Source organism: Solanum verrucosum, unplaced genomic scaffold, assembly GCF_900185275.1.
Source record: "Solanum verrucosum unplaced genomic scaffold, falcon-dt-bn FXZP01000042.1, whole genome shotgun sequence".
Taxonomy (NCBI): domain Eukaryota; kingdom Viridiplantae; phylum Streptophyta; class Magnoliopsida; order Solanales; family Solanaceae; genus Solanum; species Solanum verrucosum.
The window spans coordinates 483,612-597,680 of NW_026020230.1; the positions used below are offsets into that span (position 1 = coordinate 483,612).

The 114,069-nt window shown below is 31.8% G+C and overlaps 8 protein-coding genes across 8 annotated transcripts; 5 read left to right on the plus strand and 3 right to left on the minus strand.

Moving 5' to 3' along the window:
- Positions 1-7,137: 7,137 nt before the first annotated feature.
- On the plus strand, positions 7,138-18,049 carry LOC125831934 (phototropin-1). Its single transcript, XM_049511052.1, has 24 exons — positions 7,138-7,745; positions 7,968-8,142; positions 8,228-8,410; positions 10,831-10,922; positions 11,021-11,330; positions 11,457-11,700; positions 11,819-11,889; positions 12,625-12,731; positions 13,328-13,377; positions 13,499-13,603; positions 13,841-13,900; positions 13,993-14,082; positions 14,274-14,350; positions 14,477-14,561; positions 14,892-14,972; positions 15,158-15,261; positions 15,446-15,495; positions 15,925-16,031; positions 16,150-16,272; positions 16,422-16,473; positions 16,603-16,715; positions 16,822-16,962; positions 17,592-17,699; positions 17,788-18,049. Exons 1-23 carry the CDS (start codon positions 7,205-7,207, stop codon positions 17,694-17,696), a joined length of 3,066 nt encoding a protein of 1,021 aa, XP_049367009.1. The 5' UTR covers positions 7,138-7,204; the 3' UTR covers positions 17,697-17,699; positions 17,788-18,049.
- Positions 18,050-20,305: 2,256 nt separating this feature from the next.
- On the plus strand, positions 20,306-22,855 carry LOC125831942 (BTB/POZ domain-containing protein At5g60050). The gene is made up of 2 exons (XM_049511064.1): positions 20,306-20,957; positions 21,801-22,855. Exons 1-2 carry the CDS (start codon positions 20,424-20,426, stop codon positions 22,755-22,757), a joined length of 1,491 nt encoding a protein of 496 aa, XP_049367021.1. The 5' UTR covers positions 20,306-20,423; the 3' UTR covers positions 22,758-22,855.
- Positions 22,856-26,672: 3,817 nt separating this feature from the next.
- LOC125831931 (DNA-directed RNA polymerase III subunit 1) lies at positions 26,673-58,734 on the minus strand. The gene is made up of 28 exons (XM_049511048.1): positions 58,682-58,734; positions 58,424-58,553; positions 56,580-56,729; positions 54,575-54,752; positions 53,218-53,387; positions 52,946-53,058; positions 52,000-52,096; positions 48,988-49,203; positions 48,760-48,908; positions 48,536-48,677; positions 48,279-48,419; positions 46,714-46,902; positions 45,200-45,395; positions 41,044-41,137; positions 40,048-40,282; positions 38,409-38,600; positions 34,932-35,030; positions 34,400-34,603; positions 34,046-34,324; positions 31,756-31,903; positions 31,500-31,651; positions 31,253-31,408; positions 31,059-31,172; positions 30,838-30,935; positions 29,156-29,360; positions 28,861-29,063; positions 27,262-27,395; positions 26,673-26,978 (listed from the first exon to the last, which is right to left on the minus strand). The coding sequence occupies exons 2-27, from the start codon at positions 58,424-58,426 to the stop codon at positions 27,332-27,334; spliced, it is 3,987 nt and encodes a 1,328-aa protein (XP_049367005.1). The 5' UTR covers positions 58,427-58,553; positions 58,682-58,734; the 3' UTR covers positions 26,673-26,978; positions 27,262-27,331.
- Positions 58,735-62,870: 4,136 nt separating this feature from the next.
- Positions 62,871-63,891, plus strand: LOC125831952 (uncharacterized). The gene has a single exon (XM_049511075.1). It carries the CDS (start codon positions 62,923-62,925, stop codon positions 63,622-63,624), a length of 702 nt encoding a protein of 233 aa, XP_049367032.1. The 5' UTR covers positions 62,871-62,922; the 3' UTR covers positions 63,625-63,891.
- Positions 63,892-66,312: 2,421 nt separating this feature from the next.
- LOC125831946 (chitinase 2-like) lies at positions 66,313-68,300 on the minus strand. The gene has a single exon (XM_049511068.1). The coding sequence runs from the start codon at positions 67,478-67,480 to the stop codon at positions 66,452-66,454; it is 1,029 nt and encodes a 342-aa protein (XP_049367025.1). The 5' UTR covers positions 67,481-68,300; the 3' UTR covers positions 66,313-66,451.
- Positions 68,301-68,389: 89 nt separating this feature from the next.
- On the minus strand, positions 68,390-69,523 carry LOC125831965 (chitinase 2-like). Its single transcript, XM_049511088.1, has one exon. It carries the CDS (start codon positions 69,479-69,481, stop codon positions 68,561-68,563), a length of 921 nt encoding a protein of 306 aa, XP_049367045.1. The 5' UTR covers positions 69,482-69,523; the 3' UTR covers positions 68,390-68,560.
- Positions 69,524-70,704: 1,181 nt separating this feature from the next.
- On the plus strand, positions 70,705-71,890 carry LOC125831992 (embryo-specific protein ATS3A-like). Its single transcript, XM_049511119.1, has 2 exons — positions 70,705-70,847; positions 71,426-71,890. Exons 1-2 carry the CDS (start codon positions 70,725-70,727, stop codon positions 71,888-71,890), a joined length of 588 nt encoding a protein of 195 aa, XP_049367076.1. The 5' UTR covers positions 70,705-70,724.
- A 9,452-nt stretch (positions 71,891-81,342) lies between these two features.
- Positions 81,343-83,393, plus strand: LOC125831956 (WUSCHEL-related homeobox 3-like). The gene is made up of 2 exons (XM_049511078.1): positions 81,343-81,723; positions 83,157-83,393. The coding sequence occupies exons 1-2, from the start codon at positions 81,352-81,354 to the stop codon at positions 83,388-83,390; spliced, it is 606 nt and encodes a 201-aa protein (XP_049367035.1). The 5' UTR covers positions 81,343-81,351; the 3' UTR covers positions 83,391-83,393.
- The last annotated feature ends 30,676 nt before the right edge of the window (positions 83,394-114,069 follow it).

The window sequence follows — 114,069 nt, forward strand, 5'->3', positions numbered from 1 at the left end:
TTTACTTTGCTAAAATGGTGTGAGTTTAATTGATATTATAAATGTTAGACGTGGTATATTTAGATGATGCCATGTGGAAATTTAAAGTTTTGGAATTTTTCGTGGCTGGTCATGGTAGATCTGAGTCGAAAAGAAAACGTTAAGGTCATTTTTTTAAATTTCAAGTAATAGAAAGCATTTTGAGTCGATCATTTTCAATACCTTAGGGGTAGATTTGAGTGGAAAAATAAAATGTTAAGATTATTGTTTGATCTCAAAGGTTAACAAAAGGTGTTATGAGCTATTTTCAATATCTTAAATGTAGATTAATTTAGCATAAAGTACTATTCAAAATAAACTGATATTAGAAGTCTAATCAAATAAGTTGTAATTAAGTTTGTATTGATTTCAGGAAATGGTAGGTTTTTTCATACGACCTCCTTTCATATAATTTTAGGTTTATCTCGTTCGTTTTTAATACTTTCACTCACCATAATTTAACACTTATGAATCATTGCATATGTAGGTCGATATAAGATATGACCATGTCATCTTAAACGACCTAATTCTCTTAATTTATCCTCAATACTATTTTTATTCCTATCTAATCTTGTATTACCACATATTTATCTAACTGCATCTCTAGCAACCCAATATTCAGTGCAATAATAATATTAGTATTGTAACTATTTTGCAGAATTTATCTTTCACTTTAATAGACATTCTAATTATTCTATCACATAACACCCTGTATTTAGCACTTCTTCATTTCAATCATCTAATCTTTAATTCAATGAATTTTATCTTGATCGTTTTATTATATCATTCTCTTAAAATAACAAATCTAGATATCATAAGGAAAAATTTGTTATGGTAATTCGTAACGAGATTGAGGACCGACAAGATAGATATATAATTTGTTACGTAAGAATGGGATAGAGATCTTATTAATTTTGTATTCTTGTATGATTATACTAAATTAAATTCAATTATCAGATCACTTTCCAAACTGATCGAAGTGAAGGGTCCACAGAGCACCGAAACGTTCTTTGGGGCTTATGTGAGTAAACTAGCACATGACCCATAATACCTGCACAGCTGGTAACATGAATTGGGTCCTCCAACTTTGTGGGCCATGCCCTTGGAATTAAATATTTCAAATTAACCCAATTTTTTTAAAATTAGAACATCCTGGTTGTCATCGCTCGATCACTTTCTTTTCTACTAAGTGACTGCTTAGGAATCTTAGCGTACGATTTAGGTTGTTTCTCTCTTGACTTTGGATCTTAGCATCCAAAAAGTCTGTCTGTACAAACGATCTAGACATGTCCTTGTCGTACGAATTCTACCCATTTAGGATCCTTATCAGGTTGATTTATATAGTGGTTATTCAATTAAGGGCGGGTCTAGAGAGTGAAGAGTGTTTTCTTGAAAGGTTATAAGTCAATAACAACTTAAAATAATTTACCATGAACTTACATTATTTCCAAAATTATTGGAAGGACAATAGAGTTGAATTTAGACAAAATTGATCCTATCTAGTGATCAATGGAAATATCTTCTTAATTAATTTTCTGCATACATACAATATCTTAGATATGATTTGGATTTTGGTGGACTATAGAAGTGTAAATTGACTACTCAAAAACCTAATAAACACCACAAACAAAAACTATAAGAAAAGATAAATTAATTCTTCTAGTGCCAACATTGAAACATGACTTATCTAATCACCACATGCCCCTAAGGTCCAACACTCCTTTAATTTCTCTGGCTAATATTGTCATTAGTTTGTCCCCACCATTTCATTGTTAGGTATATAAACAAAGGAACCAATTCAGTCAAAAATAGTAGTGAAAGAAACACAAGAAGGAAGTGGGGATAAGTAGGCAGGGGCGGATCTAGGGTCAAGAGGGTGTTCATTCAAACCCCCTCGTTAAAAAAATACATTGTATATATAGGATAATTTTTTTATTTGTTACGTATAGGTATATGATTTTGAATCACCCAAATACAAAAGTAAAGATTAACTCAATGATTTAAGAGTTCAAAATTTTCCTAAGGTAAGAGCATAGGCAGAGCCAGAGTTAGGAGTTTGGGGGTTCTAAATTTTAGGATAGAAGAGAAAAATATTGCAAAACATGCATTTTTTTTAAAGGTAAAGAGACATTTTTATTGATAGTGGGGTTCGAACCTACAACACTAGTGTGAAAATCATTTTCACCACCTTTTCTTACCACTTCTAGTTGTCAATCAATTTTTTTAGGAGGTTCACAAGTTAATATATATATATATTTATTTAATTTTTCAATACAAATACACGGTCTATGAAAAAGTTAGTGAGTTCGTCCGAACCAGGAACCCCACCTATCTCCGCTTCTGATTAAGAGTTGCCTGATTTATTTTTATAGTTACTAATTCATTTTCATCTTGACACGTGGATGTAGGTAGATATACTCCTATGGGTCCAACTTTGAAATTATGGATGATGTTCTGCTGTAGAAAAACTTATCTATTTGATTGTAATTCGATCGGATCTAACTTTACTATAAAAAAATGATATTATAATATGCACAAATTAAACTACAGGGGTTGTTTGGTTGGTGGGCTAAGTGATTATAACCTCGAGATAAATTCATGTGGCTTATTCTTTTTTCATATTTGATACAACTTTTTATTTTAGAATTAGTAATTTTGAGATAGTAAATTCTATAACAATCTCGATATAAAAAAAAAAAGAAATGACACATTTTCCCTTCTCTATAGCTTTTATCTCAACATTTTACAACCATAACAAGGTTATAAATTGAAAATAGAAGTTTGTTCCAGTTTATCCGGTTTATTAAATCAAACATTTTCTTTATATCATATCCGATATATTCCATTTTAAGTTCAAAATGAACTTAAAATATCTTCCAATAATTAAAAAACATGTCTCATTAATTGCATTATAACTTCGAAATTAAATAACTTGTTCTTCAACCAGACTACGTATAAAAGCAAAAGCACATGACAACAAAAAACGTCTAGTCTTTTATTTCTCTAAATTGTGAGACAAAAAAACATGAGAGTAATATGTAGTAAGATATGGTGAGTAGCCCTATAAGCTTTACTAGAGGGACCTCCCAAGTCCAAAAATAATAGACAACAAGAAAGGCCTCACATCCCCCCCCCCCCCCCCCCCAAGATGATATTCACAGATCACACAATATCTTGTTTGCCTTTTGAATTAATATTCTAAATTATCTTAGATATAATTAAATTGACGATAAATTCTTAATATTTGACAGGATGGAAAACGATCAAGTTTAAGTGAAGCAAATTCAAACAAAACAATAATTTACCATAAGGGCGGAGTAGGGATTGTTGGCGATGAAGGGGTGGAGGGTGGGAAGAACACAATGAGTTTGAAATGTCACTTATGAAATTTGTTTTTTTACTCCCACTAGAAGAATCATTTTAAAAAACATTTTAACTAATTAAACATGAAAAAATTAGAATTTTTTTCCCTTCACACCAGAGTTGGATATTTTGTAATATATAGATGTCTTAAATTGAACATACACATCTGTTCATGAAAGAACATGACTATTATGAAAATTAGTCATTTGTTTATGAAATAACATGACTATTATAAAAAATTATCTCTTAAGTTCTACAAATATAAAGACTCTAAGAGAAAATCTGCAGACATATACAAGACTTTGTTGTATCATAAAAATAATTGCTTGTATTTTCTCCAATATGTATACGTGTAATATCTCTTTAAGAAAAGTGATTCATCATGCATCAAAGTCATCTTCTCTTCAATTGTATTTCCTTATTATTTTTCTAACACATACACTTGAAATCTTTTTTCAAAAAAATATCTAAGCCCACAACTCATCAATGCAAGTGAGAGAGTGATACAATATATCAAATCAAGAAACAGCAATTTTAGATGCAAGAAAATTAATCTCCAACATTCTTCTTCTATATTATTTTTTTCATTTTTTTATTCCAAATGTTTTTGTATTATGTTGATCATTGAAATGAAGGCATAGGTATATGTGTTTATGCCATGTGAAAATCTAGCTGTATAGGCATGGGATAAGATAATTCTTCAATGACAATCATTCTTTCTTCTTACTTTTCTATTTAATTACCCTCTTCTTAACCTTTTGTGCCAGTAAGAAAGTTGTATACATGCATAACTTTTTGTCCAATCCCAATATTTAAATCATTAGAGACTTCTCTGTTTGTGGAGTATATAAATAGATCAACTTTGTGTAAAGTCTGCAGGATATCTACTTACTTCTCCGATCAAAGGCAAAAGCATCAATATCCTACTTCTTTTCAGGTATATTGTATATTAATTATGAGCCAACCTTATTGAATGAAAGTTTGATTAGCCGATAAGATTGCGTACGCATCACTCTTTTCAAAGCATATTTATGAAATTACAGTAAATATGTTGTTATATTTTGAAAAATTGCATTGCACACATTGTTTTGCTCCCCCCATCAAAGCTTAATATACTCGAGTTGTAGTGCTACGCCCCACACGTAGTTCTGTTCTTTGGTTTTGTTAAGAAGTTGCACATCAGTAGATGGATGAGAAATTGGTCTCTTTGTATGGACTTGGACAAATCTTCACTCATGAGCTAACTTTTGAAGTTAAGTTAGGCTCAGGTGTCATATCTTTATATCATATCAGAGTTAGACTCGTCTCAATTGTTGTTCACCGATGTTGGACCTCCATTTATAAGCGTTTACGCACCAGTTAAGGTCTGGGCATGTGAGAGAATGTTAAGAAGTTCAGCATCGGTAGAGGAATGAGAACTTGAGTTAAATTTATGTACCACATTTTTACAGGTTTAGAATGACCCTAAATACGAGTCAACTCAAAAATTTAATTATAGATATACTAAAAGAGATATATCGTCAAAAAAAAGACTTCTTAATTTTTATCTTTATCGACTCTTTTATAATAACCTTAAAAGTAAGTTACATCAATAAAAGATATTACGTTTTATCTTCTGGACGATAAGCATAAGATTTTTTATCAAGCAATTAACGCTTCACTAATTAGGAGATGTTTGACTGGGGAATAAGTTATTCTGCTATTAATTATTTCGGGTTTTGTTATTTAGGTGTTGTTGTTTCGTCTTCTATTTGAGATAAAAATAACATTACAATTTCAAAATAACTTATCACGAAATAAATATCCCACAATTTTATTCCAACAAAACATAAAATAAACTCATCAATAAACTAATTTTAAAATTAATTATTCTTTATCCCTCGTACCAACCGAGTCCTGAAGTATTTATTGAGGTTAATATTCGTCCTAGCGTCATTGTCAAGACTGCCAATGTAGGCTATAATGCTTTAAATAGTGAACTACATATAATATTTTCAAGCAACTTTTAGTAAATAACCCAATTTGCCCTTCTTTGACAAAATTACCCTTCTAAATTTGAGGTTTTCAAGTGTTCTTTCCACAAAAGGTTCATTGATGGACTCATACTATTTAAAAGTTAGCATTTTCATTCCTACTTTGCCCTTTAACTCTTGTCTCTAGTTCTTTCCACAAAAGGTTCATTGATGGACTCATACTATTTAAAAGTTAGCATTTTCATTCCTACTTTGCCCTTTAACTCTTGTCTCTATTCACTGAGTCTGCCGTGTTCGTATTGAGATTCAATTAAATTTAAATTTACATTAAAAAAAATTTCATATAAAGTGTAAAGCATTCTCTAATCAAGGTGATCATTTTCTATTCAGTGCTCGATCTAAAAATCTCTTATTAAATAGAAAAGAGTACTTTCCACTCACTCACGATGAATCGTCTTATATCACGTAAAGCTTATCCTTGTATAGTCCTTTCTCAAGTGTTGTTATTGTCATACAAACTAACAGTAACAAAATATCATTTTCAGTCATCTTCTGTCACAGGCTATTCAACTACTATTAATATCTAGCTAAGTTACAATGACTTGTAATCTGTCCATTTATAATTGTTTCTATTTATCTTCTATTTTAAAAATCAATGCTATTAATATATTAAATTTAATAATATAATATATTTAAGATAATAAATTTAAAATACATTTTTTATATGTTTAGCTTGTATGCCATAAGTATCTATATGAACCTTCTTATGCACCCAAACACTATGATGTTAAATAAAAGAGTGTACGTGCATTTATGAAAACATAACAATTATGACACTTTTGTACTACAAAATTTTAAGTTGTTTAACTTTTATATTTGATTAAAAATATACTTACATCCTTTGTTCAACTTTATATGGTTTTCTCATTCCTTTTTAATCTATCCATAAAACACTAAGATATTTTATATTTAAAATTTACTATTACGCTTAATAATATATTCTTAAAGCTAAAATAATGTCATGATGACATGGTTAAATTACATGTGCTAAGGGATCGTTTCTTACCCAAGATAAAGATAAAAGGTGAGATATTCCAAAATTAAATTTGAGATTTAATTTATATAACATTTTGTTTGGATGGTTGTTACGTATTGTTTCATAATATATCGTACTATATCGTTTTGTGTTCTATTGTATTGTATCGTACTGTATTGTTTTAATGCATATAATATTTGTACAGATTGTATCGTTCTCCGTCGTTATATAATGTCACATATCTATAATTTGAATTATAAACCTACAAGAAAAATAGGGTACACCGTATACTCTGAAAAAGTAGGGTAAATGATGAAATATAATTATTAAATAATAAATAAAGACAAAATGAGAAGAAAATATTAAGGTAACGATACGATCACACCAAATCGGTCGTTAAATAAAATGAATCTTTTCGTCGTTACGTAACAAAATTTAAGAACAATCAAAACAAACATTGTATTTATACCAACAATACAATACAATACAACGAGTAACAACCATCCAAACAAGGTATAAGAGAGTTTTAATAGGCCAGTGGATAACTATCTGAATTTTTATTCTGTTAGAGAGGATTTCGATTTCCCACCTTGTAATCCTATTCCCGGTCCCTATTTGCATATCCATCTAGTATAAATTTCCGCAATCTTTATATATTATTTTTTTTACTGAACGTTCCGTCCAATCAAATATCGTCATGTAAAGTAAAAATGAAATGGTTTTGTGTAACTGGAGATAAAACTGAGAGTGAGCAGAGACATATATATATAGTGCTTTGATACAGACATGAGAACTGTTTGTGTACGCAGAAATAATGGAAGAAGAAAACAAGCAATCTTCTCTTATACCGCCATTGCCAAGAGATCCAAGAGGTTCACTAGAAGTTTTCAATCCTTCAACTTACTCTTCCCGATCAACAAATCCAGTTTTCCGATCACAATCTTCATGGAAAAATTGGACCGCCGGCGAGTCCATTACCAGTAGTACTATCCCTGAAACAGAGGAAAAACCAGAGCAAATCGCAATTCCCAAATCGAGTAACGAAAATGAAGAAATCGCCACTTCATGGATGGCAATTGCTCCGGCTTCAGCGAAATTGACTTCTCCGATTACTCAGAAATCAATTACCGGTGGTGAGAAGGTTAATTCGAAGGCGGCAGTGGATGAAGTTGGTGCTGCTGCACAGAGAGCAGCGGAGTGGGGACTTGTGTTGAAAACTGACGATGAGACTGGGAAATTGCAAGGAGTAAAAGTTAGAACTTCTGGAGATGATGTGAATGGTAAAACAGAAACTTCTCGAAGAGATTCCGGCAACTCTGGTCGGAGTTCTGGCGAATTTTCTGATGATGGTGCTGGTAAGCATTTATATACAAATTTTAACACACACTTCAAATTCAAATATACATGCTATCAATTCAAATTTTTCCAGAACTTTTTCATACTCGATATTTACACTAAATCACACAATGCAATAAGTTGTGAATTGGGATACGTATCAATAATCTAATACCGTTATACATTTATTGATTCGGAATAAACACGGTGAGTAAGTTATTTTGTCTAACTGAAAAATACAGGCAAAGAGAGGGGATTTCCAAGAGTTTCAGAGGATTTAAGAGATGCGTTATCAACATTTCAACAAACATTTGTGGTATCGGATGCAACCAAACCCGATTACCCGATTCTGTATGCAAGTGCTGGATTTTTCAAGATGACGGGTTATACATCAAAGGAGGTTATAGGCAGAAACTGGTAATAACAATAAACTATTTCCGCGATTTATTTGTTTGTCTTATTTTTCTTTTGATATTTCGTTTAATTATTGGATCGGGTTTAGTCGGTTCATGCAGGGTTCGGGTACGGATCCTGAGGATGTGGCTAAGATCCGAGAAGCATTGCAAACGGGTTCAACTTACTGTGGAAGATTACTAAATTACAAGAAGGATGGGACCCCTTTTTGGAATCTCCTCACCATTGCACCTATCAAAGATGATGATGGCAAAGTTCTCAAATTCATTGGGTAAGTAAAAATGAACTTATTTCGAAAAATCGATTACACGTTTAAATTATTGTGACAATCTATTACACATTTATTTTTATGTATTTACAAATATATGATACGAATAAGATTATTTATAATGATGCAATATTTATGACATTCACGTGGCAATTATATTTTTTTAAAATACACTATTAACTATTAAGTAGTGCATGAGATAATATATAGGTACTATCCAAAGTTTGAGATTGTTATAGCAATTTCGGTCAAAGTTCGAATATATTTTGAACTTTTTTCCATTATTTAACTACCTACTATTCTGTTAAATTAAAGGTATATAAACTAAACGAGTACATAAGTACCCTGTATTTACTAATTTAGACAGTACTAAGATGAAAAACACATAATAATTAGGGAAAATGACATATACTTGAATAATGGTCCAAGATTTTTTTTTCTTAATAAATTATAATGGTCCAAAGTTTATATATTGAAAGGTATTACTTCTTTTATGTCAATTTATTTGTCTGAATTTTTATTTAACACGGAGTTTAATAAAATAAAAAAGATTTTTCTATTTTGTGATGTTAAATTTTAGATATGTAAAATATATAAAAATGTCTTTTAATCTTATATTTTTAAACATATCAGTGAAAAGTTAAAGTAATTAAAGAATTGTCAAAAAAAGAAAAAGAAAAAAAAAGATATATTTTTAAACCAATTGAAATAAAAAAGTAAAACAAACAAATTAAGACGAAATAACGCGGATCGGATGGGGGGTTTGTTGTGGGTTGAATGGGGGTTTGTTCCCTTATCTTTTCAATAATTCTTGCTTTTCTTTTGTAAATAACCAGCTGGATTTTGTCCTCATCTTATCTATGGAAAGATTCAATACATGATTAAGATAGGAAGATAGTGGGCCTTAATATAGGAATGCCTTGTTTTGGACCATTTTCTCTCATAGATATCATAATAGGGAGCCCATCAACATTTTGCATGAACTCTTACTATTTCATCCTTTTTACTTGTCAACTTTTGGAGTCTTTCTCATGCACCATACAACTTGTTGGATTGTACCCTCACCCCTCGCCCCCCCCCCCCTCTCCCCAACAACAAAAAAAAGAACTTGATGGATTCAATTCTCCCTCAACTTGTTCATGATGGTAGGTATAGTTTAATTATATAGTTGGATAATTACGGAAATTTCATTAGTTTTAGAGCTAATTACTTAAATACACACTAGTTTATAATATTACGAATATTACCAAATTTTGGTATGTCCAAATATATATATTATATATATATAGGATCAAAATTAGGTGTAATTTGTTCTAGATACACTGTATCAAAGTGGATTTACATGTATCTAGGATACACAAACAAATCTCGCTTGCCTCCTTCCCATCTTGCTCACTACTCTCATATCTCGCTCATCACTCTGGTATTCTAGATACATGCGAGTCACATCAACTATCTGTATCTAGTGTGATTAACATGTATCTGAGATATATAGACAAATAATCTCGCTTGTCTCCTCTTGTTCTCACATGCCTCTCTCCCTATGCCAATGTATTTGGTAGCAAAAACATGTATCTGGCTTGAAATCTAATATGAAATCATTAAATGGTGAGATAAAATATAATTATTTCAAACTATAGTGAGAATTAATAAATATGGTAGAAATATTTGTGTAATTATGTAGTTTCTCCATAAATAGTTGATTGTATATAGAGTTTAAAAATATATATTAAAATTTGTGATTTAAAACAAAATATTCATATTTATGTGATTACAATTATCTTATTAAGACTAAGAAAAAGTTAAAAGTTAGATTATTTTTTAGTAATAAAAAACATCATTTTTTTCGAAAAGAAAAATACATTACATAAATTAGTTAAATTCATGCCAAAAAAAGAGAGTAGTTAAATTTAACTTTCCACGTGTGAAATGTGAAAGAAGAGAGAGAGATTGATCATAACTACTAAGAGAAAAAAAGCATGTAAACGATATGTTAGATACTTTGTCAAATACCAATCGAGTAGTTTTTATTATTGTAAAAGAAGTAACAATTATGCAATCAAGAATCAACAAAAAAAAAAAAAAACACATAAACATGCATGGTAGAGTTTTTCAAATATCATCAAATTATTTGTGTCGAATTTTTTAATTTATAAACCAAATTAAATTAATATTAAAGTCGAGTTTTTTTTTTTTGAATTTCTTGGGTACTTTTGAGGTTTAAATTATTCATTAAATACATTTTACTTGTTAAATTGCTCACCAGATAATTCGTTGAGATTATAGGCTTTACAAAATATTCAAATGTTTATGAATAAACATATCCAACAAGTAATGCATTCCTTAAATCTGTTGGTATATGATAATTAATTAAATACATACGAATTAATAATGTAATGAAATTAAAAATAAAATTTCTGCAGAATGCAAGTTGAGGTAAGCAAGCACACAGAAGGCTCCAAGGAAAAAACTGTCCGACCCAACGGCCTTCCTGAATCATTGATACGCTATGATGGTACTATTCTTTCATCATAAAAATTATATAGTTTTCAAATATGTTAATTTTATTTTTTGTTATGAAATCCCTTAATAAAACTTTTGACTCCGCTACAGTGCGTCAGAAGGAGATGGCTAATAATTCAGTGAATGAGTTATTGAAAGAAATAAAACATCCAAGAAGGGCAAGAGCACTTAGTGAATCAACAAATAATAGACCAACTTTCATGAGAAAGTCAGAAGGAGATCAAGTTGAACAAGACAAGCAGGATGTTGGCATTACTACTCATAAGCTAAATTTAGTGAATAAAGCACCAGCAAGAAGACATTCACATGCTGGTACTAGAACCAACACCATGAAGATGGAGAAAATCAACGAAGACCCTGAAAAGAAACCTAAAAAATCTGCTCGTCTATCTTTCATGGGGTAATTATTACTTATAACTTCTCTTTTCTTAATACAATATGTTGTTCAGACTCTCCAAATATGTTGTTGCGATCCTATTCATATATATGTAACATTACCTTATATGGTGTAATTACGTATGTACAGGATTATGAAGAAAAAACGTTCTAGTACTACCATGACTACTGATGATGATGATTTTGAGGCAAGGATGACAATGGATAATGACGATGACGATGATGATGAGAGTGACAACGATGGACGACCAGTTAGTGTTGATGACAAAGTGAGGAAGAAGGAAATGAGAAAAGGTATTGATTTAGCAACGACTCTTGAACGTATCGAGAAGAACTTTGTCATTACTGATCCAAGGCTGCCTGATAATCCTATTGTAAGACATACTTTTATCACCTTTTTATTCAAAAATTAAAATCAAGTACATCCATATTGATCGCGATTAATTAAGTTATTTTTGTGTAACGTTATGTTTTTTGTGTTTGATAAATCAGATTTTTGCATCGGATAGTTTCTTGGAGCTGACAGAGTACAGCCGTGAAGAAATCTTGGGAAGAAACTGCAGGTATATATATATATATATACACACTATATTCTTGAAACTTTGCCATATGTTATTAAATAAAAAAATTGAAGTCGAGTTAATGAATACTGAATGATGTGTTGAGATCCCAAATGTGTATTAATTTCGTTATAATCAAAATATTTTTAAAATTTTCTGAAAAAATTATTATACTTCATAAAATTAAAATACTAGTTCACATATTTTTACTAGTGGAGTGTTAATAAGTGTCTGGAAAATATAGTGTCATATTCTTTTTTTAAAATGATGGATGTGTGAGACAACACGCAATATCAAGAAAGAAGTTTGTTGATAATCATAAGAAAGATTAATCAAAATTTGCTCTTCAACTTTGACTTCTGGTCGGTGATGCAGTGCAATTGAAGCTTGAATCAATTACTCCTTTTGTACTAATTTAGGTCGCACATTTTTCTTTTTAGTCTATCTTTGAAAAAAATATGTCACATTTTTTACTTAATTTTAATATTTCTCTTTTATCCTTAGCGAAGTAATTTATAGTCATGCAAATGTCTAAGGTTTGTTTAGACTATAAATTTCAAAAATCTTCCTTTACTTATAAAAATTACGGCAAATCAAATAACACTACATAAATTGGGACGGAAAGAGTATTGATAATGGACCATGGCACTAGCTAGTGGTGCATACTTAAACCAAAGGAAGAGAACCAAAATGACTAACTCGTTATATTGTTGCTATTTGGTTTTGCTATTGTTATAGGTTTCTTCAAGGTCCTGAAACTGATCCAGCTACTGTGAAGAAAATCAGACAGGCAATTGATAATCAAACTGATGTCACTGTCCAGCTTATTAACTACACTAAGACTGGTATATATGCTTTCAAATTATTTTTTTTCCATTCTTCTCATATTTGTCTATGTGATTAATTTCTATACACTGATGGTAAGATTAAATAATCTAAAGATAACTACAAGTAATTGTCCATCATAAGTACAATTAACAACCTGAAAAATAAGGCAGGTAACATGCTACAACAAGTTAAATTATAGGTAGTGCAAAAAAAAATTAAAAATTGTCCGTGTATATAACTTAAATCCTATATGTATATAGAGTTCGAGATCCGAAGCAGGAAATTTGCAAACATGCATACATCTGCCTCTAGATGGATCAACCAGTAATTAATTTTATGTTGGATCAGCAAACTTAAGCATGTGCACTCATGATTCAGCTCATGTTAATCAAAGAAAGGAAAAGTTTGTTTACTCAAATTTAGTAATTTCTTTTGTTTTCCATTTCCCTTTCAAACTTTAAGACTGTGATTTGGTTCTACTTGAAAAGATGTAACAAACTTATTGTGTTTACTCATCAATTATCCCCAAAAATATTGAGAATTTTGGATCTTTTGGTTAAAAATACAAAGTATTTTATTGTTGAAGCAACTGATGTATCCTATAAAAATTCAGGCAAAAAGTTCTGGAACTTGTTCCACCTTCAGCCTATGCGTGATCAGAAGGTATGTATATTAGTACTAATTTTGTTCTTGATGTTAAGATAAAAGTGCCGCGACTCTGAAGTTTTGTTCTATAAAAACTTTCTTAAAATCCTTATTCAATGGCTCTTTTGTTTATAATCAGGGAGAGGTACAGTACTTCATTGGAGTGCAACTAGATGGAAGTCAGCATGTAGAGCCACTTCACAACAGTATCCCTGAAGACAAGGCAACAGAGAGTGCAAAGCTGGTCTAATCCTACTCTAATCATCTTGAGTTGCCTTTAGTTCACATAAGCTTTTGATATTCTTTACACTTATGTCTCGTAGTGATATGACAGATACATAAATACTCAAGAATGGTGACTTAGTTTGAGCATTTGTATATATACCGAATGGAATTAATTCATGTTTTATGTGTCATATATGTTCTTCACTTTGAATGGTGAGGCCTATCTTGACGATGGTTTTCATTTGTCTCCTATCAGATAAAAGAAACTGCTGGAAATGTTGATGAAGCAGTTCGAGAGCTTCCAGATGCCAATTCGGTAAGTCCAAAATGTTGAACATGACTGTTTAGGACTATCTGTAGATGTTGAATTGTACGAGCTTGATCACAAACTACTGAACTGATGTGCAGAAACCAGAGGACTTGTGGAGAAATCATTCAAAAGTTGTTCAGCCAAAGCCTCACAGGAAGGACAGCCCATCTTGGAAAGCAATACAAAAGGTAGATAAAATTTTTGTTTATATTTATAATTGTGTATAATTAATGTATGATCTATGTATACGGGTAAGGAAAAGTGAACATTGAATCCGGCTGGCTATTTGTGTAAAAATCCCTTTTTATACTCCCCTGATAATAATTTTAGTTTGACGTTTCACTGCCCATTCCATCACTGAGAGGTTTGTCACTTGCAGATTATGGAGAGTGGAGAACCGATAAGCTTGAAGCATTTTAAGCCAATTAAACCACTGGGATCGGGCGATACTGGCAGGTACATTTTATTAAGAACATGGCTGTCCGACTGTAGAGTGGACCAAGTATTATGAGATGCTACAGTCATCCAAAATGAACGTTTATGTTATCTTGGTTAACTTGGGAATAACTTGTGAACATGCAGTGTGCATTTAGTGGAGCTTTGCGGAACAGACCAGCACTTTGCAATGAAAGCGATGGATAAGAGTATAATGCTTAACCGAAACAAGGTAAAGAGTTAAATTGCAAGATCACAAATGTTGCTGCATCCTTTTTAGAGATTAGAGATTATGCTGTTGTCCCCACCTTTTTTATGGGACTTACAAAGTTATGTAGTCGTGTAAATACTCGTCTTATGTTACACCCCTACGCATCCTTGTGAAGAGAGCGTTTTAACTTCTGACTTCATAGTTTTCTAAACCTATTCAATATTTTAATGTGATGGAAACTAATCAAATCTTGACTGTGGTGTATATGAAGCTCCGTTCCCATTCTAACATGTAAACTTATACTCTCTCATTATTCTATCTTCAATAAGGATCCACTTATCTTTCCTGCAGGTGCATAGAGCTTGTGCAGAACGAGAAATCCTAGATATGTTGGACCACCCTTTTCTTCCCGCACTTTATGCATCTTTTCAGGTTAGATACATAGAACTTGATGAGAGGGATTATAATTATGTTGAGAAAATTGCTATGAGAAGGAAATGCATCACAACATTTGATACTTGATGACTTCAGTGAACTGATAATATGCATATATGAATATACTTAATTATAATGGTATTGTGTACAAATTTGAATCGTTGAGTTTTGCTGTGTTTCAGACCAAAACCCATATCTGTCTAATAACTGATTACTACCCTGGTGGAGAGCTGTTCATGCTTCTAGATAGACAACAAACAAAGGTGTTGAAGGAAGATGCTGCAAGGTACGTAAAAAACATATCTATCACCAAATTCGGAAAACAAAATAGTCTACAATTATACCTATCGAAGAAGCATTCTACATAGTTAGCTGAGACTACGATATCATATTCTCGCAGTCTCTTAAACATTTATTGAGATATTTTCCATTTTGCTTCTGCTGACATACAGTTTTTTTGTTTTGTGCAGGTTCTATGCCGCTGAAGTAGTGGTAGCGTTGGAGTACCTTCACTGTCAAGGTAGCCTTTATATCCACATGTAATATATACATAATTAGATCTGAATAATCAGAACGTCTTTATTCATTCTTTTCTAACTAGTCCAATTCTACCAACTTTTAGAATTGCATGATCAAACAATTTCCTATATCTTATTCGCGATTGAGGAGAACGTGTGTTCATGAATCAATGTTGATGTATCTATTTTCTTACTTTCCATTCTTTCTTTCAAACTATGTACACCATTCTCTTTGACTTTAGGTGTATGGAGTGATTAATGCTTAATAAGAATACTTATGCCTTATGGTGAGTGATCTTTGAGTAAATGTGGCAATGCTGCAGATGACATATCAATCAAAGCAAATGCTTAGTATATGTACTATTTGACGCTTGTATCTAAAGAGTTGAAAAATCTATCTCCATGTATCCTGAGTTATCTTTTTCCAACAGGTATAATTTATAGGGATCTGAAGCCTGAAAATGTCTTGCTTCAGAGTGGTGGGCATGTATCTTTAACGGATTTTGATCTTTCCTGTTTGACATCTTGCAAACCACAGGTACTTTACTCATAATTTTTGTCAGGTTTGCAAAATATTGCTTATCCTCATGAGGTGACTTCGCAAACATAATTAGTTACTAATGGATGCCAATACACTGTTTTGGTTATTTGGACAGCTTTTAGTTCCAGAAATCAACGAAAAGAAGAAACATCAAAAAGGCCAACAGAATCCAATCTTCATGGCTGAACCTATGCGTGCATCAAATTCTTTTGTTGGAACTGAAGAATACATAGCTCCGGTTAGACCTTTTTTTTCCTTTTCTTTTTGAAAAGGAGCTACTTATAGATGCTTACAATCAATATTTGTAAAAGTTGTATAATAGGTCAAGTTGTTATTCATGTATATCCTGTTCTTTAAACAATCTCTTTTCGCTTGTCTATTTAACAGGAGATCATAACTGGAGCAGGGCACACTAGTGCAGTGGATTGGTGGGCTCTTGGTAATTAGAATTCATTTGCTCTTCGAGTGTTGATATTGGCTGATCCTTCAATCTTCACCAAGGCCTTTTTACACCATACTTGCCTCAATTGTTTATGCTATTTTTCACGAATAAATTGTCGTTTGGCAGGCATTCTTTTGTTTGAAATGTTGTATGGTTATACACCATTCAGGGGAAAGACAAGGCAAAAGACATTCTCAAATATACTACATAAGGATTTAAAATTCCCAGGAAGCATACAGGTATGATATTTGAATCTAACGAATTTAAGTGCCTCGATTCAAAATGTGAGAGTGCATTTTCCCCCTCCAATTTCTAAAACTGTCTGTTTGTACTCTCCTTTTCCAGTCTAGTCTCCACGCGAAGCAGTTAATGTACAGATTGTTGCACAGAGATCCCAAAAACAGGTTAGGATCTCGTGAAGGAGCAAACGAAATCAAGCAGCATCCGTTCTTCCGGGGTGTGAATTGGGCATTAATTCGTTGCATGGTATTGTTATGAGCTCTTTCTTTAGCTTGTTTATCTGTCTTTCTCTCATCATTTCAAGTTCTTTGTTGTGTGACAAATATTCTTAAGATGAGAGTGACAATTCACCCCTTACCAGAACTCACCCGCGGCTGATTCTTGTAAGTCGGATGAATATGGGGTACATTGACATACAATTTACTGAAATAAACCTGTGAAGGATCAAAATCCACAGTGACATAGGTGAAACCAGAATCTAGAGTCATAGGTTCGAGATGAGTGTAGTCTTATTATATGTATACAATTCAAATGTTTTAATTGCATGTGTATGCATATTCAAGCTGAAAGCATTGGTTCAGTTGAACCAACAAAACACGCCCTAGATCCACCTCTAAACTGTGATCATAGTATCGGGGAGAGGTGATCACACATGACATGGCATTACATGACATATCAGCAATTTACCGAGTATACGACCCTAGATAGGAAGATTTGGAGATCAAGGATTAGGATAGAAAGTTGCCCATTGTTCTCTTCTCGTTGCTTTCAGTATGGCTTATTCACTACTGTATTTACTTTACACACTTGATTTTTGATATGTTTTACTTGAGTCGAGTATCTATCGAAAAATAACATGTGAAACAACTCTTCAGAACCCTCCCAAACTAGATTCTGCTCCTTTTTTGGGAGCTGAAGCTGAGAAAGAAGGAAAAGACATCAATCCTGAGATGGAGGATTTACAAACAAATGTTTTCTAAAAGGTACCAGCATTTCTCTTTCTCAATACTTAATTTATTCTACATTATCTATAGTTGGAGAATATAATTAATGTATTGTTATTTGTTGCAGAAATGAAAATATTTATATCCCAATCAAATCAAGTGCATGAGTGGAGAAAAGTGGTCTTCAGACCCTCCTTGCAACAGTTAATTACTTGTTGATTTGTATAAAATAAAATGATGGTTTTTCATTTGTTTTTTTTTTTCTTCCTTTGATGGTTTGTGTTTTTCTTTTTATATGCATAGTTTGGTTGTTTTGTAATTCTTAATTCATGAATTCCTCAGTAGATGTTGAGTTAATTAATTTGTTAAGCCTAATCTTCTTTATTTAACTCATTATTTATTGCATCCTAATTCCTTTACATGAGTTCAATATTGGATGTTGAAACAAGTGAAAAACTCTTCTAATTTAATCAATTACGTAAATCGTAGTACACTAGCATATACTCTTGTTCTATGAGTGAGACTCCATCCAAATATGTCACTCCTTGGACAAGACCTTCTGTTTTATAAGCACCGCAACTGAATTATTCACTTTCAAATATATCTATCTTATAATAAATAGATTTAAATATGTTCACCAATATAGTAGTAGCTGATAATTAGATGTCACAATATCTTGTATCTTACGGCAAATACAGTACTCCTATGCTACAATCCCCAAACAAGGGGAACATATTAATATAGTAATATATATTTAATTTAAGACCATATAATAATAACATATCAGCTATCTAATATAATCCCACAAAACGACATCTGATCGAGGAGAGTAGGGGTGAGAGTTTAATTATTAAGAAAATGCTCAAATATGTCATCGAACTTTGAGAAAAGGCTTATTCATGTCATTCGTTAAAAGTTTGACTCATCTATGTCATTTCCGTTTGAGAAAAGGCTCATTCGTACAATTATTTGTTAACTGAAAATAGTTTTGATTTTTCAAGATTTTTTTTTACACGTGGTCAATTATTATTCCGCTACATCATTTATTAAATCATTATTTTAAAAGGGAAAAAGTTCAAATATGCCATCAAATTTTAATAGAAGGCTCATCTAAGTCATTTCAGTTAACAAGTAATGGCATGGATGAGCCTATAAACCAATCTTTTAACTGATGACATGAATAAGCCTTTTTTCAAAGTTCGATGACATATTTGAGCCTTTTCCCTTAATTATTAGTAGGTGGTATTTTTTTTTTCTTAAAAAAATAAATTATAGTTTTAATAGAAAAAATAATTTCCATTAGTCAATTATAATATAAATTTTGGGCCATTTGTTAAATAACAGAGTCAGGAATAAAATATTTTCAATGCAAAGAATAAAATTAACTCTATTAAATATATTAGGGACATACTTGACCATTTTCTCTTCTAGGAAATAAATATGAGGAGGAAGCATTATTGCAACTTACACATATGTCAATTCAATTCTAATAAAGTTTATATTCTCTTACTTTTTCTTTCTATCACTGTTCACACATTCATTCTAAAAATTAAAAGAAAAAAAAAAACTTTTTTTGAACAAAGAAAAGGAATCACAAGTTTTGAGTTGTAAAAAGTGCTTTACTACGAAGTACTATAAATCAACATAAAAGTTTTGAGTTGTGTAAAAGATAAGTGATAAACTAAGATTGGTGTATACAATTATGTTCACACCTTGAATTAATATTTTAACTTATTGTATATAATTAAGTGATAAATTTGTATAAAAATACATAGTAAATGATAGCAACATATTGAAAAGATATATATCATATGCTTATTAACTTTGTATTGGTATATTATACTCCCGTCAACTCTATTTACTTGTTAAATATTTTCTAATTTAATTTCTCTTTTTACTTGTCATTTTTGACAAATCAAAATATTTTTAACAAAATGGGAGAGGAAGACTTCCCTCACTTTTAACGAAAGTCATTTTTTCTTTATAATTATTGGCATTATTATTTGTGATACTTCTCTTTAGATTGATGTGTTTGATACATGTATTGAAATTTGATATCATAACCTGCCTTAAATAGGACTTAATTTGGAGGGTAGCACTTCCTAACAATAAGTTTTTCATATTTAGAACTCAAATTCAAACTCGAGCTTTCTAATTAAAGGATATAAAATTGCGTCACATGTCCCTATTTAGTCTTCCATTAGAGTAAGAGCATACATGCTATAGTTTTTGGATGACAGAGGCATCAATATCCCGAAAGTATGACGAGGTATCTGCATATCATTTACGATAGTTCGAGGGTATATTTGTTCTTTTCCCCTAATTAAAAACATAATTACATCTCAAAATCTTTTTCACATTCTTTCCATCATATTCATGGATAGTATATTTATAGACACTCGTGAGAAATAATCTTATCATGAGTAATATAACCATAACTATTAACAATATTATAATATATCATATTTAACACTATTCTTATATGCTCTAACAAACCACGCTTACCCAAAATTAATATTTGTTCAAACATGATTAAAGACAATATACCCACTTTTAGAGTAGTAGTTATTATAGTTTTTTAATTGAATCCCATAAATTAATTAACTACTTTTACACCTGACTTCCCAATAAACTCTGTCACTACCAAAACTTCAGATCCAACACAACTCTCCCTCTCTGTTTCCTCCATAGCTTTGAGCTTAGAGCTTAGAGCTCTCCACATTCTTCAACCTCTTTGCTCAAGCTCAAATTTTGACTCCATCAATGGCTTCCCCTAACAACAACAAATCGAAGAATCAATTAGTTTCCACTATGATCAAACAAGGTTTCATTTCCAACCCATATCTATCTCCTTCTCCTTCCCCACCTCGTACCTCCAACCCACCTTCCCCTATCCAAATTCCGACCCGACCCAGTAATCCTAGCCCGACCCTTTTCGAGATGATGTCAGAGGAGCAGACCCGCGAGTCCAAACACTCACTCGAATCGCGATACCGAACGCAAGAGAGAGTTTCGAGGGTTTTGGCTGATGCTCCGTTTCCGGCGGTGGGTGATGTCAGGCTGACGATAGCGGCGCGTGATGGGTTTAAAGTTTCTATGGATGTTCACCGGAGAGTGCTAGTCGGACGGAGTAGGTTTTTCGCTGATAAGCTTCAGAGAAATGGGTCGCATTCGGTTGAGATTCTTGATTGTGATGACGTGGAGGTTTATGTGGAAACATTGGTGCTTATGTATTGTGATGATTTGAAGAAGAGATTGATGGGTGAAAATGTTAACAAGGTCCTGGGATTGCTTAAGGTATACTTATTTTTTCTGTTAACATCATCAATTTTTACTCAATTTTCGTTTTCCTGTATAATAAAGTTATATTAGGCAATCCTCTCCTCGTTAGCTAGTTTGCTAGGATTGAGTTCGGCTAAAAAGTACATATCTTTACATAGTATCGGAGCCAGACCCATCTATTCATGTTGTTGTGTTTTCAATATTGAGTCCCTGAGTTATATTGTCCATGCTTTAGTTGTCCAGCATAGGGCTTGTGAGGGTGTATCAAGTCTCACTTCGGTTGAGGAAAGGAGTTGTGATTTCCTAAGGAAAATCCTTCCTATGTGCGCTAATTTTAACAAGATCCATCTTTTACTTGGTAAGGAGCCAAAACTCATTGATCACGGTTGTTGTGTATCATAATGTTGGACCCCCGTGTTATATTATCCATGCTTCAGTAGTTGTCCTGTCCTGGCCGTGCCAAGGGAGTGTCGAGTCCCACATTGGTTGAGAGAATGGGTTGTGGTCTCTGTATATGGCCTTCGGCTTTTCCTCATAAGCTAGCTTTAGTGTTAGGTTAGGCCTGAGATCCATCTCTTCAGATGATAAAAACGATAATTTAATTCTGATGGAGAGGACATCTTACGGAAATCATCCTCTTACCTCTGCTTGGGTGCTCCTTCAGTAAATGAGAAGTCAATCGAGAGCTAGATATTGTAAAAGAAACCATAAGTCTATAGATTTATTGGCAACTAGCAGAATGGGTAGTGTACCAAGCTTGAATTTTCCGGTATGGCAAAGTTTTAACTACACTGATGACTTGGGACTTTGAGTTTCCGTTTATGATTTTATGTTCTGTATTAATATTTCTTATCACAGATATCTTCAGCAATTATGTTTGATGATGGAGTGTTGGCTTGTTTGGAGTATCTGGAGGCTGTTCCTTGGTCCCAACAAGAAGAGGAACAAGTAGTATCTCATCTCAGTCAACTTCAGCTTCCCGATTCAGCAGCTGATATACTTCAGAGACTGGTTGCTGAACCATCAACATCTTCAAGATCCGATGACATTCTTCAGAGGCTACTTACTGGTGTTTTACATGCCAAGGATGATAAAGCCCGCAAAGAGATGAAAAAAGTGATATCTCGTTTGCTAAGAGAAAACACTAGCAATAGTAGCAGTCATGAAAGTAATCTTGATATCTCAAGGGATACTCTGTATCATTTTTGTCATAGATGCCTCACTTCTCTAATACTTAGCTTGTCCGAAGCTACATCCGTGGATGATAACAGGCAGCAGGACCGAGGGGTTCTAATGGGTGAGATTGCTCGTGAAGCAGACAATCTGCAGTGGCTAGTTGATATCCTAATCGACAGGAAAATGGGGGATGAGTTTGTGAAACTATGGGCAGAACAAAAAGAACTCTCCATTCTACACTCCAAGATTCCCACCATGTATCGACATGAAATCAGCAAGATCACTGCACAACTTTGCATTGCAATTGGTAGGGGAAATTTGTTAGTGCCAAAAGATGTTAGATATTGTTTGTTATCGACATGGCTGGAAAGTCTATATGACGATTTTGGGTGGATGAAGAGGGCTGGTAGATCAATTGACAAGAAGCTGGTTGAAGAGGGACTTGGTCAGACTATTCTAACACTACCCTTGGCTCAACAACAAACCATTCTGCTTAACTGGTTCGATCGATTCCTTAACAAAGGAGATGACTGTCCCAATATTCAGAGAGCTTTCGAAGTTTGGTGGAGAAGGTCATTCGTTAAACAATACACAGTCGATTCTCAGTTACAATTAGCTATCTTCGATTATACAGAGTGAGAAGGAGAGATTGTACAATGTCAATGTTGGTTTGTTACATGCTCCTATACACACCAATGTATATATGAAATGCATGCACCAACCATTTTTTCAAACAATCATGTAGTTCAGTTTCTGTTGTAAATTTGGATCTTCAGATTGTCTGATGATTTATCTACAAGGAGAGGGATGAGCAGCACAAATATAATGTACTTCAAATCAAGACCATCTAGTTGTATAAAGATGGCAGTAATTTCGATTTACAACCAAACCAACCCCAGAAAAATAAATAAAAACAATACTATCAAAGATAATCTTGTTTGAATTTCGTAATTTAAAATGTAAAGAAAAATCGAAATTTCTGTAAATTGGCATCTAAATGTCCAATAAGGACTCAAAAATTACGCGGTTTTCTTTGTTTTAGGTTTGTATTAGTCCATAGATTTTGGCGCCTTGTGGCGCCCAGAAGGTTTTTCTAAAAAAATTATGAGAACCTTAATAATGACTTGGGGGAGCATTACATATAGTTTCACAATTTTTAAGACATATTTTTGCATCTAAGGGCTAAATTTTAGGAATTACACGACTTTTTAGGTTTTCCGTGTGTATTAGTCCATGAATTTTGACATCTTGTGGTGCTCGAAAGGTTTTTTTAAAAAAAACTTTATGAGTACCTCCGTGATGAATTGGGGGAACATTACATATAATCCCACTATTTTAAGGCATATTTTTGCATTTAGGAGCCAACTTTTTGAAATTAAGCGACTTTCTTAATTTTTCGTGTGTATTTGGCGCCCGAAAGGTTATCTGAAAAAACTTTATGAGAGTTTTTGTAATGAGTTTGAAAGCATTACAAATAGTCCCACCAATTTTTAAGGCATATTTTTGCAATTAGGGGCCAACTTTTAGGAATCACATGACTTCGTTAGTTTTTCGTGTGTTTTAACCCATGAATTTTGACGCTGATACATGCTTTATACAGATGACGATAAGACTTTCCAATCAGTAGCTGGGCTTGGGCTTATTCTGATTCACTTGCTATGGCATTCGTAGCATCAATTCCTTGCATCTATCCTATTAATAAGGTAATTTCTTATGATTTGATTAAATTTTGATGGCACCTGATATTTATATATTGGTGAAACTTATTAGTACCACAAATATTTTTAAAAATGGTAAAAGAGAATTGGAAGGTTTTCTGAAAAAAATTTTATGAGAACCTTCGTAATGAGTTAGGAGCATTACGTATACTCTCATCATTTTTAAAACATATTTTTACATTTAACGACTTAGTTTTAGTAATTACCCGACTTTTTTTTTGTGTATTAGTCCATAAATTTGTGAATCGTGATCCTGTCATGTTTTTTGCCCAAATTTTTCATGGACGTCCGTTTCGACACTTTATTGGCGTGAGTTGGTCCCGTAAGCCAAACAAACAAATTTTCAAGTTCTAATGAGCTCCAATGCGAAAAAAAACAAAATTTATCAATTTTCGCATGTTATATTCCATTAATTTTTTGTGATACGTGGTCCCGACTTGTTTTTGGCCGAAATGTTTCATGTACGTCAGTTACGACTTTATAAATGGCGGGAGTTTGTCCCGAGGGGTAAACAGACGCATTTTCAAGTTCAAATGAGCTATAATGTGGTGAAAAAAAATAAATTTCCTGATTCTCGTGTGTTATAATCTATGAATTTTTTATGATACATGATCCCAACTTTAAACGCCGCTAAAAGGTATACTTGTTGCCACTAAAACCATGTACAAGTCGCCTCTAAAAACCAGCATTAGTGACAACATTTGTCGCCGCTAAAACCTATATAAGTCACCACTTATAATATATATTAGTGACAACTGTTGTCGTCGCAAAAACATATATAAGTCACCACTAAAAACCTCTATTAGTGACAATTATTGTCGCCGCTAAAATATATATATAAGTCACCACTAAAAATCTCTATTAGTGACAACTTTTGTTGCCGCTAAAAGATATAAAAGTCGCCACTACAAATAATTATTAGTGACAACATCTGTCGCCGCTAAACATATATAAGTCGCCACTAAATACCTCTATTAGTGACGACTTTTGTCGCCGCTAAAACATATAGAAGTCGCCACTAAATACCTCTATTAGTGACAACATAAGTCGCCGCTAAAAGATATATAAGTCGCCACTAAAAACCATTATTTGTGACAACATAAGTCGCCGCTAAACATATAGAAGTCGCCACTAAACACCTCTATTAGTGATAACATAAGTTGCCGCAAAAAGATATATAAGTCGCCACTAAAAACCATTATTTGTGACAACATAGTCGCCGCTAAAACAAATATAAGTCGCCACTAAAAACCTGTATTAGTGACAACTGTTGTCGCCGCTAAAACGTATAGAAGTCGCCACTAAAAACAAGTATTAGTGACAACCATTATCGCCGCGAAAAGGTATATTTGTCGCCACTAAAACCCTTTATTACTGACAACTTAAGTCGCCGCTAAATGAAATATAAGTCGCCACTAAAAACAATTATTAGCGACAACATTTGTCGCTGCTAAAACATATATAAGTCGCCACTAAAATATTTATTGGTGACAACATTTGTCGCCGCTAAAACATATATGAGTCGCCACTAAAACCCTTTATTAGTGACAACATAAGTCGCCGCTAAAAGATAAACAAGTCGCCACTAAAAACTATTATTAGTGACAACAGTTGTTACCGCTAAAACATATATAAGTTGCCACTAAAAACCTGTATTAGTGACAACTGTTCTTGCTGCTAAAACATATAGAAGTCGCCACTAAAAACAAGTATTAGTGACAACTATTATCGCCGTATATTTATTGCCACTAAAGACTAGTGACAACAATATTCGCCGCTAAAACATATATTAGTCGCCATTAAAAACCTGTATTAGTAACAATAATTGTTGCCGCTAAAAGGTATATTTGTTGCCGCAAAAAAATATATTTGTTGCAACTTTAATCTCCGCGAAAAGGTATATTTGTTACCACTAAAAACCTGCATTAATGAGAACAATTATCGCCGCTAAAACATATATCAGTTGCCACTAAAAGTTGTATTAGTGGCAACTTTAATCGCAACGAAAAATATATAAGTCCCGACTAAAACCAGCATTAGTCTAAAGAATTAAAATATATTTTAGTCGCTACTGATTTTATTAGTAGCAACTCTAATTGCCGCTATAAAGTATGTTGTTGCCTTTAAAAGTAAGAATTATTACCAACTTTAGTCGCAACTAAAAGATATACCGTCGCCTTAAAGTATGCATTTGTAGTAAATTGTTGCCACTTAAAGAAATGTTAATCGCCACTAAATGTTGTATTATTATCAAATGATTTGGACATTTAGGGGTCAATCTATAGAATTAGAAATTTAGGTTTTGTGTATTCATTCATGAATTTTTCGGAATTATGCATCCATTAGTGACGACCTATTAAATGACACTTTCATTATTTTCGAAAGGCGTACATTACTTTTTTGGAGTTTATATGTTACAAAAATTTTCAAGTGTTTGTGTCACGAAATAGCAATTCACAATTGTCTCAATTTTTTGAATTATGTGTGACACACTCGGTATGAGCATAAATTTTATGGTTCATCGGTAACAACTTATCAAATGATTCTTTTCGTTTCGAAAGGAGGACATTGCTTCTTTTGGAGTTGGCATCACATATCAAAATTTCAAACTTATCTCAATTTTTCAATGTTAGTCTATAAATTTCCAAAATATGTTTAGACCTAGACCTCAAATTTTGTGTCCATTCCAAATGACCTAACATATGATACTCATTGTTTTTTGATGGACTGTATGATACACAATTGTGGGACTATTAGTAACAACCTATTAAACGATACTCTTTATTTTTTTTGGATTTCGATCACGGAACAGAAATTTAACATTAACAGTCTATACATTATACTCTGCATTTGCAACTATGGAGCTAAAATAATGACACGGTACCATACGTTGGAGGCAGGGAGTCTAACGACACTTTTCACCTTTCAGTAACTATGAAAACAAATAATGTACACGTAAACATGTCAACCAACAAGGGGCAAAGTAACTATCAACATTATAAGGTTTGCTGAAACCAATCTTTCAAGTGTTGGTAAGACTTTTGTCTCCTTCAAAGACTTCTTTTAAATTCACCTGATGTTGAATGGTCAATGATAGGATCTGCAAATCACGCCGCACAAAGAAATATTGCAAGTTGCTTACCTGTAAAATCGATCCCAAAGGCAAAAAAGGTAAGATGGTAAAATCAAGAAAGGTTGACCTTAATTACTGTTCCAATCAAATCTGATAATGCTTCGACTTCGACAATTTATTCCTCCTCCAAGTCCAAGAGGGTGAAACTAAAATATTGATGAACAGTAACCAGAATGGTAACTAAAAGAAGAAATTTTGATGCACAATATGCAAAGGGAATATAAACAAGCAGCTGCATCAAAGTATCATATCACAGAAAGAGTGTTTATTCTTCTTGTATTAAATTCTTTACCTCGGCTATTATCCTTCCATCAGAATCCAGCAGTGCCTCAAGTATAAATTTGCAGAACCAGAAAATTCATTCAATCCAGCAGTGCCTCAAGTATAATAGGGTCTGGTTGATAATTCAGCTCAACCTGCTCAACACTGGCATAAAGGAAGCAGAAGATAAAACACCAGGAAATAAGGAATTAGTTATCTTGGAAGGTACAAAGCACATAAAACTTTAAAAAACATTCACAAGAATGACAAGAAAAAAGAGCAGCAAATGAATGGATATAATATGATTATTTGAGGGATCAAAGTAACCAAACTATTCGGTGTATTATCCTCCCTGTGCTGAAGTTTGGGTTTCATTGGATTTTAGAGTCTCACCACACCTACAAAGTTCACTTTAATATGCAGCAAGGATTTGGCTCCATAACCGTAGGTAATTGGAATAGAAGTAGACAACTTCTTAGATTACGAATCTGTCCTTTTTGTTAGTTATTGTACTAGATAACCACTTTAACTTAAAGTTGACAAGTTTACGAGGATCCCTCCAATATACACAACATGTGCTCGCGATAAAAGAATCTTCGATAAAATATGAGATGCAGACTTCACATAAATAAAACCTATGATTTAGCTTAACATTTAACAATAATTTCCATTTAACTGGTGATCCATTTTATGCTCACATACAATGATAATCACATACATATCTCTTTCTAAGCATCTGAAACCTCTCACTCTACATGACCTGTTTTTCTCTAACATCTTGTATTGCTGTCAGTGGCTTGGTTTATGGATTTAAAATTGTCAAATCACCGATGTATTTTACTCCATTATTCTCAATCCTATTTAAGTAAATATTTTTAAAATATTGATCACAATGTATACAGTATATTCCAAATAGTACAACATCCATGCGAAATATGATCCACTGCAAAGAGCAACCAATTATCTATCGACATCTATTAGGTGCTCCGAAAGGTTAAAAGAATATAGATGATCCGTGAACTGCTTTGACTCCTTTAAACAACAGGATTTCTCTCTCCATGTGGTCATAACGAGTGCCAAATGAACCAGCTCTTACACTATTTCTCCATCTGTTAGTTAGAGATATTATCTTTTAGCTTGAGATAAGATTTTATCTATTAGTTTGAGGTATTTAATATTTTCCAAAGGGATGGAGTTCTAATAGTCTTAAGAGTTTTTACTAGTTTAGAAATCCCTACCCGAATAAGGCTTTATTTATTTATCTTGTTTCATTAACTCAAAAAAAGGACTTAACGAATAGTTTTTGGGGATATCTATGTGTTCCTATCTTATTCTTCTCTCATTCTCATACTTCTCTAATTTTCTCCCAATCCCACCTCCCTTCCCGTCCTGCATCAGCCGGATGCAAAGATATGCCAATATTTGATTGTTCTAACTTCTAACAAAAAGAAACCATTCTGAGAATACTGTTTTTCCTGATTTAGCAATAAGACCTTAAAACTTACATAGACTAATCAGTTTTCTCCTTTGTAGCTTCCAATGTGTTAGCTTATTCAAAAAATTACGGCACACATAGAGGATATTATTAAGGTTCAAGAATAAAATGTCATGTTAAAAGTCAAAAAAATACCGTTGCCGAAGTTTAAACATCCCGGTGCCTATCGTCATTGGTATGCCCATGATGATACATTCGGTTACTCCTTCTATCTTATCATCCCTTCCATTTACAGATGCATTAAACAGGTGGTCGGTTGTCTTCTCAAATGAAGCTAACATCAGTACACTATCTTTCATTTTCTGAACACCATGTCTAGTTATTCCGAGGACTTCACCCTATGATAGTAACAAAGAATGTCATTAAGCTTGATACTTGGATATTAAAGACGACATGTTTTTGGATGAGGAAACTATTCCAGGAGAAGTACCTTATATGTCATCAGATCTGCAAGAAGCATCATGTGCCGCAAGTCTATTGTCATTCCATGACTTGACATGGTATAATTAATCTCATCAATTATAGATACCCTTGCTGCTTCAATGCCTAGAGTATTCTGCACCTCCATTATATGATTGCTCTTTGTATAACGTCCATCAACTCCTTCAATGCCCATTACAGCAAGGAGACCGGTACTGCAGAAAGGAAAGAGCAGGTATCATGTAGAATTTCTATTTTATACCAACAGCTCATTGGAGCATGAAATCCCAGAGAAGAAAACCAAAAACCCAAGTTGCTGAAAACTGAGCCAACACAGTAGAGTAGGATTGTAATTCTCTTTTACATTTCTTCACAGGATCCTTGAAACTATATCAGACAACATTATTTTGACGAAATCATTTTTGTTATATGAGTCAGTAGTCCTCCAATTAACCTCTCAATGTGACAATAAAATACAGATTTTCAGCACATTTTTAAAATCCTTTTATTTTTTCAAACGATCTTAACCGCAACAAACTGGTATTAAAAGCTCCAATTATGTTCTTGTGTGAAAAATTGCCATTTAATTGTTGCATTTCTCAAAAAAAATTGTTCCCTTGATACCTTATTTCCCGATTAAAAAAATAAATTCGAAGTTGTTCTTTATTTGATTGTCGTAAAGTTACAGACCTAAATTGATAAATAAATATTTTACACTTTTCCCCCTTTCTAACAACTTAAACTTTTAAATAGGGTTATAGGTGACACCCTTCAATATGGTATTAGAGCCTCAAGAAACTTGGTAGAGACCAATTAATTTTCATGTACCAGCCGACAGCCTTATGCTGCAAGCATAGGCATAAAATATAGCCTGTATTCTCCTCTTTTCATATATATTTTACATCATAGTTACATTTTAATATTTCAATTAGTTTGACGTATTATTATGATATTGAGCTTATGTCTTAAATCATTAAAAAGTACACATAGATGCACTTGTAGCTCGCAAAGATTAAAAAATAACAAACAAAACAGCTTTACTGGATTTAATGTGTTTGTAATCATTGACTAGTTAAATAGATTATTTTTGCAAATGAATACCAATTTATTTTGATACATACAAGATTAGACAAATATCTAATGTTACAGTTATAAATAATTATTCTGTTGAGAAATACAGATATAAATAATTGAAGATAATCAAATTGGGGTGGGGAAGTGGGGGTTATTTTCAATTTGAGTCTATCCTCGCCCAAGTAGGATATGTTTAAACTTGAACTCATGCTCATAGACAGACTTTGACCGTATATGATCTTGGGTCACCAATGAGAATATGAATGCCATCGTGCCCGGAAACGATTTGTCCGAAAAGGAGGTCACAAGGACTAAGATTTGCCCAAGTTCAATTCTACTTCACTCTTAAGCAACTGTTTGAAAAGGGGGTGTTGAATTCTCTGGATTAGTGTAATGGTTTCAATAACTTAATTAGCCCTCTTAGGTTATTTTTTAACGTAAGAAATACAGAATAAGGCATGTGAAGTGAGATAACTTTTGAATCTCTACCATAAAAGAGAAATAAATTATGAGATATTGAATGCATCTAGGAATACTGTAGAAATTACAGGCTTGCTAAACCAAACTGAGCACAACCTAATGATGTAGGACGTGGAAGAAGCTATACATAAAACTTACCCTTCAACAAGCAACTCATATGTTTCCCCTTTGACATCATTTTTACGATCTTTTTGTTGTTCTTTGTTCACCACAGCCCTTTGAACTGTAGTAATACCCTGACATCCCAAGAAGATTTACAAATGTAAGTCAACAGAGTAGTTCAGAATAAACTGAGTAATCCGTTCTCAACTGAAAACCCCACATATAAAATTAAATTAAAATCTTGATGATTGTCATACCTTCACAACAACAGCAGGCAGCTTATTTTTCAGCCGGTGCAGTTCAAAATGCAGTTTATCTTTATTAGCCTGAGGGAAAACTTCCAGCTTCCTGGGATTCAGAACTTTTATTTGCTGCAGAAAATAGGAAATTCACTCAACAAGATGTCATTGATTGATAAGCAGAAGCAGAAATAGAAACACAACTATCTTACATGTTCTTTCAATTTTATTTTTGAAGTCTGTAAAATTGATTGCTTGACAGTATAAGCATCAATACACAGTTGTGACACCTGAATTGTCTCCATATCAAGTGAAATAGCAATTGATGCTAATCGAGATGCCAACACAATCTTTACACTCTTAGCCACCTGCATACGAAATAAATTTGTATTCACAATGAACTTAGTTCAATGCCATTATGAGAGCTTTGCAAAATTTTCATGAATACAAGAAACTTACCTGCCCCAAAAGAGTTTTTTCAATACGGGCTTTAATCATCCTTGCTGCAGTTAAATTAGCAGCAGACAGAAGTTTTGTAGTAATAATAGGAGTAGTGATCTTTTTTGCTGCATTTATGATTTCTTTTATTCGAGGAACTCCAAGTGTAACATCTACCAAAGAGTTAAAGAAACAGGATGATATGATAAAAGGTCAGTTAGACTAGCCAAAAACCATTTTGATGATGTAAACTTAAGCTCCAAATAAACAAGGATACTCATGCTTGCAACTCCAGCAAAGTGAAAGGTTTTCAGTGTCATCTGTGTCCCAGGTTCCCCAATACTCTGAGCTCCAATTGCACCAATCGCAGTTCCAGCTTCTAGTCTTTTCAGGTGATACCGAGAGATGCACGTGTTGAGGAACACCTACAAACAAGCAAGGAAAATTTAAAATCCACACATATGCACAATGCTATTAGTAACTTTATGATTCTGGAGAAAATTAAGCATTATCTTTTTTCTTTTAATACAAGTAGAAAATGTTATCCCTTAGTTCCTTTTTCCCCTTTTTTCCTAATTTCCCATTGAAATTATTTCCTCAATGAAGTACTGTTAGTAATTCTTGTACCAGATAGATTTCATGTCTATTTTACATACTATAGCTTTGTTTAGTCATACTATTGGGGATTACAAAGAATCCCTCTGTGTTTCCAATTCAAATGACTTTGATTAGCACAACAGTTAATATAAGCAAACATTTTCATGTAATTACATGGAGGGAGCCCAAGTTACCTTTCTCAAAAAAACAAAAAAACATGGAGGGAGCTAGGCTATTAAAATACTGATGGAACAGGTGGAATGTAAGATAAGTTTGAAGAAAATGTGGCACATGTCACACATCAAAGTCAAGGAAGTAATCCTATTGCTCAAATTTACACGTCTCTCTTTTCTATTCTTGGACTTCCCTAAATATTTGACAAACTTCAACTAAACAGGTTCTTGTATATAACTTTCAAATTTGGAGAATTCATATTCCACAGGGTACTTGTTACCTCCCGCCAACACAAGTACTAGGTAACTTTGTTCACTAAGGCTTGAACAAATGGGAGTAAATCACCTAGTATTTTTGCCTCCGCTAGGATTTGAACCTGAAACCTCATGATTCTCAATCCCATGTCATTGGCCACTTGGTCACAGCCTTAGATGCAATTAATATACATTTTCCTATTAAATTTGAGCTTTGATTTTTTTTCCATTGCAGAACTTACTTCTTTTCAAAATTGAAACCAAAACACAAATTCATTCAAAAGAGGAGCATTTTCTGAAATAAAAACAAACAAGATCTAATTGGTTATCATCAAATAATTACTCTCATGATTCAGCTAATCTTGAATTTCAGCATTCAAGATTAAGCAAGATAGCCTGTTACGTACTTCTGACCAATTAATTTGCTAACTTTCGATTGAAAATAAATTACTTTATTGTCTCATTTGATGCTATGTAGTTCTTCTCGGTTATCAAAATTGTATCTCCTTTACAAAAACTATATTTTGAATGTGTAGAACTTTCATATTCCATTGTACATACTACATTTTTCATCATTCATGAGCACATAAAACTTCTTAAACAAAAGTTCTTGAATCTATATGATCTACTCCCTCCATTTCAATTTGTTTGTCTAGTTCCGACTTGGCATGAAGTTCAAGAAAATAAAAAAGACTTCTGAATCTTGTGGTCTTAAACTAAAGATACATAGAATATACCAAAATCTCATTCAATCTTGTGGTCTTAAACATGTCATGTGGAAAGTTGAAACTAAAAAGTTGCCAAAAAAAGGAAAGAGAAATTCTCTTTGAAATGGACTAAAAAGAAAAGTAAGACAAACAAATTGAAATAGAGGGAGATTTTTATCATAAGACTGGAATGTAAATAAAAATTCACTGCCACATATAATGTTTGGATCGAACTATATGAAGTTTCCACTAAGGAGCAACAAAGATTTAAGTCTTGCTTGTCCTTGTGTATTTTTATTTTGTCAACCGGAAAACATCTATCAAGTAATATATACCAATAAGAATTACAGTCAAGCAGCAATAGAAAACACGTCATATTGAACTCCTATCAAAATAATAAGTAGCTTCTGAATAACTAGTTTGCATCATCCTCAATAACGACATAATTATAACAGAACTTCATATCTTAAAGGATAACCAACAAAAATGAAGGACAGGTAAATCAAGTAGCAACTTTATTGTGGAAAACATCTATCAAGTAATATAGTACCAATAAGAATTTACAGTCAAGCAGTAATAGAAAACATGTATATTGTACTCCTATTAAAATAACAAGTCATTTCTGAATAACTAGTTTGCATCATCCTCAATGACGGCACATTATAACAGAATTTCATATCTTAAAGGATAACCATTAAAAAATGAAGCAAAAGTAAATCAAGTAGCAACTTAATTGTTGTATGCAGTTTTGTCAGCAAACCACTTAATAGTTGGAGCAAGCAATTAACCGAAAAATCTTCTGCACAAGAAAAAAGGAACTTCCAAAGCTATTTACCTGTAGTTGCTTCTTAGTAATACCAGATATGTTTAACGCAATTTTTTCAAGATATCCACGGTCATCCCCTTCATACTGCTCTTCACCCAATAATAGGGATTCCCGTAAATTTTTCAAGGTTTCAGCTAAATTTTTAATCAAAAAATCAGACAGTGAAGCACGGAATGCCTCTGAGCACCCCCCTTCGGGAGTCATATCATGATATGAGAGCCTTTCATTGACTATTTCGCAGATCTCTGAGTAAGACAAACTCTTCTCACCTCCAGGAGGACACGTTGCCTGTAAATAGAAATTATTATCAAAATTTCTAACAACTGATGTTTTATTAGGTTCTATTAAAATTGAAGTTCATACCTTAACTTTCATAAATAATCTGCTAAAGTTTAAAGGACGTCCTTTTTTCTCTTCCATCTGTGAAGGATCCATGCCATCATCACCATACATGAACTGAACTATACATGCGCTAGCATTTCGTACAGTGCTGTCATAATAAACAGCAAGGTCTTCCAAAGCTTTCATAAGTCGACGAGACATGTATCCGGTGTCAGCAGTTTTAACCTGTAGCAATCAAAATGGATGAACATTCAACACTGACAAAACTTTAGCCTTATACTTCAAAGAAAGATATCAGCAAGAATCTATAGAATCCTGTTACATGCACTCTCATATTTGATACGGGTGTGTTAAGTATACGATACGGGTATAAGCAGTCATTTTGTCAATTTTTTGGTGCAACTCAAAGAACCTACACAGAGTATCCCATACTCATATCCTACCAGTTGATAGAAGTCGAGCAGACAAATGAAGAATTCAGATAAACAAATATTATATCCGAATAAGAAATAATAATACCACCAACAAATAAGTCGAAAGAGGAGATCCATACCGCCGTATCAACAAGGCCTTCTCTTCCTCCCATTGTGTGAAAAAAAAACTCAGTTGCTGACAAACCGTCAAAAAAGGAATGAGCCACAAACCCTTTAGCCTGGATCACAAACAGAACTGTACTCAGCATTCCATAAGGGTACATACATGCATTTTCTATAATTGAGTGCATAAGTCGCTGCAATAATTACTGTAAGCATCTCTTCCTTAAGAGAGGAAATAACTGCAATTGATGAATCTGAATATTTCATTTTAGAAGGATAAAACCAACACACTAAACAGAGTCAAACTAACTAGGATTTTAGTTTGGTTGGGCTGTAAGAGGTTGGAAGAGTGGACATAATGTTATTTTAATCCCACAAAATTTGACGGAAATAAAGAAATGGAACTTTTAAGTCTTTTGAAGTTAATTTATTACTCCCTCTATTTCAAAAAGAATGACCCAATTTCCTTTTTAGTCTGTTTCAAAAAGAATGACCCATTTCCTTTTTTTGGCAACACTTTAACTTCAACTTTCCACATGGCATGTTTTAAGGCCACAAGATTAAAGGGCATTTTGGTACATTTGACATAACTTTAATTTAGAACCACAAGATTAAAAAGTCTTCTTTCTTTTCTTAAACTCCGTTCCAAGTCAAACTAGGTCATTCTTTATGAAACGGAGAAAGTAAATATTTTAAGTGTTAAGGGATAGAAATTAAAGTTTTAGAATATTTTAAGTGCTCCAAAAGTATGTACATCACTCTACATCATTAGCCAGATTCCCAAAAATTGAAGATCTATCCCCTATCCCATCATTGTAGGGCATCTATAAGACATTATTACTGATTCAAAATCAGTTAAATATCCTTGTTCACAACAAAATGAAAATCTTAACTTATGGCACTTGGCTTATTTTTGTTATATATTGGCTTAAAAACAAGTGTTTTAAGGGCTACTTACGAAACTGTAGAGGTGACAGTTTTTTCAACAAAAATGAGCGCATGTATGCAATGTATATGTAATGTATTGATATTGTATAAATAGTTATGTAATATATATGTAATGTATAGATATTGCATAAATAGTATATAACCGTGTATATCTATGATGTATAACTATGTATCAGACATGTATATACCCATATACGCTGCTTATACAATATTTACACACACATATTGAGATTAAGTTTTAATACTTACTCAAGGAAAAACAAGAATCTAAGTGTGGGGAGGTGATGTTCGGGAAAAAATACATATATTTAGTCATTATTTACTCACATTTTAGTACTTTTAATCGTCTTATGAGTATTTTTTTTTATTTTTTTTGATAACCGAGAAATCCGTCTGTGACCCGCCCTTTGGACCAATCACAGCCTTCTAAACTCGGTGGATAATAGGCCCGCCCCTCTACCCTTCTCCACTTAAATACTAGGCTTCGCATGGTGTGGGGCTTAAACCTGCGACCTAAGCCACAAATCCTCCACCTTTTGCCACTTGAGCTAGGCCTTGGGGGCTCTTATGAGTATTGATTATATTTTTTATTTTTTTTATAACCGAGAAATCCGTCTGTGACCCGCCCTTTGGACCAATCACAGCCTTCTAAACTCGGTGGATAATGGGCCCGCCCCTCTACCCTTCTCCACTTAAATAATGGGCTTCGCTTTGCATGGTGTGGGGCTTGTATTATATTACTTTGTGCTTAATATTATATTTTAATGTGTAGGAATAAAGCAATATGAAGATGAAGAGATTTGGAACAAAATTGAATAAAAAGTGAAAAGAAAAAAGAAAGAACATCATGCGCAGATCTTTCTTTCTCTTGCAAGAACACCAAAGCCTTAGCTTGTCATAAAAAAAAACTTCCTTTACTAAGGCTCACACGTCAACTCCATTTTGTGCTTAAAGCCCCAATAGAAGTCTAACTAATGGAAAGTGCCTATGAATTAGTTCCAAGAAAGCAGACGTGAAACCTCGAGCGCTTGTTAGAGCTTTTTGCTTTTGACAAACATTGGTTACATTTTATGACTCATAAGTTCAATACCATGACAGTTCGCACAACTTTTAGGGTCTCCTTTGGTTTTATAATTGTAACAATGGGAACTCTTACTCCACTCACCAATCATCCAATCACTTCTCAATATAGCATTATATTAGCTTGGTAAGTCATCCCATTCCAACCTCACCAAGACGCTTCCAACCCTCTATACCATCTGGACCACAAGCTTTTCTTATCCTCATATTTTTCATGGCATCCCTTACCTCTCGCATCTCTTGTAATTATTACCTGGACCACCTAAGGCTTTGTGATGTGGTTGATACAACTCTAAAGAACCTTCCTACTCACTGCCTTGCATAATAAAGTATTTTTCCTTCTCTCAAGTCTCAACCCACTCATACCAAGCTTCTGTGTCATTAATGTTTTATGTAATGTCATATAACCTATTCCAACCAATGAAGTAGATTCTCTCCATCATTATATCTCACTTTTTAACCGGTCACTTAATTAAATGGTTGCATAAAAATAAAGAAAGATCAAATCTGAAAATCAATGTCTTACCGGAATACTACAAAGAAGTTGGAAGTCTTGGTTCGACAACAATAAATATGTGTCTTATATAAATTAATCCAAACCATCAAAGTATCTGCTGCTTCTCTCTATTTTTAGTATCATCCATACTAAACCTAAGTAAGCCCAACCATTTCTCAATTTGTCCCCCTCCTTCCCCAAAATCCTGGAACAAAAACATCGAGCACCACAATACCACTTAAACCTACATGCAGTGGCTTATCAAAGGACATAATCTGGGATCTCATTGTAGAAACAGCAGTAACAATCACACTGCAGAACACGATAAATGTGCCTAGTCCCTAGGATGTCTCCCCCTCCCAGGAAATGATGTTCTCCCCCACAACAGATGTCAACCATCACAGAACATGTTCCTTTGTCAAATTGCAGAATCAACATTATGTGTTTAAAAGCATCACATCTATCCACTTTTATAGGTTACCAGTTCATTACTTTTTCTTCAGCCAATTCAAAATAACTACAATATACAAGAAGTGTGCAGGAATGAATGAATAGATAGACCAATAGTCAACGAGTGGGCAGATGTGAAGTTGCATAGGTGGAATAGACGAACAATTCAGGCAATCATTTAATAGTATAAGTACAACAATCGATGTGAATGAGAAACACCTGTAGCATGTTGTCCGTTGCATTACTGAAGATTTACACAAGGAACCATCATAATTGTATGGCAGCAATACATTGATGCAGCTAAATTAATTGAATTGAGATGATTAATACAAAGAAGAAAGTAGTAAAGAAGGTTTACACAGTTAGGACAGGAATAGGAGGATGCTCTCAGCAACCCCACCTACTACTAGTACAAGTAGGGTAGGTGTATAAGGAAAGACCTTAGAGTTCTTGTCAAAGAGCAAATGACTAATGATCCAGTGCATAACAAAAAAACTAAAATGTAGCATGAAGTACTCACAGCTGGAAATTTTGATTTGAAGGGAAAATGCGGAAGACTTCGATCTATGAATCCATCAGGAGCACGACGGCCACCAACAGACTGCTGACCAACACATGCAATCATCTGGCTTATGTTAATCGGGGATCCTTTTGAACCACACTGTGACATGATTAGAGGACTATTCCTCCAGTCTAGTGCTTTCATACAAATCTGTCAAAAAAATTGATATTCAGGCAAATTTGTTCCACCTTCCCATATCAGAATGTGATCAAAATTATTCTTAAACATCACAAAAACCTTACTTCTGGGAGAGAAAGGTTCAAGAGGAAAGAAAGAGAGTTAAAAGAAGCATGTCTACTAACTCCCAAAATTAGATGCCAAATGACCACTCAATTTATTTTTGCAAAGATTGGTGGGACCATAAAACGGCAACTTGCAGAGAAGAAGATTCTCATTACAAGTTGGCACTGTCACTGGCTGGGCTCTCTTTGCTCCAGGTGAAGGAGAAGAACATAATGTAAGATCTTAGACTGGTTTATGCAATTTGGCAAGGGTTTGTTCCAATGGCCCCCAACCCCAAATTCAAATAAACACATATATTTTCTAAAATGAGCTTGAATGCACCAAACTCTCCATCATATTCAATAAATAGGGGTTTACATGGCTTCAATATTGCTCATATTGAACAGAAGAAACTTGAATAAAAAGAATGACAACATGGATAGGGTATTTTCTTTTACTTATCGAATGAGGACTTGGCAATGTCAGGGAGATCAGGGTTTAACTAGAAGATTTAGACTGGTTGTGAGAACAATTAAAGAGAATTCAGGCAATCCACAATGAAGACGGAAAATGAAAAGAAAGGGCTACTAAGGCTATAATCAACAGTTGAAAACAATCTGTAATTGAACTTTAGAAGCTGGAAAAGAGCTATCCTGCCATAATTGGCCATCAAATATTATAGAGGGAAGCATCCTACGAGTGCAAATATACAAAGTGGAGGGAAAATGGGTAACTGAACCTGAATAGCATAAGATGTTAGGGAAAGATGGAAGCCCCTTAGTAGCCAGATGAGGTTAAGAATCTAATGCAGCAAATAGACAACAATATGAAAGAAGACTGACAAAGAGGTGCAAATAAACAAGGGAAACATAAGCTCTTAGGACAGTAGATTTAGAAGAGGCAGATCTTGAGGATTATATTTAAATTATGCCCCTGGGTTTTGACGGCTTTGGTGCATATAGGTTGCCTTACACTTTGCAACTCCTAGGTAACAGATGAATTGAACTGTAACATCATCAGATATCGTTTATGCAAATTGGCTTATGATGTTCCATTCGAGTTGCTATTACATGATCAGCAATTCATCAGCAGCCAAGAGTGACTCTTTTCCTTCTATGATTACTGTTCTAAGTACACAAGTTTAGCACCTAGCCTTGAAGTGTTAAATGTTTGAAGATTGTGGCTAAGCTCACGTTATCCATGTTTTACCTCCTTATATCTGTCAGGGGAACTAGGAAGAGATCGGGAGTTAGGAAGGTTCTACTAGCACAAAAGAGTTTACAAGCAATATACCTGTCTTGGATAGATACAATCCCTACAGGAGAAGATGTTTAGAGGAAACTAGCAGCAAAATGAAAATATACAATGTTCTTACTTTTCCTATGTCGTCACGAACTTTATTCAACGACATAGTTACTTCAGCCTCCAGAGTCTGTGCAGCATCACAACCAGGTTGCACAGCAAGCTTTCCTTCATTAAATTGTGTAATACAATCCTCGCATTTCTTGTAATTTCGATGAATTTCCCCTTGTTTTTGCTTAACTAAGTTTTCCCCAGGTGTGACATCATCAATCCCTATGGAAAATCCATGGTTTCCAATCCACCGAGCACTAGCAAGACATGAACAGTGAAAAAGTCAGTGCTTTTTAAAAAATGAAAAGCGCAGCAAAACGACAAGGTCCATGGTGCTTGAAGTGAAAAGAGAGAACTGAAAGTGTGCTTCTTTGAAGTAAGCATACAATCTGAAAATTCAAAAATACCAACTGCCTATGAACTTAGGGGTCATTTGGTTGGGAACAAGTTATCCCAGGATTAGTAATCTTGGGGTTAGATATCCTGGGATAACTTATCCCACCATGTATATGGGATAACTTATCCCATCACTATGATATAAATGGTGGGATAAGTTATCCCAAACATGGCAACCAAACAAGATACAAAAATTTTATCCCATCACTATTTATTTTTATCCCTCACACCAAACGACCCCTTAGTGCTAGAATAGTCAATTTGCAATCAGAATAACTACAGCATCCAATATCAGAGGAAAAGACTTTAGAAAGCTTAAATAGTAAAAAATCACTAAAAGGGAGAAAAATTTCCTTCACCTACTATAACCAAATGGGAACAAGAAAAAAAAACCCAACTCCATGCAGAACCAACTCCAAGTAATAAGAACATGAAATGTGTAGAATTTGAACCGAGTCGATGAAAAATTGAAAGCCTCTAATCATTTATTTCATCCAAAAGTCTGAGGACCAGCTACAAAGATGAAGTATGAAGTATACTCCTTTAATGACAGCTTAAAAAAGAAACTTCAGTTGACAACAAATGCAGAAGGAAATGGCTGATCTGAATCTAATTAACGCACCTCAACTTTGCAAGCCGATTCATGCATGTTGCAGCAGCATGGGACTTGTAGTCTCTCAACAGAACAGAGTATAGACCATCCTTATTTCCATTTCCTGTCGTCATCTCACACAAATAACAACTACCGTTATCTCATTGTTTCTTACGGTCTTAAAATACAAAAAGAACAGACCATAAGTCAAAAGGACAATACACATAAAACTTCCAATATAATCAATCAAAGAAGAAAAGACTTAAGGCTGTGCTGTACTACCTGTAACATCAGTACATAAGCAGGTGTTCTTTTACATTCTACTCGTATCAAAACAAAATAAAGAAGTCAATTCAGCATAATTAGACATGAGATCTTGAAACAACATAAGAAAGACATTTCTCGCGCTTACAAGTAAATATATGAATGATCTCCTTTTTTATTAGGTAAATTATTTTATTAATGTTGGGGGAACCCTCATATACAAGAAGTTTAACATAAAATAGAGAAACCTACACCAAGATATGATTCTCCACAAAAATCGCCCACTCATATATACAAACACGAACCTCATGGGTGCACCAAAAAGAAACTTTAGACAAGAGCCTATTCCTCGCATGTAAAAACTCACTCTTCACCCCTTCAAATGTTCTCCTATACCTCTCCCTCCACACAACCCAAATAAAACTTAATGGGGCTACATCTCATGACTTGGGTCTTCTCTTTCTCCCTTTGAATGACCTCCACCTCCTGGGATGCAAAAGAGTTTAAGTGATGAACAACAAGATGCATGAAAAAGGATTGTAGGTTTGGCCAAGATTGAAGACTCGATGAATGCAGGAGTACACAGATTGCTAATTCACCATTATGAACGGTTGTGGCTGTGATCAAACGAAAGTTGTTAAATCCAAAATGCCCAATTCACTTTCTTTAAAAAAAAAAGCCCCTTACCTCCAAGTACTATAATCTTACATGAGAATTACTAAAGAAGATTGAGCAAGAATGTTCAAGGCAAATAATATGGTGAAAGCAGTAAGGAGTTTAGAACAAAGCGACAGTCCCCGTATATAAAGATCTTATCCAGTCTAGCCATACACAAGGAGTTTGAATATTTTTTCAAGTACTTCTGCAATCCAATGGAAGTTCTATAAATTAATCAAACTAAAATCATATCTTCAAATTAAATGGGATTAGATCCCATATGGTTAATACCTAATAAACCATAACCACCATGAAATGTTAAAAGGGAAAAAGGCAACTAATTTACCATTTATTGCCCCTATCACTGATATGGTTTCTCATTATTCACCATCTCTATCCATTCCCCCCAACCCTCTAACACCATGTCCAATCACCTTTGCATCAGCATCTTTTTGGTTATCTCCCTTCCACCCCACTTCCATGATGAGAAGACTTGTCCCTCATGTGCCTTGCTCCCTCATGACAGAGGAAACCCCCCTACTCCGGATTATTTTCATTTTTACTGTCCTGTGACTATTTCTTTAATCTTACTAGTGCTATTTATCCTCCCATCGCAGTAGCAGTTACTTTTTTCTACTTGCCTGATCTTTTGTTACCCTTCATAGATTTTATTCGAAACCGGTTCTTCCTTTCCTTATTTATTTTTTGATAAGTGAATAATATTTCATTAATATAATATCAAAATGGTGTAAAAGTATGTACGAAGTGCATAAGTAGCTCAACAATCATATAGAACTATCTGAAATCATCTATACATAAGTAACAGAAGACATATTATACTTCTTACATCCTCATGCTATTTCAAACAATCTTATTTTATTGTTCCGGAATATACACAGTGGTATGGTATTTTAAGCCATCATTCTTTGTAGCCAATTTTCTACAATCTCCAATTTGTGAATGCCCTCCCATACAGTCTTCAGCAACATCCATTAAATATTAAGCATTGAAAATTTCTTAGCTGAGCAGTGAACCTGCAACTCATTAGAAGATGAACAATTTCTTGATTTTCTTTATACTCCTTAGGTAAACAACTTTCTTATTTTCAAGTTAATCCTTGTGAGAACAAAAAAAAATTGGTGCCTGAGCATTTCACGCTTTCTTCCAATCTCCTAGTAGAATTTTTTTAGTTTAGAAGTCTTCATCCCTTTCCCCGTCACCCTCGTGTCTACCCTTCAATCCCTACCCCTACTGGTTATTCATAAAGCTTATTTAGGAATTCCTTCACTTCCTCCTATTTATAATACCAGGGAGTCCTCTAGCAGTAAACTCCCAAAACAATTCCCCTAGCCCTCCATAAAAAATCACCAATATAATTCCATGCTAAACACCTACATGAGAGCATCTTTCAGGGCTTGTTTTTTTTTTTTGCACTGCAAGTCCTGTCAAAAATTACTCTTTCACCATTATTTGCAGTATGTCGTATTTGCTCCCAGCGAAACCATTTCTTCCTTACACAATCCCTTTTGACACACCCACTCCATACAATTGCCTTGCTTCTCATTAAACCATCTACACTTGGCTCCTCTATAGTAAATTATCACCCTTTTTCATTCTTCTCTTCCCAGGTATCTCTACAATTACTTCCCTAACAATGTCACATTGAATATAGATATTCTTCATATCTCTAAAACCCCTTTCTTGTAGAAAAAATTACTATTTTACAAGATACTAGAGGAAAAACATTTCCCTCATTTTCTTTTTAAAAAGGAACTTCCATTATCTTGTACAACCTTGTTTTTTCTCTATAAGGTAAAATTTTATTTAAAAAGTACCAAGAAGGTACAGAAAGGTACATCAAAGACCAACCAGACAACAGCATCTTTAGGAACATCCTGTTACATATTTCCTGGAGTTCCCAGAAATTTCAACCTTGGTTTGTTATGAAGAAATAAACTTTTTTGAAACCTCGAGGCCATTCATTACATGTATGATGATGATAACTTACAATGTAGGAAAACGGAAAGACAACAGGAGTTTTTGAGGGTAATCCTGATGGTTTCCTGTAAATTTAGGGTAGAGCATATTTTTTCCCCGTAAATGACGAGCTTAATGATGATCCACCCATATGATATATGTGATGGAAAATCAATGGTGAAGAAAACTTACCTAAAATTTGTTTTAAAATGTAAGTAGGAGCTAATGTTTATCCCAAGACATTAGCAATTGGTTATGTTGTAAAACAATTCAAATGTCCCCAAAAGAAGATTGATAAAAATAGAATTATCTATTATCCAATCATGCATATAATTTTAAATCTTGGGACAATGTCTAAGGTACTACCAAGCGACCTATGAGCATTTGATTGGATTAAGAAGATGAAATGCTTTGCAGGTGAAGACACCAAAAGATTCAATTTCACGAGCAAATATATTGAAATATCATAAATTAGAGATGAGTATAGAGTGGGTTAGGGGAGCTTCCCCACCATGGTCAAGCCCACTCCATTGTGGTAATCCTATACTAAAATTTCCAACCCGACTTGTTTGACCATGTCCCCACTTTTCTCCCCAAAAGAAGATTTTTTTACTATCTTTTGCCATATTAATAATTTTTTCATTTCTTTCGTCACTGCATCACAAAGTTTCTCCAACATACTTCACCCCAGATGCAATGGAACAAAAAAGAATTTAAAATTGTGTTGTGTATTTCCCATAAAAGCATTTGTTTGTTCATTTCAATTGTTGGTATCAACTGGATTCTCCCCCAGTGTCAAAGAAGTAGTGGGAAGTTGGAGTCTTGGAGAAGTTGATAGCCCCATCAAGAAGACCTGGCAGATGATTCTATGATGTATATTTTGGTGTAATTGAAATGAAAGGATCTTAGATGTTTTGATGGTATCTCAACTCCAATTAGAAGTTTGAAATCCTTTTGCCTTATTAACCTCTTCTATTGGAGCAATTCATCCCTTGTTAATGATATATTACCCCTCTTAGATTTCATTAGCTCCCTCAATATGGCTAAGCGATCATTCTTTTGCTTGTGGCTAACTCCCTGATTAAACAGGTGTTTTTGTTCTCAGGAGTTAACCATATTTTTGTGTATGTAACTTGCATCTCCTTTATGCCTTTCAAATACAACATCTTACTTCATCAAAAAAAGAAATCCCAAATGTACCTCAGGAAGATCAACAGAACCAAATTATTTAGTAAATAAGAAGAAAATCATGTCAGTTTCAACAAGGGGGCACAAAAGGTAAACTCACCTAGTGTAGCCTTCCCGAGCTGCCCGCTGATCAGTTCGCTATTACGGAAATAAACAAATCCATCACTTGGGCACATTGTTTCCCCTTTCCCACTGTAACTCTTTTCTGTGACTGTTAGATTTACATAGACTCTCATCTTTGAATACGGACGCAGTAGCATATGGAAAAGTTGTTTCCCAGTCCAAAGCTCAACCGGCTGTAAAAGGCCACCTCAGTCAATTGAAGATCCAAAGACAAGACAGGCAGTAAATTCTACTGGCTTTAGCATTTCAAAAAAAGATGGAAACAGAACCCAATGAATACCAACAACAACACCTTGTGTAATCCCATAAGTGGGGTCTGGGGAGGGTGGGTGTACGCAGACCTTACCCCTACCTTGGGTGAGGTTACAGAGGTTATTGCTGATAACACCCTCAGCTCAAGAAAAGTATTTACAAACAGGCTTGAACAATACAACAGTAAAAAATTAAGATGAAAAAGAACTCGATAAATACCACCAACTAATTAAAAAAGGGAATGTGCAGTGATTTTGGTTAGTGTTAATATCCATATTCCAGTTCAAATCAAATATCTAGGAAGAAAGATGACAGGCCAAAAGGCTTCAAAGATCAAAAATTCAATCAAATGATATTTTTTCAATTTTAGCACAATTAACACAAAAAAGGGTCAAATGTCACTAAATAGTTTCCTTTATTAGGGCAACAGCCCTATTCACTTACTCTATGTTGCCTAAAGAATTAAATAAGAAGGGAAATAAAGAAAATAAGGAAAGAAATTGTTGAAGCAACTTAACTGCCCTCATCCTATACATAGGCACCTCCCTCCAGAACAACATCCCGATAACCTCTGTTCCCTTTTCTTTCTCTCAATTACACACTTATCTACTACTTGACCTAACAAAATCTATGTGTGAGAGAGAGAATTAGGGGGAAAGAAAGTATGGTCATATGTGGACTATTTCACCCACAAATTCTGCCACCAACATGCCCTCATGAGACACAGAACTAAAAATAACTAAATCCAGAGTATTCTTTTTTTTACAAAGGCCTCATCTTCACTAACAGACGGAAAGAGGTGCCAACACATACTTGAAAAAGAAAAAAAGTGGATATCAGCTTATGGTGTGGGTATGAAAGCTCCATAACCAGCAAAAATACCTAAAAGGTTGTTGCCATAATGTAAAAATGCAGGTTCCCATATGCTTAACATTTGTGAAATGCACTTTCCCAGAGAGTATTTCTTTATTAATTTATTCTTCACAACCGCTGTAGTTCAAATGTTGAATCTGTGCAATTGCTACTTATGGATTTTTCCAAAATCTGCCTGAACACTTTCCCGGCTTGTAAAGCCTTATATCTGTCTGACCAATCATCAAGCAAGCTAGAGACATGAAAGGAGCACATAGAGGAATAGAAAGAGGATCACAGAAAAGAGAGTTGTTTGAAAACAAGAACTTCATCAATCAGGCAACAAACGGAAGTAAAAGTTCACGCTCTTTCGAGGTTTAACCAAACCTTAATAAATGCTGGAGATGGTAAATCTGTAGGATCCATTGCGTCACCCATATATGAACAAATAAGTGAAAAGGAAGCACGGTTATAGAATGTGTCCTTCCTTGTAATGAGAAAGGAAGACGTCAGAAAATCCTGGGTGGAAGCAACCAAAATTTCTCCACTCTTCGGAGTGCATAAATTGTTTTGAACCTGCATTTTCATCACAAACACATAAAGGAGAAAACTAACATGTAAACAAGTAAAGACAAGTTCGGTATTTCTTCATTGCCTGCTTTGGTCACAGTAGAGGACAGACTGACACAATTTCTGCCACATTTTTGCAACTAGATATCATTAAAAAGATGAGAGTTTGAAGGATTTGCTTTTCAGGTTTCCTGTAATAACTTTCAGAAACTTCCAAACCGAAATGTAATACATATTAGTAAAGCATAGATGACGAAACCTTGACCTCGCTTGGAAAGCCTTAAGCAAAAATCTCAATAAAGGAACAGAAGAGAAGATGCTTCACTGGAATAATAAAGAAGCAACCAAAATCCCTCCCCCCAATCTTGTAACATATGCCTATAGATCCTATTAAATAACTTCAGCTAATAAGCAGGTAGGGATTTCGTCATGATTTTAAGAAGATGCCATTCTGATATGCCAACTGACCTTTCAAACAGACAAACACTATTGACAATGGAAGCAACAAATCTATATTTTATCCCCAACAGGAAAAGAGAGTATTAATCACAAAGAGATAGAGTAGAAAGGGGAAAAGGAAAAGTTTCCTTGCTTTGGAAAAGGGAAAAGGCAAAGCAAACTACATCAAGGATATGGACCCCTTGATACATCACGGTCATCTATCAAATAGATGGCCTTATATGGAGCCGTTGAGACATCACGGTCATCTTTCAATTAGATGACCTTAAGCAGTAGGCTCTAAGATGCATAAATGCAACAGAAAACACCCAAACTGACATACCACTCGAATATATTAAGTCGTCCAATATTGAATCTGTTGGTTCTTCCCAGAGTTTATACTTTTTTCCAATTTATGCGGCTACCTTACCATTTAGGGAATCAAAGAGGTTGCTAATTAAGCATGCTTCTCTTAAATATTTTGAATTGTTTACTATCATGACTTTTAGTATTTTTAATGAAGTTTTCAAATATGTAAATTTAATTCCAAAAATTAATGAATCTATGTTCGAATTAACGCCAAAAATCAAGTACTTTGACAATAGTACCTCTAACTTTTCCACATAAAGTTAAATGGTGGGAGTACTTTATAATGTACATAAAATAAAATTGAAAACTATAGTATACCAAGCAAATTATTTCTTTTAAATTTGAATACAAGTGAATCGATTGGATAGTATTGACCATATTTCTGTATTAGTCCACTTCTCCTCAACACATCAAATGTTTACCCTCACAATGAACTAGGATGTGGACTTTCTCAGCTGGACTTCTCTTTCACACACAACTATAATTTCAAACCTTTGTCTAGCTAACTCAAAACACTACCATTTTACTTCTTATCCACATATGTCAAGTAAAGATGGACGAAGCAGTAAACTTACCCCCATTAACATAAGAGCCTCTGTCCTCGCCTCTTCTGTTTGTGGCACATGCATATTCATCTCATCACCATCAAAATCGGCATTATAAGGGTTGCATACAGATTCATTAAATCTCAATGTGCGCCATGGCATTATCCTTGCCTGCCAGAAAAAATAAAAATTTATAATTTGAAGACAGAATTATCCAAAGGCTCTCCACTGCCTGGACATGAGTCAGCAAAATATTCATTCATGCATTTCGATCAAATAATAGTTACCCGATGAGACATGATTGACATTCTATGCAGACTTGGCTGTCTGTTAAACAGGACTATATCTCCATCTTCTAGATGTCGATCAACAATATAACCAAATTTCAATTCATCAGCATGACGCTTTCTAGAAGTGAACATCAACGATCTGCATTATAGAATTAAGATAAGACTTTAGAAGATTTATGCATGCGATTTACATGAAGGGTTGAAAAAAGTACAGTTCTTACATCTCAGATCCATCAGGATGCCTGATAAACTTCGCACCAGGATACTTATTTGGTCCATTACGAACACATTGCCTCAACTTCTCTATATTGTGCTGGGAAACTCGCTCAGGATATGTTAAAATTTGAGCCATCAGTATTGGAATGGCAACCTGCATATGCATTTGTGATTCTCCCTTCACAGTCAAATTAAATGATTAATATCGATCAAACACTAGTTCCGTGTCAGACCTCTGTAATTTTCAAATTTGGATCAGGAGATATAACAGTTCGGCCCGTATATTCCACGCGCTTTCCTGAGAGATTTCCACGGAATCGTCCCTGCTTTCCTTTAAGACGTTGAGTGAAACCACTCAGTGGTCTCTGAGCTTGCATATGTAGTGGCACTCCACGAACATCACTGTTTATATATTGTGCAACTTCCATTTGCAGATCAATCCAAAGATTCTATATCAATGTTGTAACATCGAGTAAGCTAAAATAGAAGTCTGAGTAGCATTAATAGACAGAAAATATCTGGTCAACATCCATCAGCAAATTGACAATAATTGATGCACAAAGCATAAAATTCAAATAGCCCTGATGTTTGGATAAACCCTGCCTGTTACACACCTTGAGTGTGGCCTAAATGAACTTTTACTGACATATATCTCTCACAAGAAAGCTCACACCAAAACATTCAGTAACTATATAAAACCAATGTCAAAAAGTTCAAAGATCATTTTCTAGTGTTTCACCAGGGAACACACAGTTTAGTGAGATTGATATCTAGACTCAAGTGATTGATATCATGAAGGGAACAAGCACATATTTCAAAAGGATATAAATGGGTGACGTAGTGCTGAGATTTAGCAGAACAAACAGGACTGCTAGACAAATCAAGTCAAATCGCTATTACAGAAGTTAGATTTTCAAAACCCTACACTATCCTAGCCATTTAATCTTGAAGAGACAGTAATTTGCAATGGTGTATGCAAATACCAAGAATTAACAGTAGCTTTCAACAGTAAAAAAAACTATTTGATAAATAATTTTTTTTGAAACTGCTATTTGATAAATAATTTACCTAACATGGGTTAAAAATCTACTGTAGTAGCTCTCTCCACAGGTATAATATGGATCAATTCTCCGATTCATATAAAGGAGGTAAGAAGGTCAATTTGGATGGGAGAATGTAATCCATTTTTTTATATATAGAAATCGGAGAATGTAATCCATTTTTTATATATAAAAATGGGAGAATGTATTTCTAGTATTAATGCAAAAGGGCTAGAATTTTATCTGCTAAGCCAGAGAGTACAAAAGGACCAACCCAAAGGTGCAGAAGTGCACAATGTATGAAAGAATTCCCATCAGTTGTAATGTACATGCTATTGCATCCTAAATCTAAAAGAATGCGTCTAAATTGAAAATAAAGTTATCAGTTGGTTCTTTTCTACCATGGCAAAAAGCTGATGATAGAAAATAACACACAGCAATTACAACCTGATAATGAGTTGACAGAAATGGCAAGGTGAAAATGAGGTGACCACAAGAAAAAACAGAAATTTGCAACCCGCAACTAACAACTGCCACTGCCACTTGGATGTCCAAGAATAAACTTCCCAATTTTTACGCTCTTGGTTTCTTAACAAGATTGCATCTTTTTCACTACCTTCCTCTACAACCCCATACCTTGAGATGATCTCCCACATATTCCACTACGAGTTACTAAGCAGAGGTCTTCTACTATTCTGATTGAGGTACAACCCCTGGGGCAGCTTTACGCAGTTCAAACATAAACAATAATGCATATTCCACCAACTTTTTAGAAGATCGTGAATTGCTTCATCTAGTTTGCTAAAGAAGGAATACTTAAATTATTTAGGTAGCCCTGTAACACACCCCAAAACATGTGGGTCTAATTCTTTTGCTTGGACCTTGGCATGATGTGCTGCTAGTATATGACCCCAAGTATTGAGGGTGAAAGAACTGGTAAATCCAACCTAAAACCTAAAATCAAGTGAAGTGACCCTAAGACCTTTAAATCCCCATTGGATGCCCTTATTTATCAGATGTGAGGCTCTATATACCTCACACACAACTCAGTTTTTGAGGTTCACAAGTGGACTTGAATGTGGACCTACAAATGAGGAAACATGAAATGTTAAGGCTTCAAGACAAGGTGAGAAAATGTGTCATTGTCTTTATATAATTTTGGACAATTCTCACATTAGTAGTTAAATTTTGGGTTGAATTACGCCCCAAGCTCCATTGTCTTCCCTTGGTGTAAAGATCAGCCCCATTCCTGTTGATGGGTTTCCAGTGTTGGGCCCACATTATTTTATAAACAGTTCAAATGTCCAATCCTGGGCATGCCCGGGGAAGGGGGTGTTAAGAGTGCTACACATTTGTGAGGGAATTTGTTGTTTGTCTTCATATATGTGGCATGTACAATCTTCGTTGGATGAATTAATTTTGGGGATTAAATTAGATCCAAGGTCAATTTTCTACACCACCAACAAAGACGGGCTCAGATACCACATCAAAAACCTAAGCATTTAACTGAAACCTTCATGCAGAGGGTTAAGTGGCCCATAATATTAACAAACTTTCTCCGGATGCTCTAATATCTACCACGGGATTTTATACAACTCTAAAACATCAATATGAACTGTGACTAATTGAGATTCCTGTTAACACTCTAAACAATACTTGTTGCAAACTCAGCGGAGACAAAAAACACTAAACACTAGGTGATTCTTTTCATCTGTCATAGCCTTGGTGAACAGAGTTACCTAGAACTTGTTGTTGGTGGGAGGTGGTAGGTATCTTGTTGAATTAGTCGAGGTGCGCGAAAGCTAGCCCAGACACCACGGTCATCCAAATAAAAAAACAATACTTGTTGCAAGAAAAACCAAACACGCATAGACACCCACAATTATGGAAAGGGAGTTGCAATAATATTAGGCTCCTCAACATCACTTTTAAGAAAAATTGACTCCTAAAATGTCTCCTATGTGACATAAAATATTTTGGCAAAGAGTAAAATACAGTAGATATCAAAATATGCTTAATACTTCTCATCAAGTACACAATTCAACTATAACATAAAAGAAATGTAACACATTAAATATGAAGTCCAGAAGAAACATGGTAAATATTCCATCTAATTGACAATCAAAAAAAAGTTACAAAAAGATGATAACTGAGAACACTGAATCATTAACTTTCAAAAAGAGCAGGAAGTCGACCAAAACTTACCAGACTCTTAACAGGACTGGAATCAGACATCTCTTGATGAAGACTGGCATTTGCTTGAATAATGCGCTTAAGCCTCTCCGTGATGTCATTCTCATTGCTGCAACAAGCAACTAAACAACTTCAGGGAGTTGTCAAAAGTATTTGAATATTAATGTGAAAGATAATAGCACAGCAAATACAAAGCCAGGCTTCAAGTGGTAATTGAGCATCTATCAGAATACCAATGTGTCAATCATGTAAAGCTACAAAAGAAGAAGAGTATTGATGACAATCTCAGGGATTGAAGTTTCATAGAACAAAAACTATTGAGCTAATACAGGCAGAGTAAAAAATGTTCCCAGGCACATCCCCGAGGTAAACTTTTTCTAACCTTTTCAACCAACAGAAAGTCAACTTAGAGTGTATAATCTGGCAACCCCCTTGGCCGGAAATCTTAACCAAGCCAAGATGGAAGACAATTTGACCTATTTTTCCATTGGTTTCAAATCATATGACATCACCAGGGAAGAATCTCGTGGAGAGACTTGGTACAACTGGACAGAACGAGATTGAAACATGATAAGAAGAACCTGTTCTAGCCAGAAGCCAGTGGAATGGCTATGCTTTGCACTGAAGGAAGCCTCCAAAGTGAAGAAAATTTGTAAGAAGATGGAAGCAACAAGACTACTCCTGTGAGTTCTTTTGCTTGAGAAATTTCAACAGATATGGATGTTATATAAGTATTGTAAGCATGCTACCTATGAACCCAAAATTGACATCCCAAAACAGATATGGACCTCAAAAAGTTCACATCCCAAAACAAGTAGTACAGCTACCTATGAACCCAAAATGACAGAAAAGGGTACTTTGAAGTGTGAAAAAACATTTTTGCACTAAAATATCTTCTATTGTCAACATACACTCTAGATCAAAGTAAAAGTTAAAAGTCAAAAAAGTTGCATATGACCTCTGTGTTCCACCATCCACAAATACTGAAGGGCGAATAGCTATTGGTGGCACCGGAATACTTGTAACAAGGAGTTTTTCTGGTCTATCACTAAGGTAGAGTAACTCACAATCCTGCACAGAATCATGAGAGAACAATGGTAGAAAGTATAATCTTTGTTGAAACTGAACAATGATAGAAAGTATAATAAAAAAGTAGGACTAGACAACCAAGTGAATTACTTTAGAAGAAGGACGAAAGGGCATACGAATTAACAAAATATTAAACAATACCTCATCGGACATATTCTTGAAAAGGGAGTAAACTACTTTTGGGTCAAGTTCTGGAGGCACACTAACAGATGCCCTGAGCTCTCTCTTGTCAGAGATAGCAACATTGATCTCATCCAAGATACGATTTCCTTGTTCATGTGTGATTTTTAACTGAAGCTTTTTCACCATACCTACAATTAACAAATATAAAAGAATAAAATAAACAACGAGATTGAGAGGGTACTGTGACCGTGCAAGACCATAGAGTAATGCAGCCTCCCCTAATATCTCATCAAACTCTCAAATTAATCATTTGAAACTGTTGAAGACATAATAATCAAGCAAAAGGAGAGACATGTATACCCATTAAATATAGATATATCTTTTTGGTAGCTTTTTGGTGCAAACTAATTATTGTACATAATATAGATGCAATGCTAGAAACAATAGAAGATTTGCACAATTTGTAACTACGGTTGTTGCACTAGCCACTAGCTTAGTACAAGTATTTATAAATTCTCTTATTGATTATTTATAAAATTAAAAAAAAAATTGTGCTTTTTCTAACAAATGAAGGGTTTCGATGAGATGGTGGCACACTTCAACATGGTACTAGAGAAGATAGAGGTCCTGGGTTCGATTCTTACTGCCTCCCAATATTAAAATGAATTTTAACGTGTTTGGCTCATGAAAAAAGAATCATGCACTCACGTGATGGGGTATGTTAAAGACATAACTGAGTAAATAAAAGTGTGATCTCACTAACAACTTATGCTTTTAGTGAGATGGTCAAATGGTTCAACAAAAAATTTATAAAGCTTGATATATTTTTAAGGTAAATACTTTTACTAATGTGGAAAAATCACTCATACACATCGTCTTTACATCTAGTATCATTTATATTGTGTTTATACAGATATTGTAAGATAGAATTTAGCTTATCATAGCTCCTCAAAAAAAAAAGAATTTAGCTTATCATATGCACCACGTTTGTGTCATTTGACTAATCTTTAAAAAGGTGTGATAAAGTATATCACAAAAATGGGCGAGGAGGCAATACTTATTGTCAGGTTGACCCCTGGCCCACAAGTTGTCCCCCTTAAAAACCTACAACTTAATAAAGATTTGTTACACACATTAATATTTGACTAAATGATGTTTGTTCACATTTACAAGTTCAAAGAATATCCGAATCATTTTGATTCCGAATTAGGTTATTGATACAACATTTTCATAAGATATTTTCAAATATGCTCTTTATAATCACGCGAAATACATGTGGAACACAAATGTATAATGACTAGTCAATAGAAGTGTAGATGGAATCTAGACCGAACAAATTCACCCAAAACAATGGAGATGGAGAAGAATATCAAACCATTCATGTATCCGCATTTGGAACATGTCGCAGTCTTCTGGCCACCTGCCATGGCATTACACCTTTTCACAACCCTTTTATGTAGTTCACTCTTCTTCAAAAACTCAGTTCTTGGATTTCTCATCTTCTTCAAAATGTCTCGACGCTCCTTGTCATCCAGAAGTATCGAGGAACAGCACTGATCAAGAAAGCAGTTGCACAAGGAAAATTATTAAAGCACTACAAGGAAAATAGATACCAAGCTCTTGAGCAAGGCTAGTGTAAGGGGAAAAAACGAAAATTAAACTCTAATAAGGCATCATAAACTTCACGAATATTAGTTTACTATCTCCAAACCATCATGACACGGGAACAACAATAAACCCCGTGTACTCCCACAAGTGAGGAATGGGGTAACAAGGTGAAATTATCAAAATCAAATAAATTATTGTCCTGACGTGAAATCTTACTAATTGGCTTTTGAAGATTGTTCAATTTCTACTTAATCACTATTCAGATTTATTTTTATTACTGACCTATGTTATATCGCAATCTGACTAACTTTTGCTATGACAATTCTCCACCAGATGATACTAACTTTACCTTCAGCAGATGAATCCATTGCAAAAAAAAAATTATTCATAATACAGGCAATTTCGTGTTTGCACATATAGAATACGTTTTAAACCTTCACCGTAATTAATCTACCTTACCCAGCACCAGGCATCCTTTACCTTCCCCCAAAATAATTCACCTTAAAATTCTTCGTATACACCAACCCCATCAGAATCCTCTTTTTCTTTGTTCTAAATTTGATTTAGAGATATTGTTTGCCTCTGAAACTAGCTTTTACATGTTAATTTAAGATAACAGCGTGATAGCAGTCTTATTCCCCAAACATCTCATTTACTTCTACTATCATGTTAATACAAAATTACTAGTTTTATACATATTAATTTAAAATTACTGCATGCGCCTTACTCCCCAAACATCCCATTTACTTCTTCTATTGTGTTAATATAAAGTTACTAATTTTTACATGTTAATTTCAAATTACTGCCTTTTTTCCCTAACTTCAAAATCATTCTCATCTACTTCTTCTTTCTTTCATTCTTTTTCTGGGTGAAACAATTTCATCAATCAAACATGACGTCAATGCCATGATATGTACAAACCTCTGCTTCTTTATTCTGAATTTGTTTCAAAAATGTTTTGTGCCCCCGAACCAGGTTCTACCAAAATGACTTTCACATTTTGATCTCTATGAGCATTTCTACTTCTTTCTTTTCATCCAGAAACAAAAGTATTCATAAGGACCAGACATGCTTCTTTTTGTGTGTGTGTGTGTGCGCGCGTGGGGGGGGGATGTTTCTAAGAAGCTCATACCCATGTTTTCTTATCTTTTTCTGTATTGAGAGTGTTTGCGACAACTGCAATTATCAAAAATATTTATGTCATATCAATCAGAAGGGCAACCTATTTCTAATAAATGACCTATTTCTCTTGTCTGTTCTAAACTGAAAATTTTTTGCTGTAATTTGGCAGTTTATACAAGTATTGCATCAAAAAAAAAAAATTAAGAATTCTCACAGTAGAAGTATTACATCAATAATCTAGACTGTTGATCCACATACTGTTTTATTTGCCTTGAGGATAATAGGAAAGTAGGTGTTTTTTTCTCATTATGCTGGTTAACGTCTCTGAATACTTTTCACACTTCTAAAACTTTGATTTAGCATAAAAACTATCACAAAATTTAATCATTTAACAACTTAAAATTAAAGTTACCAATGACTCTTTTTTCAACCAAAGTAATTTCTAACAATTTGGGTATTACTTTTCCTCACTACTACCATGATGTGGAAGAAAAATTAAATTTTCAGCCACTGTACCAGTAAAACTGCCGGAGTTGTAAAAAGTTGACGTACCAGAAAAGATTAACTACGGATAGCTTTTTCAATCATTAAAACACAAATCACCTAATGATGTATAATATTAAAGAAGTTAAGTTCAAACAAGATATCACCTTGCATATGCACTTCAAGATATCCACCACAGTGCCTAAATATCCAACATTATAAACTGGTAGAGCAAGAACCAAGTACCCATAATGACCTGGACACTCTCTAAAATTACCATGACATGTTTCACAACATCCACTCTTGTTTGGAGGTCCCTGAAATCCAAAACTTCCTATAATCAAGATATGGAAATCAGCATCAAAGACACAAAAAAGTAATTGGTAGACAAAAAATATATAAAGGGAATCTCAGAGAGAAACACGAAGCTCAGGGTTGTTGTTCCATCGTCTACTCCTAAATCAATATAACTTCATTTAGCTTCTGCTCATTCAAACTACTATGAGTGGCTCATCAATTGTTGGCAATTATAAAACTGTAGAACAGCTCGTAATTTTAAACTAAGATTTATTTCCCATTCTTTTACCAAAAAATCCTTTTATAGACTTTCTGCTGTCCTAAATTCGAATGAGGAAAGAAGCAAAGAAGCACCAACAACATAAACTTTTTGCCTATAGAGAACTTTATGGTGTGAAAAGAGCAAAATTACAAAACTGCTTTTGAAGAAATAGAAATTCCAGTTTGGAAATTAAAATTGGTGCTCTTGTTTAATTTTTCTTTTGGTGCTCTCATCCAACTTCTTCGTCTCTTGGATAGTATTCGGCACATGTTCTGTCAGAGTTGGGACTCATGAAACACAGATCTTAATTCTAGCTAAACCGAAATTGTATACATGTATTTACTATGAATTTTCCAACTAAGCTTGAAGGAATAAGCAAGCAATTCTCTCAACTTTCTTCTTACTGAGAGTGTTTGGCTGTACTTTATCAGAGTCCTAGAAAAGACAAACTTCATGCCAAACCAATTAAGTCTAAGTCTTCATTCCTGAAATACTCATCTCCGAAAAGGTTGCATATGCTATGCTCCAAAAACAAATAGACATGTTGTCTTAGCATAATTATCTTATTTTGAGATACCCCCCCCCCCTTTTCACACTGCACTACCAAAAAAAAGGGCAAATTACAGAAATTACATACTTTTAAGGCAAAATTACAATTTATTCCTTAAAAGTTTAATTACAGAAATCCCTCAAATGGATACAATAATATAAGCGATACAATAATATAAGCGTTGATACACTAATTTGATGTGCGAAAATGAGGGATTTTGGAGATTTGTAAAACTTATAGGGGATAATGGTAATAAGTAAACTAAAAGGTGGGATTTCTGTAATTTTTCCAAAAAAAAAAACTAATTCCTCATTTCATCTATTTTGCTCTATTAGGCCCATTTCATTCCAATACTACAAAATTCATCTTCTAAGACAAATCGAGAGTTCTCATTCACCCCACCACCACAACACCCCCTCCCCAACAAAAAAAGAAGAAGTTCCCTGAAACTAGAAATACTCCAAATCTCACAGTTATCTCTACACAGAGATACAAGTCTCTAACCATAAAGACTCCTAATGCACACACGAACCTAATTACTGTTCTACACGTTCCAACTTCTTAAAACAAATGGAAAGCTATTTTCCTTGCATCAAAATCTTCAAAATTCAAAAGGATACAAGCTAGAAACTAAAGATAACATTCATCTATATAAAAACAGAATTTCACATTCCTTTTCTACAGTCAGATAGCACGGCATACCATCATTCTGGGAAGTCAGATTTCTCTTAATTTGGTGTAAAAATTGTATATTTATGACAAGAAACAAAACTAAACTGCATTTTGCTCCCTGCAACCCCAAAAAGAATCCAGGGCAACAACTATCCCTCCATAAATTGAACCACAAATTATATACTAGTATAGCCTTCTATCACGATGAACAATGTAGATAAGAGAGTTACCATGCGGGGGTCTAACAAGCCATTTTGAATAGGCTTTTTAGTAGATTCATAGTAAAGCCCAAGGTAGACTTCAACTTCAGCTGATTTCAAAATTTCAGACTCTGAGAAGAGAGAAAATTTAATGCTTTTTCTGTCCAACAACAATAAAAACAAAATAGATACAATCAAAATCCAATCATGAAAACATTAACCCCAAACAACATTCAAAAAAAACAGAAAACATAATCAAAAAAAAAAAATGATCACACAACTACTAACATCTTTCTAGGGCCAACATCTTCAATGTAGGGCTGTTTGGTGACTTGCAACGAATTTTGTATTCCCTTCATCTTCCTGGGCACCACCCAGAAAACTCAAAAAGGACAGTTTTTTTCTGGGGTTTAAGCAGATGCTTACTGGGGTTTATGGGGCGCCAGTGACAACGATGGACTGTTTATATATGAAGTATAGAGAAACCCTAAGTGGCCTTAATTAAAAACGAAGGCGGCGAGAGCAAAGTTCGTTCTAGGTTAGTTGGTAAATATTGTTTAGTTTTTTCGCCACCTTTCAAAGGGTTGTGGGTTCGATTCTCACCACTCTCAAATTTTTAGTTGTTTTTCCTTTTAAAAAAAAAAAAAAAACTCACAGATAAATTAATAAAACAATTCTTCTTATTTATAATTTTTTAATAGGTGTGTAAGCACAAATGAACAACTAATACTATAAAATTAAGGAAATACTATGTTTGTGAGCATTGTGTTATTCCGTCACTATATGTAACTGATTTTTTTTTGGCAATAAGATATGAATATTATCATACAACTTAATCAACTCAGCAGTCTAGTGATCTTTACAATCTAAGAGCATCTGGTGATCTAAATCCCCTTCTAGAAAGATTATTCAGCTTTGAACTAGACCTCCAACGCACTTGCTAAGAAAAAAGAAAAAGAAAGCAAACAAAACCTATATTAATTACAAATTATCTATATCAAAACTTGGCATCTTCTTTCTTTTCGAGATCCTGTGAACATGCTCGCCCTTTCTCTGCTGATTTTATTTTTTGTATTGTGTCGTTATAAACCTTGTGTCTATATTCAAACCCTTGTACACTCTCTAGTTCCTTGTTATCATGCATAATAGATCAAGGCACATAATCACCCTTTGTCTAGGTAGCATAGTAGAAATCCAAATTAGATCTGCTTCCCTCAGTCTAGTCAGTGGTCCCAACATATCAATACTTTATACTAGTTTATATTTGATGATAAAGTGAAAGAATTGAATGGATTTATAGGCTTTCAATTCCTTTGATATAGATAATTTTTAGAAGAACTTTCACAACTATAATAAACTTAATTATGTTTCATAGCTATAGTTTGCATATGGGTTGTAGCTATAGTTTAAGGAGCCTCGTTTATATAATTCGCGAATTTGTATAATTCGTAGGTTCGTATAATTCGCAGGTACATTTGTATAATTCAGTTATTTTTGTATAAACTAAAAATAACAAATTTATACAATTACAAACATCAAAAGTGTAAACAAGTATACAAATTATATTATACAAATTCCAAATTATACAAAAGTTATACAAATTATATTATACAAATTCCAAATTATACAAACATGCGAATTATACAAAACTAGAAAGTTGAGCCGCGTAATTATAGCTAAAAGTAGATCGTAAATTATAATTAAGGCAAACTATAGTTATGTTAAGTAATTAACTAGTATATGTTTGCTTGCGTAATCTTTCCAATTTTTTATTCCAGTGTTTAGAATATTTGAATGAAGCATATTAATATTTAATTATCTAAAATGTATATCTTGAACCTCTTTATTTGTGAATGACCACAAATTTTCTAAAGTAACATTCCACCGTTTAATTATATATAATTTGTGTCAAGTTTTTTTTATTTTTTGCTTAAAATCTGAGGATAGTATACTTTTGTTTGATAAAAGAAATGAAACAATTATGCTTTGATAGTGATTGTAGAAATAGTTAATAGTGATGGTGGTAAAATATTAGTTGTTATTAGTGGTTAGTTATGATATAGTGGTGCTAGTTGTAACGGTGAAGGTGATTGGTTGGGGTTGTGATGATTGTCATAATAGAAGTGAATGATTGTGGTGTTGGTGGTTGTACCAGTGAAGTTAATTGATGTTAGTATGTAATTGGTGGTGACTGAAGAATGTGTGGTGGTTGATGATGTGTTTGTAATAGTTGGTGACGGTGTTAGTTTTGATGATAGAGGCGGTTGATAGTAAAGATTGATCGCATTGATGGTAGTGGCTAATAGTAATGATGTAGGTGGCAACAATGATGTTTGTAATCGAAGAATGTATGATAGTAATTGGTGGCGGTGCTAGTTGTAACGATAGAGTTTGTTGGTAATAAAAAAAAAAGTCTATAGTGATGATAATGGTTGTAGAGGTGGTTGTGGCTACAAAGACTATAAGAATGGTGCTAATGAATATAATTATAATGATTGAGGAAGTAAGTGTAGTAACACTTGAAAGTAATGGTTAACAATTATGATATCAGATATAGTTGATGATAAACGAGGATAATGGTGGTTGACAATAATAATGGTCATGATGGCAGATGTGGTTAGTGGTGGTGTCGGATGATTATGAATAGAGTGATAATAAATTATCCATACATAATACTATTTAATAATATTAATTAAAATTATGTTATAGATTTCTACTATATAGAAGCATGATAAATTAAGACGACCAAGGCTATATTTGTAATTTTACACAATATCCAATTTCTATTAGAGATTTCCCAACACAGAGACAACAACATATGTCTAGAAACATCCATACGTCTCCTTCACTATTTTTTAGGCTTTCAAGAATGGTCTGTTTCTTCATCATCTCAAGAACTTTTTGTAAGCTGAAGCAATAGAGATTTGAAAGGCATTGAATCGGTCTTTATGAATTAATTGATCAATGATTAGTATTTTATCAAATGCAAATTTTATGGTGCAAATATTGCAAAAAGAAGATAACAATATTGTGGAAAATAGATATCACTTGTGAAAATATATGAAGATCGATGAACTTTTTCAAAGATATAAGCATTTTATATATTCCTTGAACACGAAATGTTTTAACTCATAATCTAACACAATTCTTTATTTCCTTGTTGCATAGTATTTTTTGGAATTCAACTTTCTCAATTTGAGTTGCAAACGACACATTTATGTCGTATGAACATTTGAAACAAATTATTAAGTAATGTCTTGAAATTGTTTATTGGAAAAAATAGTTTAAAGTACAAAAATTCCATACATTGCCGGCTAATTACATCCTATCCCGGAAGTTTCCTCAATTACAAAATTCTCAAATTTTTCATTGCTTTCGAATACATTTCTTGGTTGTCTGATACATTGCAAATGATACATTATTTCTTGCGGAAATGAATTCGAGAGGGGATAAGTATTTCTCCGATAAGGGATGGCTGTAGGAATGAGAAAATGATCAAAATGGTCCCTAATATATGAGGGTTACTTTATTTTGATCTTTAATATATTTCACATATGGTCCTGAATGTATATTATAAAAGGTACTTAATTTGATCCTTTGCCCTAAAAGTAACAAATCCATAAGTTAAATTTAACGTTAGGGACCATGAAAAAATAAAAATACCAAAAGCTCCCTTTCTCCTTCATTATCTATGTCTTCCCATCAGAAGATCTGTTTCAGAGAGTTTGTGTGTTGTTTTTTTTTTTACCTTAGCCATCAAAAGGAACATAAGATTTGTTAAAAAAAATTGTGACGTATTGGCTCTCAATAGAGACATTAACAATTCTAAATATAGGATCAAATCTTATAATATCAATAACAACGTAAAAAAATAAACTAATTTTCTAATTTAATACTAAAAAATATAATTTTTTTAGAAATCCTAATTTTGGATTAGAGCTAATAAACAATGGGAACAGAGGATGGGTGGAGGAGGGACTGAAGTGGAGAGTAACGACTGGCTGGTGGACGAGCGGCGGTGTGTCAATGACCTAGAACATTATAATCGCTGGAGAAGAGAGAAGGGAGAAGAATTAGGCCAAGCTTTTCAGCTATGCCTGATGAAGGAGATGGGAGCTTTTGGTATTTTATTTTTTAGTGGGCTTGCCGTTAAATTTAACTTATGGATTTGTTACTTTTAGGACAAAAGACCAAATTGAGTACCTTTTATAATACATTAAGGACAATATGAATCATGTGGAATATATTAAGGATCAATGTAAAGCAACCCTCATACATTTTGATTGTTTTCTCCGGCAGGAATAGAAATGTATTCGAAAGGAGATTTTTGTAATTTTCTTAAATGTTAACTTTTTTTTAGAGATTATGATATACTTATTAAATTATATTGGGCCCATACGACGGGCCTTAAATTATTTATTAGTATTAATGAAACCCTGATTTTGAAATAGGTAGAAAGTCAAGTGGAACTCAAAAGTTAAAATCATAAAACCCTAACAAAAATCCTAGCTCAACAGAAGCATAGCAAAATGAAGAGGGTATCAGCTAAAGTTGAATCTACAATCCCAATCTCTCTCTCCGCCGCAGCAAAATCCCTCTCCAAATTTGCTGCATCAGACCACGAAGCATCACATGCTGTTTCCTTATATCTCCAAGGTGCTGCTGATTCATTCAACAAGCTTGTTAAGATTCAGCAGAAACTCAGTGTGAAAAAGGAGCCTCATGTCAAAGTTGAAGAAATTTCAGAAAAGAATAATCGGGATGTGGGTTTAAAGGTTGAAAGTACAGTGAAGAATGAAGATATCCCAAATGGGTTCCGACAAAACAAGAAAAGCAAGAATCTTGTCAAGGAAGAAAACCCGGAAGCTGAGGCTAAGACCAAAAATTCATCAAAAATTGATAAAGTGAAGGGTCATAAGTTGATCAAGACTGAACAAAAACTCGATATAGGGGAAGAAGAGATGGAAACATCCAACCAAAATGAGCTGGAGTTTGTTAAAATAGATAGGGAGCTGAAGTTGAAGGAAGTTAAGGAAGATGGTATGACGAGTAGAGATAATAAGAAGAAGAAGAAGAAGAAAAAGAAGGATAGTGGCGCTGGTGACAGTGAACACGAGGTGGGGAAGGTGCAAGAAGATGGGAAGAGTATGGATCCTGATGCTGGTTCTGCTTCAGCAGAGCAGAGTAGCAAGAAAAAGAGTAAAAAGAGAAGAATTGAAGGTGATGAGTAATTGAATTTAGTTGAGTCTAGTTGCTGTTGTTGCTACTATTGTTGAGGATCAGAGTTAGTGTAACACCTGCGGAAATCCTCTCCCTTGCGTTTGTCATTGCTAGAGCTGTATTGATATATCGTTTCAAGTAATTTTGTCGAGATATGATTCAAATTTGATATGGTCTACATATCAGAATGAATTTAGGATTCAAACTATTTTTTTTTTAGTATAGGTAGCATTTTTCGGATTCAATCTATATTACTAGCAGAAGCATATGGTTGTATACATTGAGCAAATCAAAGCTAACATGTTTTTGTTCATTTCTGTTTCTTCACATTATTTAAATTTGTGTAACTTCTTTGCTAATTATTGGAGATTGTTGTTGGTTGGTTAAGTGGTGGTTATTCACTTGTATGACTCAATAGCACACTTTTGGATATGTTTTTCTCACTTCTTCCTAGTTCTCACATGCTGAACCCTTGAAAGTTGTAGCTAGGTTGTCCATTAGCTTCAGTCGAAGAGGAAACGGAAAAGAATGCAAGTTTTAAAGGAGTTGTTCAGTTAACTTCAGAACCAGAGCATGTTTTATCGAATCTGTTTTTCTATGTTAGCATAGTCTGACTGCCTTCTTTGAGCTAAAGGATTTGAATTGAGCAATTCAACAAGGAGCAAGAGTTCACTTGGGATGAATTATGATGGTTGAACTGCAAGCTAGTCAATGTTTCACATTCATGTAAACCCATTAACATGTTTTAACTAGAAGCTATCATAATGTACATTATTAGCTAGAGTGGGTAAGACAGTTGAGATTTCTCCATTCTTAATTAGAGGTCTTTCGTTCGATATTGCTCCATCTCCACAGGACAAAGCACCAGACTCGTAAATATGTTTTGTAAGCACTTTCCTGAAATCAAAGTTACGACTTAGACATAGTAAAGAATCAAACACGTGAGATAGAGACCTCTGTATCAACCAAAAGGTGGCACATCCAGATAATTAGTTGAGTTTGACAATAAGCAGTAATGGCAAAAATTCACTGGTTAGTGTAAGCATAGCTTGGCAATATCAAATGTACAAGCAACATAAATCATGGTAGGGTGAGGGGAGAAGGGGAGGAGGAGAGTAACCTCAACTAAAGAAGAGAGAACTTTGAACTCCAAGAAATGGCAGAAAACATATATAAATTTGTATGTTTTAGTATTCTCAATGTATGATTGTTGGCTTCTAATCTCTAGATCCGCCCATGGCCTTTTAATCTCTGAAAAGGCAAGCTTATTAGCATCTATAACTATCATTTTATTCTTGATTTTATTGCTTCTCTAATATGAGTTTCCTTTACTCCATTTGATAAATTTTAGTACTAATTTTTGTTGTTGGGAGTTTTTATAGCTTTCCTGTTTCAACTCCAACAGTTCTTTATAACTACTAAGTAGTTAGGAGGATGCAACTTCTAAATTTATACTTCTTGGGTCAAATAAAAAAAGATTAACTCAATAGTGAAGGTAACTAACTATATGAATTGAAATGGTTGCTGCTTGCGGGGAGCTTGTACGTGACACTGGGAGAGGAGTACATGGTGAGTTTATCTCCTTTACGGACATTGTGAGTTTTCTTCACTTGAAACCATGGTATCTCTTTGCTAGCCACTCTATCATAACTCCATTTATATCCATCCCAATGTCCAAACACTGTTTCTGTTCGAAAAAAAGTATGTGCAAGTATGTTGAAAATTTAAGTAAAAAAAGTGTAATTTACGTACTTGGCTCGTAAAAAAGAATCAGTATGACACGTGAAGGGTACTTACCCTATTTCTTATAGAAAAGAGAAATTTGCCATTGGAATTCATGAGATGAACTTGGTTGCTACATTTAATGTTGTAGTTGTCGATTCTATAAACAATTTGTCCTTTTTATAATGCATGAAAGCATCTTCTCCATTTGAACTCTAATATATATGTTGGAAACTTGATTTGTTTTTTCAAGTTAGCTACTGTCAGTTGTTGATTGATTTGTTGTGTGGGTATATTTGCATTGACTTAATACTTTTACAGATGTGTAGATTCCTTTTAAGATCACATCTCCTCCATTTGGACTCTAAATATGTATTCATCTAGTTATAGCATGTTAAACTTATATTTGATAGTAATATATTTTGCTTACTTGACGTTTGCAAGGTGTATGGCTTGTGTTTTAGTTTTTTTGTCTAAACATATATCTGATAGTAATCTATTTTGTCTAAACATATATCTACTATAGACCTTGGATAGTGGATAGGCATATTGTTTAGACAAAAATAGATTTGGGGAAGGTATTTACATGTAGGCCTTTCTACATTTTGTTAGATTCCCTGGCAAGTTGGGAAGTGTGCTGCTATAAGCTTTGCATCTGTGTCCTATTGTTTTAATAACCGTGGTGTTCGAGCCAGCGTGTGCACCTCAACTATTTCCATGGGTTGAGGAGGAAAAGCTGCTGGAAGAAAAGAAACGAAGAAGAAATAAAAAGAAAATGGAAAGGAATAAGAAAATAATAAAATTAATTTTTTAAAAATGAAATACACACGTGAAGCGCCTATGTTTCATCACTTTTACACAAATCTAATGGAATTGTTTGGGTTGTGCACCTCACTAATTCCATGAGTACACTTCATGTCCTATGATTATCATATTTCCTTGCATTTGTCCTATATCTGGTCTGTCATGGAATGCATTAAACAGACTATACTACTCAATACTTATGCAAAGATTAAGTTTTTAGCACCTTTAGAAATTGTAAATCTGGATTTTTGATGTTAAGACCACAGTAAGCGAACTACTTCAAACACGGAACATGGCCTACAAAGGATTATCTTAAACGGTTGCACTTGCTAAGAGGTTCTGTGACAGCTTTTCATATAGAAAATGATCTTTTATAGAGTCATCTGCAGACCAAATAAAGATACCATGAAGTGTTCCCTGACTCTTTAGTATGCTGCATGCATCAAAGAATCCATGTCTAGGAGACAAGCCACCACTGTTGTCAGTTCCAAAGCTAACTAGAATCTTGCCTCCTTTATAGTTATACATCTGAGTTTCAAAGTAGTGTAGGAACTGAGGAATGGTTGTGCCCTTTTCATAGGCATAAAATTGGAAGTTGACATAGTCTATTAGATGACCGTACTTTCTCCAGAGTGCTAAATAGTGCACCTGCACTGAATCATCTGCATATGGGGCTATTGATGTGTAAGTGACGACATTGTTCTGTTTAAGATAGTACAACAGTCTCCCAATGCACTCGGCGAATGTATCTGGATCTGCATTGAAGTGTTCATAATCTATATCTATTGCGTCCAGGTTATACTCTTTCACTATCTTGGTGATTGAATATATTGCATTTCTCACCCAAGAAGTAATTGAAGTAGGAGTGAAGGTGGCATTTTTACCATTCACTGTATCACCACCGAGACTCATTCCTACCTTAACGTTCTTATGCTTAGCCTTGATGGAAGAAATATGAGAAGGGGTGAGGTTATCAGTGTCCCAATAAACCAGGAAGTCACCATTAGTGGGTTCTGGTGATTTTGTGTTCGTGTAGTCTATAGCGAAGGATAGGAGGAAGTGAAACTCAATATTTGGATTAATTGGGACATCAGAGAATGTGACATTCTTGCCCTCAGCTCCAATGTATTCTCTGAAAACCCCAGGGCAGAATGCTGGAACTGCCTCGATCGTAGGGAAAATGTTGAAGAGAGCTTGAAGGACAAGAAGAGAGATGCAGAATTTTAAGGACTTCATGATTTGTTGTAGTTGGAAGGATCCCTTGTACTTCTTATTGGTATTTAACCAAAGTAGATGCCTATTAAAATATTTCTCCTTCAACAAGGCATTTGTTGTATGCATTGCCGACTACCCTATAAGGTTTAGATTCTATTTGTTCTTTTGTGAGTTTTGTCTCTTTTCAGGACCTGGTTTTGTAAGCATCCATACTATTAATAGATTATGTGTCAGCTGGAAGCCAATCATTGACTTTCTTGGCATTTCTAAGGACGGCTCAATTGTTTCTTCTTAGGTAAGTGATCGAATTTGGACAGTTTATATGACAACTTGTGGGGTATGAATGCTTTGAACGGCTGGTACTGCATTGTCTTTTTCTTGTTTGTAAGAATAAGCTGGAATAAGTTATTCCGCAGGATGTTTGAAAGGCTTGTACATAGACACTAAATGGTGGTTCTTCACTTGAATAACATAGTAGTAGCACAATTTTGGAGAGCTTTTCTCACTTCTATCTAATTCTCACATGATATTGAAAGTTAAACCAGGTAAATCCATCTGCCTAGAAATATTTCGCGCCAAATGCATTGAGAGTGATGATGCAGATGAAGCAAAGTGCAAGGGTTTGGGAAAATACAGGACATATGCTGGTGGGACTGCAAGCTGGTCAAGGAACTTGTACGTTTTACTTTCTTTACTCAAGATACTGAACGGATTGCTTGCTTTTGAAACCAGAAAATTCTTAATTGTGTATTTTCTAGGCGACTAATTCAAGGCATAATAATGGAAACCAAGTGCCTGCTAGTCTTAACCTTTATATTCACGCATGCTGCTGCATTTTATAACATATCTGTACTCAGGTATAGGTGTTGTAACACGTCTACATGCTTAGACTTGAATAGAGCTGCTGGTCAGTCTAATTGACATGTTTTGCGTTTTGGTGAAATGCTTCGTGTCAGTCCTTTTAGTGTTCTAAACTATATTTAAAAACATAATTATTTTTCTGTGAGTCGTAAGCTTTAGCACATAATCGTAAATCTGAACTTGTTTGCATCAATATTTTGATTCTAAGACCACAATACAAGTACAACCTCATACATGTCTTATTTCCTAGAGAAGTCTCCGAAATAAGAAATAACATTCTAGCATTCCAATTTTTTATCTTTTGTCATGGCCTACAAAATATTGCCTTAAATCGATGCAAGATATCTAAGCTGCACTTGCTAAGAGGTTCTGTGACAGCTTTTCATATCGGAAGTGATCCTTCATAGAGTCATCTGCAGACCAAATAAAGATACCGTGAAGTTTCCCCTGGCTCCTTAGTATGGTGCATGCATCAAAGAATCCATGTTCAGGAGACAAGCCGCCAATATTATTAGTTCCAAAACTCACAAGAATCTTGCCTCCTTTATAGTTACATCTCTGTGTTTCAAAGTACTGCAGGAATTGAGGAATGGTTGTGCCCTTCGCGTAGGCATAAAATTGGAAGTTGACATAGTCTATTAGATGACCATACTTTCTCCAGAGTGCTAAATAATGCACCTGCACTGAATCATCTGCATATGGTGCTATTGATGTGTAAGAGATGACATTGTTTTGTTTAAGGAAGTACAACAGTCTCCCGATGCACTCTGCAAATGTATCTGGATCTACATTGAAGTGTTCATAATCTATATCTATTGCATCCAGGTTATACTCTTTCGCTATCTTGGTGATTGAATATATTGCATTTCTCACCCAAGATGTAATTGATGTAGGAGCAAAGGTGGCATTTTTACCGTTCACTGTATCACCACCGAGAGTCATACCTACCTTAACGTTTTTATGCTTAGCCTTGACGGAAGAAATATGAGAAGGGGTGAGGTTATCAGTGTCCCAATAGATCAGGAAGTCACCATTAGTTGGTTGTGGTGAAATTGTGTTTGTGTAGTCTATAGCAAAGGAGAGGAGGAAGTGAAACTCAACGTTCGGATTAATTGGAACATCAGAAAATGTTACATTCTTGCCTAGAGCTCCAATATATTCTCTGAAAACCACAGGACAGCTTGGTGAAACTGTCGCGGTTATACGTGAAATGGTCAAGAGAGTTTGAAGGACAAGAAAGGAGATGCAGAATTTGAAACACTCCATGATTTTTTGCAGTTTGAAGGATTCCTTGTACTTCTTGTTAGTATTTAACTAAAACTGATACCAATATTTAAAGTAGACATTTGTTACATGCTGCTCCAAACCATCATTTAAGGCTTAATTTCTGGTTGTTCTTTTGTGAGTTAACATTTTTTTTTTGCAGACCTGGTTTGGTATTTGGTAAAGCATCAATATAGTTTTAAAAAAAATGATGTGTTAGCTGGAAATTTGACATTGTATTGCTTGGCATCTTCTACAGACGGCTTAAAGTTTAATAATCTAAAATGTAAATTATACATGGACCTTGAAGTAGTCTTAAGTTACTTGTAACAATCTATTTGGACTTCAGTTTTGTGTTTGAAGTAGTCTTGCTGCATTTGCTTTTGCATTTGACAGCAAAATAAAATTCGCAAGACATAAGTGCAGTGACACAAGTTATGTCTGAAGGCATACAAAAGAAATTAAGCTTAAGGAATAAGTTTAGTGACGCAAGTTATGTTCAAATGACACAAATCAAGCACAATATAAATGTATATTAACTTTAGTTTAGTTTGATTTTAATAATTGAAAAAATCAACTAAAATTGATTCAATTTTGATTTTAACAAAAAATTGACCCAATTAGCAACGCATAATCACCTGTACCTCTAATATTAATTCTTACATAATTAATTTCTGCATTATTCATTTCTTTGAACCAAATGATCTCTGATTTTTTCTCTACAAAAGCAATCCGTTCCTTTGAGGCAAAGAAAGGTTATCTTCAAGTGACAAATATACGAAAAATAAATATAAATATGAAGAAATTTCTAAAATATCTTTCAATACTTCTTATCAATCATTATTTTTAAGTGTTTTCTAATGTAGTATTAGTACAATTAATGACATAATTGTCTCTCAAAATCTTCTTCGTATCCTTTCTATCATATTGGTGAAAGGAATTTAAAAAAAATAATTAAAATTTACGCAATACATGTTAATTTCAATACAACAAACAAAACATTAGTGCGTTAATTAATTATCTCTAAAAGCAAATGAAACAAGAAGATTAATATCATTAAAAGGTGGTTATTATCTTCAAGTAATCTAAACATCCAAGAATATTTCCTTTTTGTCCATATGAAGCAAAGAATGAGTATCAAATATATACTAAACTTCTTTTATATATAAAAACAAATGCATGTTTGTTTCATTAATGTTCTTCTTAATTTCTTTATATCAAATTAATCTCAATAGATTAATTAAAGATGATATTAATAAGCAAATTTAGAATAACATTAATTATTTTTATCATAAGTTTTATCTTTCTTGCTTCAGGTTCGGAGGTTTCCATCAAGCCCACAAGTGATAGCCTTTCAACAAAAAAGAAGGTATGATAATATATTTAAGAGAATATTTCAGAAATAGCAAAAATACTAGACATAATAAGGCTCTATAGCTATAGTTTCTGTAATTGTGCTTCATAACTATAGTTATGTTTGCTATGAAGGTTACGATTTGTATATTTCGCTTGCCCGTTTGTATATTTCGATTGCGAATATACAAACAAGATAAGTATATACAAATTCTATATTTATACATTTAGGATTTTTTCAAAACTCCGTTTGTATGTTTCACTTGTGAATATACAAATAGGGTAAGTATATACAAATTCTGTATTTATACAGGATTTTTTCAGAACTCTGTTTGTGTATTTCGCTTGCCAATATACAAACATGGTAATTTATTATGAATTTTTCATAAATCGTATACAAATAGTTAGGTAAGGATATACCAATTCTGGATTTATACAATCAAGAACCAAATTATATAAATTCTAGATTTATACAATCAGGAACTGAATTATACAAATTCTGAATTTATACAATTAGAAAATTAGAAAATTGAATAGCATAATTATATTCAAATGAGTGACAATACCTTATGTCTTGACAATTATTTTTTTCAGGAAAAGTGCACTTATTTTGTGACAATACAAACAACATGTACAAAAGGTGCAGACACCACAAATCATGTAAGTCTAAGGTTTGGTGATGAAAATTCCAATGACATTTTAGTGAACCATTTGAATTCTAAACATGTTAGAAGAGTTGATCCATTGGAACCACAAGTTCTTGATGACATCCCAAGAAAACCATTTCAATCTTGCATGATTGATCAATTTCAAGTCACTGGTCAATGTGTTAAATCACCAATTTGTTATCTATATCTTAAATTGGCTGGAAGTGATGATTGGCGTCCTGGTTTTGCTCAAGTTCAAGTCTTACAAGGACCTCATTTTAGCTCAAATATGTTTTATTTTCGACGATATTTGCCTCGTCGTGTATGGCATGGATTGGACCTTTGTGAGACACAAGTGACACCTTTTGGGTTAAAACGTAAGAGAAATGTTTTTGGAGATGAAGGTCCGTAGATTTTTCTGTGTCCTGTGAAAAGATGAAGGTCCGTAGATTTTTCTGTGTCCTGTGAAAATTATGAAAATAAAATATGATAATTTTAAACTTGTAATGTACTTTGAGTAATTGAATTTGAATGTATAGAGATAGAATTTCCGTTTTAAAATCACATTTCGTGTAAAAGGAAGTAATTTGAATCACTGTTATTTGATTCAATTCTGTTCTAAAAAGTTGAGGTACTTCGAATTGTTTGTTGACATGGACAAAGCTAGGGAAAACCTCTGGAATTGTTTCAGTATTGAATATATAAGAGTTTTGAATCGAATCTCTTTAGAAAGAAAATCGTTTGTCTCATGGTAGTCTGTTTCAGTTCCCTTAATATATTGGGTTAGTCATACACTTCATACATTCTTTTAGTGATTCACATGACATCATCAAATGATACAAATCTTAGATAAAGAATTTACAACGCACTAAAATACCTTCATTGGTGATCCTTTACTATATCAACATCTAGGGATCCTTGAAACATGTGATATTTTACATTGGTAAAATATACATAAATTCTGATAAAGCATGTAAAGAAACCACAACAATTTGGAACCAAAAAAACAAGGTTTAAAATGAGAATTTAATGATTTGAAAAATGTAGAGAAACCAACAATAATTTGTGAGGAAAACCCAACTTTTTGCTCTTTTTTTTTTTTTTTAAAAATAAAATAAAAAGGAACTTCCAATTAGTAGATTACCTATTAATCCTCCGTTCTAATTCTCAACCTTCATATTCTGATATCTACGGATATGTCTTCGGTGAAGTTGTGTTATATCCTACCTAAATACTTCACCACAATATTTCTTAGGCCTACCTCTACTCATTATCCAACTCACTACAACCAACCTCTCATACCTCTTTATCAAAACATCTACACATCTCTGAATCATTTCACCTCACTTCCCACATCCTGTCCTTCACAATCCACCTTATACCAAATATCATCCGTCTTAATCTTACCTTTCTTGATATATCCACACATCCAGCTCATCATTCTTATCTCTATCACTCTTATTTTCTCAACATAAAAGTTTTAATAATTAACCAACACTTTATATTTCATATAATCAATCTAACCATCATCCTGTAAAACTTATAAATCAAAATATAGAATTAAATATTATCAAAATATTAATAAATATTACCCTCCTTAAATTTACAATCATTATTTTGACCTGGTCTAAAGGGTGCAGTTTTAATTTCCATAGCCCCATCACCACCACTCTTATCCTCGCCTTTATCTCTCATAATATTTATCTATATAAATATATTTTAAAATAATATTTTTTTATTTATGTATCGACTATAGAAAAGTAAATAAAAAAATCACTTTATCATTTACTTTTCTTGCTGACGTAAATAGAATTTTTGTACTTAGAAGTATTAATAACTATAGATCCCTAATTTGACCCACTCAAACAGAGACACATTAAATTGATGAACAATAACAGAAGTAGAAATGATGACATTACTGAAATATTTGTAGATCAACCACTCAATTTGGCTATCACGACGTCACGTTTTTTATTTTTTTTGGGACATGTCATAAATACTCTTCATTTATTATTTGTACTTCTTGTGTTTATTTGGTATAACACCATTTATTATATTTTAATTTTATTTTCTTAATTTTTAAAAACTAAATTATTTTTTTCGTAATTCAATTTTAATTATTCATTTTGAATTATTATAAGTATTTTATCATAGTATTGATATTAATTAATTTATAGTTTTAAACCTTGAGAAATAATTTGGAGAAAAAATAATGAATGCTGAGGATAAACCATTAAAAAAAACTGTATTTTCTTGATTTAGAATACTGAACAAGTAAAAATAATTAGAGGGAGTAATTTATCACTTAATTGCTAATTACTCTTATTATTAATAGTGGTCATTTTAAAAATATTTAATTTATTATATCTAAAAAGTGATTATTCTTTAAGAAATGTGTCAAGTCAATGCTAAACGTCAAACAAATAAAAATATTGGGAGAAAGTATTATTTAATCTTACTACGTCGCCAATAAGGGAGTTCCTTTAATAAAGTCACAAAACCTTTGTATCATTTTTATATATTTGGAGGAAAATATATCAAATGTACCTTGATATATTTAAATCAAATACATAATCCAATTAATTGGATGAGCTATTACCTCGCCCTCCTAATTATCATCATAACTATCAGGTGCCCACATATATATGAATTCAAAAGATATATTGAGTCCGAAGGGTAAGGGGTTTTCATCGGGGCTCGAGAGAAGAAATAAATAAGGCCCCACAAGTTTGAAATTCATTGATAGGAATTTACACGAAAAGGGACGAGAAATTCTCAATGAAAAAAGTACTCTCTGAAATTGAACATGAAAATAATTTTTCATCAGATATTTTCTTTCTGTTATTACTTGTTCTGATTCTACATATTGATCATTTTGAACTAAAAGTAAAATTTTGGATGGAATATTCACATTATATATAATACCTTTACTCTCAATAGTTATATACAAGTCTATAAAACAAAAAAAAGGTAGGATGTTTATGACATGTATGTGTCGGATGAATCAAATCCTCATTGAATTTTATTTTTTCGTTAGATGAGGCTCACACATGTTCTCCAGTATGCCCCGTAAATACTCCACTGATATGAGAAGTTTTTAGTGTTAAATGAGTACTTGATTCTCCAATCGATTGACGTGTAATAGAACCTACAACTTTCCACAATTCAATCAGGTCGCATGAGTGTAGAATTACGACCATATAACATAATCGACAAATTTAAAATATACTCTTACAAGTAATTGAAATGAGTCTGACTCTAATACCAGAAATGAACCTTAGTCCTTGTGCAACTCCAATAACTAGCTCTTAATTAGGATGAGAATTGTCTAAGATCACCAATTATCCATTCCATATCCAAATGGGACTCTTAACCTAAACCTAACTTAAAAAATTAATTACCAAATAATAATTGATGATATTACTACAAAGTGATTTGACTTTTCATATATTTTGTAAAAGTACAACTCTCTAGGTCAGATATTTATATCTCTTTCTTTACTTTTCTGTAGGCCCTAATTTTCAAAAAAGCTGTGTAGAAGTTATCAAGTTGTGAGAAAATTATAGTAATCAGCACCACTCTCTGGTCAAATTCATCATTATGCATTCTGGCTTAATTAATGAATGAATGAAGTTGTTATATCTCCAATTTTTCATCAGATGATGGAGATATTTACAAAAAAAGAGTTTTAAGTTTTAATTTATTTACTAATAAAAAAAGAGATTGATCACACAATTAATATATTTATAAAGTACTTCTTCTGTTCATTTTTTATTTATCAAGTATCAACTTGACACACTTCTTGAAAAATAATAGATAGAAGGATAATTTTATTATGTTATACTTTGAATATAATAAATTCATAATATGAGAAATGTATTTAAACTATGAGTTTGTTCGGTATTACTGTAGGGAGGCCAAACACACTTATTTTGAGGAAAAAATTACTTTTAAAAAAAGGCGTTTGACAAATCAATAAAAGTGTTTTTAAATGGAAGCAGAAACAATTTTTTTATTGTTGGGAAAAAGCTAAACATTTGTGTTTTTAAAAAAAAACAGAAGCAGAAGCACAAAATTAATTTTTTAAAGACCAAAATAACTCTACCATATATACATATTTATCAATATATCCCTTTTATTTATTTATTTATTTATTTATTTATTTTTGTGGTGGATTTAATTTGTGAAATAATTTTAAATTTATTTTGCTTGATATTTTTAATTATATTTAAATCACCATATTAATATTATACCAATATTTAATTTTTTAATTAGACTATGTGAAATATTAATTGAAAATTTGAATATGTATGTTTTAATTTAATAAAAATAAATATTTAATTAAAATATTTATGATAGATATTTTAAGTAGTTTATTGCTATAAATAATCTTATTATTTAAAGTGCATTGATACTTGTCCTTTTCCGTCATTTGACTCTCAAAAGTACTTTTAATTTTTTTTTATCCAAACACAGTTTGTTTATCAAAAATACTATTCAAATGAATTAATCAAACACAAATTGCTTTTTCAAAGCATTTTTCTAAAAAGTTAATTTTAAAAAGTGCTTCTAAAAATAAGCGATTTTTAGCAGAAATGTCAAACATGCTCGAACTATAGTTAATAATGAGGATGATTAGAAACTAACTGATTTTTATCTCTCAATTTTCTAAAACAAGTAAATAAAATGGACATCTACTTTTAATATAGGAAACAAATAAAAATAGACATCTCTTCATTTTCACTTAATTTGATTTGAAAAATCAAGAGATAATTTATCATTTTATATTTGTTTTACCCTTATTATCTAGTACTATATCATTTTCAATTAATATTTCAACATATTATAATTTAGGGGTGATATAGTAAAATTATCATTTTATTTGTTACTTCTTAAGGGATATTCCAAGTCAAATATGGACAAGTAAATATAAACGAAAGAAGTACGTTTTTATTAATTTACTCCACTCGTCTCAAAATACTTGTTATATTTTTAATTTACACATTCCTTAAATTATTAATTAGGAGGAATATTTGACTATTTTTATTCATATTTATGCCTGATATAATCACTCTTCAACTTCATTAAATATTTAACATTATTTTGTATCATAATTGAGGTGTTTGTAGTATTCAAAAATAATTACTTCTAAGGGTAAAATGAGAAATAAATATTTTTTTCTTATACTTTTAAAATAATAAATATTTTTAATAAGGACCGCAAGTATTTTAAAATGGAGAAAGTGTAAGTCAAGATGACATTAAATAATTTTATCCCATTTTGCCCTTAATATTAAATGTTGTTGAAAGTAATCGATATTAATACACAACCAAATACTTTAGTATAAAATTGAAGAATTCAAACAAATGCTCATTATTGGTTGATATTATGATTTTCAAATACTTGATCATCTACTTTTATTTGTCTGTCATAACTCATATTAATAATAGATATCCATAAGTATTTATCTAATTTGAAAAATTTAAAAATAATTTATTATTTACTTTTTAATTTAATTTACCAATATTATTAATTATATACAATTTTCAATAAATTTTTTAAAATATTAAATTTATTATATTTAAAGAGTGATATAGTAAACTGATCATTTAATTTATTACTCTATTTAAAAAAATATATCAAATCAATATTAATTAAGTAAAAATGAAAAAAAAAAGTACCAACAAAAGAAAAATTCAAACAAGTAATTGTTGATTAATATTATAATTTTCAATATCACTAAAAGTAACTTAATATTATCCTTAAATATAGTGCATATTTACTGAAGGGGATAAAGATAAATTAATTAATAAATATTTTTTATTTATAATTACTTAACGAGCGTGCAACAGAGATCATGATATTTCTTATATTTCAATTTATATAATTTACTTTATTTTAATTAGTGTGAAAAAACATCTTTCTATATTTAATACTAATAATTTCCATATCCTTAGTGAGATACTCTATTAGACTAATTTATTACCACACAAGTATTTATGACTTATTATAGACCATAAATTTTAAAAGAATTTCTATCTCTCTTGAGTTTCGTGCCAAATCAAATTACTCTCTCTATTTAACAATAGTTGTCAATCATTGATTTGACATATTCCTTAAATAATAAATAATAGGATAATATTACTATATTATCCTTTGACTTTATAAATTAATGTTTTGAGAAATATGTTAGATGATAAAGGTAATGCTAAATGACCAGAAAATTTGGCCAGAAATTTAAAAAGTGTATAATATTTTTTATTTTAAAATAAACTAATTTTTCTTCTATATTTTAATTAAAATGTATTAAAGTTAAAAAGGTAAAAAAAATTAAAAAAGTAAAACAACATAGGTAAAATATCATTCTGGTCAAATTCTAAATATACAAATTATATTATTACCATATAAAGATAACAGACTGTTTCTGAATATGCAGATTATACTATTATTTGTTAAGATAAAGAGACTGTTTCTGATTATGCAGATTATACTTTTATCTTATAAAGATAGAGAGACTATTTTCGAAATATGTTCGGAGGGAGTATAACTTACTCATTATTTATGCATATTGGTGGTGAATTAAAAATGTTACTTACACATGTTGTGCTAATGAATGCAAAGGGAGTATAGAAATTAATGAAAAGATATGTCGGAGAGAGAAGAGTTACGCGCTGAGATTAGCAAATAACAACACACATTATTTAGCCGCCTTGAATTTAATTGGCTGCAAAAAAAAAGGAGGCTGTATAATTGATTTTTTTGTGCAAAAGATCATGATAATACAATCTCATTTAATGATCTCATTTAATGCAATTAAACCTACTTATTAAGTCGAGGAACTAATTTTAGCCGACCATAGCAAAGGAAGATTTATATAAAATAATTTTTTTTAAAAGTAAATAAAAGTCTTTTTTTTAACGGTTTAAGTTTTAGATCATAAGATAATCACATATTTTAATATGATATCAGAACATATTGGACAGTTTGATTGAATTTCACTCACTCATTATATATAAAAAGACAAAGAAAGAGTCAGGTATGCATAAGAGGAGACGTGTTAAGAATATAACTAATTGTAAATAAAATATGTCTAAGGAATCGTTGTATGAGGTATAATAATTCGAGGAAAAAATGTAGGATTATTTTATTACGACTGGTATAAGTTATTAAGTAGTCCTTGGATTATTTATCCTACTATTTTTGTCATAGTGATGAAATATATTATCTCGTACATAATGAAATAACTTATCTTGAAATAATTTATCTCGAAATAATTAATCTTGAAATATCTTGTTTCCAACCAAGCGACTCCTAACAATTTAAACGTTTAAATGGGTCTGTCACTCATTTCAGCAAGGATTTTATTAGGGATTAATTAAAAAAATGTTTGACATTTGTTGCATGTATGTATTCTAATGTAAATTCCTCATTTGAATAATTAATATGAAATTTAAAACATTTAAAAAGAATTTTAAATTTCGTAGTTTTATATTATTTGTTAGATTCTCGTTCTTATTTGCGTAAAATGTTTAATCGAATATATAATACACATGAAGAATTAAGTATGTATCGATTATAATTTCTTTTTACAAAAGATCTTCATTTTCTATGGATAAGAAATCATCATTTTTCATATAAAAAATCTAGAATTTCTTTTTTCTATTTAATGCAAAATAATTCTCATTTCCTCTAATTATACAGGCTTTGTCCTATCATAGAAAGGACAATAAATAATTAATTAAATGTGATTATTCGTAGGTACTGTGGGTAGGTGTAAGTATTACTTTCTGATTACAAAAACTCAAAGCCTTATGTGATCAGCTCAAAGTAAGGACTTGTGGTCCAATTGAAATTATGATTTATTTCAATTTTAATACTTAAATAACTATAGAGTATTTCATATTAATTAGTTTCAAGTTCATGTTATGGATCAAATAGAAGAATTAAACCAAAATATTAGTTTGTTTGGTGATTAGAGAGTTCATTTAGCTACTCATTAATATTTCCTTTTCATCATTTATCTAATGAAAATAATTGACACGTACACTTAATATAGACTGACAAATCATATATTTTAAAGAGACTTACTTATATATATATTCTTTGACCGACCTAGAGTAAAATATATTTTTATATTAATGATACATAATGTAAAACTTTAATTTTTTAATAAAGTTTACTGCAGTCTCCATGACAAGTTGAGTTTTGACAGTATATATGAGTTGGAACTTGGATGATCTACTGTGAGTAAATATTAAGGGAGGAATGCAATGTAACTTTCTACTATAGGAAACTTTTGCCTTTGTCTCATATTACTCAATCTCCATGTACAGTTGCAATGAATTTTTTCTACAAACTAAATAGAATAGTAATAGTCAAATTTTATGTTTCAAAAATATTAATAAATAAAGTTAGTTTAGTAAAGTGAGTATATCTCTAATTCAGACTTTATCAACTATGTATCAAATCAATATCGATAAAATAATATGATACCGAAAAAGTACTAAAAAATGAGTTGACTCATGTCTGGCCTTCAAACCCTATTTAACCCTCAAACATATGTACCAAACAACCAATAATTTCTAAACCTAATCTAAAAGAACCTAATTTATGGTAATTAACTTTTTAGGAGAAATTATAGTGCTATTATGAAAACCTAGCTAAACCGTGTGGCTTGCCTTCACATTGACCAAAAGATTACGCAGTCCAAATGCCTTGATTTTAGAGTTCAACTTTTTCTCAATTATTTGACTTATGTTAACGGAACATATTCATTATAAAAGTTCTTTTTAGAGGTGCATTTTATTAGACTAACTTTATTAATAATGTTTTGAAATTCTAAATTTAATTATCGAGAGTGAAGCCTAAAATAATTTATCAAAAGTTAAAGAATCTCAGTCATTTCACGACAATCCCGAGATAATTTTGCATTGACACAAAAATAGGAAGGAGAGTAGTAGGCTCCACATTAAACACATACGTACAATCGATCTTATATATTTATTTTTTTTAAAAAAGGAAGATCTTTTTCCTTACTACCATAATTCCCCATGCTGTATTTTTTCCATAATTCACTGTCAGATGAGTAAATATAGGGACGATGATGACGAAATCAGCAACTAACCTAGTAAATGAGTCTTCCTCCTTTCATACTTCCTCCGTCTCCGACACAATTTTCTTTTTAGTCTGTCTCAAAAGATATTCACTTTACATTTAATAAAAAGAAAAAATGACAAATATACTCTCGAATAATCATAAATGGTATGCGGATATCCTCCGTCATACTTTTGGGACATTAGTGTCATGTCGTCCAAAAATTAAAGCATATATACCATTTATACTAACAGACATACACGTATCATAATCTTATCCATCGACCCGACATTTATTAAATATCGAATCGACGGATAAGATTGTGTCACGTGTCCCTTTTTAGTCTTCCGTTAGAGTTAAGGGCATATATGCTCTAGTTTTTGGACGGCAAGGGCACCAATGTCCCAAAAGTATGACGGAGAGTATCTGCATATTATTTATGATAGTTCGGAGATATATTTGTCCTTTTTCCCCTAATAAAATAATTCATAGTCACATAATATTTATGACATATATTTTAGACTATAAATTTTATTTTTAATTTCGTGTCAAGTCAAACAACATCACATAATTGAAACGGAGGGAGCAAGAATCATTGAATACATCAAAGTACTTTATATAGCTACATCAGCATGACAACCCCATTATTAGGACCACCATTAAATCTCTTGTCTTCTCTATTTATACATTACCCTTTATAGAAACAAAAAAAACATACATTACCTCAAAAACACACAAAACCAAAAAAAAAAAAAAACTTTTTTATTTTGAATCTTGAATATGCCTAGACCAAGATGGAGTCCAACACCACAACAACTTATGATTCTACAAGATTTGTATAGAAAAGGTTTGAGAAATCCAACATCTAGTCAAGTACAAAAGATAACAACTCATCTTTCTCTTTATGGAAAGATTCAATGCAAGAATGTATTTTACTGGTTTCAAAATCACAAAGCTAGGGACAGACAAAAACTCAGAAAAGAACTGATGATACTTCACAAAATCCACAAAACTACTAGTGATGATGATGTTCCTCATCAATTTCACACAACTCCCAACACCAACAATACCAATATTAATCTTGACTACAATTTCCCTCCTAGTACTTTTCATACACTTTACCCTCACTCACCATCCATATTGGTTCATCAGGTACATATTACTTCTATCTTTGTGAGTCGTTTGATATGTCAGACAAGTATAGATAATGCTGTAATAAAAGTTAAGTATTTTTTCTGTTTCATTTTACTTGTTCGTTTGAGCAAATAAAAAGAGTTTTATTACTTCATCCGTTTTACTTTATCTGATTCCTACACCAAAAATAGATGTTTTATTTTACTCGACCATTTTAGCAAATCAAGCTGTTTTTTTTTTCTCCCTCATACTACCTTTGTTTTTTTCTCCCTCGTACTACCTTTAGTGTTAAATAACTACATAAAATAACTGTAAGCAACATTATTAATAAAGTTAATTTGGTATAATCCATCTCTAATTAAGGTTAATCTTAAGGGGTGTGTCAGATCAACGGGGGTCAAGTAATATAAAACAGAGAGAATATTTTTTTCCACCTTATCTTTAGTACTCCATTTGTTTCAAAAAGAATGACCTACTTTCCTTTTTAGTCTGTTTAAAAAAAATGACCTCTTCCCTTTTTTGGTAACATTTCAATTTCAGTTTCCCATGTGACATGTTTAAGACCACAAGATTAAAGGATAATTGTATACATTTGACATAACTTTTAATTTAAGACCACAAGATTCAAAAATGTTCTTTATTTTTCTTTAACTCCGTGTCAAGTCAAACTAGATCACTTTTTTTTGAAACAGATGGAGTATTAAATAACTATATAAAAACCAACAAGGATTGTGTTGGAGTGGTAAGTACTCCTTTATCCTTAACCAGAGGTCTCGAGTTCGAGTCCTCCTGGATATGGAGTCATCTTTGGTAGGGAGCACTTTACCCCCTCCCCTCCAATGTGGGACTTCCCAGACGGACTAACTCAAGTAATATGAAACCGAGGGACTTCACTTTTATCAATTATCCCTGGATAAAATAATAAAAATGACAAAAATATCCCTAAGGTCCCTTTAATTGACTCTTTTTTTTATTCTTTTTAATTAGTTCAAAAAGATTATATCTTTTTATATTTAGTAATAATTTAATTCTTAAAATACCAATGTTATCCTTGATATATCTATGATACATATGTTAGACCACAATTTTTTTTTTTTCTTAAACTCCATATCTGGTCAAACACTGTCACATAAATTTAAATTGCTGGAGTGTAAAATATATTTCTCTATCTCAACTTATATGACACACTTTCTTTTTTAGTCCATCAATAAAGAATGTCGCTTTTTTTTTCATAATTGAAAATAATTAAACTTTAAAATTTCTTTTTTATCATTAATAAAATGATTTATAGCTTCACAGATGCTCAAAGAGTATTGAAGAACCATTACTGTTTTTATTTTTAAGTTTATCATAGAGCTCATATTTGAGCTAATGTATTATTGGTGCACCCAAAGTCTTCAAATTTTGAGTTCACTTCTCGGCTGATAACTTTCTATTATCTCCTTTTGTAGGGTGAAGGAAAAGACACATCATCTTCATCAACTCAAATGATGAACAACATGGGGAATGTTGATTTTCCAAAGCATTGTGTCATAGAAAATGGCATGATAAGAACAAATGTTCAAGGTTGGATCTTGATGATGACAGATCATATGTGCCCTAATTCTATTCCATCTTGCAGCAATAACAAGCCTCTTGAAACCCTAGAACTTTTCCCTATCAAAGCCACTGGCAGTAAGGAGTAGGGCTAGCTACCCCCAACAATATAATAATCTTGCTGAAATATTGCATGTGTAATACTAGCTAGCTAGTAATAAGTTTTTAGCATTAATTAATTAGAATAACTGCTGATATGTGTGTTACGTTGGCTAAAATGTTTAGTATTTTATAGTGTTGCTCGGATTCTAATTAATAATGTTATCGAATGTGTGTTGGATTCTCCAAAAGTAGCTCAGTTTTGGATGATCCAACACAAATATATCAATATCTTTAGAGAATTCGAGCAACGTAGGACGTAGGTTATTTATATATGATATCCATGTTATATATGCATGATGTCCATGCATTGATTTGTAAAATATTTGACTATTCTAGAAATCCAAGTCTACAATTCCTCGAGGACAGTGTGCTTTTAACGTTTACCTTTGGAGTTATTTTGTTATAGAGAAATAACATTAAATTACTCTTTAACTTGACAAGTTAAATTTACTTTAGTACTTTAGCTACATAGATGTTTATTTACCCTCCTAATCTCATTTGAAGTGAATTAAATATCAGTCTCACAATAAAGAGTGCATTACACACATGTCAAGTCATTGCTACGTCAACACCACATTAGCGCCAAATCTCATTTTTCTCTATTGGGAGTAATTTTCTTTAAAAAAATGAATTTTGAAAGTATAAAATAATTTTTTTTCTGTGGTGCTAAAGTTTTTTGTGACTTTTACGCGTGGGTTTAATAAAAATTTGATGAATAATGTACTTATGTGTGGAGATTGAGAAGAAAAAGAAGATGTGTATATGAGGAAGAAGAAAGGAATGAATATGTTGGCTGAAAAAAAAAATTAAAGAAAAGGGATGGGTGGGTGAGTTTGAGGAAGAACAATGGAACATATATTTAATGAAAAGAAAAGAAAAGGACCCCATTTGTTTTATTTATTACTAACATTTTTACGCGTCTAAGAAAAAATACTTGCCACGTCAGCTATATGGTGATTGGTGGGTTGTATTTAATTCACTTCAAATAAGGGGGTAAATCAGCGGCCGTATTGTTAACGTGCTAAAATAAATTTGACTGCTAAATTTAAGGGTGATTTGATATATTTTCTCTTTGTTATAACATGTAATACAAAGATATAATGTATGCGAAGATATTACCTTTAAATCTAACTCAACTTTAAAATTAAAGTTGACTCACGGAGGAGGAGACTTATGATTATATATACACTACACCAAAAATAATCTTTAGCGACAATTAATTAACGGCAACAACTTAACTACCGCTAAATTTATTTTTCAAAAGCAATTTTTCATAAGCAATTAACACTTTTTTGTAAATATCCTTAACGCATATTACGACATCGAATCTAGTGATCCAACTAACTAATGCTCTTTAGCATCCTTTACTAATATACATATTTATTGTCATTAAAAGCTATTTTTGTTACTGTGATATATAGAGACTACAATGTACATGATTTCAAACATTGATTTTAAATCTATCATGTGTCCAAACGCCTTAATAATGTGCTAAAATTGTTGCAATTAAGGCAAAACACTGCACGCATGTGTGCTTGTCAGATAGTAATTAATAGTGATTTGTGAAGTCATTGTTGAACAACCCAACTGTCTCTTTCAACGTCCCATGATTGGAGGGATCTTCCAATTTTTTTTAAGTAATTAGGTTATAAAACAATTAATTTAAATAATATAAGTGGAGTGTAAAGAAAAAGGAGTTGAAGTTTTGAAAATGAAAATGAAAAATTTAATCTGATATTTCATCTATATATATCGCTAATTTATTCGTTGTTGAAGTGCGTGCATCGTCTCACCTAAGGGTGGCAACGGAACCGGTAACGGAACTACCGGACCGGGACGTTCCGGAACCGGAACGGAACCGGGCACCACGGGCCGGAACCGAACCGGAACCGGGACGGACCGGAACCGGTAATTCCGGAAAAAAATACCCGAACCCGTCCCGGACCGGTAACGGACCGGTAACGGACCGGACCGGACCGGACCGGAAACCGGGTCCAACCGTTATAAATTATATTTTTTTATTAAAATTAAAAAATTAGGAATATTACACTTAAAAATTTATACTTTTAAAGTTTTAAATACAAACTTTCAAACTTTTAAAAGTATAAAAGTTTAAATTTCACAATTTAAAACTTTGAAAATTTAAATTCAAACTTTAAAACTATAAAAGTTTAAATTTCACCCTTTAAAAGTTTGAAAATTTAAATTCAAATTTCAAACTTTAAAACTATAAAAAGTTTAAATTTCACAATTCACACTTTAAAAGTTAGAAATTTTAAATTTGAATTATAAACTTTAAAACTATAAAATTATAAAAATTTAAATTTCACACTTTAAAGTTTAAATTTTAAAAGTTTGAAAATTTAAATTCAAACTTTAAAACTATAAAAGTTTAAATTTCACACTTTAAAAATTTGAAAATTTAAAACTTTAAAACTATAAAAGTTTAAATTTCACACATTAAAAGTTAAATTTAAACTTTTGAAGACAATAATAAAAAAAAATTAAGGCGAATAGCCTACTTTTATTAATATTAATTAAATAGTACAAGTTGAGTTACAAAATATTAGTAGAGTATTAAAAAATCTAATCTACACAGCCACCTTCTAGGAAGGGTTCTGTTTGAATTAGACCTCGAATTATTATACTCATACTAATAGACATTTAAATTTAATAGTTCATGCTACCAAGGAAATCTTTTTTTAAATCATTTAACATTTCTCTAGTAACATGCTCTGGAATTGGTTGATTAGCTAGTTCTTCCATTGCATCAATGCCGTCATCACTAAAATCTAGCATTATTTCATCAACGTCATTTTCAAATTTGGTCGGTAGAGGTGGACGACCATAACTCCTTCTCTCGCCATTAATCCAATCTCTAAATAGTACGGATATCTCCAAGCTATCTGCTGCTAATGAATATCTATGCTCTCCAATTTGAAATCTTGCTGCACTAAAAGCGCCTTCCGAAGCTACTGAAGATGCTTGAATAGCTAACACATCTCGAGCAACCGGTTGTAGTTTTGGAAATCCTTTGCCGCGATTGCTCCACCATTCTAGAAGATCAATAGTAGTAGGTTCTGTATTTTGATTAATATATGCATCAAAATCATTTCTATCATTATGAGAAAGTTCAATAATACAATCTATCATATCATCAATTTCATCTTCATTATTATATCTACTCCTAGAACTTTGAGGCTCTTCGTTATGTACTACATTCCTTATATTAGAATTATTATACAAGTCGTACAATTTTCTAGCTTCAATTTTTATACTATCTTTAACATCTTGACAACTAGGTGTTTCATCATCTTCACTATCAATACCCAAATTAAAATATATTTTATCAACCATTCGTGCTGCACCTTCATCTTTGTAATGTGGGTTTAACAAACAAGCAGTTAAATAAATTTGAGGAATAGGAATAAAATATTTTTTAAATTTTTCAATCATTTTCTTAACAGATTGTTCAAATCTTGGTTTATTTTTAAATTTATAAAATTTATTAGAAATAGCACAAATATTAGGTAAAACAGAGCAAATAGTTGGATAATAAAGTGCAGATATTTTTTTGTAGTTAAATAAAAAACTTTTAAGAATTCTATAAGTTCTTTTATGTCATTCCAATCATTATCATCAAGTCTATATGTCATATTTGAATTATGAGCATTCCAAACCATTTGTAAAGGTTTCCTATATTCATAAGCAACTTCAAGCATTTCAAATAAAGAATTCCATCTTGTACACACTGATTTTGGAATTTTTCTAGGTGGAAGATTAAATTCACGACAACGATTTTCAAAATCTCTACGTCTAGACTTAACTTGACATTTAAAAATAAAATGACATGCAGTTTCAACTTTTGTGCAACCATCGTCATATATTGCTATAACATCTCTAACAATCAAATTATATATGTGTGCAGCACACCTAATATGAAAACCATCAATATAAATAGGGCAAAGAGACGGTTTTAGTATTTCAACAGCATTACTATTATTAGAAGCATTATCTAATGTGACACTACTTATTTTATCACAAATTCCATAGTTTTGCAAAACATCTATAATTGTTTGAGCTATATAACTACCGGTTTTATGCATTTCACAACATTTATAACCTAAAATTCTTTTTTGCAAAGTCCAATTTTCATCAATCCAATGCGCAGTAATTGTGAAATAATCATTACCATTTACACTATGGCCCATATCAGAAGTAATAGCTATTTTACAATTGTTATAATAAAATAAACAACGAAGATATTGAAAATGTTGAGCTTGATAATCAAAGATAGCCTTTTTAATTGTATTTCTAGTAAAACCTTTAAAATGTGGATTATACACAATTTGAATATAATGAATAAAACCGGGATTTTCAGCAAAACTAAATGGCAAACCCATAACAACAATCATTTTAGCTAATTCTTCAAGATCTTTTTCTCTACTATATGACCGTTGTATACTAGAACCAGAAACATTAGAAGGATTTAATTGTGTTTGGACCATATTAGAGCCATCTACTCCTACATTTTCAGGAAGGGTGGTACCATTTTTTTTAGCTTCGGCTACAGCTTTAGCATGCAAAAATTCATTTTTACAACATGACATTAAATGATTACTCAAATGTCCCGTCCCACCCTGTTTTCCTACAGTTTTATGATTCATTCTATGTTTACATTTATTACAAATAGCTTGTGTTTTATCTTCATTCTGAGTCATAAATTGCCACACAACTGATTTTTTAGCGCGTTCTACCTTAGTCCTAGGATGCACGGGGGGAATGGGAGCAGGACAACGAAAGGGAGCGGGAGCAGGACAACGAAAGGGAGCGGGAGCCGGGGAAGAGGGATTGGGAGGGGGACTAGTAGCCGACGGTGGCTCAGTTTCATCATCATCATATTCATCAACATTATTATCAAAACTATCAACATAATCATTAACATCATGTTCATCATCTTCAGGTAATTCCTCTTCAAAATTACCAAATCTTCTTTGTAAATGTTCATGATAAGGATCTAATACACTATTACTATCAATATTAAAAACAGTTTCATCAACATGCGTATAATCATCCGTATTTATTCTTAATTGAGAAGTTTTTTTAGTTTTAGATTGAGAAGTACTACCGGTTTTTTTATTTTTCTTGGATTTTGAGCTAGATAAATTAGTGAACGAATTAACTATGGTTGTTTTACCCTTTTCAATAATGTTTTTTCCAAAATCCATATTCAAAATATAAAAAGTGAGCAAATTATATATAATACGAAAATGATTAGCAAAGTTTTAAACAAATAAACAACTAAATAAGTAGAGACTAGAGATTAATTACTCACAAAATAAATAATTAAATGTAAACAAATAAATAACTAAATGAAAAGTGAGTTGGAAGTTGGAACGAATGTACCAAACGTCTACTTAAAAAAGTAGACGTGTATGACCGGAAGGCGAAAATTGAAAGTTGAATTTTGAAGCTCCAATTTCCAAAGTTCAAATTCGTAATTTTAACGAGAAGTCGAGAATAAGAGAATTTAGAGAGTAGAGACTAGAGAGTAGAGAGATTATAAGATATTTTTGTGAGTGAAAAGAATGAAAGATTAGGGGAATTTATAGTTAAAAAAAAGGTTGAAAATGTAGTTTTAAGAAGTTTGTGGTATTAAAAAAAGTTTGGGGGGTAGGGAGGTGTAAATGGGGGGTTATGGGGTGAAAGAGCCGTTGGTGGGGCCCAAAACCTGTTGCCCAACGGCTCTCAACGGCTATTTTTTAAATTTTCAGATTTAAAAAAAAAAAAAAAAAAAAGTTCCGAACCGGACCGGAACCGGACCGGACCGGGACGGAACCGGGACTAATCGGACCGGGACGGACCGGTAAAATCCCGGTTTCCGTCCCGTTACCCCTCCCGGACCGGAACAAGTCCGGAATTAACCGGCACTATCCGGAACCGAGACGGAACCGGTAACGGACCGGAACGGACCGGAACCGGAACCGGAACCTCCCGGTTCCGTTGCCACCCTTAGACTCTCACCTAAAAGGTTAAGTTGTTAGAGAAAACACAATTTTGTTAGTTAATTATATCCTCAATACGCTCCTCATGTATGGCCCGCTCTGATATCATTGTTAATACTATTGTAGTTCTATTACATTTTAAAAGGTGGTTAGATATGAGTTGTTATAATTAGTACTTATACAAATATCAACCATGCAAATTTGTTGCTCCCTTTGATGTGTCATTTCAATTTTCAAATCTTGAAGACATGACAAGCAGACAAGGACCACTTTTCGTTGTTTAACGTTATGTTGATTTGCAATAGTATTGTTCGGTAATTAATACCAACATTCTGCCTATGGCAAAGTTCACGAGAAGTTGAATGGTCGGGGTTGGACTCATGATAAAACGTGATGTTTGCTCCGTGAACTTAGTTAAGAAATAAAGTTGCGTCTTTGCTATCAGCTATAGTTTTTCGCATGATGGTAAACGTTTGATATATCATAACAAGTATGAGTAAGAAAACATTATCTAGTGTTTTTGCTTCGGTTAAGATTTGAATTTTAAATATTACTTATGATTGTCAATTTATTTCATAATTCATTACATTATAATTCTACATTTGTCACAATCCAAGTCCATAGCATGCCTATTATATTCTCTTTAGACCTAGACATGCACAAATTTGTCTTTGTGTACGTCCATGTGAGCTTGAACTATTATAAAGCTCTTCACTTTTAATTCTCATTTTGGTGTAAGATTATCCTAATAAATCATGTGTTACTTTATTTTCAAAAGCTTGTCAATCTAGAAGTCTATCAGTCTTGTGTGATCCGCCCTCATCAACTCACCATTCATTAGAGACGTCAACGTCCTCGTTGAGATTTGCCCACCATTCTACTAGCTCAAGTGTGTTAGCAAATTGTGTGAGAGATCAACAAGTAAAGCAAAATTTGGGCCGATATAAAATGTCCAAAAATTCATCAGGCTTAAAATAAATATGGCCCAAAAGCTATTTCTGATTTACCCGTTTGACCAAATAAATATTCTTTTTGAAAAAAAATATCACTTTATAACTAAATAAGATCCTATATTACTAAATCTATAGATATTTTACCAAGCATAGCAAGTTTTTTTTACCATAAGTAGCAAATATGAGGAAAACCGCATGTGCGCAACCCGTATCAATTCAATGTATATATATATATATATATATATTATACATACTTTATCAGAAGTTATATATATTTATCAAGTTTTATATAATTTATATGTAATTTACAAGAATCTCAAGATATATACAATTATATACACAAAAATTATATTTATTTTCTTTTTAAAAAATCTAACATAAACTTCATATAAAAGATACAATATATATATATATTATATACAATATTTATAAACGAAATTGTGAACAAGAATTGAAGTCGTAAGTGAGATTCGAAGCATGATTTTATATATGTTTTTTTTAAAAAATTTGCTAACTTTGATAAATGAAAAACCCTTGCTATATCTAATAATACTATATATTATTTTCTATATATATACGGATTTTTTTTCCTCCTCCCATTACAACTTGAAATGTTACTTATGAAACTTTCAAATATTATCTTTCAATTCCAACTTCAGATATTTTGTATTCCAACTTAACCAAATATATAAATATAGCATGTTGCAAGATATTAAATAGGAAATAAGATGCTTGGACCCCTATATGATCTGCAAAAAGAATTTAAAAGAAAAGTACTGATATTGGAGATTTCTATACAATATTTATTTAGTTTATCAGAAACAGTAAATTCTTCATTATACCAATAGTTATTGAATTGTCAATTTGACAAAATAAAGTATGGCAGCCTTATAGTTATGTATTTAATTTATGTAATAAATCTTCTTATATAGAATTAATGTTTTGGTCCATATTACATAAAATAAAATGGTCAATACTACATAAACATTCATCAGTTGTAACTTGTAAGGGTATATAGGTCATAAAATCATATTTGGACAGAAGATAACATCCCAATGGTCCTCATCTATATGAAAGTAGGACGAAGAAATTAAAATAAAGAGAGTTAATAGAACATATAATATAGCTAATTAATTACTTAAAATATGAGTTCATATATGTCGTATATTATTTGGCTAACGATTATATATCACCCGTTCAGCCAATGATTTGATAATATCTTAAAAGAATGATATTGCATGGCATCATCATTGATACTAACATATAATATAGCTAATTAGTTGCTTAAAATATGAACTTCTTGAGACATTATATTTGAAATTAGAACTTTTATCATTTATTGAAAAGATAGTAACTTGTGACACATTAATTATTAAAAGTTCTATATATATAACCACATATATGATCAAATTATAATAAATTTTATATGGTCTACTTAGAGCTTGCCCTATTTTCAGGTACTCCTAGCAAGATATGGGGGTACACACTGGGGTTTCTGCCACTTATATTTTTAGGGTTTCCTTTTTTCATTTCTTTTTAATTTCCCTCGGATTCAAAATTATTGACTAAAATTGAAAATTTCAACTAAAGAACACCATTGAATTTGTGATAACAATTTACTTTCTATGACCTTAAAATTCATTACAAAACGCCATTTTCAACCCGTTAATATTTAACCTAACACACCCATTTGCTAGCACCAAATATTATCCAATTGTTTTATTAAATTAAATTACAATTGATTGTAGCCCCACTATAATGAATGAATAATTCTAATCGAGGCACCACCAATTTATAATTATATTTACTAAATCTAATCATACATTATTAGTTTAAAAAAAACTTCTATCCTCAACTAACTTTTATCTAATTTTATAATTTAACCAATCTATAAATAAGAATCATTTATAGAATTATTGAATTGTTACTTCCGTTTTCTCCTCCTTCTTTTTTATTACTAATTTTTTTTCTCTTTTTATTTGTCTCCTTCATTTTTCTTTCCATATATGGATCATGTATTTAATCATTAAAAAATATATATATAAGAAAGGTGATATGACAATATGATCATTATTTTAATGAATCGTAAATATATTTCTTAAAAGAGAGAACAATTTTTTTTATCGAGTTATTGCTTTCATTGATTATCTAACTTATAAAAAATATTTAATATACTAACATCACCAATGAATCAATTACGTCACATGCAACGTATTGAATTAAATACTAGTGATTGTGAGAAGGAAAATCATTGGATCCATCAATTAAATTCCTCAGCCCCACCCTCATCCAAAAAAATATTATTATTTTGGCTTTAAGTCATATATAGCCCCTTAAAATTGTCCGCATAATTCATTTAGACACCTCAACTGAGACTCTTACCTATTAGACACTAGGGGTGCGCATCGGTCGGTTCGGTTCGGTTTTAGGTGTTATTGGTTCGGTTTATCGGTTTTCGGTTTGTAAATACTTCAAACCGATAACCAAACCAATAACATATTTCTTATCGGTTTTTGGTTAATCGGTTTATGGTACTTAACGGTTCGGTTTCCGGTTTAACCAATAAGAAAATACTCATATATATTATATACACGATAAGAAAATTTTCAAATAGACCATATGATTTTTCCAGCATTTGGCATGAAAGTTATAATCATAAAAGTAACAATCATTTTTCTTGCAAGTTTAGACACTAGACACATTCAAAGGAAAAAGTGTGAAAGTAACAATCGTTTAACCATTAACAAAAAGTGTGAAAGTAACAATCGTTTAACCATTAACAATAAGACTAGTAAATTTAGTATAGTCTTATTGGGTTATCGGTTTAACCATTAACAAAAATTATAAAACCGGAAACCGAACCAATAACCCAATAAAAAATTTTGCAAAACCATTTAAAAACCGTTAGCCCAATAACCCAATATCAATAAACCAATAGTGTTTTTTTCGGTTCGGTTTATTGGTTAAATCGGTTTTTGCACACCCCTATTAGACACTTTAATATTAACGAATATTTATCTATTGAACATAAAATGACAACTAACTTTAAAAATATTGTGCGTGTAATTCACACACTTGACAAAATCACAAATAAAATTACGAAACGTGGAACAAAAATAAAAAATATTTTTCAGCCTTTAATAATATAGAAAAAATTAAATTGATAAAAGAAAAAGCTCTCCCCCCACCCCCACCTAACCCCCACACCATCTAACCTATTGCCCATTCTTCTTCATCTTCTTCTCTGTCATTCCGCCATCGCCATTCACCATTGATTCCTCAGGCGATAACAAAAAAGAAAATGTATATATAGCCCCACCTCATCCCGAATTCACCCACCAAATCCTTTCCTCTTTCTTTTTCTTCGTTATATTCTATTCCTCCGGCGGCTATTACGATTTTTGTAAAAATAATCGACCTCGATAAATTATTTCGAAATCGACATATCAAAAAAATTTATAACATTTTTAATAAGTTTAATGAATGGTGATGGTTGCTCGATCGGAGTTATTGAAATAAAAATGCACAAATATTGGTCAACTTTTTAACTCCAATAGTCAATTTTTTTTCTTCTTCTTGCAAATTCAACAGGCAATTTGCTTACAGAAAATGAAAAAAAAAATGAATCAAAACAAAAGGCAGAGAAATTTGAAGTTTTTAAAAGGGTGGGTTGAAGAAGAAGATGGCTTGTACATTGGGTGTGGGGGTGGGTTTTTCTTTAATGATTTAAAAGATTAATGCTTAATTAAATTGATTTTTTATTTATTTAGTCAATGCATACCAAGTGTCAAGAAAGTAGGTACAAATTTATTTTAAAAAAATAAAAAAGGGAAAAAGGACAAATATACCCCTGAATTATTGTAAATGGTATGCATATACCTTCTGTTATACTTGTAGGACATTGGTGCCCCTGCCGTCCAAAAACTATAGCACATATGCCCTTTACTCTAACAGAAGACTACATAGGGACACGTGGCACAATCTTATCCGTCGATCTGATAATTAATAAATGTCGGATCGGTGGATAAGATTATGACACATGTATGTTTGTTAGTATAAAGGGTATATATGCTCTAGTTTTTTTACGGCAAGGGCACCAATGTCCCAAAAGTATGACGGAGGGTATATGCATACCATTTATGATAGTTCGGGGGTATATTTATCCTTTTTCCCAATAAAAAAAATGCATTCACATTTCTTGAACACATATTTTGCCATATCAGCGTTTTGTGTTTAATAGGTACATGTCTTGAACAATTTAGGTGTTCAATAGGTATTAGCCCTAGTTGAGGTGTTTAAATGAATTATATGGACAACTTTAAGGGGCCACCAATGACTTTATCAATTTTGATATATCCAAGATCTATGTGATCTTAATTCTCAAATACTCTCTCTGTCCCTAATTACTTATCCACTTTTGAATTGACAGACATATTAAGAAAACAATTAATGACATAGTGAGTTTACCATTTTACCCTATTAATTATGAAGTGGATGAAAAATTCTACATTTTTCAAAGTAATTAGTCATTTAATTGAGGGTATAATAGGTAAAAAAAAATTGACTTTTCTTGATTTGTCAAAATAGACAAGTAACTAGGGACAATTATAAAAAAAAAAGTGGACAAGTAATTAGGGGCGATTATATGAAATTATATAAAACAAGGTAGTAGGTGTTAAAATTGAAGAGTTGGAACTACTAATTAATAGGACAAATAATGACGTGACAACTATCTATTTTTTTCTTTAGGCGAACATATAATTAATCAGGGGGTAGAAAAATCATTTTGCATTAAGTTATTTACCAAAAATATCAGAGTTATGAATGTTGCTTGTGTCACAAAACCCAAATTTTAGATATGATGACCTCACTATAGAGAGTATTGGCATAGTCAAAAAATTCATGGATAGTTAATTTTAAAAAAAGAAGCAATTATAGAGATTCTATGTTGCATACTTAGCATAGTTCTACACACCGATTGTCATCGAGCTACTACTTGTTTCAGGTCAAAGTAATGTATTTTTTTTTTTAATATAATACAAATTTTAAGCAGTTCATAATAATAATAAAAAATACAGAAGCAAGAAATTGATTCTGGATATCCTATAATTAAGTCTCGTGCATGTCTGTGTCAAAGTAAAGTAAGATATGACTATATATAATATAACTATTCAACGAAGCTGGACATTCGGACACCACCATACAACTCCACCCTCAAGAAAAAGGTTCTATATAAGAAAAATTATATTGCATAGTTATTGGTTAATATAATAACAAACAATAATACATATTTCTTATATACTTGGCTACGCATATAATTATTTTTTATCATATACTTGGCTACGCATATAATTATTTTTTATCATATACTTGGCTACACATATAATTATTTTTTATCGATCAACTAAATAAATAAATAAATAAATTGTCCTTTTAAATATGATAGCATGTCAGTATTTATGTTACATCTAACATACTGAATTGTGCTTTGATAATTCACATTACATGACATCAACTCAACCAACTCACCCTCACCCCCCACCCCTGCTGTGCAGAATAATAATATTTGAAGTTACTCACTCGAAAGTCAAATGTGATGATATTATAATGATTTTTTTTGTCCAATTATTCTTTTAGTATATCAAAAATTAAAATTTTCATATTATTTGTCCATTTATCTGTCCATTTTGACAAATGAAAAAAAAATCCCTTATAATTAAAGTAACTATTTATCAAATTTTTGAAGTATTAATTGTTAAATTTAGATTTTCAAAACATAATTAGTCAGAAAGGCTTAATTAAATAAATATGAAAAAATAACATAAATATACCTTAATTTACAATACATAAATCTACTAATTTGTAATCATAAAATCTATTTTAATTAGAAAATATAATAATTTTAATTATCCACGTTTTTTTGTCTTATTTTTAGGTTTTTATTTTATTTTTTTGTGAGTTGGAATTTATTAAGACATTAACATATTAATACGTTTTTATGAAAAAGATTATGTTTTGTCTCTACTAGATTGCATTAATATTTTTTCAAGAAGCAAGGTTTTTTCAAACTATCAACAATGGTGACTCTTTTACGAAGAAGAGAAAATTATCGAAATTATTAAATTTTTAACTAGTTTGTTGTGTTTTATAAGAATTCGATTGCTATCTTGAGAAAATGCTAAACTATTGTTATATATATATTTGTAATATCGTTTCTTAAATAGGCTATTTACACTTTTTATCTGTACTTCTTATTTAACCATTATGTAGTATTTGGGTGATTTTCTTTATTAACAGTTGTCAATAATATTTTTATTTAAAGAACTACTTGTTTCACGTCAAAGCTATGTATTTTTTTTTTAATATATTACAAATTTTAAACAGTTCATAGCAATAATAAAAAACATAGACTCAAGGAATCGAATCTGGATATCCTGTAATTAAATCTCGTGCATGTCTTTGCCATTGTGCTACAAATTTTCATTGATTTTAAAGATGTTCAAAATACTATATATATATATATATATAATCTGAATTTTTATTTGATTTTAACTGATTTGAGTGAATTAAGGATACTAAATAATCTTAATTAGTTTAAATCCCTTAATTCGTGCTATTTATTAATTATCTACAATAAATTCAAATTAAATTAACACCACAATTTCATTTTATTACCTGTTTTCATTAAAAAAACATTTTTTTTTCATTTTTCTTTTATCTCTTTATTTTATTTAAACAACTTTTTTCAATTATTGAAAACAGTTTTTTTTTTTAAAATTATTTGTTAGAACCTGAAATTTTTAATGTTATAACTTGAAAGTTTAAATCTACTGCTATAGCTTGAAAATATTACTATAATATATGATATATATAAAATTTACACAATCTATAGATTTTTTACCAAGCATAGCAAAATTTTTTTTACCATAAGTAGCAAATATGAGGAAAACCGCATGTGCGCAACCCGTACCAATTCAATGTATATATATATATATATATATTATACATACTTTATCAGAAGTTATACATATTTATCAAGTTTTATTTAATTTATATGTAATTTACAAAAATCTCAAGATATATACAATTATATACACAAAAATTATATTTATTTTATTTTTCAAAAATCTAACATAAACTTCATATAAAAGATACATTATATATATATATATTATATACAATATTTATAAACAAAATTGTGAACAAGAATTGAAGTCGTGAGATTCGAAGCATGATTTTATATACGTTTTAAAAAAAATATTTGCTAACTTTGATAAATGAAAAACCCTTGCTATATCTAATAATACTATATATTATTTTCTATATATATACGGTTTTTTTTCCTCCTCCCATTACTACTTTAAATGTTACGAAACTTTCAAATATTATCTTTTAATTCCAACTTCAAATTTTTTGTATTCCAACTTAACCAAATATATAAATATAGCATGTTGCAAGATATTAAATAGGAAATAAGATGCTTGGACCCCTATATGATCTGCAAAAAGAATTTAAAAGAAAAGTACTGATATTGGAGATTTCTATACTATATTTATTTAGTTTATCAGAAACAGTAAATTCTTCATTACACAAATAGTTATTGAATTGTCAATTTGACAAAATAAAGTATGGCAGCCTTATAGTTATGTATTTAATTTATGTAATATATCTTCTTATATAGAATTAATGTTTTGGTCCATATTACATAAAATAAAATGGCCCATACTACATAAACATTCATCAGTTGTAACTTGTAAGGGTATATAGGTCATAAAATCATATTTGGACAGCAGATAACATCCCAATGGTCCTCATCTATATGAAAGTAGGACGAATAAATTAAAATAAAGAGAGTTAATAGAACATATAATATAGCTAATTAATTACTTAAAATATGAGTTCATATATGTCGTATATTTGGCTAACGATTATATATCACCCGTTCAGCCAATGATTTGATAATATTTTAAAAGAACGATATTGCATGGCATCATCATCGATACTAACATATATATAATATAGCTAATTAGTTACTTAAAATATGAACTTCTTGAGACATTAAATTTGAAATTAGAACTTATTGAAAAGATAGTAACTTGTGACACATTAATTATTAAAAGTTCTATATAACCACATATATGACAAGTAATAATAATATATAGGAAATTTCAGTGATCAAATTATAAAAAATTTTATGGAAAAGGATCTGATATACCATCAACTTTGTCATTTAGAGCTGATATACCCCTCATTATGAAAGTGGCTCATATATACCACTACTTATATACAAATGGCTCACTTATACCCTTTCCCTCTAACGGAAATGAAAAAATAATAATTTTAGTTTAATTTTTTTTTTTTTTAAAAAAAAAAAACTATAATCCCATATGGGTATATTTAATCCTCCTCAAACATTTTTTTTTTTTACTTTTTTTTTGTTTCAATGACTAATTTAGATTTATTATTTTGATGGTCAAATTTATATATGTTTCACTAATATTCTTGTAAAACTTATTATAGATGACCAATTTTTTTTTCTTCAAATACAAAAATGAAATTACAATATAGACAAAAAAAATTGTTTTAAATTATAATATAGCCACAAAAAAATAGTTTTAAATTTTTTTTCTTTACAATAAGGAATGAAAGAAAAAAATAAAATAAAATAAGAAACTCAAATAATGAAAATCAAAGAAGTCAAAAAATAATTTATGTATGAAAAAAATTTAAATATACCTTGAATTTTGCTAGAAGAATCTGATATACCCCTAAATGATTTTAAAAAAATTAAAAGTCAAAAATATAAATTTAAAATTAATTTTTTCACTTCCGTTAAATGAAGGGTATATGTGAGATCATTTTGTAACGGTGGGTATATGTGACCCGTTTGTATAACGGTAAGGATATATATGAGTCAGTTTCATAACGAAGGGCATATCAGCTCCAAATGACAAAGTTGATGGGTATATCAGACCCTTTTCCCTAAATTTTATATGGTCTACTTAGAGTTTGCCTTATTTTCAGGTACTCCTAGCAAGAGATGGGGGTCCACACTGGGGCTTCTGCTACTTATATTTTTAGGGTTTCTTTTTAATTTCCCTCAGATTTACGTCGAAAAGTCCAAAATTATTGACTAAAATTGAAAATTTCAACTAAAGAACACCATTGAAAAATAGATTATTATTTTTTTTTGGCAAATAAACATTTTATTTACCAAAGTGATCATTAAATAACAGTTTAAAAAAAACAGCAGACTTAGACATCCTTGCTCCAAGACTTGCTAGACTATCACTTCTAATTTTCTTCCTTGACTACTATACTAAGGGCGGGCACATATTGAGTTGTTGTAGTCTGTCTACTTCCTACCCTCCTCCGTTGGGATCCTCTTCGATGTATTTCTTTAATGATAAACTCCTCGCTTCTCTACTTAGCTTGAAAGATTTTGCAGTTACATTCGATCCACAAGTGATAAATTGTTGCCTTTCATATACTTAATTGCACATTGTATTTACTCATTCTTGTGTGTTGTATTCCTTGTCATGCCAGCAGCTTATTCCATATTCCAGCAGTGAAAAATAGAAATTAGTTATGAACAGATTCTACAGCTAAACAATAAAATTCATTATCGTTAATCCTTAAACAAGACCATCTTAAAGAAATTAATCTATTCAAAAGATGAACAAACCTTGATTCAATTTCACTTAATCCCCCCTAGACTTAATTATTTTTAAAATGAAAAATAAACCAAAGAATATAAAAGAGATTTCCAAATTGATATTTATAAATAAACCCTTGATAATTAATGCAAACGAGATTTTTATTTGAGGAAATATACTCATAAAGAAGGAGCAACGACTCTAAGGGAATTCAACTAAGTTAAATAAAGTGTTAGAATTCACAAGACATTTTGGTAAAGCAGTGCATTTGGGTAACTTAGTTCCGAAGTCCTATTGGCCCAAAATTGGGCTTTGCCATCGTTTGGGTTTGGGCCTACTTTCTCTCCGTATATCAGCATGTGTATCCGAGATATATCACTTGTATATAAAATTCCTTTCCATGAATATTAGCTCCCTTTCCTTGTATATTTAGCTTCCAAACCTTCATACCAATGTCATTGACTTGAGATATGATCGAGAAGTTGGACTTTAAAAAGATGATATATTCCCTTGAAGAGTCATCTCGAAAATTTCATAAATTCATGAAATATTCATAAAGATCAGGCCAAGACGTGATTGAACTCTTCTTGACGACCAAGATCCAAAAAAATCCTTTTATGGAGGTCCACATCATTCTAGTTCGAGAAATACATCACTAATGATCCTCGAATCACGATGAAATCTTAGAAGAGAAGAATCAAGAGATAGAAATCTTAAAAGAGAAGAATCAAGAAACAAAATTGTAGTCTGCATTGTTTTATCAATAAAATTATGTTTCTTCATATTGTATTTGTGATAACAATTTACTTTCTATGACCTTAAAATTCATTACAAAACGCCATTTTCAACCCGTTAATATTTAACCTAACACACCCATTTGCTAGCACCAAATATTATCCAATTGTTTTATTAAATTAAATTACAATTGATTGTAGCCCCACTATAATGAATGAATAATTCTAATCGAGGCACCACCAATTTATAATTATATCTACTAAATCTAATCATACATTATTAGTTAAAAAAAAACTTCTATCCTCAACTCTCTTTTATCTAATTTTATAATTTAACCAATCTATAATTAAGAATCATTTATAGAATTATTGAATTGTTACTTCCGTTTTCTCCTCCTTCTTTTTTATTACTAATTTTTTTTCTCTTTTTATTTGTCTCCTTCATTTTTCTTTCCATATATGGATCATGTATTTAATCATTAAAAAAAATAGATATAAGAAAGGTGATATGACAATATGATCATTATTTTAATGAATCGTAAATATATTTCTTAAAAGAGAGAACAATTTTTTTTATCGAGTTATTGCTTTTATTGATGATCTAACTTATAAAAAATATTTAATATACTAACATCACCAATGAATCAATTACGTCACATGCAACGTATTGAACTAAATACTAGTGATTGTGAGATGGAAAATCATTGGATCCATCAATTAAATTCCTCAGCCCCACCCTCAATTTTTTTTTATCAATTTTGATATATCCAAAATCTATGTGATCTTAATTCTCAAATATATGAAATTATATAAAACAAGGTAGTAGGTGATAAAATTGAAGAGTTGGAACTATCAATAGGACAAATAATGACGTGACAACTATCTATTTTTCTCTTTAGGGAACATGTAATTAATTAGTGGGTGTAGAAAATTCATTTTGCATTAAGTTATTTACCAAAAATATCAGAGTTATGAATGTTGCTCGAGTCACAAAACCCAAATTTTAGATATGATGACCTCACTATAGCTATGACTATTTACAAACTTTATTAGTACTCCCTCTCTCCCTAATTACTTGTTTATATTTCTATTTTTAGTTATTCCTAATTACTTTGTTTCTTTTGACAAATCAATAAAGGACAATTTTTTTTACCTATTGTACCCTCAATTAATTACTTTGAGAAATATAGAACTTTTAAATATCTTAAGTTTTTAATTCATCCACTTCATAATTAATAGGGGTAAAATGATAAACACATTATGTCAATTATTGTTTTTTTAATAGGTGTGTCAATTCAAAAGTTGACAAGTAATTAGAGACATAGAGAATATATTTTTAACTCATGCCAGCTCACCAAAAATTGATGTGGACACGTGTAAGAATAAAAGGATAAAAAGTAGTGGCATAGTCAAAAATTTCATGGATAGTTAATTTATAAAATAAAAAAGCAATTATAGAGATTCTATGTTGCATACTTAGCATAGTTCTACACACCGACTGTCATCGAGCTACTACTTGTTTCACGTCAAAGTTATGTATTAATTTTTTAATATATTACAAATTTTAAGCAGTTCATAACAATAATAAAAAATATAGACGCAAGGAATCGAATTTGGATATCCTATAATTAAGTCTCGTGCATGTCTTGTCATTGTGTTACAAATTTTCATTGATTCTAAAGATGTTCAAAATACTATATATATTTATATCAATCAGGGGCGGCTCTATGCTTTATAAAATAAGGCTTATGCCTTAAGCCTTCAAATTTTGGAGGATCCAAATTTTTATCAAAAATAAATTAAGTGTTAAAAATTTTATAGAAAAAATTGATTATTTATGATTAAAAGTATAATATTTTAAAAATATATTATTTTACCCAATTGAACATCCTTTGTACTTTGTTAAAAATAAGAATTAACAGTGAAAAGTGTTGAACAAAGTGCATTACAAATTATTTTTTATTTATTTTTAAATTTTAGTTTCAAGCAGTACATCAAGCGTATTAAAATGGGGTATACCAAGTCATCAACTTCTTGAGATTCTATGGTTCTAACTCTTATCTTTATTCAATATTTGTCAACTTATTACTTATAGAAATAAAATTTGAATAAATATGTATACGAAATTTGTTTATATATTAGGCCTCGAATTGAAATTTCGCTTTATGCCCCGAATTACGTTGAGCCGCCCCTGATACCAATGTAAAGTAAGATATGACTATATATAATGTAGGCTTAAGTCATCGGCAACCCCTTAAAGTTGTCTGCATAATTCACTTAGACACCTTAACTAGGACTTATACCTATTGAACACCTAAATTCTTCAAAATATATGTCTATTAAACACAAAACGTTGATGTAGCAAAATAAGTGTATATCACTGCTACTTAGCGCGTGAATAGAGTCTAATTTTATTTTTTATTTATTTTTTGATAAATTGGTACCTATTTTTTAACAGCCGACATGCATTAACTAAATAATTAAAAAAAAAAATTAGTTCCACATTAATCTCTTCATAACAACCCCACACCCATACCCATGCACCAGTGGTCATCTTCTTCCCCCCACCATTCTAAAGATTTTAAATTCTTAGCCTTTTATTTCGTTCTCTTTTTTTTTTGGGAAAATGCATAAGTACCCCCCCCCAGCCTATGCCTAAAATCCCTGAGACACACCTAACCTTTGCTAAGGTCCTATTACCCCCCGAACTTATTTTTTAATTAATTTTCTACCCCTTTTTGACCTACGTGGCACTATCCTTGAAAAAATTATCAACACGTGTTGGGCCCACAAGATAGTGCCACGTAGGCCGAAAAGAGATAGAAAATTATATATAAAATAAGTTCAGGGGTAATAGGACCTTAGTAAAGGTTAGGTGTGTCTCAGGGATTTTGGGCATAGGCTAGGGGTACTTGTGCATTTTCCCTTTTTTTTCCTTCAATGTTTGTAAAAAAACTCTGAATATGCTAATTTAATATGCAAAAATAATTTTTTTTTGAACATTGGAGTTAAAAATTGATCGATATTCGTCCATCTCTATTTCGATCAATCCAATTGAACAAACATCACCACTCATTAAACTTATTAAAGATGATATTAAAAAATTCAACATACTTTCGATTTCTCTTCGTCACGAATTTCAAAATAATTTATTGACATCCATTTATTTTAACAAAAATCTCAAAATGAATAGAGAATAACGGATGATAGGAGAATGTTTTTGTTATGTTGGTTATCAATGGAGAAATTGATGACGGCTGTCGGGGTTCACAAGGTAGAAGGAAGAAGAAAGGTCAAAGGGCTAGGTGGGGGAGGGGGGAAATTTTATTTTTTAATATTTTTGTAATTAATAAATAAAGGCAGGAAAGTATTTTTCATTTTTTAAAATTGAAAAATTATATTTTATTGCTAAACTGGGCCTTTGTGCCATGTGTCGTAATTTTATTTGTCATTGTTTTAAGACAATGAACGTGAATTACACGCAGAACATTTTTTAAAAAAGTTATTCGTTTTATGTTCAATAGATGCATATTCCTTAATATTAAAGTGTCTAATAGGTAATAGTCCTAGTTGAGGTGTCTAAGTGGATTATGTGGACAACTTTAAAGGTCGCTGATGATTTAAGCCTATAATGTAATTATTCAACGAAGCTTGACATTCTGACACCACCATACATAGCTCCACCCTCGAGAAAAAGGTTCTATATAAGAAAAATGATATTGTATAGTTATTGGTTAATATAATAACAAACAATAATACATATTTCTTATATACTTGGCTACGCATATAATTATTTTGGCTTAAGTCATCGGCGACTCCTTAAAGTTGTCCGCATAATTCATTTAGATACTTCAACTAGGGTTAGTACCTATTGAACACATAAATTGTTCAAGACATGTACCTATTAAACACAAAATGTTGATGTGGCAAAATAAGTGTATCTAACTGCTGCTGAGCGCGTGAATGCATTTTTTTTTTTTTTAAATAAAATAAATTTGTACCTACTTTCTTGACACTTGGTATGAATTGACTAAATAAATAAAAAATTAATTTAATTAAGCATTAAACTTTTAAATCATTAAAATAAAAGCCACCCCCACACCCATGTACAAGTCATCTTCTTCTTCAACCCACCATTTTAAAAACATCAAATTTCTCTGCCTTTCGTTTTGATTCATTTTTTTTTCATTTTCTGTAAATAAATTGCCTGTTGAATTTGCAAGAAAAAGAAGAAAATCGACTATTGGAGTTAAAGAGTTGACCAATATTTGTGCATCTTTATTTTCAATAACTCCGATCGAGCAACAATCACCATTCATTAAACTTATTAAAAAGGTCAAATCCATCAGTGACCCCTTAAAGTTGGCGTCAATTTTTACTTAGACACTTTAACTAGATTTTGTTCATTTTAGACACCTAATGTCACACCCCATTGTGTTATTTTGATACTTTTTTCACTAGCACATGTTGACTCCAAGTGTGTGTTAACCAAGCGCGTCCACATGGATTAGATGTCCAATTATATCATGCCAACTCATTAAAAGCCTACCATATTAAAGAGAAAAAATAGGAATCAAAATACATGACAAAATAACCAATGAATAAATGACATGTGGTCTTTTTTATCCAAAATAAATAAATAAAATATTTTGACAAATTTAAAGAAAAATGCAACACCTCCACAACCCCAGTCATCTTTCCCATTCATCCATTGTATTACTCCATTTTTATTATTTTTTTAGCCTTATTTTTTCTGTCATAAACCCACACCCACACAATCTACTCTATATCATATTCCTTCATTTTCGTTGTCTTTTTCGTCACACCCACAACCACACAACCATCTTCCCCGTTTTATTCCTCTTTTCATGATTTTTTCTGCCATATTCACCCGAATTTTGACCTATTTTAGGATTATTGTGGGTGAACTTTACATGATTTGGGATGTTGTTGATATGGGTTCGATTTCTCATTTCTTTTTGGGTTTATCTGACTTTGCAGTGTGAAATTTAAATTGAAATTATTATAACAAAAGATTTTACCTCCATTGAAGTACTTTAAGCTTTGAGAAATAATGGGAGAGATAGTGGCTGTAAAATGGAAAAGAAGAAGAGAAAAAATAAAATAAAATAGACTAACTAAGTCCCTCACGCGTCAATAGAGAGGGTATAACACTCACTTTGCCATGCCAGCTGAAAGTGTCAAAATGAAACAATGGAGCCTGACATGAGATGTATAAAATGAACAAAGTCTAGTTAAAGTGTTTAAGTGAAAATTGTTGTCAACTTTAGGGGGCCACCGATGGGTTAGGTCTATTAAAAATGTCATAAATTTTTTTGATATGTCGATTTCGAAATAATTTATCGAGGTCGATTATTTTTACAAAAATCGCAATAGCCGCCGGAGGAATAGAATATAACTAAGAAAAAGAAAGAGGAAAGGATTTGGTGGGTGAATTCGGAATGAGGTGGGGATAGACATTTTCTTTTTTGTTATCGCCGGAGGAATCAATGGTGAATGGCGATGGCGGAATGACAAAGAAGAAGATGAAGAAGAAAGGGCAATAGGTTAGATGGGGTGGGGGGAGAGATTTTTTTTTATCAATTTAATTTTTTCTATATTATTAAAGGCTGGAAATTATTTTTATTTTTCAAAATTAAAATTATGGGCCCATGTGCCCCGTGTCGTAATTCTATTCGTGATTTTGTCAAGATAATATGTGTGAATTACACGCATAATATTTTTAAAGTTAGTTGTCATTTTATGTTTAATAGATAAATATTCGTTAATATTAAAGTGTCTAATAGGTAAGAGTCTTCGTTAAGATGTCTAAATGATTTATGCGGACAACTTCATTATTTTGTATCGATCAGCTAAATAAATAAATAAATTGTCCTTTTAAATATGATAGCATGTGAGTATTTATGCTACATCTAACATACTGAATTGTGCTTTGATAATTCACATTACATGACATCAACCCAACCAACTCACCCTCACCCCGCACCCCTGCTGTGCAGAATAATAATATTTGAAGTTACTCACTAGAAAGTCAAATGTGATGATATTATAAATGAATTTTTTTTGTCCAATTATTCTTTTAGTATATCAAAAATTAAAATTTTTCATATTATTTGTCCATTTTGACAAATGAAAAAAACAATCCTTTATAATTAAAGTAACTATTTATCAAATTTTTGAAGTATTAATTGTTAAATTTAGATTTTCAAAACATAATTAGTCAGAAAGGCTTAATTAAATAAATATGAAAAAATAACATAAATATACCTTAATTTGCAATACATAAATCTACTAATTTGCAATCATAAAATCTATTTTATTTAGAAAATATAATAATTTTAATTATCCACGTTTTTTTGTCTTATTTTTAGGTTTTTATTTTATTTTTTTGTGAGTTGGAATTTATTAAGACATTACCATATTAATACGTTTTTATGAAAAAGACTATGTTTTGTCTCTCTACTAGATTGCATTAATATTATTTTAAGAAGCAAGGTTTTTTCAAACTATCAACAATGGTGACTCTTTTACGAAGAAGAGAAAATTATCGAAATTATTAAATTTTTAACTAGTTTGTTGTGTTTTATAAGAATTCGATTGCTATCTTGAGAAAATGCTAAACTATTGTTATATATATGTTTGTAATTTCGTTTCTTAAATAGGCTATTTACACTTTTTACCCGTACTTCTTATTTAACCATTATGTACTATTTGGGCGATTTTCTTTATTAACAGTTGTCAATAATAGTTTTATTTAAAGAACTACTTGTTTCACGTCAAAGTTATGTATTTTTTTTTTTAATATATTACAAATTTTAAGCAGTTCATAACAATAATAAAAAATATAGACTCAAGAAATTGAATCTGGATATCATGTAATTAAGTCTCGTGCATGTCTTTGTCATTGTGCTACAAATTTTCATTAATTTTAAAGATGTTCAAAATACTATATATATTTATATCAAGTCAGGGGCGGCTCTATGCTTTATAAAATAAGGCTTACACCTTAGACCCTCAAATTTTGGGGGCCTCAAATTTTTATCAAGAATAAATCAAGTGTTAAAATTTTTATAGAAAAAATTAATTATTTATGATTAAAAGTATAATATTTTAAAAATATATTATTTTACCCACTTGAACATCCTTTGTACTTTGTTAAAAATAATAATTAATAGTGAATTATAATTTATTTTTTATTTGTTTTTAAATTTTGGTTTCAAGCATTACGTCAAGCGTATTAAAATGGGGTATACCAAGTCATCAACTTCTTGAGATTCTATGGTTCTAACTCTTATCTTTATTCAATATTTGTCAACTTATTACTTATAGAAATAAAATTTGAATAAATATGTATACGAAGTTTGTTTATATATTAAGCCTCGAATTGAAATTTCGCTTTATGCCCCGAATTACGTTGAGCCGCCCCTGATACCAATGTAAAGTAAGATATGACTATATATAATGTAGGCTTAACTCATCGGCAACCCCTTAAAGTTGTCCGCATAATTCACTTAGACACCTTAACTAGGACTTGTACCTATTGAACACCTAAATTCTTCAAAATATATGTCTATTAAACACAAAACGCTAATGTGGCAAAATAAGTGTATATCACTGCTACTTAGCGCGTGAATAGAGTCTAATTTTATTTTTTATTTATTTTTTGACAAATTAGTACCTATTTTTTAATAGTGGACATGCATTAACTAAATAATTAAAAATATATATATTAGTTCCACATTAATCTCTTCATAACAACCCCACACCCATACCCATGCACCAGTGGTCATCTTCTCCCCCCACCATTCTAAAGATTTTAAATTCTTAGCCTGTTGTTTCGTTCATTTTTTTCTTCATTTTTTGTAAAAAAATTTATGAATCTGCTAATTTAATATGCGAGAAGAAATTTTTTTTGAACATTGGAGTTAAAAATTGATCGATATTCGTCCATCTCTATTTCGATCACTCCGATTGAACAAACATCACCACTCATTAAACTTATTAAAGGTGATATTAAAAAATTCAACATACTTTTGATTCCTCTTCGTCACGAATCTCAAAATAACTTATTGACGTCCATTTATTTTCACAAAAATCTCAAAATGAATAGAGAACAACGGATGATAGGAGAATGATTTTGTTATGTTGGTTATCAATGGAGAAATTGATGCCGGCTGGCGGGGTTCACGGGATAGAAGGAAGAAGAAAGGTCAAAGGGTTAAGTGGGGGTGGGGGTGGGGGGAGATTTTCTTTTTTAATCTTTTTGTGATTAATAAATAAAGGCAGGAAAATATTTTTATTTTTTAAAATTGAAAAATTATATTTTATTGCTAAATTGGGCCCCTGTGCCATGTGTCGTAATTTTATTTGTCATTGTTTTAAGACAATGAACGTGAATTACACGCAGAACAATTTTTAAAAAAGTTTTCGTTTTATGTTCAATAGATGCATATTTCTTAATATTAAAGTGTCTAATAGGTAATAGTCCTAGTTGAGGTGTCTAAATGGATTATGCAAACAACTTTAAGGAGTCATTGATGATTTAAGCCTATAATGTAATTATTCAACGAAGCTTGACATTCTGACACCACCATACATAGCTCCACCCTCAAGAAAAAGGTTCTATATAAGAAAAACTATATTGTATAGTTATTGGTTAATATAATAACAAACAATAATACATATTTCTTATATACTTGGCTACGCATATAATTATTTTTGGCTTAAGTCATCGGCAACCCTTTAAAAGTTGTCTGTATAATTTATTTAGACACCTCAACTAGGGCTAGTACCTATTGAACACCTAAATTGTTCAAGATAAGTACCTATTAAATACAAAACGCTGATATGATTTTAAAAAATAAATTTGTGCCTACTTTCTTGACACTTGGTATGCATTGACTAAATAAATAAATATTTTAATTTAATTAAGCATTAATCTTTTAAACCATTAAAAAAAAAACCCTGCCCCCACACCCATGTACAAGTCATCTTCTTCTTCAACCCACCATTTTAAAAACATCAAATTTCTCTGCCTTTTGTTTTGATTAATTTTTTTTTTCATTTTCTTTAAATAAATGCCTGTTGAATTTGCAAGAAAAAGAAAAGAAATCGACTATTGGAGTTAAAAAGTTGACCAATATTTGTGCATCTTTATTTTCAATAACTCCGATCGAGCAACCATCACTATTAATTAAACTTATTAAAAAGGTCAAACCCATCAGTGGGCCCCTAAAGTTAGCATCAATTTTCACTTAGATACGTTAATTAGGTTTTGTTTATTTTAGACACCTATCAGACCCCATTGTGTTATTTTGACACCTTTTTCATTAGCACATGTTGACTCCAAGTGCGTGGTAACCAAGCGCGTCCACGTGGATTAGATGTCCAATTATATCATGACAATTCATTAAAAGTCTATCATATTAAAGAGAAAAACTAGGAATCAAAATACATGACAAAATAACCAATGAATAAATGACATGTGGTCTTTTTATCCAAAATAAATAAATAAAATATTTTGACAAATTTAAAGAAAAATGCAACACCTCCACAACCCAGTCATCTTCCTCATTCATATTCTCCATTGTATTACTCCATTTTTATTATTTTTTCTATCATAAACCCACGCCTACACAATCTACTCTATCACATTCCTTCATTTTCATTGTCTTTTTCGTCACACTCACACCCACACAACCATCTTCCCCGTTTTATTCCTCTTTTTCATGACTTTTTCTGCCATATTCACCCGAATTTTGACAGTCTTCTTCATTGCACCCTCTCTCCCATTTCTTCATTTGATTTAGGGTGAAGAGGTGCAAATGCATAACAATAATGGTTCGTATATTTACGATTGCGTCTCTCTTTCTTTAATTTTATGATATTTGTTGTTTAATTAGGGCTCAAGGTTAGTGAGATTAACATTTACATAGCAAAAATTGTGATTTTTTTGGCTCCTATTTAAGGATTATTGTGGGTGAACTTTACATGATTTGGGGTGTTGTTGATATGGGTTCGATTTCTTGTTTCTTTTTGGGTTTATCTGACTTTGCAATGTGAAATTTAAATAAATTATTATAACAAAAGATTTTACCTCCATTGAAGTACTTTAAGCTTTGAGAAATAATGGGAGAAATAGTGGCTGTAAAATGGAAAAGAAGAAGAGAAAAAATAAAATAAAATAACATAGACTAACTAAGTCCCTCACGCGTCAATAGAGAGTGTATAACACTCACTTTTCCATGTCAACTGAAAGTGTCAAAATGAAACAACGGAGCCTGACATGAGATGTCTAAAATGAACAAAGTCTAGTTAAAGTGTTTAAGTGAAAATTGTTGTCAACTTTAGGGGGCCATCGATGGGTTAGGTCTATTAAAAATGTCATAAATTTTTTTGATATGTCGATTTCGAAATAATTTATCGAGGTCGATTATTTTTACAAAAATCGCAATAGCCGCCAGAGGAATAGAATATAACGAAGAAAAAGAAAGAGGAAAGGATTTGGTGGGTGAAGTCGGGATGAGGTGGGGATAGACATTTTCTTTTTTGTTATCGCTGGAGGAATCATTGGTGAATGGTGATGGCGGAATGACAAAGAAGAAGATGAAGAAGAAAGGGCAATAGGTTAGATGGGGTAGGGGGAGAGATTTTTTTTTTATCAATTTAATTTTTTCTATATTATTAAAGGCTGGAAATTATTTTTATTTTTCAAAATTAAAATTATGGGCCCATGTGCCCCGTGTCGTAATTCTATTCGTGATTTTGTCAAGATAACGTGTGTGAATTACACGCACAATATTTTTAAAGCTAGTTGTCATTTTATGTTCAATAGATAAATATTCGTTAATATTAAAGTGTCTAATAGGTAAGAGTCTTAGTTGAGGTGTCTAAATGATTTATGCGGACAACTTTAAGGAGCTATCGATGACTTAAGCCATTATTTTGTATCGATCAGCTAAATAAATAAATAATTTGTCCTTTTAAATATGATAGCATGTGCAGAATAATAATATTTAAAGTTACTCACTAGAAAGTCAAATGTGATGATATTATAAATGAATTTTTTTTGTCCAATTATTCTTTTAGTATATCAAAAATTAAAATTTTCATATTATTTATCCATTTGTCTGTCCATTTTGACAAATGAAAAAAACAATCCTTTATAATTAAAGTAACTATTTATCAAATTTTTGAAGTATTAATTGTTAAATTTAGATTTTCAAAACATAATTAGTCAGAAAGGCTTAATTAAATAAATATGAAAAAATAACATAAATATACCTTAATTTACAATACATAAATCTACTAATTTGCAATCATAAAATCTATTTTAATTAGAAAATATAATAATTTTAATTATCCACGTTTTTTTGTCTGATTTTTAGGTTTTTATTTTTTTGTGAGTTGGAATTTATTAAGACATTACCATATTAATACGTTTTTATGAAAAAGATTATGTTTTGTCACTCTACTTGATTGCATTAATATTTTTTCAAGAAGCAAGGTTTTTTCAAACTATCAACAATGGTGACTCTTTTACGAAGAAGAGAAAATTATCGAAATTATTAAATTTTTAACTAGTTTGTTGTGTTTTATAATAATTCGATTGCTATCTTGAGAAAATGCTAAACTATTGTTATATATATGTTTGTAATTTCGTTTCTTAAATAGGCTATTTACACTTTTTACCCGTACTTCTTATTTAATCATTATGTACTATTTGGGCGATTTTCTTTATTAACAGTTGTCAATAATATTTTTATTTAAAGAAAGCGTTAGTATGAAAGAAATTTAATATGCGTGATCATTTTTTTATGAACATATCATCAACAAACAGAAGGATATTCACAATATAATACTTAGAACTAATAATATGGTGTTTGAATGCGTAAATACTTCTTAGAGCAGCATCTCATACTAAGGGCTTTTGCTAATCCTTGAACAATCTATCATATCCTCTATAGATCCAAGAGTAAATAAGTGCTAGCTAATTAGACAAAGAATGAAGCTCATTTTAAAGGAATATTCTAAACTTGTTGAGAATCAATTTTATTTTTTTGAAGATTCAAAAGACGAAGCTTCACAAAAAATACATAAGATTAAATAAGACTATTTTGGTAAATGAAATTATCAATATTTCCAAAGTTCAAATACTTTTAAAGGATTACTTTGATGGTAAGGATTCGAAATTTTTTATAATGGATGAGAGATAGATATGATGTGGCTGATACGAGTTGTGTGAGGCTCTTCTTAGAATTTGCCAAGTGGATTATTGGATCTCATTTTCAAAAAAATGGGCCAAATCCATTTCTCTCTCTTCCTTTTTAATTATTTCTCTTTGATTGAAATCTTCAATTTTTCAACATCTCTTCTTCTTCTTCTTCTTTTTTAAATAATTTTATTTATAAAAAATGTGAAATTTAGTCTAATTCAACGTACTTTTAACATTTGATATTAGTTTTCTTTCATGTATTGATTATTTACATTACTAAAAATAATTATTAAAAATTAATTGTCAATTAACAATTTAAATTATATTTTAAATTTTATTTTCATTACACTAATAATTAATTATTCTTAAAAATATAAACAAAATTTGTAAAATTGCAAAAACAATTCTTAAGGAGTAAATTTAAAAAGTATCGTTTTTATTTATAATTTCATAAAGAATCCGTAAAAGAAAAACTAAATAACTAATACGAAAAACCAAAGGGGTGTAAATTATTATTTTTTTCTCTTTCAATAATTTCATATATACTTAAATTCATCAAATATTCACAAGAAAATATAATGGAAAGAGCATCAATAATTTTGACAAATAACTACATAAGTTTTTGTACTATCTTAATGTAACCCAAAATCGAATTTTTTTCATAAACACTTAAATATATACATACTCTTTCGTCAATTTATATGATATCTTTTTATTCTTGAAATCAAGCAATGTGAAATTTAATTAATATTTTAAAATATATTTTTATTTTTTATATTAACGTAAGAACTACAACTTATAATGTTTGTTCATAAATAATCCTTCCCACTAAGTTGCAATTCAACCAAAAATATTATAAGTTGCAATTCTTATCTTGTTAGCATATGAAAAAAATACACTTTATAGCTTGAATTTCGAGAAAAAAATAATCGAATAAAATGATGGAGAGAGTAAAATGGAAAAAAAAGAATTGATTAATGTAATTAAAATAACTATTTATTCTTTATATTAAAACTAAAACAATTAATTTTTTATGAGGTTAAGTGCACGCATCTTAGTTTAATTTTTTTAAGTACATAATTA

Coding starts and splice junctions, on each gene's coding strand:
- LOC125831934 (XM_049511052.1), top strand. CDS start 7,205: ATGGAAGAAGAAAACAAGCAATCTTCTCTTATACCGCCATTGCCAAGA. Junction 8,411..10,830: donor AAAGTTCTCAAATTCATTGG/GTAAGTAAAAAT, acceptor AAATTTCTGCAG/AATGCAAGTTGAGGTAAGCA. Junction 14,562..14,891: donor TAATGCTTAACCGAAACAAG/GTAAAGAGTTAA, acceptor TCTTTCCTGCAG/GTGCATAGAGCTTGTGCAGA.
- LOC125831942 (XM_049511064.1), top strand. CDS start 20,424: ATGGCTTCCCCTAACAACAACAAATCGAAGAATCAATTAGTTTCCACT. Junction 20,958..21,800: donor AGGTCCTGGGATTGCTTAAG/GTATACTTATTT, acceptor TTCTTATCACAG/ATATCTTCAGCAATTATGTT.
- LOC125831931 (XM_049511048.1), bottom strand. Junction 34,325..34,399: donor GATTATTTATGAAAGTTAAG/GTATGAACTTCA, acceptor TTCTATTTACAG/GCAACGTGTCCTCCTGGAGG. Junction 27,396..28,860: donor ATGTTTAAACTTCGGCAACG/GTATTTTTTTGA, acceptor CCTTTATGCCAG/TGTTGAGCAGGTTGAGCTGA.
- LOC125831952 (XM_049511075.1), top strand. CDS start 62,923: ATGAAGAGGGTATCAGCTAAAGTTGAATCTACAATCCCAATCTCTCTC.
- LOC125831946 (XM_049511068.1), bottom strand. CDS start 67,480: ATGCATACAACAAATGCCTTGTTGAAGGAGAAATATTTTAATAGGCAT.
- LOC125831965 (XM_049511088.1), bottom strand. CDS start 69,481: ATGGAGTGTTTCAAATTCTGCATCTCCTTTCTTGTCCTTCAAACTCTC.
- LOC125831992 (XM_049511119.1), top strand. CDS start 70,725: ATGATATTAATAAGCAAATTTAGAATAACATTAATTATTTTTATCATA. Junction 70,848..71,425: donor GCCTTTCAACAAAAAAGAAG/GTATGATAATAT, acceptor TATTTTTTTCAG/GAAAAGTGCACTTATTTTGT.
- LOC125831956 (XM_049511078.1), top strand. CDS start 81,352: ATGCCTAGACCAAGATGGAGTCCAACACCACAACAACTTATGATTCTA. Junction 81,724..83,156: donor CATCCATATTGGTTCATCAG/GTACATATTACT, acceptor CTCCTTTTGTAG/GGTGAAGGAAAAGACACATC.